This window comes from Aedes aegypti, chromosome 1 (assembly GCF_002204515.2).
Source record: "Aedes aegypti strain LVP_AGWG chromosome 1, AaegL5.0 Primary Assembly, whole genome shotgun sequence".
Lineage (NCBI taxonomy): Eukaryota > Metazoa > Arthropoda > Insecta > Diptera > Culicidae > Aedes > Aedes aegypti.
Window position 1 is genome coordinate 291,757,408 of NC_035107.1, and position 121,896 is coordinate 291,879,303.

The following is a 121,896-nucleotide window of genomic DNA, read 5'->3' on the forward strand; positions in this document are numbered from 1 at the left end:
ATACGCTTTTTATCATAGTTTAAAGGGTCTATAAACCCATGTAGCGATCTCATCAATCTACTTGTCTTGTATAGGGTCGATGTATATCTTAAAACAAATATTCTTATAAAAAACGAAAAGTCATACGAGCGACATTAGTTTTACATAATTTGAAAGGTTCTTATCTTGGTTTTGTGGAAAAATATGAAAACTACAAAAACTCAAATATTTGTATTTATTATCGCTTGTGCGACTTTAAGAACACATGAGCCTATAGTAGCACTATTTCTAATTTATTTACTTGTATATTTCACAGGCTTCCGAATTCTCACTCACTCTCACGATAATGGATTTATCCCTCATAGCAATTTTCAGCGATCAGCTGCCTTGCGATTTTATCCGTCCACAAAACAAAGCGAAAATAGATAATTTCACATTTCCGCAGCTGTAAGAAGTTTTTTTTCTCTTTCTCCGATCTATGGAGAATTTTTCCCGTATCCATCGCCACGAGCAGCAGTTGCTTTTATGCACCAAATTAACCATTCCTTTCGTCAAGTTGGTGTGGTAGCATGGTTAGCGTGCACGCATCGCGGTTGTTTTTAGCAATGTTCTAGGTTCGAATCCCGTCGCCGGCACTAGTTTTTGTTTATCCACATAGTGATAATTCTCGGGAGCAGTTGGTGAGCGAAAATATGATGGAGTGAAAAACAAATTATCCACAGAGTGGAGTGATTTTCGGTTATCCTCCATCGTTGTCATGTTTTTCATTTCGCAGTTGTCTTGAAGGAGCAAAATATGTAATTTTGACAAAAGTGTCATTGAGTCAATGCGATGCGAAACTATTTCGTTTACGAATCAGACCATTGCAAATTCACGATGTTTCTTGAATGTTTGAGTATTCATGAGCATGTATCGTGCTTCATAAGATGGTAGAGGCCTAATTTTCGAAGTGCAAACAACAGAAATCGTTGTAAAACTGATTCTGTACTATTTTCATGGGTTAATGAAAATTATGACCAATCTCTATGCTACAGTATTCTAAAATTGAGCGCACATAGGTTATGTAAAATGTTTTTTTTTTCATTGCAACTTTCTTCAGGGATCACACCAATTTTATCATTTCTGATAGAAAGTTGTCAGATTTGATTTTAGTTTTAAAATAATATAAAACAAAATAGGTCATGATTTCAATTCACACTTAGTTCATTCATTATACTCTTCAAATGCGGTTTTATGTGCTTTTTTTGGTCGTTCTTCCAAAACAAGATGTAAAAACTTTCAAAACAAGATGGAATACAAAAACAGATGTAAAAACAAGATGATGATGATGATGATGATGATGATGATGATGATGATGATGATGATGATGATGATGATGATGATGATGATGATGATGATGATGATGATGATGATGATGATGATGATGATGATGATGATGATTGATGATGATGATGATGATGATGATGATGATGATGATGATGATGATGATGATGATGATGATGATGATGATGATGATGATGATGATGATTGATGATGATGATGATGATGATGATGATGATGATGATGATGATGATGATGATGATGATGATGATGATGATGATGATGATGATGATGATGATGATGATGATGATGATGATGATGATGATGATGATGATGATGATGATGATGATGATGATGATGATGATGATGATGATGATGATGATGATGATGATGATGATGATGATGATGATGATGATGATGATGATGATGATGATGATGATGATGATGATGATGATGATGATGATGATGATGATGATGATGATGATGATGATGATGATGATGATGATGATTGATGATGATGATGATGATGATGATGATGATGATGATGATGATGATGATGATGATGATGATGATGATGATGATGATGATGATGATGATGATGATGATGATGATGATGATGATGATGATGATGATGATGATGATGATGATGATGATGATGATGATGATGATGATGATGATGATGATGATGATGATGATGATGATGATGATGATGATGATGATGATGATGATGATGATGATGATGATGATGATGATGATGATGATGATGATGATGATGATGATGATGATGATGATGATGATGATGATGATGATGATGATGATGATGATGATGATGATGATGATGATGATGATGATGATGATGATGATGATGATGATGATGATGATGATGATGATGATGATGATGATGATGATGATGATGATGATGATGATGATGATGATGATGATGATGATGATGATGATGATGATGATGATGATGATGATGATGATGATGATGATGATGATGATGATGATGATGATGATGATGATGATGATGATGATGATGATGATGATGATGATGATGATGATGATGATGATGATGATGATGATGATGATGATGATGATGATGATGATGATGATGATGATGATGATGATCGGCTGGTGGTCGAATCGGCCGAAAGTTGTGTGGCTCCAAATTTCGGATACTACACGAAGCTTTCAATATTCTGTATTACATTTTTCCCTTCTTTAACCAAGTTTGTCTTCATCAAGTGTTGTGTAGGGGGCAGAGCTACTTGGGCACTTCCATGATTCACTTTGGCATCGGGGGTTTTTCTCGACCGAATTGTCTGAAAGTTTGCAAAGAGTACGACATATATTGTGGCCGGACAAATATAAGCTCCTTAGCTTTCAAAAAATCCCACAGCCGTAGTGAATCAAAAGTGCCAAGTATAGGATCCGGCTCCCTACTTTTATCAAATTATTCTATCTAATAATCACTGAAAGCCTGTTTGTGAATATTTCCGTCATACATAAACCTACTTTCAATCAAAGTGTTTTTCGTGAAATGTGATGTGACAACAATTCTTGACAACCACTGCTGATACCTTAATAAAAACTTCACTTTTTTAATGTTTCTAAAATTGTTTTTCCAAGATTTTGTGTCAGTTTGGTTAGGTTAAAACATAAGGATGTACACACAATCTAAATTGCGTTTGACAAATTGTTGTCACTGTCACTGTCTGTAATTGTTGTTATGGCAGCGTCCATTACGTAACGCTAAAATTGAAAATTTTCGACCGCCTCTCCCCCCCCCCATCCATAACGCATATTGTATGAAAAATTTCAAATTTTTGTATGGGCCGTAACGCTTGAGCCTACTCCCCCCTCCCCCTAGAGTGTTACGTAATTTGTGGATGGCCGAACAGCCTCGCAAAATGTCGAATTCAAGGAAAAGAAATCAGTGTAACAATTTTAAGGATGCAGAAGAAATCATTAATTATATATGATATATTGTGCTTGAATCTGCTCATTTCAAATCACACATTATGCCAAACGAATGTATGCCAAACACGGAACAATCATTAAGACTTATTTTTGCCGAAAATTCACGCTTTCCAATGTCTAAAACATTCAATTAGAAATGTTACCTATTTGTTCAGTTATTGTCGGACACTATAATAATAACAGACTAACAAGAAATTATTGCCGTGTGTGAGTTAACTGTGAAAAAACGAGACAATGAGTCAAAAAGAACCAACTCATCCATGATATTTTGACTGCTGAGTTGCGTGATTAACAACTCACGCATAAAAACATCTCAAGCGTGAGTTATGAGAAATTGCGTTTTTCACAACACTGGTCATGAACAGGATCCAGCTTCCTTTATTTTTATTTTAAATATTGACTTATTTGATAAAAACCAAATAGCGATCGCAACTCAGCCTGCGAGTTGCGAACTTGTTTGCATATACCTATGTCTAAAAAATAGTACTCATTAGAGAGTTAAAACATTTAAAATTGTGCGTGCAAATAAATTGTAACATAACAAAATGAAATGTTAATATTTGCACGCCAAATTTTGTTATTCACCTATATACGTATATGATTCTGCTCTTATTCGATTGAGGGCGAAGTAGGCTGTCATTGAAATTTGTACGTTTCGTTGATGATTGTTGCTAATTCATCTCACCATTTCGAATCAAAGAAAATCAGTTGGTTTTGCACTAACACAGCTGAAAAAGTATCAGCATACGTTATGCATGTTAGCGCGTATAGTGATACTTTTTCAAGTCAATATAAACTATCAATTCTGAGTTTTATCACTTTGAAAAGCAATCTGAAAAGTCATCATTGTTGCCAAAACGAATGACGAAATCATTGCAACGTTTATTTAATCTGTTCATTGTATAACATTTTATTTTTAGTTCGCTCTACGCCATTTAGTGTGCAGCTGTTGCTTACTCTTGATTCGGATTGACATTGTTTTTAATCCATCTTCAAGAGAAATTTGTTTTGGTTGAAAAATTAAAATTTGTGGAATACGAAACGAATAATGGATCGGTAGGAAAACAAACTAAATAGTATTAAACTTTTTTGTCACAAACATTAATAAATGCATCATTACATTACAGATCATTTGGTAGTGAAGAGTTCCTTGAAGAAGAACGGCTAGAGGATGATCCCCTGGAAGGCACCTCTGAAAGAAAAAAAAAAGAAATCAACTATACACCTAAGCAATTATGCCTGATGTGAACCAAACCCTGAATGATTCAGTTGATTATGGTCAGAAGATCTTCGAGGGAGAAACAGCTTTGAATGATGCCAACAAGCCCTCGGATGCTGGAGCGACCGAGAACTATGTATTTTCCTTCAAAGGGACATTTTTCCGAAGCCAGCTTCGTCCCGGCCAAATGTCTTCTAGAGATATCTTCAGCGATTCCGTGGATGATGTATTGTAAGTTCGGTCAATCTATCTTTTATATCTATCAACTGCTCCACAAACGTCTCGCAAAATTGGAGAGATTTCATAATGATGTTTCCTGAGAAACTGCTTCATCAACCCAAAAACTACTTCGATCAGGATGAAAAACGGGCAATACGGAGGAAGAAATCATCCCAATAGAGCGTAGGTATCGTATTAAATTCGGATCGCAATGGATTCTTGCGGCATCCATAATCCAAACGGAATGAAATCCTGGATATTGTTGAACATGCGGATTTGTCATAGCAAATTTCCTGCAGCAATCGAAGAATTTCGTCCTATTGAAAGTTCCCTCTGTCCAGCAACTTTCAACAATGCCATTTAGCCCCAAAAAACAAAGAAAGGATACCCGAGGTTTTCTACAGAATTCTCCTCGGTAAATATTTTTCTGTCCAGCAACGCCGTATACTTTGTTTCGAAGCATTTCTCGATTGTCGAAAGCTACCTAGCCGAGGAACACAAGATTGTATAAATCCCACTGAACAGATTAAAATTCTTTCACAAAACGGATAATTTCATCATCCCAAATCTGGATTGCTCGACGCTCGATGGACTTCCATGAAAACTCTGCCTCACGAAGAATCATCCAGATTGATGATACGCTGATGGTTTGATGGCAGTTGCAGTTGGGCTACAGATTTAGTGCAACGAACGAAAGTTGACTGTAGGGCAAGTGTACCATTAGTGGTGCACCTAAGGGAAAACAGCTAAAACACGGTGTTAAGATCATGAAATATATGATTTTAACGTATCATTCGATAGATCTCAAATCCTTCTATCATTCAAATGTATAAAAATCACGATTCATTTGAAATTTCCCTGCAAAAAGCCTTGCACCAATAATAGGAACACTGTTCCTTTAGTGGAGGTATATTTTAAGGATGGTTCCTTTAGTGGCGCAAACCATTGATTTCTTATGGGACCCTCCACTATGGGTACTGATGCACCACTATAGGTGCAAAGGAGCAAAAAAATTAAGCAAAATAATTGTTTTAAATAGTTTTACGGTTAAATTTCATGAATATTATTCGATTACTTGTATCATTTTCGCATCGTACATAATACAAAAATATCACATAATCATTTATTAGCGCGAAACATGCCAAAACACACTACCTCCACTATTGGAGCTACCTCCACTAAGGGAGCGTTTGCCCTAGCTGTAAATAAAACCCTGTCGTAAAGAAACAGAAGTGCCTAGGGTAGAAGCACCGGTTTTGGCCGTACGCCAGTTGTAGCCATAGTGGATTATACGCCTTTTCACATAGGCAATTAGCATGAAACCTTTTGTGTTCAGTAGATCACATTCACATGATAGAGCTACATTCATTTACTCGACCGAATTAAGTAAAAAAATCATCCATTTTAATTTGGCCAAGAAATCATTGTGATTGGCTAATCTATAAACCGAAGGTAAATCTCTGGTCGAAGCTGGTGGTAGTATATTGACCAACAAGTTTTTCAAAGCGAAAAAAATGTTCCCAGCTTCGATATTTCACATGCAAAATATGGATTGAAAGCTTGCATTTGACATATTTGTAGTATGAATACGGCTTCCCATATAATTTTTATTGACATTCGCTCTTAGGCTGGCCAAAACCGGTGCTTTTACCTTACCAGGAGTAAGAAACATATACCTAAATTGTCATTACCGTAATCCGGGGTAACATTGATCAGCGGGGTAAAATTGATCGCAATGACCCTCTTCGTAAAAAGCTCGAATCACCATTTATTGATGAAATATTTTCAATGCATGAATGGTCATTCTCTTTCTTCTATTAATGAGCTAATAAACAATAATATTTTTGCGAAAATTAAGTTGTGTTCATGCGTAAATTTGTCAACTTTTGGAAACAATGATTTTTATGATTATACATAACACCATCAAACAATCATGTCTCACATGAGTTCTGATAACGATATGAGCAAAAGAAAAGCGGTTGCTACTAAAAATGACATCGCCGAAAACGATTCCGTTGTCAAAACTTTCATAAATATGTTCAAAATAGCATAATTCACAAATTACTATAAAGCGTGCAAAATTTCCTTAGGAAATTGCCTACCTTTAGGCGTATTCCACAATCCAAGGTGTTTTTAATTTTAAAATAACTCAAAAAGTAAATGACTTGTAAGAGTTTGGCCTTCATATTCGGCTTCAGGAACCATGATTTTAGTAAGTAATGATCTTTTCAATATTACCGAACGATGTTTTCATGGGTGATCAATGTTACCCCATATCAGCTAAATAAAAAAATCACTTAAAACATTTTATTGAACATGCTTCAAACTTTCAGAAAACAAAATACAGTACATAGACACGAGCAATTGGTGCCAGTACTTGTTTTAAAAATATAAAATTAACAACACATGCATTTTCAAATCAAATGTTTAAGAAACATTAAAAAAAAAATGATCAATGTAACCCCGGATTACGGTATTCAATTATGTGGATGAACATTGGACAAGAACGATGAATGGACAAATATGAAAGAGAGTCACCGAAAATATTAAGAAAGGGACGGACCCATTTATTGGACCCACGAGAGCGATCGCTTCCTGAAAGCATAAAGAAGAATTGACGTGGTCGGTCGAGTCTATGATTTTATAGTTCTACTCAGGTTAGATCGTGTGGACGAAAAGGTTTTATTTGTCATTTTTACCTCTTGCGGCATTGCTCATTGAAACAGTTTTCCAATCCATAACAAATGGTTATGGATCTGGGCTTTCCTTAGCATAATGGTGAAGTCCGTGGCTACAACCTGGGCATAGCGTATAATTGTGTCTGCCTCATGATATACGAATGCTAGAATGGCAACTTTGGCAAAGAAAGTTCTCAATGAATAACTGTTGAAATGCTTTTATAATAAGCAAGTTTTATTCCAGTTGAAACGTAATGCTCAGAAAACATTGTTTGGAAAATAATTATCACGGGTTGACAATAGAAGTAAACAGAAAAATAAATCACTATTTTTGAAAGTTCGTGGGTTCAATAGAAATTATTGCCCCCATGAAGATCAATGAAACTGGAATCAAGCGAAATCAACTTCAACGTAAGTATATAAAGCCACACTCAACGGAGTGCATTGTTTTTAGCGTGTAATCTAATTGCCTTATGAATTCAGTCAGAGTCATATCCAAAGCCATTATTTTAACACTGCGTCAAGCAAACGGCGGAGATGCTTCCGAGAAACCTTCACCCTGCTGATCCATTCTATAGGCACCATCGGTCTCAGCATTCTCGTTCGCTTGATCGAACAGTCGGCAGAGGACCACACGAAAGCAGATGAGCTCTCTCAGCAGCGCGCCGACTAAACTGCCGTGCAAAAGTTTCGGGTCACCCTAATTAAAACATACAAGTGTATTGTTCATATCTCTGAGATTACACGTCTAATTGAAACACTATATGGCTCATCCGAAAGGCAATTTTGTAAATCCTACTTCATAGGTGTTTGAAACAAACAAAAGTTCTTAATGCATCGTCAGCATGACATGAGCATTAGCATGAGCATAGTAGTTGCTACTCCGAGATTGACCGGAACAATCTACACGGTTAAAAATTTATATGCTAAATAGCGTAAAAGTCATACTAAAATCATATTTGGTCTATTCACTCCTGTCAATGAATTTTCATGAAATATGCCTCGCAAGTATAAACGACTTTTATAGCAGCGTATGCATATTTCGCTAATAATAGTCCAATGTATTATGAAAGTTAATTCTATAAATTGCTTAAAACTATTAATTATTTTAGTTTTCGTTAAAAAAATAAAAAAAAAACAATTATCGTTCATATTTAGAGAAAATTGTATTTAAAAAAAGGGGTAAGGGATGAGTTTTTCGCCAACTGCTTACTTTTGTCATTCATTTAGAACTGCAACGAAAATGTGCAGATAAACTGCGGATTGGATACCGGACGCTCTTCGCTTGATTGTCGCCATGAGTGCTACGCCGGGAATATTTCCCACAGTATCCTGACTCCCGGGTCCAAATTCGACATCGACGGGGTTCTTGTGTAATCCATTGGGTTCCAACATTCCGTTCCCTGCGAATCTATGGGCCAGCTTTGTTTTTGCAGCACGCAGAAATCAATATTCTTTTCATCCAACTTTTTTTTCCTTACAACGACGCTTGTCGTCTTGCACTGCGATGAATTCCCGGATCATATTCCTCCTCGTGTGGTTCACTGTAATAAATAAATAAATCGGTGATGTTATCGTTGATTTGGAACAAATTCCGGTCTACCTTTTACCGAAAAGCAGTATAGTATTACAAAATCGCCCGCCTCTTGCTGATCAGGTAGAAATCTAGCAAATTTCCTGCTGTCCTCGTCTGCTCCAAAGAAATTTCCTGAAACATATATAATATCATAGTTAATTGAGCTCAATACTATTTATTGTTTGAATTACCTCTTAACACAACTCCATCAGTACGGTATTTGGCTTCACTACAGATCAACAACTTTCAGCGAACGTGTCGTTGCTTGCTGCCTGGAAATTTCAATCAATTTCGACAAGTCCAAAGATTGGAAACCACAACACTTATGCACATGAGGAAATAAACACCTAATATTCATTTCAATGTATAACATATATTCATCTAGTGCATATTTGATAAGCATAGCAAATGATAAAAATGAAAAATGTCAATGAAATATTAAACATTAAGCTATTCAGTATTTTTGATTTTTACCGTGTAAGTTGCACAGAGTTTTAATGAAACGGCGCCGACTACGTTCTTACGGTCATCGGTGGAAGGGGAGACAACGGTTGTTACCAGAGACTGAGTATACCTCTGCATCTCCACAGTTGTCCTGGAAAGGATAATAGGTTAGTGGAATAAGGCAGAGATCTGGGCGTCACCAATGTTTGGTGATGCGATCCATGATAATATCACGCCTAACCGGATTCGCGATATAATTCTCTAATCGCATTGTACGCCGAACGAGTGTGCATCACTCGCCCACGCAAGACGACGCGATCAATAGATCAAACACTACTAATGATCCATGGCTCCTTTTCGCTCCTTTTTCACGATTTCAACCCTGTCACCTGTACTGGGGGTTTTCCTGTAAGGAATCTATAATCATCCAACGGTGGTAGAGTGTTGTGTTCTAAATGTTCAAGTTGAAATCGTCACATAAGTCATAGAAAATAGCGGCTCTTTAATCGTCATAAGTTTCACCCCATCCAATACCATGTGAGTTCATATCACCCAGTATTAAAACTGAAGATGATAGCATGGAGACTGCATTCCAAAGATGACGGCGGTTTATTGAAACTCTTGGAGGAATATGAACAGAAACTACGCAAAGATCTTTACCCTTTACGTTTATTTGGAAAACAACGATTTCTATGCCTAGATGAGTCGAGATTCTGTAGAATGAATGGCACTTTTTGATCCCTAAAAACACACCCCCGTAATTATCATCTCGATCCAGGCGAATAATGTTGAAATCGTAGAAGTTAACTCCATCTTCAGAAGAAAGCCATGTTTCACAAAGTGCAAATATATCACAATCGGAATTGTGAAGCAAAAACTGAAATGTGTCTAATTCCGGTTTAAGACTATGACAGTTCATGAGAGTTTATGAATCAGCCATCGAAAGATATGATCGAAACAAGGAGGGGCCATAAAATGATTAATTCCCTGAGATACTCTTCTATTGCGGGGAGAAAAAGGTCGAGTATGCCACTAAATGAGCCTAAAACTCCGAGAGCATCACATATGGGATCCACAAGAGCCGTTAAAGTTATCAGATAACCGTATGTTAGTTAAAATTATATTTTACAAAAGTTCTGAAATACTTGCGCATCAATAAGACCAAGTTAACGGTTTTTCAACAGTTGATAATTTTTGTATCGCATAAAATACAGCGTGACGAAGTAATGGCTACGCATTTCAGGGCATACTCGGATCATTTTAATCTAATCTAATCTAATCTAAGTGCTTGCACAGCCAATAATGAAAAGCATCCTGGAAACACCAGAATTTCTTCTAGTGTTTTCTTGTCAGCATTAATATTTGCAGCATATCGAAAATATGATACAAGTATTAAAATGGCCAGGCCCACTGTGCAGACTTGGGTTTGAAGATAATTGCGAAATTCACGGTGATCAAATTATCCACGAATGAATAACGTGATAGACGAAAATTTTTCAATTTAAGGAAAGAAGAAACGGGGACAACCGTACCAACCGTTTCATTCAGGGAGAGATAGATCAAATCGTTGGAAGTGGGGTTGCTAAGAAAGTTAATGCACACTCCATTGTTGAGATCGGTTTCCTGGGATGGGACAAAGATATTTCTTTCTTATGTCCTGGCATTATAGCCTCGGCTAAAGCGCCGTTACTCGCTCTCTGAAACGAAAAAACAAATTGTCCCTCTCCCATTATATAGAAATTTACTATAGTAAGCCAAGACCATCGATCATCAACTTAAAACCATTATCACTGGTCTTCTACTAAATTAAATGGAAATGGTAAATGGAAAGCTCTCACCGAACACTTTGAAGTGTCTGAACAGGAATTGAATGTCCGCTAGGGGTACACTGCCCATAAATGCATAACAGTCCCACGTGAGTTTTCGTCAAGTTTTAGTTAATTACGGGAAACGTCATTAAATTACATGCACTTTCATGTTATTATACGAAAATAATACGTTTGTTGTAGAAATGTTAAAAACAACATCGAACTTGGTCTGTCCCACGTTACTAATAAACGCATGTCAGTCTCGCGACTTGAGTGATAAGGAATTGAGACAAATTATGTTGATAAGGAAGTCAAGTAAGGGAAACATACTTATCCACAATTGTTGCCGTAGCCCAGAGGGTTCAGAAAAAATCTCCGACACACTTTGACGGAAGAACCGTTCGATTCAGCCAGATGAAATACAAAAGCTATTGGATGTTTTTGGATCGTCTTCCTCGTACTAGTAGCGATGCCATTTTTGAACATCCACTCGTTCCACGCTTTGGCGAATATAGTTTACTCACGTGAATCCTATGCCCAGAGCATCCTGTTAAGACGAATACGGTCTTCATTCGAGATTTTAAGCCAACAGTTCATTATACACCTACAATCGACAAGCTTTACTTGGTGCGTTAAACGGCGCTTCTTGGTGTTGTATTTATCTCGCTTTCAATTATTGTTTTGTTCTCTTGCGTTTTTTGGCGAATTCATCAACGGCCGTATAACTTCCGTCTAAGTCCATTTCATCAGTTCATCAGCTTACTCAATGCTACGTCTTCGGTGGAAACTGAAATCTGCCGGTTCCGCCAGCATTGCCGTCTCAGCCGTCCTGATCGTCGAAGCCAGCGAAGTTGCCTTCAGCGCCCGTGTCATTGTACAACGGGTCGCCATCGACAAAATTCCTGCACTGATCCTTGCAACTATCAGAAGTACCATAACTTTTCAAATAATCGAGGGCAGACAATTTCGCGACTTTCAATGCGAACACTAAACCACAGACAAACAGACGTCACACTCTCATCATTGTCCATCGACCACCTTTTTACCGGTCGATTCAAAAATATTGAAGGTGGCTAATCCGCCACCTGCAGCGCTTGCGTCGTTTTTTTTCGTGTTTGACGTTTACACACTACCGCAAACTGTTGGCCTGTCGGCCAAACACACTGATTTTACCATTGGGCGTATATGTCTTCGTGACTATGATTTTGATCGAGATTTGTTCTAAGTGTTACGTCTGTTTGTCTGTGACTAAACTTTCAAAACAACAATAACTCACATGTGAAGACCGATGCATCATAGTAAGCACTGATACTGTTATGCGTTTATTCTCGTACATTCAAGTGCCAATAAACGTATATCAGTCACGCGTATATTTTCCCATATATTAACGACATATTTGAGAAAATTAATAAACAAAATGCATGTAATACTGTAATCAATAGTTCATTGCAGCATTTGAGTGCAAATTTGGTTGCAAAAACATCGCATTTTCAATTTCATTTGAGTAAATAAAGCATAAAAGCGTTCACGACTTCTATCGCGATTTTCTTAGGTTCGCTATTTTGCTAGTGGGACTGGTATGCATTCATGGGCAGTACACTGCTCCATTCATCGAAACCTCAGTAGCTGTCCTACTGTTTTTTCTTGAAGTCACCAAGCTTGATACTTCCAACACACTGTTAACCCTTCAGCTTCAGTCTTGACTGTTGTACACATTTTTCATTCATTTTGAACACTATCCACATTTGATCACTTCAACTAAGTTGCTTTCATAAAACCTAATATGAAAATTGATCAGCCGAAACATCAAACTATAGTATTTACGCTAGTGAGAAAATCCGTGACAAGAAAAAAAATCGACTTGTCGCAAGCAGAGCTTACTACGATCTCAGGGCATACTCGGATCATTTTGATGAAAATTTTGACTTGACAGCAGCCTAGCTGCTTGTTGATATCCAGTTCGCACCCCCTAGATTATAACTAACTCAGGTCAATCGCAAAGCAGCAACCATAGATATGTGCAACCAGATTGAACTAAGTTGAGCACACAGATATTTAAGTTTCAAAAGTCCATTTTACGAAACGACAACACTGATGATATTGCTGTTACTTTCACACGTTACAACACCACCTACTGTCAAAATTTCATTCATAAAATGAGCGATCAGCTGTTCAAAAACGTCTCGTAAAATGGACTACAGTCATCTCTCCTTTACTCGATATTGAAGGGACCATCGAGTTAGGGAGTTATCGAGTTACAGAACACAAAAGCAGTGCAACTGCGTTTCAAGGGACCATCGAGTTAGCCTTGAAAACCAACTTTTACTATGGTTCTCTAACTCGATATCGAGATACGGAATATCGAGTAAGGGAGAGTTAACTGTATGTAGTGCAGACAGAAGAATATAGTAAGAGTAAATCAAATTCATCTACTGTTACAGCATCACGTTGATGATCCAAATATGTGCATGAAAATAAACTGAAATTTACAACATATTTTAGTTGTGCATAGCTGGAAGAGTTTCCTTGAGATCTATGTATTGGATCTACTTGGACATGGGTCGGTTCAATGGAACTTCTTACAAGTTTTGGTTGAACGAATTAAACTCCAGCACACTTTGAAGAACCTAGAACATATTATTTCACACCAAAATTTTCATAGATCATGTTATGATATAATGTCATGGAACTATTTTTGAACAAAAAGAAAAAGGGTTGGAGGTTTTGAACTCCATAACAATTTAAAGAACATTGATTAGGGGGAGATCCCCCTCTGCCGGACAGCACCCAATACCGGACAAAGTTGAAACATTGAGAAATCATGGTCCAATCAAGATGATGTATTAGTAGAAAAGAAAGCTATTATGTAGTCTAATGTTTGCGTAGAATAACACATCCTTGAAATATGCATCCCTTTTTAAAAAAAAGTAGAAAAGTTTGAAAATTTTTAAAAAATTGACGTATCTTCTTAATTTTGAGCCTATTTAGTAATTATTTTGTATATGAAAAAATACTTTGGATCGCGCAAGCATGATCGAACATACCCAAGTAACCAATAAGCAGTTAAAACAGCATTTTTCTAGCACTATATGCAATAGTGTGAATAGTGTGGTAGTGCCGTTGGGTAGTGGACGCTTGCTGTATGATGTACCAGTTTAATTAATATTATTTTGGTGTCATCCTTCAATTGCCCTTCAGGCAATGAGTTTTAAAAAGTGTATTACCACTGTGTTAACGGGTGAAGAAAAGTGAAGTGTCTCTGACCCGTCTAAATAGAAATATAGTGAAAGAAATATTTCTAGTTTGTGAAGCGCAACTTCGTCATTTGGTGCAATGGCTAATTTCTACCTCACACGTAGAAAGTGCGGCACCTTACTTGTATACGAGAACATCTCATCTTCCATATAGTGTTTTCACTTATAAGGGTAGTGAGCTTGACCTGAGTTATCTTCAATGTGCTAGTGTAACTCATTTATTTCGGGCTCTGTTATAGCCGTGTGTAAAAACTACAGCCCGATAGAGCAATATAGTTCTGTACGCAGCTGGCTGTGATGGGACAACTGAAGTACAAAACTATGCGCTCAACAATGTATCTCCTATTGACACTACCTACCTACAGGGTAGCGTGCATCGGTGGGGGTATATGGTATATCAATATAACCGTGCGAACGAAAATATTATTGATTGATTAGCCTGAAGGCTATTCTACTGGTCTTGCTCTTCTAGATATAGAAAAAGCATTCGACAGTGTTTGGCATGAAGGTTTGATTGTAAAATTAAAAAACTTTAATTTTCCAACATACATTGTTAGAATAATTCAAAGTTATCTGTCAAATCGTACACTTCAGGTTAATTATCAGAACTCCAGATCTGAAAGACTTCCTGTAAGAGCTGGTGTTCCACAAGGCAGCATTTTGGGACCAATATTATACAATATTTTCACATCTGACTTACCTGCGCTACCTCAGGGATGTCAAAAATCTTTGTTTGCGGATGACACAGGCCTCTCCGCCAAAGGACGAAGCCTGCGTGTCATCTGTAGTCGATTGCAAAAAAGTTTGGATATATTTTCTTCATACTTGCAAAAATGGAAGATTTCTCCTAATGCTTCCAAAACTCAACTAATAATATTCCCACATAAACCAAAAGCTCTTTATTTGAAACCTTCAAGTAGACATGTTGTCACGATGAGAGGGGTTCCAATAAATTGGTCAGATGAAGTTAAGTATCTAGGGCTCATACTAGATAAGAATTTAACTTTCAAAAATCACATTGAGGGCATTAAAGCCAAATGTAATAAATATGTAAAATGTCTCTATCCCCTTATTAATAGAAAATCAAAACTTTGTCTTAAGAACAAGCTGTTGATATTCAAACAAATTTTCAGGCCAGCCATGTTGTATGCTGTACCAATATGGACTAGCTGTTGTAATACCAGGAAGAAAGCTCTGCAGAGAATTCAAAATAAAATTTTGAAAATGATTCTGAGGCTTCCTCCCTGGTATAGTACCAATGAGTTACATAGAATATCCAATGTTGAAACATTGGAACAAATGTCAAATACAATCATTAATAATTTCAGGCAAAAATCGTTACAATCTTCTATTGCCACGATTAATGCGTTATATGTTTAGGTTAAGTTAGGTTAAGTATATTAAAAACGTTTTTTTTCTCTTATAAGCAGGTGAAATCAACTCACCTGTAAAAAAACTGAACTGCTACGGCAAATGAAATGTAATATGTTGTTAACAAAATGTTAATTAAATCTTAAATTTGTTTTACCAAATTAGGATGATAGTGTTGTCAAATAACACAGAACACCTAGATATAAGAAATGAATGTAATGTTTGGAATGATACTAATAAAGAAATTAAAAAAAAAAAAAAAAAAAATTGATTGATTAGCCTCTTTTTGAGAGTGGAAGAGTGGAATTATTATTATGATCACTTGTTTGAATGGGGTATCTTTCGGGTGCATGACATTATGTGCGTCGGTAAAATATCCCTGTATTACAAATTGTTCACTATTTGGTATTTCCACTAAAATAACATAAAGCTGTATATGTTCATGGGAAACGTATGACAGTAAATGTTCGTCGTTTGGTTGGAATACAGCGTTATGATTTATTGCATGTATTGCAAACTAAATTTTTCTCTACATGAGAGTATAAGAGTGCATTATAATTTTTGAGCTTCTTGTACTACGTGGGGTATTTAAAGGTGTATGGCAAAATGTGCGCCTTGACTTTATCCCTGTAGTGCAATTCGTTTATGATTTTGTATAGACTCTTTGCTATAGCTTTTGGCGTTCAATTTTTCGCCAACAGTTTGTTTGTTGGTTCAACAACAATTATAGTTAGACGATCAGAAGTAGGCAATTTTTTTTTCTGACTCTGGACGTTTGATTATTTTGACTTTGCGATTATATTATTTTTAGTATAATAGCTGAGCGTTTAGCTAAATCCTTTAGTAGTTCCGTGCAGCATTCAGTGAGTTCTTCTAAAGCATTTACTGGACGTGCTAAAGGAGAAATACTGCATGTTGGAAAAGAACTACAATGTGTGAAGCCTCTGGCCACGAATAGTGGTGATCTTAGTTTAGCCGCCAAAGGCAAAAATTATGCGAAAACCCAGAGAGATAAATACCGCAAAGCTGCTTTGACCGGAATAATCTCTCTTTGGGAAAACTAGCAGTTCAAGAACTTCATTGCGTTTGCAAATAAGGCTTAAAAGGCATATTTTATGAATGCGATGAAGGATGAACTGATGAAGGACTCAAACGCAATATCATATGGCACCTAATTCATTAATCTTATCATTCTTCGATTTTGAGCTCAGACTTGGAAAATCTGGTTTCATCTGGAAACCAGGAAAGCCAAGACTGGCTCAAATAAAGTTTGCTAATAATAAATGAAAAGGTGCCATTTGATTACAAATTCATTATTAAATTTATAATCTTCACCAGTGCAGTATTTGTCGCATTTCCCGGAATGCTGTTGAAGATTTAAATCAAAATGGTGTCTAATCGTATGGTTTCTCAGAATTCAGCTGTTTTGGAAAACTTCAGAAGGATTAAAAAGACACATAGACTGAAAAGGTAACCTCTGTTCTTTTTCAGTATTTGTGATTGTTATTCAATCTTCATTTAAGGACGAAACTTTTTGATAAACTACGGCTTTTCATATAGTTTCTTGTCGTGTTCTCTGAAATAATACATGTTCTCGTACTCTAAAGGGCAAAGCATCTTCTGCTGTGGTAAATCATGTAACGTCATCATAGAGTGTGTGAATTTGTTTAAAAATCATTTTCAGTATCCCTCCGGGGGTGCAGAAGTGAATTTTGATGCTCATCAATTCTTACAAGCATCCTTCCAGGGTGTTTGTATGAATCTTATCATCCCTTACAAGTTTCCTTTCCTTTCTCCTTGTTTTCCTAGTCCTTTTCCCATCGGGTAAGTGATGAATGGCTATGACGTGCGAGGCACAAATCTCCCATTTGTAGGGGAACGTGCCGCCTGAGCCCAAATTCTGATACCTGATACCTACAAGGCAAGTCATTAAATGCTTAGAAGACATATAGCTGCTGGTAGTGCAGCCCAAAAGCAGGGTTTGGCGAAATATCGGGCTGCTTCAATGTTAACCTTTCAGAAACGTATCATTTTACTGTCAAAATAAGCGTAACGCCTCGCTCAGTGAAGAGCAAAACAAAAACAAAAATGTTTTTTCTACCCTCTCACTCTTTCATACATCCGTAGCTGCTTTGCATACTTTTTTGCTTCCTTATTTATGATAGAGATTCAAACCCATAAACCCGATGGTTGGTCAGCTAGTAAACACGATGATGTTCTCCGCGCTCCAGGATGTGCCACAGTCAATTCGATGATAAGCACTGGTTTAATGCGCATTATAAGGTATGTTATAATAAGATTGCTGCGGCACTATCAAAAACCAGGTCGATCAGCTTCCACGCATGTAATAATGTTCAATACAAGCCAGTGATAGCAATTTTTTATACCGCTTCTCCAACAGAGGAAAAATTGATAAAGGCCGTCTCTCGAGATCATTGACTCAATTATGTTTCCTGGTTTTTATCAAGTGAATCATTGAGAACAAGGATAAAAAGGTAAACATTTTATCACATTCATGCTTCCAAAATTGGATGTTAGGGTTTTGGGTGAGAAAAAACGAGATAATTGTTTTTGTTTTTCTCGAGTTCTCATTGACGGTTTCTGATAATATTTTGTGTAAGTGCGAGTGAGAAATCTCTTTTACCTTCGTTTCTTCGAAATCCACAGAATCATTGTGTGAGGGAGGAGGAATATATTGTCAAATAAATAACACATCATCTGCACTCTTCTCCCTAAGCAGTCATGCGGTAACTTAACAGCATTTTGGTTGCTTCATTCCAAAAACAGACGTGCAGTTGAAATGCTCATTAACAGCAGAATGATTTTGAATAGCAGTTGTTCTGCGCATTCAAGGCAGCTAAGCAATGAACATGCTTCTATAGAACAATAAGCAGTTGCACTGCTGTAAACATTCCACAGTGCGACTTATTCAAATGCTTATTGGTTTCCTGGGTAATCCTAATTTGATAGTATGAATGTATTTTGTACCATAATTGAAGTAAATATGGACAAATTACAATTTTGGTTAAGCACCTCCTGTCCCTCAGTTTCGGACAGCTTGATTTGTTATATGATATCTTTGTAATTATTGCATCAGTGTCTCAAAATACTTTCATTTTTCATGGGTTCCGTCGACCATGGTATCAAACATGCAATAAAATTAAGAAGAATGAACATTCATAACAACATCGTAAAATGTGCTATTTTTCATCATATATGAAAGAGGTTTTTGATAGGCATCTTGCAAACTAAGAAAAACTCAAATTATTTTTGTAAATGTTGCAATTGCATTGAATTGGTAATTATAAACTATTTCTATAGTGTACACAATCAATGATGTTCAAATTTACAGAATTCGATGCATTTCCAGATCGTGTCCGGTATTGGGTGCCACCTTTCAAGATCGATCAATTTGGTACTAAAATACATCATCAAAACACAATGTCAAAATTCATATTTATATTTTCAAATTTATTTTTGTACACTATAAAAATGATAATGTCATAAATGGGTAACACGAGCCCATAAAATCAATATTTTTCGAATTATGAATTTAGTGGCTCAAGTGTCCGGTACTGGGGGATCTCCCCCTACTATTTATGCTAGTAAAATATTTCCGTGATTCAATGGATATCCTTGGACATTCGCTGATAGAAGAGAAGTTGTTATCCATTTCTGTTTATTTTCATCAGGGCATTGATACTCCAGAACATTTTCGATGCCCTAGAACATAAAAAAAACTTTTTTATCAATAATTTGCTTTTTCTATAACTAATATGAAAGAACCATCTGAACAGAACAGCTCCAATAAGTTCCCAAATTGTGTGTGGAAAAAAGTCGTTCTTAAAGTGGTAAACTTACATCGACCCAATGCTGAGTAAATCGATAATTTTTTAAATGTCGCAACAGAGTTTCAATTAGACGTGTAATTACAGAGACATGGGCAAACAAATTTTGTAAGTTTTTTGGGGTGATCCCAATCTTTTGTACGGGAATGTAAGCTGTAAAAACGATACTCTTTCACCATCTCAACATCCGATTCTATTTTCGGTCCTGAACTAGAAAACTCGATACAACGGACCGAAAAAAGAATCAGTGACAGGAAAACAAATGATCCAAGTCTCAGAAGGTCTGCGGGAGAGGAAGGTTAAACTCGCCACGATCCACAAAGGCGATGCGGCGACGGCAAAGGCGATCGTCTACTTTCAGGGTGCGGACGCAGCCATTCATACATGAATGTACATTCGAACCCAGGAAAGAGGTGCGGCTGCGACTTCGAGAATGTATCACCACACTGACTGTGGGTTGGGTATGGGTAGGATACCTGCGGTGGCCGTTACCTCGCACACCCTAAATTCCACGATGCGTGCGTGAGGCCAGCTCGAAGCAGGGCGAAGGTGGTTTATTTTCGTTTCTTGTTCTTGACGAGAACATTTCGAGAGGGTCAATTGCATTGCGAACGCGCGAGGGGTATGGGAAAGGAGGGTTTCTCGTTGCGATGGGAAACACTGCATGATGCAAATGCAGCAGCAATTAGTGGAAGAGGTGTGTGGCCAAGCAAGGGGGAAAGGTATGTTATTAGCTGGGTTTGGATGTATGCGAAGCGGGAACTGTGAAGACAAGGAAAGAGCAATCCAACAGGTGGGGAAGGAACCTGTGCGCAAAGTCAGTTAGTCGAAACCAGTCAGACAGTGTAGTTGAACACAGTGTGGTGACAATGGCCGAAGAACGAAGGGTCACATCCAAGTGGACAATTATAACAAACAATTGAGCCGAAAGCGGCGGAAAGCGTGGAAAATTCCCTTCGAAGGGAACAGTGAAACCGGTGGTGTGGAAATTCGTTCGATTGGGCCGAAGAATCGGTGGAAATTATCGATTTTCAAAATTTGTCATAGTCACAGTTAGAGAGAAGATTAACGCCATTTCACCCGTCGATTACCAACACAGGTTCAAAACCGGATTCGACGACTTGTTTGAGAGCAGTGTAGTGTAGTGTACGACGACAACGACGACAAGATTCGGATCGTGAGTCGCCTTAGCTCTAGCTGGTGCGATTAAGCCCAACTCTCTGCCACGTTCGGGTTCGGGTTGGCTTAAGCGCAGCGGTGTGATGGAATGAATGTGAAGTAGGGTGGTCCATGATGACCAAACAATCTTAAGTTACATCCCCTAAATTTGTTCATTTGAACCCCAGAAGCGTCTGTGAATCCATGAACTCTAAAAAGGGGTGCTAAACGAGCTTGAAGATTGTTTGGAGATAAATTACCAAATATATGGGAAAAACTGTTCCAACTACATTTTTGATCATAGGCCATAGGCGCTGTAAACGATAAAAATGGCTTGTTTAGAAGTTTACAAAACTTGCTTGGAAGTTTATAGGGATTTCTAGTTTCAACTAATATGGCACCTTTGAGAACTCTTCTGCTTCGACCAGGAGTTTAAACCGGAATTTCGTTTTAAGACTCCCTTCAAGAATTTATTTTACCTTCAATTCTTGTAAAATCCTCCGAGTTTTTTCTTCAAATATCTTTCCTGATTCCTCAAGATGTTCCTGAACAAATTGCTCTTGACAGTTCTATTGAAATTCATTAGCTTCTAGAAGTATCTTTCCGTTAAACCCTTTTCCTGATTTTTTTTTCTAGAAATTCTTGATGAATTGCATTTTAAGACTAATGAATTATTTTGATCAAAAGATACCTGTGAAAACTCCCTCAAGAACATTTTAATTTTTTTTTATGAATTCCACTTATCATCTTTTACACCAATATCAATTCTGTCTGATTATTCTGAGTAACTCCTCTTGAAAATGCAAAGATTATTGAAGGATTCTTACAGAAATTATTATTGGAACTTTTCAGGGATTCTGTTAGGAATTTTACTTGCAACATCTCCAAGCTTTATTATTGGCAGAGTTTTTCCGAGGAATTGCTGTAGGTCTCTTAGGGGCTTCTCAAAAAGTTCCTGTTTATAGAAATTTTCTGTTTATAGAAATTTCGGAAAATTTCAAGAACTTCTTTGGTAAAATGATCCAAGAAAGTAATCAAAAGAACCTCATTTGGCACAATATGATTTCATACACGATTTATATCTAATTCGTATTGTATTGACTTGTGCAGGAATTACTCCTGTGATTATCATAGGATAAATTGAAATGATTTTCTCAGAATTCCATCAAAAATTAAAACAGAAATTTTTCCAAAGTTGCATAAGGGTCCGTCCACAAATGACGTAGCATTTTTTCACTGATTTTTTACACCCCCCCTCCCCCCTCGTAGCATTTCGTCACAAATGTCGATACCCCCCTTAGAAAATACGTAGCATATCAAGCACAGCCCCCCCCCCCCCACCCTCCCTTAATTTTTTTAAATGTGTTTTCCTCAGTGATTGGGCTAAAACGAAACATTAAAATGCAGAAATTCAAATTTTGATATTAATTACTGACTGAAACGTCAGGATGATATACAGTTGCGCTCAAAAATCATTTGGAAACAGATTAAACTAACTTATTTCCTGTTTAAGTTACATAATTTTGGTTCGAAGTTTAAATTTCATTTGGTTAAATTTTGGTTAAGTTTGATTTGTAGTACTTTGATATTGATAAAACCGAATTGATAAATCTAACAGCAATAAGTAAGGTTTCAAAATATTTTAAAATATATTAAACAGAAATATTGTTATTAGAGGATTTTTTTTAATTTTTCGCGGTTGAGAAGCAGATTTCAGTGAATATGATCAACAAAATACCTTAATATGTAAGGGACCTCTGTAATAATTTGCTAAATTCAAATCCATTCAGCAAACTACATAGAGAAAAAAAAAATTTTTAATATTTGAAACTAACGATGTTTATACAATCATTTTTATTAGTATTTAAACTGAACTTCATCATCGTCACCTATACTGAAATATTCTCACACAAATTGAAGACAAACAAGTTCAAGTACCGTAAAACGGGGTAACATTGATAATGCGGGTAACTTTGATAGTGCGAGACCCACAACATACTAAACGAAATAATAAAGTTTCTGGTAATTAGTTAAGCAAAACGAATGCAAAAGTAAAGAGTATTAGTATGACACTTCATGTCAAAGTTATTTTCATTGGAGTCAAGTACATTTGATGATTTATATGGAAATATTAAAAATTTGTAAGATTTTAGCATTTTTGAAACGCTCACAAACAATCTGTTCTACGATCACTATTTGATGGAGTCATAATGAGTTCGTCACTTATTCTTGACAGCCTGGTTAGAGTAGAACATGGATTCGGTCTCAAATCTCTTAGCGAAAACCATTTTTAAAAACTGGGGCCATTTTTGTAATCTAAGTAAGAAATTCCCATATAGAGTTAAACGCCTAGAGGTATGCAACGCCCTATAAATGTTCCGTAATTCATTCAATTTTGTTCGATTTGTACTTCATTATCAAAATTACCCCAAAACAGAAAACCGACTTTCGATTATATGAAAAATTAGATATCCATTCAGAATAAATCTTTTGACAATCTGTCAACTGCAATCGATAGTTAGGATGCCAGTACTTGTTTTAAAAATATAAGTTATAATTCTTTGAAAAAATATGCATCAATATTCAAGTTTTCTTCGAAAAAACTATCAAAGTTACCCCGTTTTACGGTACGCCATCTTTATTGGGAGAATTTGTAAATAAATACTGGAATAAATTTGTAATGAACAACCTAAAAGGAACTAAAATGTACGAAAATACTGAAAATAATGGTAAAAAAGGATTCTGGTGGTCCTGGGAAGATAACCCAGATTATTATTATCCAGGCTGTTTCATCAAGATCATTGATATATCAAAACAAATTAATAAACTCATTACGCGTGGTAAAGATGGACAAATTATGGGTGAAATTATGAAAAAAATCCACGTGCTCGGCTGGGATTTGAACCCAGGACTTTTGTATGCTAGACGAGCGCTTTACCAACTAAGCTACCGAGCCACTTGGTGACCCAATAACTGAGTTGATTACAAGTTTAGAATTCAAATCCCTACAGACCACGCGGACCCCTTTCATAACCAATATCCATCCATCTCATGTTCCTACACACGCGGAGCGAGCGAGTGCGATTTATTTAGTGTTGAAACTGTTTGCCTATCGTACCTACATCGCTTCCATAACAACTGTATTGTGGAAGTGTAAAGATGTGGGAAATCCCAGCCGAGCACGTGGATTTTTTTCATAATTTCACCCATAATTTGTCCATCTTTACCACGCGTAATGAGTTAATTAATTTAATAACCATGCGGATTGGATTACCGAACAGCTCAATATAAGTGTCAGTTTATATTAGAGTGTACTGCCTCTCTGTAGTAGTCATGTCGTCACTTGAGTGAGAACGACACGTTGATAGCCTTCCCACATCTTTACTCTTCCACAATACAGTTGTTATGGAAGCGATGTAGGTACGATAGGCAAACAGTTTCAACACTAAATAAATCGCACTCGCTCGCTCCGCGTGTGTAGGAACAAGAGATGGATGGATATTGGTTATGAAAGGGGTCCGCGTGGTCTGTAGGGATTTGAATTCTAAACTTGTAACCAACTCAGTTATTGGGTCACCAAGTGGCTCGGTAGCTTAGTTGGTAAAGCGCTCGTCTAGCATACAAGAGTCCTGGGTTCAAATCCCAGCCGAGCACGTGGATTTTTTTCATAATTTCACCCATAATTTGTCCATCTTTACCATGCGTAATGAGTTAATTAATTTAATAACCATGCGGATTGGATTACCGAACAGCTCAATATTAGTGTCAGTTTATATCAAAACAAATTGTTGAGTTGACTGAGTGGAGATATCATGTAACACTTAAACATCTTTTTTTACTATAATAACCTTAATATTTACCTAAATGAGCATATTATATTCTTTTGAGGAAATAATGCTCTAACAAAAAATGTGTAATAAAGTATAACAGTTAATTAATGAAAAAACATTATTTTCCAAGTAAATGAACCGTTGATTTTTACTTAACTTATTAAACTTTTAATTTTTTAATTTATAAATCAAATAATTTGGACACAACTACGATATATAATTCACATAACTATTTAAAGCTTCATAATTTTATAATATTTTATAACACACTTAACACATTTGTCTTCTGAAAAGACTTTTTAAAAAACTAAGTCTAATTTAACAGGAGGATTCGGAATCACAAGTGCACTCTACAACGTACCGACACGAATTTTATAATATTCATGTTTTGAATGTTTGAAATTTTGACTTAAGTTAAAAAATTCAGACAATGAAGTTTGATAAAAAACTGTTTGTCAAATTTTTCTACTCTTTTTAACGAAATTATTCAAAATGCTACGTCATTTATGGACGACTCCTAAGGAATTGTTTCTGGACTTCATCTAATGCTATCTTTAGGTTTAACTATCATTTATCTATGGATACCTCTGAGAACACCAAAAGTTCATCAGCAGACTTTGAAGGAAATTATTATTACTATTATTTTGAATTGGGCTTGCCGTGCACTGAATAGTATTGGAACATCTAAACTAGACTTTTACACAAGGAATTAAACTACAAACATAAATTTATTATGCAGCCAAGTGAGAAGATGATAATGATGCAGCCAAATGAATAAGTTAGTAAAATTAATCAGGGTGTCTACTACCCGGAAAAATCTGGATAACCTGGAATTATCAGAGAATATTATTTAACCTGGAAAAAATCTGGAATTCTCTGGAAATTTTGGCTACAATCAGGGAGATTATTTTGAAGCAATCATACATGGTAAAAAATTTTCGGCTGCGCCGCAATCAAAACGCTGTTGAAACCTCTGAACGATTTTTATTAAATCATTATATGATACGTGTAGACAAGCAAGCAGAACTTAAGACTGCTAAGTTGGTAGAGGCAAGTACAGTTCCAGTTGTTACAGTTGTTCATGAACATATGAAACAACATTCCAATTTTTTTCAAATTTGTTTTCGCTTGTTCAAAAATAATAAACTTTTTCCCAACATTTTTCAAGAAGCCCTACAATAAATCCTACGCCGATTTTTTCGTTAATTCCAGACATTTTCAAACGAATTCTATTTCAAAATTCATCCACGATGACTATAATGAACTTCTCTTAAAATTCTTCAGGCATTGTTCGATAAAATCAATTATGAACTTTTCCATGAATTCCTCGATAAATTTGACCTGGAATTCTTCATTGAGTTCCTCCAGAACTCTAGCTCGACATTTCTCCAGAATATCTATAAAATAGTATTGCTGTTATATCAAACATTTTTCTAATAGTTTTTCAAATAAAATTTTGAAATCTTCATGGATTTTTCACAACCTCATTCAAGGTTTCACACCATTTAATAGTACAGCAAGTTATTGCTACTACAGTCGCCTCTCCACATCTCGATATCGAAGGGTCCATCGAGATAGGGAGAGATCGAGACATAGAACATAATTTTAGTGAATCCGTTGTTAGGAAAATAGGAATAATAATAAACAATCAGACGTCATTTCATGCTCCTCAAATTTGTTTAGTCATGAAAATCTGGTCTAGTATCCTTTGATAAAGTGATTATCGACATACGGAGAGAAAATCGAGAATGAAAAATCAACAAAACCACATCGAGATATGGAGATATCGAGATAAAGAAGATATCGAGATATGGAGAGAAAATTTATATGCAGAATGAAGGGACCGTAGACATAAGGAGAAATATCGAGATGTAGAACATCGAGATGAGGAGTGTCGACTGTACTACAGTTATTGCTCCGATCATTTATAGATAGTTAAGATTACATCAAGGAATTTCTTCAAAATGTCTTGTAGAACATTATTCAGGGACTGCAATTTTTTCAGTTATCTTAGCAATTTATCAAAAAAAATCTATAAAAAAATATATATAGAATTTTTTTCAGAGATCCTTTTTGCAATTCGTTAAGGCAAATGTTAATTCAGCGTTCATACCCTTGAAAATATCATGGCCAAACAGGCACCATCAGATGGCAATTATAACTAAAAATGCCACATTTGAGGAACAAAAAAAAACAATATGGAACAGTCGATGGGAACCGATATCTTTGGATGTTGACTCGCATGTTGCTCGCAAATGCGTGAAAATGGTCTTGGCGGTTACTATTTTCAATAAAATTGTGCTCCTTGTCTCACTGCAGAACAAACTTTTCAGTTTCTGCAACGAAAATTTTCTGGACGTTTGATGTCTTAGGGAAGAGACATTTCATTTGGATTTGGGGATCCTTATTTGATCCCCCATTCATAATTTTTATGCAGCTATTTGTAGAAGTCTATGCCAGTATATCTAGGACCATTGACGAGCTCGAGGCAAACACTCGTGTCGAAATCATCGCAAACCCTCCCGAAAAGCTTAGCTTAGCTTAGCTTAGACTGACTACACATATCAATGGTTGCTATTCCGTGATTGACCGGAGTCAGTGAAAATGCACAAAGAATCAACTAGAAGATCGGCTGGGATTGGCCATAATCTTCTTCAGTGTGCATAATTCAGTGCCTCAATTTATACATGGTCAATAACGGCGCCGGCCACGTCCTTGCAGTCAGGTGGGATTGGGGGAAGGAATGTTAGTGTGTAACCTTTGCTATTTGGAGACCGTGTTTGCCTCTGCATCTCCACAAAGGTTACTGGGAGGGATGTTTGTTAATGGGGAGGATCGTTGGGTCACAGGATTCACTTTGATAAGCGATTAGACCATGATAAATAATTATTGGTGAGATATAAACATGCTTATATGTAAATATTATTTTTTCATTTGATATGAACAATATCTATGTAGAGAAAAATTATGCCGACACTTGACGTGACGAACCTTTCAAAGTTTGTTGAATAAAGTGAACCTTTCGCAAGTCTACACTCGTAGTGTCGAACCATTCAAAGTTTTTTTAATTACAAAAATAAAGGTAAAAGGAAAATGGTGTTTTGAAAAAAAAAATTAGACATTAATAATTTATGAATCAGAGTTTATGTCGACACTCACAGTGACGAACCTTTCATAGTTTGTTGAAAAATCATATTTACGTGTCACCGTTGTAACGATTAAAGGTGCAGTCATACATATTTTATAGATTAGAAATAGTAGCATGAAACGAGCTCACCAATTGATCCGTCATCCTTGAGCAGCAACAATCCACTTTCAGCTTCACTCATTTGATCGGCTGTATAAAAGCACTCAGAGAAAATAGGCGCACGACCCGAGAGGGAAAACAACTGACGACTGCTCGGGCTTTCTTGCTGCACTGCCCAGGAGCAAGTGTCAACTTCGAAAGATCAAAAAGAACTAATCGAACGCGCCACTTTTTCATTTTACCCGACCGATCGCGCGACATGTTTGATCCTGCCCCCTTCGCCGGCTCCCGCAGAAGCAAGCGTCAAGGTCGAAGGATCAAACACAACTCACTCGTGTCGAAATCATCGCAAACCCTCCCGAAAAGCTCGAAAAAGTATTGAAAAATGCAGCAAAATAAGCTTATTTTGCTGTGGTTATTAAGAAAAGTCACTTGATCGATGTTGTTTTTTTTTGTGAAATAGTTCAAATAAATTGCAAAAGGTCAGATTAAATGAAAATATGTCATATATAGAAATTGATTGATATTTTACAAAGTTGTTAAATTTTCAAATACCTACATAAATGATGGCACACCCTGTAAAGTAAAATATTGATATGTGAAGGCAATACCAAGTAGACACTTAATGTTGACACATTTTATTTGAGCATTTGTTTCGTTTTTGTAAAAATCAAAATGTATTCAGAAATGATAACGTTTGCTCTGTACCACAAAGATTAAAGTATTACTTTGAATTACAAACATTTAAACACAATAAATTTGCCTTTTGACACACAATTTTCGCAAATTTGCGTAATTAATCAATTGGGCACTTGTTTTTGGTAGTAACTGAATATTTGATCGATGTTCACAATACAAACTTTAAGCTCGTTTAAAATTGACGGATTCTGCCTAAACTTTGACGGTAGCTTCTCGTGGTCTAAATGAATCAATTAGAGAGATTATTATAGTTTGATATTTTTCTTAAAAAAAAATGGGCCACCATAATGTTAAGTCAGCCAGGGTGGCAGTGAACAGCAATCCAGTCCAAGCAAGCAAGCAACAGGCGAGTGAATGAGTTTGGGTTCCACCGGTGGTCGGTCGGTGGTTGCTGCGACCGAGAGGAGTTCAAGTCCGAAACTCGTTTCAAACCCGACGACGAAGAGTTTAGTTTAGTTTGCGCGTTCGGCTACACCAGATGTAAGAAGTGTCGAGCTCCGTTCCGAGTAGGTATCAGAAGAGCCTGCACTGCGCCAGTCACTTTACTCCTGGGCGAGAGAGAGATTGAGTGTGCTTGTGTGTGCGGGAGGCGAGTGTTATGCTGCCATACGTGAAGAGAAAGAAGATAAAGCCCATAAGAAGAAATAAAAATAAAATTATACGGCGAGGGATCCGACTGCCGGTATGCTGATAGGAGTGGATCTACATCTGAATGGTGCCTGCTGACGGAAATCGGTGCGTATACGGTAACTCTACGGTTTCTTTTTCACCTCTCTTTTGGTGCTGTGTTTGGTGGTTGCTTCTGAGGCTAAGGCTGCTGCTGCTGCTGCTACCTTCCCAAGCCCAATCATCCAAAGAGCTAAAACGACGACGACAGTGAATAAATGACGACGACGGGTTGAACTGTGTGAGATGTGGTTTGGTATTACCTGTTAACTGCTGGCAAGTGACACGTTTAAGAAATTCTCCCTATTAGCTTATTAGATTTGAATATTCAAAATCTGGTTGGAAAATGGCCTCGATCCGGGGGGAAACTTGTGCAAAAAGGTGTCCCAGGCGGAAGTGAAGTGATTGTGAGTTGCGTATTGTTGCAAATCCTGCTGGTTCCTGAATTGATTTGTCATACGTGACACCCAGCCACCAACAGGAAGAGAAAGTTGGCCTCTCGTCTCTGCAGTGATTCAATGGCGCGGAATGCCAATAAGAATCCCCCGAGAGCAATTCAAAAGTTAAAAGTGCCAAAATCGTGCATCGTGTGAATCATACCGAGGAAACTCCGAAATGCAAAAGTGATCGGAAACTGCAAAACGCAATGAAGACGAAGAAGAAATCAATCGAAAAATTATCGCGTCGAAGAGATATTAAATAGGCCAGTGACTTTGCTTAAGCACACCAATGTTGCGTTAAAGCACACGTACGCTACGCGTCGTCACATCGATACCAGTTTTGAAAGGAATGTTTCATGCTTACGCGCGGAGAGGGAAAAAAGGTAGGTTTAAGTATTCATGTGTGTTCAAGCAGTTGTGAGCCCGCGGAGGAGCAGCCACAAGAGCCACTAGCGAGTGTGGAATAATCATATTCGGCGTCGTCGTTGTGTATATCTTAAGATGGGCAGCGATGCCAGATCATACGGAATGGGGGACCTTTTACGGACCTGCAGATTTCGTAGATAGCATCTACGGAAATCAATTTTTCTCTAAGGAAATGGACAGAATTTGATTTTGTACATACTTTTTATGCAGTTGCATACATATCTTTGTTTATTTTTTGAGATTTACACTGCCCAAAGTAGTAATGGCACTTAAGTTCATCTTGCGAGCAGCTTGATTGGTACTAAAGAGCTAAAATATCTCATATTAACCGTAGAATATCCCTTTAAGCCCAAAAATGCGAATAATTGGACTAATGGTTACTTGGGTGTTCCAATACAATAAGTTGAGGGCTTGACTTAGGATGTCGCAATAGAGATGTGAAGTTCTGGGAAATAGTTTTGAGATCCAGTAAAGTTGAAGATTTTGACAGAAAACTGCGTAAAAGAGAAAAAAGCTGACAGTTTGTTGAAAATTCAATTGGTTTCGAATGGTACACGAATGGTGTTTAAAACAAATCTTAGAATCCTGTAAGAAAGCTATCGATATCAAAGAAATGCTGCAGCTTTCGAATGAGTGTAGAATCTCATTTTTTCAGTGAGTATGCTGAATGTTGTTAGTCTTAGTTAGTTGTTAAAGTCTTGTTAAAGACTTGCTGAGTGTTGCTAGAACGGCCTATTCACTTGAATAAAGTCTTAGATTTTCTGTTCCTCACTTGTATTCTGACAGGCATCCTAAAAAAAATCTCTGATTCCAAATTCAATTGATTTAATTAAATACATCAAATCGATTTTGTAGTTCTGGTATTCAAAAAAATATAACTAACAATAACATAACAAAAACTACTTCTTAATCCTAGAGTCGGTAGTTTCATAGTTTCATAGTTCATCGAAAAGCGTATTCGACTTTCCCGATTTTGATCTATTTTTTCTTGAATTCCTACAACTATAGGAAAGAAGAACAAATCATTCAGGAGACCTGAAGAAATACAATTCTGATAATAGCATAGAACTTGGTCTTACAGAGCAAAATGTTCACAAAACCACATTTTGATGGTACAAACTTTCTCAAGAAAAATTTTAGCAGACATCTATCGTTTCGTGGATAAATAATTTATTTTGTTATGTTGTTGCTTATGATTTATTACACGCAATCGAATCGAATCGAAAAAAAAAATCTATGAAATCAGCTAAAATTTACGCCAAAGACTCCAAAACTGCCAGTCAAGATACGATTGTGTATTTGAAAATCCAAAAACTTTTTCAAAATGTGCACAGGTCTAGTGAAGGCATCGAAAAACAAAAATTGAGGATTAAATGAGCAGGGTAAGCGTTTAGAAAATAATTCTTAGACACGGGACAAAATTCTGTGTTACCGAATAATTCCAGCGTTTTCTTGAATAATACTTCTACAGTTTCATCAAAAAAATTTTTTTTAAATCACAAAATAGATATCGGCTATAATCACTCTAAAAAGTTCTGCATGTATTTTTCCAATGGAAATCCAAAAGTTATGCAAAATTTCAATAGGATATGCTATACATATTTTTCTAAAGATTCCTCTAGATTTCTCGAAGGATTTTCTCCTGGGAATTCTCGAGGAATTGCATCAAGAAATCATCCTGAGTTTTTTTTTTGGGGATTTCTCTATGAATTATTCCAAAGGATTCAACCAGACCTGTTTCAGAAATACCTATGGGAATAAGATTACAAAACGATTTATCTATAGGCATATTCAACATGGCTGGTAGTGACCAACATTTTTGGTAATTTGGTGATGCGGTGTCGCGATGTATTTTAAAATGATAGGTTTTTATGGGAAATGGGCGCTGTAGTCTCTTTTTTCGCAATTGGATGATTAAAAAGGTATATGATTTACACTCCTTAGACATAAACAACAAGACAGTATTTTTTTCTTCTCATAGTGTTAACTTCGTTATAAAAAAAAACAGTTAGGTTAGCAATATAAATGGCAAAATAAGCTCTCAGCTGATATCTGTGGAATGCTAATAAGAGTGTTAAACTGAGAATCATTACGTGAATGTGTTGATCGTACGTACGTTTATTAATGTATCGGTATCGTACGCTTCTTGTGTGATACTCGATTAAAACGTGGGACATAATGACGAAATTAAGCTAAGGCTAAGAAGAATTTAATGTAGTTTTTATTGAATTGTCGACGAAAAGTTGGGAAGATAATGAGTTCAAAGCTGAGCTTGATTGGATACTCGTGGTTGCTATTCCAGTGTCGTCCGATCAGCTGCCCTTACACAAGGAACCAATCAGATGGCTGCTTGAGACTAGCGGACAACGATAGCGCCTGCCACGGTAGGTTGCAGACTAATGAAAGGAAGGTGGAGTAATTGATGTTGTATTTGAATCTGGCCCACAGTAGAACGGATATACCTCTGCATCTACGCCAATTCATGCGCAAAGGTATAGGGACAATGTTATTTTATGGCCGAGAGGCTTGCTGTTGGGTTACCAGACTGCCTATGTATCAGGCGAATGGAAAGACGTGCTATAGATGGAAGAATGGTAGCGCAGGGAAAAGGTTTGGTTCTAGCAAATGCTATGAACTGTGATATATTATGCGTTGCAAGAAAAATTTTGATTCCTGGAAAATCGAACGACTTCGAATGGCAAATTTTCTAGGCTTCTAATCAAAGTCACCACTGTGCGTCGTTAGGTGCGATAGCTTGTTTGGAATGATTTTACGTCTCCCATTTTGCTCAATATCACTGATGCTTCAAATATCTTCTTATTTGATTCATAGTTATTTTGCTACAAAACGTATTATTCTGGCTGAAAATAATTACAAACTTCATGTCGGTCCAACTACAGCGTCCCGATGAACAATACGCTTCCCATAGGTACTAGAAAACTAGCTGCGAAAGCTGGCAATTGGGCACGGTTGTATAACTGCTATTATAGATCTCTGCCTATAGCAATACAATGCCTTCAGATTTAAATTGTGAACTACCGTCGTGCGGGGTGACATTGGTCCATAAGGGTGACTTTGGGCCAAGATTTTTACAGCAAACTAAAGCCAGAATAATGAAAACAATGTGGCAAGCTTCAAGAATACGTTATAAATAGCCATTTGATGGTCATGGATTAGTTTTTTGCCTCCCGTGCTAGTCAAGAGATGCATCGAAAAGGGCGGTCAAAGTCACCCCCTAGGACCAATGTCACCCCGCACGGCGGTACCGTTGTTTTTGAAAGAAAGGAAGCTTTTAATGTTGTGTTCAAAGTAATAACTCGAAATCCCATAAATTACTAGTCTCCATGTACCGTCTCCGATCCTTTTTCACGGAACCATTCTGGTTCCCATCTGAATAGGATTGGAAAACTTTTCTCCAAAAACATGACCAATCTTAGAGGGGTCCGTAGCCGTGAGGTTACGCATTTCGCTTCATAAGCGGAAGGTCATGGATTCGATTCCCAGCTCCTCCACAAAAAAAAACCCCGTCCAGCCACCAGAAGACGTCGCACGGAGGGCCGTGCTTTGGGGAGCACATTCATCCTCCGTCAGTATCAGATGGTGACTGAGACAAACTGACCCTCTTCGAAGGCGGCTAGCCTCAAACGACTCAGGAACACGGCAAAATAAACCACCGCAAGAGCAAATGGACTATGGATTATATGGAAATTGATTGGACCAACAGCAGAGCACTCTCCTACCTGCTCAGTGTGAGAGTAAAAGAGTAGAAGAGAGTGATGTAAATATAAAAAGTTAAAAATAGAATCTGTATCGATAAAGAAGAACTATGATTCCGGCACAGTGGCGGCCATGAGCACAGAGTGCCTTTCAAATAAACATAAGGAATAAAATGACCAATCTTAGGCGTGACATGAAGATGTGTAGTGAAGGGATGACGATGTTTTAATGAATCAGAATTCAACGCACACTGTGTGACTTTTGTTCTGTGCAGAGATAGCTCGTTGCGCGTTATTTCCGCGAGCCTATTCAAATTTTTAAATTTCCCCGCAATATTAAGAGTGGAAGATAGAAGCAAGTGAAAGTTACTACTACAAACTACGAGGAAAGGGACGGGCCTGGAATTGAACCCATGACCTGAAGACCACCAACCCCGCTTCAGATTCCTTACATTTGCAATTCTTGGCAGCTCTTGATTGTGGTTACAAAAAAGATCTATTTTTGGCAACAGATTTTTACGATACAAATTTGTATTCTAATGTCAATATCATCATATTTAATACTACCTTTCTTTGATCAGAAGCTCAGTTTTAGGCCGATCGTATCCCGGAGACCTTTATTTGTCTCTATGCTTTCGAATCTTTGATATTGTAAGCTTCCCATTATTTCTACATTCTTCGCACTGAATGACCAGCCCACTTAAGTCTGGCGGTGTTTAAGACAATTATTAGAAACCACTGCTTTACATATTTGATACAGTTTGTCTGCATAACACACAAGCACTTAGATTGAAAAGCTATTGATTCTTATGCTACGATTTCAACTGTGGATTTCGGTATGTAATCGGCAATCTGGGCAATACAACTTCCAGAAAGGGCATCAGAAGATTCTAGTACAGGTATGTTCCGTTTTTATCACGTTCCGATTTTGTCACGCTCCGATTTTGTCACGTTCCGATTTCGTCAACAAATTATTCCGTTTTTATCAACACACAAAAAATGATTTTTTAAAATTTTCAAAATGTTTCGAATTAAAACTAAATACTTATTTTGAAGTTATTGAAATGCATTTAAATAAACTCAGAGTTGAATTTACGACATTTTGTTAATATTGATATATGGTAGGTGTCAAGTCATATACGATTCAATAAGGGTTGACTCCTTCTTATGCAACTATTCAATTGGAATTTTAAACTTAGCATGGTCTGTTGGACAAGATTGGCCCATCCTTCAACAATCGAGAGCTAATCTGGCCACGTCCTAGCAACAACTGGAATTTGTGATTAGTTGAACACTTACTTGAGAGAGTTGCAGAGTCCTCTCCTTTTTTTATACAACATGGAATTAAAGAATTTTCTATGTAAATTTGACAGACATATATTAACCCCCTCCCCCTATGGTATGATTTTTTGTATGAAAATAAAAAAAAATGTATGGCACTCAACATATCTCAAACCACCCTGCCTCCACCCATAACCGCTTACATGATTTACAGTAGCCTCTTCACATCTCGATATCGAAGGGACCCGAGATAGGGAGATAGGGAGAGATGGAGACATAGAACATTAATTTATTGAACGCTAGATTGAAAATCACTCCGTTACTAGGAAAATAATAAACAAACAACCTTCATCTCGAGCTGACACGAGATTCGCGAAGACGGTCTTCTTTTTCTGTGATTGCTAAGTTTTTTCTTATTCCACTTTGTATGCCAACCATGCACAAACCGTTCAAACTCTCACATGAACCTCTCAGCAAAAAATGATTACGTTTGCATCACATCAAATCATAAATTTCATGCCAGCAAACGTAGGAGACATTAGAAATAACTAATCTTGTGTTAGATTTATCAGCAACTTTGGAAAAGACTGCTCTATCGACTGAGGTGTTTAATAGAAGTTTATTGTGAATACAATACTTTTCACTTTTGCAGCCATTAAAACGGCTGGATGCATTTGACGTTTCGTGACAACTGAATCTGGGATGCATATGACATTGATATTTTTCCTCTTCGCGAGTCTCTGTCAGATCTCGAGTACCGTTTTGACTTATATTCCGAACACTTATGGCCAGCAGTGACTTCAAATGCATCTGGCAGGCATAAATTAACTGATATTTGTAAAAGTTTTAATTTCTTCGGAAAGCCTAACTGTTAGCTGTGTAGTGTGCTGATAAAAATGTTTATTTGAACTTGTTTAGTATTGTTTTAAAGTAATAGTATGGAACAACATTTTGATTCAAATGCCGAACACTGCGTTCATTCTGTCTCATATTCCGAACACCTTGATTCAAATTCCGAACAGCACGAATAAAGCGTATTCAAATGAATAATTTCGCAAATAAATGTATTCAAGCTAGTTTTACTGGTCTTGAACTTAAGAATCATCAATACTCCCGAGGTATAAAATACATTTAAAGACGATAAAACTGAATTGCAATCGACTGCCATTTCCTGGTTATTTGATGACATATTTCAGCGAAACATTTCAACCGAATCGCCATACAAAAACGGAGTGTTCGGAATATGAGTCTGTTCGGAATTTGAGACAAAACGGTATCCAAATTGTTCTGAATCGCTTAAATTTGGTCTAGTAACCTTTGATAATATTCATATTGACATATGAAGGGGAATTGGGAACATAAAATCATCAGGAACACATCGAGATATGAAGATATCGAGATAAGGAGGGTATCGAGATATGGAGAGAGATCGTATGCAGAATAAAGGGACCGAAGCAATCATCGACATAGGGAGTGATATCGAGATGCAGAACATCTAGATGTGGAGAGTCAACTGTATGTTCAGTTCTTTTTGATAAGGGATGCACTTGGGGATGAACTCAAGAATGTTTGGGCAACGGCAAGAGACATTATCGAATTTATTGTATTTTTGATAAGACTGTCGGCCTTGTCATATTTTGGATATTATCTTCTATGTCTCAAACTCGATAGCCTCGCACAAATTATAAAAACAGTAATTGCTTAGATCCTGTTCCAAGGGGTAAGGGAAGAGGTCCAGCACAACTAAGTAATCTGTAGAAGATTTTGTTGCCATCCCAAATTAGCTGGAATCTTGATCTTTGAGCAGACATGAACCCCTTCCCCACATGAAGACTAAAAGGTTAATTAGGAGTCTTATACCAACAGCCATACGCTTATTCAAAAAACTTTACAAAAGAGTTTTTTACCAAAAAGTTCTTATTTGGTGATGCTTGTTCTAGAGTTTGTACACTTTTGTGTTTTTGATAAACTATATAAATAAAAATTGAATTGTGTTTGTACGTCACGAAATGCCTTAAGAACGGCCTGATAGACTTACATGATTAATTCACTGTTACATTGGTCAAGTGTTCTAACGTGTTTGAATAAAGGAAACGATTTGGAAAATTATCTTGAATAACTGGATAAACACCTGGAAACTAATCTGTCGTTTTGTATGGAAGATTGCATGCCATTTTCAGCAGCCTACTTGATGGCGAAACAAAGCTTATTTTTACTCAACTAAAAGTAGATCTTAAGGTTAGTTTATTGCCAGTCTATTTGTAATCTAACATAAAGCTAAAAAGCGAAGTTGGTAGTAATAACTTTAGAAGAAAAATCACCACAATTATTTTATTGGTCAATTTGGCAATTCAAAGCGCAGGAACACGTAAGTATTCATTTCAATTTGCAATATTTTCGCAACATAATTTCACATTTAATCATCAATCAGATGTAGTCAAAAATGCAAAAAAAAGTACCTTGGCTAAAAAGCTCTCAGTTGATAACTGCGGAAGTGTTTATAAGAACACTAAGCTGAGAAGAAAACTCTTTCTCAATTGAGATGTAATGCCAAAATGTAATGCAATGTGATGAAGAAGAAGAAGAAGAAGAAGCAGAAGGATGAGGATGAACAGTAGAAAAAAAAAGTTGTTTCTTGTTTAATATTTCTTTAAAAAACACATTGATCAGCTTGCCCCACTTTCTTGTAGTTCTTTTTACAAACATGGCGTACCTTGTGATGCAAAGGACATTTATGTGATTATCGTTTTAATATTCTATATTACATTCATTGAAATTATTACCAAGAAAAATAAAACTATTAATGATTTATTACAAAATCATATTGATCGATAGGGGTCTGCAATCAACTTTCATTACGAACATATAAGAATGAACAATCTAAATGCTCTTCACAGCTCCTAAACATCAATACTGTGCATTTATATGATGGAAATGTGTATTATCCTGACAAACCTGCAATTTTCATTTCATATTTGTAAAATATTTTGTCAAAGAAAACTATTCCGTTTTTGTCACGGTTCCGTTTTTGTCAACTGAAAATCGCCGATCGTGTTGATAAAAACGGAACATACCTGTACTATGAATTCATCTGATGTGCGGATCTCGAACAGCAGGTTGACTGAGAGTCTATGGTAGGATACGAACACTTATAAATGTAATCCCAACAATATGAGTTTGAAGCCATAGAACCATAGATTTTGAACATTGAATGATCATTGGTAACAGGTTTCCATTAGGGCTATGGTTAAGGGGTAGAAGCAAGGGGGTGTGAGTGACAAAAACCTTGTTTTGAGAAAATCGACTTTGAAGTTTTTTAAACATTTTTTATTATACAATTTGTGCTGCCATACAAAACAATCCAATCTTCTAGGAATTATGTTATTTTTTATGTTGAATGAAAAATCATTCAGGTTGCTTGGAAATAGTAGATTTTCTCAGTATACTTAACTCAAAACCAATCAAAATGTCACTTACACCCCTTTGCGTTTGGGCCCCTTATTAATGCACCCCAAAAAATATGGCTATCAATCGGCTGGAACTTATTTTTGGTATATAAGAGATACCACAAGTTCTCTAAAATGTCATGGTAGACCATAAACACTTGAAATTCATCAAGCAGGCTGACCCTGGAATCATTCTGGAAAAAGTTCCCCCATAGAACCATCACAAGATCATAATGTTAAAGTGTGTGCAAAAAAAATGGCCCACTGCACGTGTACTGACGAAAAGTATTATCTGGTAATTTGAGGGGAAAAGTGTTGAGATCTGGTGAAGATTAATATGTTGACAGGAAACTGGGTAATCGAACAAAAACAAAGAGTATTGTTAAGACTTTCACTGGTTTTAAAAAGTGGCCAGAGTTTAAGAAAAGCAGAAAATTTTAAACACAACCTGAAGATTTTGGAATAAAGGCTAAACATCTGGTTGAAGCAAATCTTAGATATATGGAATGAAGATAAGGATTTTAAAAAACATGCTGCACTTTCCGAATGAATTCTGGATATCTTTTTCCAGCAAATATGTTGAATATTGACATTAATTCTCTAATACGGGACAACACTCTATAATCAAGAATTTCAGTAGATCATTAGAATAGTACTTCCTCAGATTCCTCTGATAGTTGTTTCTAGAATTGTAAGATAATAGGAAACAAAGTTCTAAAAAATATAATATGATGTCCTCCAGAATTGTTTCTAAAGATTTCCCCTGTTTCTCTAAGAACTGCTTCTGAAGTAAAATCAGCGAGATATTAAGCCTAAGAATTTGTTACAGAAATGTCTGTAAATAATATATCTGTCATAAAGAGCTTCTAAATTTCTTACTAGAACTCGGCAAAAAACATGTACAAATTTGAATTTATTTATTATCATTTATTGATCTAGTTTGTTTTACAATTGTTACAAATATTATTCTTTAACTTTCAACTTTTCATATTTAGATCCTATTCTATTGAGAATTCCTAAAGATACTTCTCTGGTAATTTCTCCAAAAAAATTTATGGAAATTCCCCAGATTTTTGTAGGTTCTGCAGCCATGCGATTAGCGACGTCATTGCTAGGCTTGTTTTTGCTCCACACCGCTCATTCGATTCTAGATCAAATTCTGAGTGTCCTACCAAAATTTGAACTCATTTGGATGAAAACTGAGACTGCACAAGTCCTTTGATGTTTATATGTGAATTACTATGGGAAAAGCAAGCAGTTCATTCAATCGGTCATAGTTTTTGCCCATTTGCTCTTGGGGATTAGAACTACATTGATACTGTGAGATACATTCATCAGCTACAACTTTGCTGAAGACCGTTTTCAAATCGGACGCCTCAGTAATTAGTTATTGATTTATATCCAGTCCCAAATTCTTCAGCAGTGCTCATTAAACTTCAGAACAGGCAACATTGCTGCACATGGCGCGAAAGATAGCACGCACAAATCATGGCTACTATGTTTTACTGCATATATCCAGTGATGCCCGCAGAACAGCCCAATAATTATAGCCAAAGTTTTACAACTCATTCAAAAATCAATAACTAGTTACTGGGGCGTTCGATTTAAATACGGTCTTCGGCAAAGTTGTAGCTGACTATTGTATCTCAAAGTATCAACGTAGTTCTAATCCCCAAGAGCACATACACTCTTAAAAATAATGAAAAGTACTGTGGACGTAATTCTGGTTATGACTGAAAGACACATGATGTAAGTGATGGAACGACACAAAAATGTGTCTTTGAAGATGTATTGATCAAAAAATGTAATTTTACATGTTAAAGGACACGAAAACGATGGAACTGTGACCAATATTTCCAGAATTAGACACTAACGTATTTTAAATTCGACACTAATTTACGTCATTCGGCTCGCTTCTTTTATGTGCATCCTAAAAGACGTAAATCACATGATTTTTTCGTAGTGTGTAGGCAAACACTATGACCGATTGAATGAACTGCTTGCTTTTCCCATATTAATTCACATATAAACTTCAAAGGGCTTGTGCAGTCTCAGTTTTCATCCAAATGAGTTCAAATTTTGGGAGGACACTCAGAATTTGATCTAGAATCGAATGAGCGGTGTGGAGCAAAAACGATTTTTTGAACTACTCTACTAGTCATAGAGTAAGGTGGGGCAAAAGTTCGACCTTAGTGGTATAATCGAAATTTCCAAAAATACAATAGCAGTTGAAAAGCAATAAATACCACACAATGAACCTTCAACATATTGGCTTTAATTTTGCTCAACAAACTTTTGTCAAAATAGTTACCCATTTTTAGTTATAACAGTTTTAAAATTGCTTGTCTTAAACGAACAAAGTTCGAATCTAATGTGGAGCAAAAGTTCGCTGACTTGAACACAAAATAGTGATACTTTTACGATAGGCATACTTTATACTAGCCATAAGTTTATGTTTAAAGAAAAATACACACTAAATTTTCATCAAAAATTGCCCAAAACAGAGTTAATTGTAATACAGTGAAACCTCCATGAGTCGATATTGAAGGGACCATCGATTCATGGAAATATCGAGGCAATTCTTTGGAAAGCTGCTTCTAGGGACCATCATAGTAACCATGAAATTTTGTTTTTAGTATGGTTCCATGAGTCGATATCGAGTCATGGAACATCGACTCATGGAGGTATCACTGTATACCCAAAATTCGAAATTTTGGTGACTTTTTTCGCACGATCAGGCAAATTTCGCTAAATTTAAAGATAATATTTTGATAATTTGATAATTTTTCATGAGTTTATATATGGGTCGAACTTTTCCCCCTCTGATTCAAACTTTTGCCACTATGGGCCAACATTTTTTTCCAAGCATTTATGCAAAAACTGATACACGTCAAAGCATCCTTATAATAGGCATAGAAACGCCCTTACAAAAAAAAAAAATCGTGAAAGATTGTATCTTTATCTGGTTCCATGCAATGAAAGTTCGACCAAAAATTGCAATTTTCACGTCAAAAAACAACAAATACCCATAACTTTTCCAAATCTCAATCAAATTTTATGATATTTGGAGTGAAAGTCTCTTATTTGAATAGCATTCGAACCACCACGACATTTTCAAGTTTGGTTTCAAAATGAGCTAGAAATCTTAAAAAGAAACTCTTGCCCCACTTTACTCTATTGTGCTACAAAGAACGAGCTCGATTCCCGCCCCAGTCGAAGGTAACTATTTGTCAGACGAAAATGTCTTCACTGGTCAGCTGATTGTTCCGTGAGTCCCGTTGTTGCCTTTGGCTGAAGACGATGAGAATTGATTTACTTTTTTTTAAATTCCCTATCCACAGATTTAAAAAAATATGGATAACAATTGTTACGTTAAACAAACGATACATATTCATGTAAAAATACTTAATTTCTTGGATAAATTCATAAAATTGTTTCAGAAAATGAACATGAAAATGTACGATATTGATGCACTCCGGGAAATCAATTTAGTTCAAATATCTTGATTTGCAGCTTTTCATCATTTTTGGAAAACTTACTTCGTAGTGATTGCACAGACCTAAGGAACATTGTCCATCTTGTTCTAATGGCCAGTATTAACCAATGGTAAATCGAAATAGTCGTTCTTGAATTCTTCAATAATTCCTTCACAAATTCTTATATGAACATCCTTGAAGAAATTCCTTTGTGGGAGAAATTTTAGCAGGAGCATTTTTCTGAATCCTTTTTTACGTATTCTTCTCGCAATGTTTTTACAGATTCATCAGAAACACACCAGGTATTCCCCCTAAATAAAACCATGGTACTTTTCTTTGATTTTCTTCTTAAACAAAAATCCTTCGGTATTCTCCCAGGAAATCTAACAGGAATCTTCGAGGAATTCTCGGAGATTATTTTTAGAGCAATTTCTACAGCCTTCCAAAGTTTTTCCAGATGTGTTTTCATGAATTCAACAAGGGATACCTCCTGGACTTTCTACGAATTATATCAGGGATTCCTTCAAAAATTCCTTTACAGGTTCCTACTGTTATGCCCTACGGTACAATTCCAGGAATCTCTCCCACTAAAGTTGTTCTTCATGATTTCCGGAAATTATTTTATTAGTTCTTACAGGACTCGTACGCTTTCGTCAGGGATTTTTACAATAATTCCTTTAAAAGCAGATGTTTTGTCAAAAAATCTTCCAAGAATTTTGCCTTGAACTGTTTTAAGAAATCCTGAAACGATCATCCACAAATTAGTCCAATCAGATAAATGAAAACCGAATTTCGGGCAAAAGCACCGGCCAGCCTAAGATAAAAAAAATGTTCAAAAATAATATGGAAAGCCCTATTGATACTACAAAAATGCCAAACGTAAGCTTTCAATCCATATTATGTATGGAAAATAAACTGAGCTGAAATTTTTTTTTTCGCGTTGAAAATCTCGTTGGTCAGTATAGGCCACCTGAACCAGTTTCAGCCAGAGGTACCCTGGATAGATGAATGGGAGTTGAAATTATAAGGAAAATTAATTACTTTTCTTATGTTTTGAATCAATTCGGACAAGTGAATGAATGTAGATCATGTAAATGCACAGAAAAAAATCCGTTCTCGTATCCATGAACAGCAGACGTGAACTCGTCAACAAGCAAAAATACAACGTGAACTAGATCATGTATCTATGAACGCGTTGCCTAGTTCCGAGAACGTTCACGGTGTATTTTTGACAGTTCACGTTTTCCAGAACGCTTTTTTAACGTGTGTGATCTAGCGTTTGCCTGTTTTTGAATTGATGTTCCGAAAATCAATGTTTGCATTCCGATTAATCGATTTTTTGAATCAATGTTTGGAGCACTTAAAATCGGGTGAATCGATTCTTTTCATTCGACTTTTTGATTCGATTCATTTTGTTGAAATCATTAAATATTTCTTAATAAATTTGTGGAAAAGAAATCATATTTTGAACTAGCCTTGAAGTAGTAACGGAAACGGCGTATAATCTATGTACTATGGCTATGATAGGCGTATGACCGAATCCGGTGCTTCTACCCTAGTACTATACCATTCAATTCCACTAAGTTTGTATCGAAGATTTATTGTTAGTTCAATTAGTTTTACCATGTCAGTAAAACCTACGGTGACAATGCTCTGAATATCTGGCATCGCTTTCAAGGGGCCAACCATTGAACCCATCTTAAACCAACACCAGCAAAGATGATGGCTGGTCTGTCTCCGAGATGTTTTTTCCGCGTCTTTCTCACTCGGTTGTACGACGCTGTGGCGATCAGTTGCTTGCTACCAGAGTTGGGAGCCCGTCAAAGATCCATGACCTTTAAGAAGTGGTGTAGCTAACACATCTCGAGCGCATCCACTGATGCGACAAGGTCATTGATTTAATCGTCTCACACACCGTTATCACCGAGCGTGAAAAGCCTCATCCTCATTTTCACGGCCAGAGCACCTCTGCTCGAGGAGTCGTGTTCAACCTTCGCAACCGTTACTACAACTATTCATAAATGCGGTACCGTGGTTTCGGGTGAAATTGATGACTTTTGTCAAATAAATGAAAATATAATTTAGTGCTATATCATTTGATTCCACTAGAGTTTGTATCCTTTGACAGATACGCGTATTTAGATCTCAACTGTAAGGTCGCCTCTAGTGTCGTGTATTCCATGAACGTATGAACCTATAATAGCTAACACATACTACCCTCCAACTCCACAAATTACATTGATATTTCTACTCTTTCTGTACGAAATGAACTGGTATTGATCAACTTCACCCTATTTCACGGTAAACGCGATAGGAACAAAAAAACCTGAGGGGTGCTCGCTGGAGTCACTGACACTTGTCGCTTGTTTGGTGCTCAGTTCCCACAAGCCCGACCAAAGCAAGGCAGGGCAACAGCCCAGAGCGTAAGTAAGCAAACAAACAAATTATCATGGGAACCAGAAAGTTTGTACCCCGCGCGAATAGTAACAATAATAATCCGTACAAGTCGATGCTTCTCCCGAACGGTCTACGATACACGGTTATGCAATGTGTATGTGTGCGCCTTATTTTTATTTTATTTTTCGAGAAATCCGCGCTTAGGGCACGTATCTGGGTTGCACGTCAAATTGGGCCCTGCCAGTGCATTCGGGGAACTGTTTGTTGACGATTTGCAGCAGACGTGACATAAGGGGTTTTTGGACAAAGGATACCGATAAATGTCGTACACAGCTTTTTACGGATTTATTGGATAACTTTTCTTTTTTAAAAAGACCATTTACACCGTCTTCAGCCAAAGGCTGCACGGACTGAACAATCACTAACATTAGGCAACGGGCAACACGGTTTCTCTAATGGATCCAATTTTTTTGTTTCGTAAATTTTGAATTGGAATGCTCATATTTTGAACGGTAAAGTTGACGAGCTATTTAATTTTCTAACAGCTAATAACATACATATAACAGTTATAACTCAAATGTATTTGAAACATGGAACAAACTCAAAAGAGATCCATTTGTTTTTTGTACGCGTCGTACCTTTGTGCTGTGCATACACGAATTCTCTCTGCTCTTGGAAGTTTTTTAAAAACTACCTAAAGCAATAAAACAGTTCTTTTCAGTACTTTTTTTTTCTATTGATCCCTTTACGATTTTTTTTCTATTGGACCCGTTGGCGAAAGCTAACGGTGGTAATCCGTTTTGGACACCGTCTTGGGAAAAAACCTCTGGTAGAAACTACAAACAAAAGGAAGGGTGAATTTCTGAATTCACAACTTCCTTCCAAAAAAGTGGGATTTAAAACTGTCACTAAACGTGGCAAGAATGGAATAAAGGACGTTTCTCCGGAATGTGGACTTTCTTCCAAGGGTGAAATGGATAATGTTAGTAATTGCATCGAAATAAGCAATCATTTCGATGCTCTAGACAAATTTTCCGAACACCAAATCGAAGCTGTCTCTAGCCCAGGCTCTTTGATTCAATTGAAGAAGCAAAGAGTGCCACCTATCGTGGTCAGTTGTTCCGAATTTGGGGGATTTAGGCAGGAGATATTGAACTTTATTAGGGGAATCAAGGTTTCCTCCCAAATCGTAAAGAAATAAGACTGTGGCGTTTTGCAAGAAACTCTTGAAGTGACTGTAAGTCACCTGAAGAGATCAAAAATGGAATCCTATATCCACGGGCGGCCAATCAAGCTCAAGCTGGAGAGATCAAAAATGGAATTAATGATTTACTTGGATTTTCCCCAGTCCAAGTAATCATTATGAAAAAGAGAACCCAATCTGGCATTGTTCGGAAAGGGCTTTTTCAAGAATATTATTTAGTTCACATGTTAACATTTCCAGAAACCTGGAGGAGGAAATTTCCAGAACCCCACTCAGTGCCGTCGGTGCCAAAAGTGGGGTCATGGAACAAAAAATTTGCTGCATGGATGCTAAATGCATGATTTGCGGAGGTTCTTCTCACGCCAAGGACGTCTGTCCAGTGAGGGAAGATACCGATAAATTCATATGCGCCGATTGCGGGGGCAATCATGAGTCAAATTTTTGGGCTTGCCCTTCGCGTAGGCTAGTCGTCAAGGCCCGTGCCAGGCAGATCAACAGTAATATCCGTTACGATAACGGTCGTTTCCGGAATTTGCCTTGTATAGTATCGAACAATGCTCATTTTTCAGTTAACGATCGCTTGATCAAGAATCATACCCATCAAGAAGATTATAATCACGCTCATTCACAAACTAATTTTAATCCGTCGGGTAGTGGTTCGAATATTTTAATTTCGAATGTATCTACCCAAGCAAAATCTTTTGCCGATATCGTAGCATGTAATTTGAATTTCTCCCCTTTTCATACTACGAGTTCTCGTCCTAATTGTTTCAAATCAAATGGAAAAAAACCCTGCAGCCACAGAAAACTTCTTCTCCGCCTATTCGTCTAACGGAAAATCATCAGGTAATGTATCCATTTCAAGTGATATGTCTTCCTCTGATTTTATTTTTCTAACTGAACAATTGCATCTAATGATTGGTGCAATATTCAAAGCCACCACTATGACCGAAGCAGTCCAAGTCGGTGTAAAATTTACTAATCAAATTGGTATTGAATTACGTTTTTCTAATGGATCCAATAAATAATAATTTAAATATTTTAAATTGGAATGCTCGTTCTTTGAATGGTAAAGAGGACGAGTTGTTCAATTTTCTCACAGCTAATAACGTGCATATTAGGGTGCCAATGAAAATCGATTTTTCGAATTTCAAAAAAAGGTAGTGCTCAAAAGTTTTGTCTTCTCGAAAAAAGTCCCCATGCAAAATTTGAGCTCAATCGGACTTCATTAAGTGGACCCCCAAAGCGGTCAAAGTTTGGCTTTTTTGACCCATGAAAATTCTCCAAAGGGGGGGGGGGGGGGGGGGTACATGAAATTTCCGAAATCGAATTTTTTTTTTTGATGCCAGATGTCTTAGAAATGCATGAAACGTCGAGATCTGGCGTTATCTGAAAAAATTTTTTTTTGAAAAAATCGACCTTTTGGGACTTTTTTGAGTTGGGGGAGTGAATTGAATTTGAAATGAACGATTTGAATTCAATTGCTGAGAAATTCAAGGCAATAGTATTGAAACATATCATTGTTGGCCACTGAAAGCATATTATATGTGATATTTCATTAGGGTGGTTCATTTACTTTCCATTAGGGTGGTCCTTTTTGTAAAAAAATAAAATAAAATAAAAAATATAATTTTAATTGAATATTGAAGACAATAGTATTGAAACATTTCTCACATTATCGTAAGCCATTTTCTACATTTAACATGTGGTGTTTTATTAGGGTGGTTCACTTATTTTCCATTATGGTGGGCCTTTCTGTCGAAAAATCATAATTTGAATGGGATATTAAAAACGATAGTATTTTATCACCTCTTTCATCATCGTAGGGCATTTTCTTCATTAGATTCGTGATATTTTATTAGGGTGGCTCACTTATTTTCCATTGATGTTTGCCGAAAATTAAAAAAAAATCAAGAAATTTTGAATTTGATCCTTTTTTTTAGCACAATAGTATTTTAACTCCTCTTTTATAATCGTAGGCCATTGTCTTCATTTTTATTTAGAGAGGCTTTAAATTCCTCTGAATTCATGCGCCTCTAGTTCCATTTGATATGCGACATCATCGTAGGACACTGTTAACATATTTCATTAGGAAGTTTCTCTCATTTTCCATTAGGGTGCATCATTTTTCGTATAGTTTGAAATGATGATTTCTCGCAAAAGTCTCGTCCACTTTCCTTAATTATGGTGTCATTGTAAAAATTTCAACCTCAATATCTACAGACCGAAAGATTATGGTGTGGACTACTACATAATATTTGTGTAATGTTCGACGAAAAATGTAAAGGTAACTTAGTTAACAACAAAAGAGTTTTCTAGAAAGCCTCTCATTGTTAGAAAGGTCCTTTTGAAAAGTTTTGCGTGATTTTCATTCGGAATGCAACATTTCACTAAGCTGAACCAGTTCGGAGTCCTCGTCTCATACACAATCCACTTGCTACATCGTGATTTCAGATGCACTCATCTCAGAGATCAAGCATTGAGCTTCAGTGACCTTTCCAATTCTGTTTTGCAAATTCGAAGAAAATTCCAGAGAAAATTCTGAAGGAAATTCTAGAGGAAATACCGAAGGAAATTCCAAAGAAAATTCCAACGGAAATTCCAGAGGGAATTACGAAGGAAATTCCAGTGGAAATTCTGAAGGAAATTCCAGTGGAAATTCCGAAAGAAATTCCAGAGAAACTTTCGAAGTAAATTCCAGACGAAATTTCTCAGGAAATTGCAGAGGAAATTTCACAGGAAATTCTAGAGGAAATTCCAGAGGAAATTCTGAAGGAAATTCTAGAAAAAATTCTGAAGGAAATTCCAGAGAAAATTCGGAAGGAAATTCCAGAGAAAATCCCGAAAGAAATTCCAGAGGAAATTCCAAAGGAAATTCCAGAGATAATTTCGAAGAAAATTTTAGGGGAAATACGGAAGGAAATTCCGAAGGAAATTCCAGAGGATATTCCGAAGGAAATTCCAGAGGAAATTCCGAAGGAAATTCCAGAGGATATTCCGAAGGAAATACCAGAGAAAATTCCGAAGGAAATTCCAGAGAAAATTCCGAAGGAAGTATCGAAGGAAATTCCAGAGGAAACGAAAATTATAGAGGAACTTCCGATGAAAATTCCAAAGGAAACGCCGAAGACAATTCCGTAGAAAACTGCAATGATAAATTATAATAGAAACTCTGCAAAAAATTCCGAAGGAAATTCCATATGAAATTAAGAAGGAAATTCAATAGGGAACTCAGACGGAAATTCCATATGAAATTCCGAATTTAATCCTAAGGGAAATTCCAAAGGGAGCTGCAAAATAAATTCCATAGAAAATTCAAAAGGAAATCCCATTAAAATAAATCTGAATGGATTTTTAAAGGATATTCCGAAGCAAATTCCAAAAAATACTCGGACGAAAATTGTGCAGAAAATTCCAAATGAAATTCCGAAGCCAGCTCTAAAAGAAATTGCAATCGAAACTCCATAGGAAATTTCAAAGGAACTTCCGAAGCGAATTTCAAAGAAAATTCCGAAGGCAATTCCAGAAGAAATTCCAAAGAAAATTCCAAAGGAAACGCCGAAGAAAATTTTGAAGAAGTGAAGAAGGAAATTCCGAAAGTAATTCCAAAGAAATCCAAAATAACTTCCTAAAGCAACTTACTAAAAGAAATTCCAAAGGAAATTCTGAAGTAAATGAGATATAAAGTTCCGAAGAATACGAAGGAATTTTAAATGATACTCCTAAGAAAATTCCGAAAAACAATTTCAAGGAAATTCCAGAGTAAATTCCGAGAAAATTCAACGGAAATTCCAATGAAAATTACGTAGAACAGCCCAAAGGAAAATTCCGTAAAAAATTCCAATCAAAACTTCTAAATAAAATTCCGAATTCCAAAGGCTATTCCTGAAGAAATTCCGAGGAAACTCTATAACAAATTTGGAAGTAAACTTCAAACGAAATTCCGAAAGAAATTTCAAAGAGAATTTTGAAGGAAGTAATAAAGACATTCCAAAGGAAATTCTGAAGAAAATTTGATTTGATTTGATTTGAGCCTCAGAGAAAACTGCAAAGGAATTTTAAAGGATACTCCTAAGGAAATATTCAAGCATATTCATAAGGGAATTTCTAAGGAAATTCCAAAGAAAATTCCAAAGCAAATCCCGAAGCAAATTCCAATGAAAAATAAAGTCAAAAGGAAATTTCGTAGAAAATTTCTAAGGAATTTTCTATGGAATATCCAAAGCAAATTTGTAAGGAAATTCTCAAGAAAATTCTGTAGAAATTCCAAAGAAAATTGTAAAGTAAATTTCTAAGAATATTCCGAATTAAATTTCAAAGGTCCAAAAGAAATCCCTAATGAAATATGTTAACAGTGTCCTACGATGATGTCGCATATCAAATGGAACTAGAGGTGCATGAATTCAGAGAAATTTAAAGCCTCTCTAAACAAAAATGAAGACAATGGCCTACGATTATAAAAGAGGTGTTAAAATTTCTTGATTTTTTTTTAATTTTCGGCAAACACCAATGGAAAATAAGTGAGCCACCCTAATAAAATATCACGAATCTAATGAAGGAAATGCCCTACGATGATGAAAGAGGTGATAAAATACTATTGTTTTTAATATCCCACTCAAATTATGATTTTTTGACAGAAAGGCCCACCCTAATGGAAAATAAGTGAACCACCCTAATAAAACACCATGGCTTACGAAAATGTGAGAGATGTTCCAATACTATTGTCTTCAATATTCAATTAAAATTATATTTTTTATTTTTTTTATTTTTTTTTTTACAAAAAGGACCACCCTAATGGAAATTAAATGAACCACCCTAATGAAATATCACATATAATATGCTTTCAGTGGCCAACAATGATATGTTTCAATACTATTGCCTTGAATTTCTCAGCAATTGAATTCAAATCGTTCATTTCAAATTCAATTCACTCCCCAACTCAAAAATTTACTAAGTCCCAAAAGGTCGATTTTTTCAAAAAAAAAATTTTTCAGATAACACCAGATCTCGACGTTTCATGCATTTCTAAGACATCTGGCATCAAAAAAAAAATTCGATTTCGGAAATTTCATGTGGGGGGGAAACGTCGAGATCTGGTGTTATCTGAAAAATTTTTTGGAGAATTTTCATGGGTCAAAAAAGCCAAACTTTGACCGCTTTGGGGGTCCACTTAATGAAGTCCGATTGAGCTCAAATTTTGCATGGGGACTTTTTTCGAGGAGACAAAACTTTTGAGCACTACCTTTTTTTGAAATTCGATGACAAAATTTTTCCCATACATTCCATTGGCACCCTAGTGCATATAGCAGTTGTTACTGGAACGTATTTGAAACCTGGATCTAAACTCAAAAGAGATCCTAACTTTTTTGTTTATCGTAATGATCGACTTGATGGGGCATGTGGAGGAGTTGCAATCATCATTGATAGGAGTATAAAACATCAACTGTTTTCGTCATTTGAAACTAAAGTTTTTTTGCCTATTTACCTTTTCAATGCTCTAGACATTAAGTTAATTTGCTCCAAACTTGCGAAAATTGACTCGCAATAAGTCATTTTTTTTTGTCATTGGTGACTTTAATGCCAAACATCGGTCATCGAAAAACTCTCAAAGTAATTCCAACGGCAGAATTTTATTTGATGAGTGCTCTTCAGGATATTTCTCAATTCAATACCCTGATAGCCCTACATGTTTTTCCTCTTCCAGAAATCCATCTACGATTTATTTGGGCTTAACCGACTCCAGTCATCTTTGTAGCCAATTAGTTACTCAAGCTGATTTTGATTCTGATCGTGTCCCTGTTACATTTCAAATATGCCATGAAGCGATTCAGAATCCTATGAGGTCCAAATTCATTTTTTTTTTCGATATTGATAATGCTCTCGAAACTTAAACCAATTTCATTGCTCACGCAAGATACATTGCAATACCAAAATGTGACGTAAAATTCGAATCCGTGATTGTAGACGAAGATCTTAAACTCTTGATTCTTCTTCAAAACGTGAAAAGAATGCAATTTCAAGGAACTCACGATCTTGCTATGAAAATGATATGGCAGGATCTGCAGAAAGAAATTAAAAAAAAAAACGATTTTCCTAATTAGGAAACAAAAAATTTCTCAATTGGACCCTGACTCTAAGCTCTTTTGGAAATTATCTAAAAATTTTAAAAATCTTAGAAGCCAATTCCGGCATTGAAAGAGGAAAACCAAATTATTACTAACTGATAGCGAAAAAGCTCAAAAACATGCTATGTAGCGCGCACAATGTTAATTTGGGACTCCAATAGTCCAACATTCTCAATCAAGAGAACGTATTCGAAAATTTCTGGGAGACTGATTTGGAGGAAGTGAGAACTATTGTTAAAAAATTGAAAAATATTAAAGCTCCTGGCGATGATGGAGTTTTCTACATCCACATCAAGAAACTTCTAGAGAGTGGCAGTGCTGTAAACATTCGACACTTTTTGCGACGTTCGTTTCGTTGCCGTGGTCAGCAGTCACAGCACGAGCTTTAGAATGAACGTCGGCAAACACAAAAAAAGTGTCAATTGAATGTCGTCTGACACAATGACATTTGCATAAATCATTAGTTTTGCATTGAATTCAGACATCGGATCATAAACAACATGAATAGTTTGATCTTGCTTGTCATGTCGAATGTGACACACATACAGTAAAAGCAGAACAGAAACAAACAAAACCATAACGTTTCCTAGCGAAGCTATCGTGGTTAGTGGCATTCAATTGACATTTTTCTTTTCGACATTCGTTTGATCGCTCGTGTTGAGAATGTTTAGAGGAAGCACTGCAGAATATCAGCGAAAACGTGTCGACTACAGTTATTGCTTACAACACTGAGAGAGTGGCTTATCTCTTTTAGCTGTGAATCATTTTGCAATAGCCAATTCATAAATTATTTAAAGAGACAATGAGCAAACAAGCTCAGACTCAGAGAACGCAAATGAAACATATCCGCAATGAACGTAAAGCAAGCCTGCCAGACAAACATAATTAGTATAAAACGAGCTCACCAATTAAGTCCGGTGCCTATTGCTATCGACGTCAACCGATTTAATTACTGTTTCACGCAGTTCAATTAATGGTAATGAAATATAACGTCAATACTGATGCTGAACAGAAAGGAGATCCATTTTTTCAGATATGTGGAAACGTAGCTCTTAGCTAAACTATCTTTTTGCCTTCTGAATATACTAAAAAGAAGTATATCTGCTTCGAACTGATTGCTGAAATAGACTCGCAATAGGTCTAATTTTTTTTGTTATTGGTGACTTTAATGTCAAACATCGTTCGTGTAACAATTCCCATGGCAATGTTAAAGGTAGGATTCTATATGATGAATGCTTTTAAGAATGTATCTCAATTCAATACCGTGATAGTCCTGCTTGTTTTTCCCCTTCTAAGAACCCTTCAAATTTCTTATGCAACAATTTTCAATTCTATTAGTTCCACCATCCACATTTAAAACATATATCGATAAAATCTTGACGTCAACAAATTGATAATGCAATCGAAATTTTAACAAACGGAATTGTTGAAGTTAGGGGAATTGCAATACCAAAATATGATATAAAATTCGAATCCGTGGTTATACACGACGATCTAAAACTCTTGATCCATCTTAGAAACGTGAGGAGATGGGGCCTTCTTTAGCCTAGAGGTTAGAGTCCACGGCTACAAGGCAAGGCCTTGCTGGAGGTGTCTGGGTTCGATTCCCGGTCGGTCCAGGATCTTTCCGTAATGGAAGTTTCCTTGATTTCTCTGGGCATAGAGTATCATCGTAGCTGCCACACGATATACGAATGCGAAAATGGCAACTTTGGCAAAGGAAGCGCTCAGTTAAAAACTGTGGAAGTGCTCATTGAACGCTAAGCTGAGAAGCAGGCTTTGTCTTAGTGAAGACGTTAATACCAAGAAGAAGAAGAAGAAACGTGAGGAGAAGGGAAATTCAGCGTGGTGCAGCAGACTATGAAAACTACATGGTAGGATCTCCGAAAAGAAATTAAACAACATTTTTCTAAATAAGGAAGCAAACAAATTTGAAAATTCAATTTCTCTCCAGCTCTAAGCTCTTTTTTTTTTCTTTGCTGTCTTTAGAGCTCGGACCTAGTTGATCCATCTCGCTCAGGCTCTAAGCTCTTCTGGAAATTATCTAAAAAAATTAAAGCTTCAAATGCTAATTCCGGCATTTAAGAGGAAAACAAATAACTATTATAACAAAAGTTCAAAAACTTACTATGCAGTTGCTTTTCTCCATCATGTAACTTTTTGAAAAAGTTGTTTTGAACATTATGACAGTTACGGTACAGAATCAAATATTCCTTAGTTTCTATATGCATTTCCGTAAAACATCTTCGAATTCATTTATAGCCATGAAATGTCCTTGCAATTTCAATTAAAAAAAAGCCTTGAACAGTCTTCTAAACGTTCATAGAGCGATCTCACCTCGAGCTCGACAGAATGCAACCTGAAGAAAAACCCACGCCTACTCCTCGCTCTTGCAATTGCAATTGCTCCGAGATCAAAATCGCGGTCAAAAAATGTGCCATTTATTGCCACTTCAATTAAATTATCAACGATAAATACGCTAATTTGGCCTACGTCACACAGACACACAGACCGGGGGCTTGCAAACGCGCGTTACGTTCGCGTTCGCCACATAAAATCCCATAAACAAAATTGAATAAGCGAAAAACGGCCAGCTGTCTGCTGGTCTGCAAGCTCGGCTCGGCAGATTTTCTGCAGTCAGTGGAGCGGCGAGTTTCGGTCGTTGTTTTCCTTCTTGCTTTGTTATTGTTGCTGATGCAGTGGAATGTTATCTCCCGAATATGTACACAGATATTGGTCATCGCACCAGCACGCTATGGGCCAGATATCAAAATTTTGGGACGAAATTCAAGGTATTTCCATAATCAACAAAAATCAGCCTTAAAGTTATAACTTACTCAAATAGACAAAGAAAAATCATGTTACCAATAAGGCTATCCATGAGGACTTTTCGTGATAGGACTGACAGCTAAAAGTGTGAATGCAACCGAAATAAAAGAGTAAACAAATCATGCGAGTGTTATCGGAGCTTAACATTTTCCTTTGTAATAAGCCATTTTACGAGACGTTCGAATGACGTTTTCTGGCGGGCCGCTCATTGTTGTTGTTCAAAAAACTAGCATGATATCTGAATGGCGCTGGTCACATTTTTGTTGCCGATGACTTCCCCGTCTCTTTCAGCGCATGTTTCTACCCGGTTTATATGTATTACAGGTAACGTAGATGAAAAATATCTTCCCTGCCTACTGATTTAATTTTTTCATGCGAACATTAAAAACTTTGTTGCATTGCCACCAGCGCCATTATTGAATATGCTCCTTTCAAATGTAGCGCTAGAAGAAACGTAAATAAATCGGCCCGCCAGAAACTTTCAAAGCTGGTAAACAAACGGAAACCATATGATTCGAAACGTCTCATAAAATGGCTTATCGAAAAGTCACTCCGATCGCGAAACGTCAAAAGCATATGGTAAACAAAAAAACCAGCTGATCGCTGCTGTCTCATGGATTGCCTTATGCGAAAGGTTGATGAAATTATAATTTTACGAAAAAAAATGTGAACAGGATTTTTTTTAGGCAGTTCGTGCTCGTGGCCACTACTGTGCCGGACTCAGTTGATCTGTAGCTTCTTTATCGATACAGATCTATTTTCAACTTATCTATATTTACATCTAGTTTCACTCTCTCCTACTCTTTTTACTCTCACACCGAGCAGGTAGGAGAGAGCTCTGCTATTAGTGAGACTAGCTGCCTGCGAAGAGGGTCAGTTTGTCTCAGTCACCATTTGATACTGACGGAGGACGGATGTGCTCCCCAAAGCACGATCCTCCGTGAGGCGTCTTCTGGTGGCTGGACGGGTTTTTTGTGGAGGGGCTGGGATTCGAACCCATGACCTTCCGCTTATGAAAAGAAAGCGTAACCTCAAGGCTACAGACCCCCCATGTGATCAGGATTTCAAGTTTTGATTGTTTGACGATCGTTTTTTAGAAGTGGTCATCAATATTTCACAGTATTTTGTCCACAGCAAATTGCGGCTTCGAACAAAATATTTTTATTTATTTTTATTTAGAGGTTTATCTTTAAACAAAAATGGAAGTGTAGGATTTCTTTCAAAACCGAATAAATCTGGAGAAATTTGTTTCTGAAATAACCGGTAATGGGATTTCTGGGGGAATGTGGGAGGATATATATCTAGAGAAGCTTTAAAAGCACTTCTAGGGAAATACCTCGGGCAGTTTCCGCTATAATCTCCGAAAGAATTGCGGTTGGATTCTTTTGCAAAGTTCGTCGAAGATTTCTTGGAGAGTTTCTTGAAGGGTTTTTTGGGAAAATTATTGGAATTATTATGGAAAGGTTCTCGGTAGAAATCCCTGGGAGAATCGCAAAAATAATCCGTAGTAAACATAATCAAGGATGTTCTGAACGAATTACTGGAGAAATCTGGAAATCTCCAATACCTAAACTGACCATGTTTGCATGGTCGATGTAACCACCAGCACGAACAGCATTCTTGCATTTGGTAACAACTTTGGTAACATAATATGTGCATTTGATAAAGCAATGGGTTGAAAAGTCGACTTAGGTAGATTTTTTTTATTCATTTGTGTTTTCTAATTTAAAAACGCATTCATCAATTTTCACACCACCAATTTGTTTTATGAACGATTGCATGCATGATTTGATATTAAAATATGGTAACTACCATAGCAACCTGGTTTATACACACCAAAAAATAAATTAACATCGGCCGACGTAACTTTCGGTTAAGCATCGAGAATCGGATGTTAACAAATTTTATCACATCCATTTTACAACAGTATTCCGCTCAAAACGTAATCGAATTTGATCGATGAGAACCGCTTTCGAGTAGCAACACATAACTTGTGCCTAATTGACCTCACTTTCTTCAGTGTGGCCGAGAGGTTTCGGATGCGTCTCTCACTCGCTGGACCAAGGTTCAATTATCGGTTAAACTTGCGTAGTTTTTTTTATAACCGATGACTGTTTCTATCGGTAGCTAGTCTCCGATTTCAGCATTTGCTTGCTGGTTTGCTGGCTGGTTCCATATGCTTAAAGATGTAATTGTACATCAAATTTAGGATGGAACTGATATGCAGCTAAAACTATGTGATTTAACAATTTATTGTTTGCTATGTACGCTCAACTATCCAAACAAACGCTAGACAAGACGCATGTTTAAAATTGAAATATTTTCGAAAAAAAAAATGTTTTTGCTTGTCCGAACACATATTCAAAAAAAACTACAATTTGATCATGTGTGGACTATGCAAACATGAGCAGTAGAGAATCACTTTAGAAATTCATGTGAAATTTCCGGAAGAACTGGAACTGTCAAAATAACTGCTACAAAATGCCTTTCTACTAAATAAATGCCTTTCAGAAATTAAAGCCATTTTCTATATAATTAAAAACATATGAACATTAGTGTGGGACAATGGAATTCAGATTCTCGATCCAGTCCACTTTTTTCACTGCATTTATGTCCCATAAAAATAGTTATTCAAGTTATTCAATGAAAACCTACCAAGCATTAACACACAACCTGTAGCAGAATAAACTCACTCTGATCAGCGTGGAGAGATGACTGAGAAGTATCGGACGCGACTCTCACTCGCTAGATCAAGGTTCGAATCCCGGCCAAACTTTTACATCTTTTATGTTCACTTGGTTCTACCGATTGCTAGACCCCGATTTTCAGCATTCGACGACTGTTTTTATACGTCTTAAAGATGTAATTGAACACTATATTTGCGACGGGACTAGCTAAAATTACGTGATATTACAAAATACTTATATATTTTGCTGTGCACTTTTTACCGTTTTTGGAACCTCAAACAGATTATTGATTTATCGATCGTTTGAACATGAAACCATGTTGATTGGGAGAGATATATTGTGCACATGTCAGAATAAGTTTACCGAAAGGTTAGAAATTCACCGCAATGCAACTGTTCCCCGATATTTTCCAATGTTTTGTGTGCAATCTTTCTTGTATACGGGAAATACAAATGAATCCTTCCAACAAGTCGGAAATTAGGCAGTAAGCAGAGACGTATTTAAAGTTTCGGCTAAAGAACTTGCGCATTTTTTAAGAAGATCCGATGGGAACAAATCTGGACCGTATCCTTTCGAAGACTTCAGTTTGTCCCAAGCGCTGGAAGTAACTGATACAGGAAGACTCGGATTCGACCGCTGTGGTACATTGCGGGTAGTTATACTGATGTCATGAGCTGTGAGATTTTTATCGGTAAATACACCGCTGACTTCTGCAGTTTCTGTTGCTGAGTTCGCTTCCAAGTCAACTCCGTTTGTCATTGAAGACAGTGGACCTGTTTGGTTTCGTTTCGTTGGTGGCCGACATGACGCCAAACGCTTGGGGTCAGACTTGAGACGATCTTGAATCTGCACTAGATGCGCACGGTAAATACGGTCGTTGAGATAGGTATACAGTGCATTAGATTCGGCATAAGCCGCTCTGGTGGTGTCGGTGCGGTGCTTGCTGTGCTTTCTAAGTGATTCTCTTTTAGATGCTTCAGGTCTGAACGAAACCCAGCGGGTTTCACTGATCCACGAAGTGCTTTCAGTGGCACAAACTGATCAATAGTATAGAGAAGAATACTAGTCAATGTTGAAGCTGTTTCATTAGCATCATCTTCTTTGAGAATCTGAGTCTAATCTACATTTCTGAGAAAGACAGATTCTGCAGAAATCGACCTTAGAAAAATCGTAGAAAACATTTGATGTACTATCAACGTAGTCAAGCTGAGCCGCTCTTCCCATGGTAATATGAAGTGGAGGGTAATGCCAACAGTTTTTTACTAAAGGCGAAGGCGCCCGCATGAAAGAGCAATCCAGACTCAAGTCCTTACTAGCAAAACACAGATCAAGTTATCGATTCGAGAAAATACAGCCAGTGATGCGAATGTTTTCGACATTTTGATAGTAGATCAGGACGTTTGATAAGGCTTCCGAATTGCTAAGATTTTCTGGTGAGTTTGAGACTGCGTAGAGTAACCAGAAGCGATAAAAGTACAGATAGCTGATTCTGTTCGAGGTGATGTTCGTCGGCGTGGTTGATGATGCATGAGGTTGGAAGCGGTAGAATTTACTGGAAACTTATTTGATTGACGGTGTGCGTACTTGCCTGCAAAGTGCGTCCGGAAGACCCCACCTCCTTACTCGTACATAGTACAGGGATGGCTGCAGGTCGCTGGCAGGAATGGCTCGACTGTGACGAGGAAATTGGAACCTTTCTTAGAACTAGCGGGCGTGTATCCCAGTGTAAAAAGTTGAGAGTTGTGATGCGATTCATGATAGCTACGAGCAGGAGCGATATGAGTGCGGATAGTGTTCTTCTGAGAGAGAGGAGAAAACTGACTTAGATTGCGGACTCCCAAAAGTCTAGGAAACCTGTCACCAACTGTCACTGGGAAACCAACACATTTGAAGGGCAGAACGTGAAAAAGCGTCAAAACGTAATTAAAATTACTAGATGTTTTTTGATGATTTCACATTTTAAAAAGTAGAATATCTAATTATAGTTGTGTGTTGGCGAACTGGCGAATTTTTTGTGTTCATATCCTTTCTCATAGTGAACAACATGAAGTAAATATGATTTTAACCAAAATAAGTTCATCTGAGCGTTGTGCACTACCCAAGAATTGAAAAAAAGAATTCAAAGAAGGCTAGAAAACATGCCAGCTGTCAGTGAGCTTTCTCCTCTCTCTCAAGTGTTCTTATGTTGCTGGTACCTGCCTGATAGCAAAGTTGACATGCAATATTTAATAGAAATAGGGTAGGTGTACCAGTTATGGCCATAGTGGTTCCCTATTTCGCCATGCGTGATAATTTGAATGTCTCAACATTTTTAAAAGTGTTTTGTGTTTTAGCAGTAAAATTAACGATATATCTTGATGTTAATACATTCAAAAAGATTAAAAATGTGGAAGTTATCCGAATTTCGCATATGGCCAAATAGGGAACAACTATGTCCATAACTGGTACACTTTCCCTATATAATTTCTCGTAGTTTTTATTTGTAGGATACATAACCAAAATAACAACCATTCGGAAAACGCAAAAGTCATGACAAATATTTGCTCTTAGCTGATCAGTTGTAGGTACACGAACCTAACTAGGGTAAATGATGGCTTCGGCACCCTGAGACTACGGAACAAGAGTTACCTTCAATGTACTCAATATATTCCTTGAACTATAATCTTCCATGTAAACCTCATCTTTCACAAAAATATTATATAACACGGGTTTTATCATTGAATGAAATAAATGCTGACGAAATTATCGTCATTTGTGAGCTGCCGAATAAAACAACACAAGCTCAAGAAAAACTCACCACTTTGAAATGTCCAATTCTCCACTCCAATATCATTTTGTCACAAAAGCTACGCACCGATCACTCATGCACTATTAAACTTTTGATTCGTCTATAGAGCACTCGAAAATACTGAATTTTTATGCTTCAAATCACAAATTAAAATTAATGCACTTTACTTTCCTCGGCAATCACTTTTTATTACGGGAATAGGTTTCCAGAAAACCATATTCAATTACGGTGTATTTTTTATTCACAATTTAAATTCATTGAAAAAATCGAACACAACTAATTAATTCATTGGAATTTAGCAACAAAACATGCATTGGTAATAATTGAGCCTTCCAATACTTTTCTCATCTGAAGATTGTAGCGCATAAACTACAATATACTGAGAAACGTATAAAATATACGTCATTCAATAGGTTAACTATTTTGGCAACACTCCTGTTGTTCTACAGGCAATCAGAGGATGATGTTTTTGTGTCAAGTCATAAGTGCATTGATTTGCAAAGGGCCTATTCTGATTTTCTCATACACTGAAAATAATATGACGTAAAAAAAATGTAAAAATAGCCTGTAGAATTTTCAATTTTGCGTTACCTTTTAGCGATTTTTTGCGCATAGACACTAGGGTGCGGCTTATTTTTCAAAAGTTCTCAAACCGAAAATTCGTGTGCTCTTATGAATTCAAATCATATTAGAAGAGAAACCTCAAAGTTTGAGCCAAAAATATTAAGATTGAGGGGTGGCGCAAACGTCTTGAAGGTGAATTTTCAATTTATAAAAATGGCCTTCAGTTAAGTCACCATAACTTCGGTTATTTATTACTAATTCTAGAAGTTTGAGCATCATTATTTTCAAAATTAAATTTATGAAAACTTTGTAGAACATCAAATTTGTCTTAAATCGAAACAATTTTTGTTAACAGTAGTTTTCTCGAAATGTTTCTTCATTTTACTAAAAATATCATCTTTGTTTAACATAACTTCATAAATACACATTCGATTCCAAATATTTTTACATGTTTTTAAAGCAAAAAATAATTGTTTCCATACCGTTCATGCTACACATTTTTCTAAAAAAATGATTTTGGCTCAGTTTTGTAACAAAAACTACCCAAAAACAATCTCTTTGGATTATATAAGTTTTCTCGCCATAAATTACATTTTTCCCATAAAACTTGTGTTTATGAAGCATTTTGTTTTAATTACGAGTTAAATAGTGCATATATTTTTTAACATGAGCGAACATATTATTGTTTCGAAATTATTTAAAAATTGTTGAAAAGTACTTTTCAAAGGTTTAACAAATGAGTAAAACCAGTTTTAACTTTAAACATATTGTTTAACTGACAAAAAAAAATACGTTAAAAATCATGGTTTTGTGCAGTTTTTGTTGAATAACTTAGTCAAAACATATTTTTTAATGAAATGAAGCGTATGAAAAGTTCGAGAACAATTAAGTAAGCCTCTAAACCATGCAAAAAAATTTGGAATCGGTTGACTATTCATGAAATTATGGTCAAACATAGATATTTTTTTTAGTAAAATGAGGAGTAAACTACTTTTTATTGAAACTAGTTTTGATTTTACACAAATTTGATATTCTACAAAGTATTCATAAATTTAATTATTAAGTTTATTTTGTTTTACGGCTATAGCGGTCATGCGACTCAAAGCTAAAGGGAGTCTATAGAAGCAAATGATGGAAACGAATAGGTGCATAGGCGTCGCAAGGGAGCGACAAGATTGAAATTTTTTTAATTAGGTGGTGAAAATTAAGCAAGCCATTTTAAAGTCAGTAAGCATCGATCTAATTATTAAGATAATGGTGGTGAAAGTGTCAAAATTGTTTAGAAATTACCGAAGTTATGGTGACTTCACTGAAGGCCATTTTTTATAACTTGAAAATTTACCTTCAAGATACTTGCGCCCCCTCTAAATCTTAATATTTTTGGCTCAAACTTTGAGGTTTCTTTTTTAACATGATTTGAATTCATTTGAGTACAAGAATTTTTGGTTTTGAGAGCTTTTGAAAAATAAACAGTAGTGTGAGTAGCGAATAGGAGCATGCATGTAACCCATTCAAACGCAACTCTGAAATTCAAGTAATCCGATAATCGTGTTCCGTGCATTTTTCTTGCAGAGCACAATATTAACCATGACGTCACGCTGCAACTTCTATGTTGGATTCGCACTTGCTGCTAGTTTATAACCATAACATGGCAATTTTTACAGCCGAAATGCTGCCATAGTGAGATTGAAGACAAAAAATATCCGATGAAATAAATGAAAACAAAATTAGGCAGCGTTCATTTATGACATAACGTTAAAATGTACAATTTTCGACCATTCTCCCCTCCGTAACGGTCTTCGCATGAAAAAAATAAATTTTGTGTTTGAGCCGCAACGTTTGAGCCTACTCCCCCTCCCCCTAGAGCGTTACCTAATTTGTGGACGGTGCCTTAGCCTGCATAAATTTAGTGGCGTTGTGTATTCAATTTGACTCTCTGCTATTTTATTTATAACTGCAATTCTGTTGTCAGTGAAGTCTGTATTTTTCTGCATTGGCCCTTTCAACAAGTCGACCATAATGAGTGACGTTTAATTTCAGGATTTGTCAACAAATACGAAAAGTTACCAATACATAAACTAGTTTTTGCGCAGTTTTGGATTGCCGAAGTGAACATTTTTATTGCCGACAATAGTAATTGCATTGCCGATAAAAAAAACAAGTGCCTCGTGACTTTGGTAAGGAAAAATAGAAGATTAAGAGAATAAAATAGTGTTTTGTGTATAATAATTAATAAATGAAGAGTGCTCAAGTGTAGTTCAGATGTCTCCTGCTAATTGTTGTGCTCTATTGTTGCGTAAAATTGCCCTCTTAAAAGTTCAGCTGCTTAGGCTGCCGACAATACGTAAGTTCCCCTATTTGAAATTTCAAACAATTACTATTTTAAATTTGAAAGAACAGCCGATGTTTGCGTTAGGGCTTACTGTTAGGTGGATTAGCTAATCAGAGCAGTCGGCATACACTCCCGTGCATAAGTTTGGGTTCACCCCCTTAAAAACATACAAAAGTGTTCAGTCCATATCTCTGGGATTACACATCCAATGGAAACTCTCTAAGCCGCTTTTGAAAGGCAAAGAGTTATTCTTACTTCGTATGTATTTTTCCAAAAACATTTTTTGAGTTTTGTAAACTTAATTTTTACTTAAAATTGCGACATTTTTAAAAAAATATTCAAATTTTTCAAAAAAAAAAACAGCTAATTTCCTCAGCATTGGATCGACCAAAATGTTGAAACAAGGTGGCATATGAATCGAAATCTTATATTCTTTGAAGGGCGCTCACGATTTTTTTCCGGAAAAATCTGAAAACTAATGCAAAAGTTTGGGTTCACCTGAACTTACTTAAAACACGAAAAATCTGTGAAATCTCAAACCAATCATGTACCTACGCGCCATTATTTGCGTTTGAAAAAGCTATGAATTATTAAAATCGGTTGAAAAATGACATAGATATTGACAAAAATAATTTGCTTGCGGCTCAGGTGAACCCAAACTTTTGCACGATTTGCATCATACTGAGGGGTGAACCCAAACTTTTCCACGATGACTTGAATGACTGTTTTATTGATTTTTAATAGTTTTTAGATTTTTCCGCAAAAATTTCGTGAACGCCCTTCAAAGAATATAAGATTAGATTAGAGTTTCAATTGGACGTGTAATCCTAGAGATATGGACTGAACACTTTTGTTTATTTTTCGGGGGGTGAACCCAAACTTATGCACGGGAGTGTATATCACGCCATATGTGAATTGTAGAGTCATCAATTTTATGTAATAAATAAGAACAGCTCACGCGGTTCAGACCTCGTTCATCGTTCAGTGTGCAGTTTGTTTTTTTTAGGAACCCCCGACTAGATAACTCGTTGAGTTTGAGAGAAGAGATCATCTTCAATGTAGGGACGTTCGGATATTGCGAAGTATCGATATTTGATTCGATACGATTATCGAATCGAAGTATCGATACCACCGATATATTGAATCAAAATATCGATATGTCGCAATATTATTTGATATTTTTGAAGGCCGCACAATTCTTGTATCGCTTAGTTACCTGATGTTAATTATCCAAAGATTCGCAAACAATTGTTTAAACCTTCAATATTATCGGAATTTTGATCGATATGGACATGATTATCTTTTTTTTATAATACCGTTTTGATTCATTTTACGAACACTTAAGGTCTCAGTGAAGTAAAACTCATCAAAAAGCATGTAAAATAAATCATTCTGTATGATTCATCCGCGTTATCAAACATTCAAAACATTTAACTGTCGAATGGTGGGTAAAGATTTTGATTCCGCTACATGAATAATTTTAAATAAATAGAAATATGTGGACTTTTCATGATTCTTATTCAGGACGCATCCTTACTTTTGCCTCATATCCCGGATACTTTGATTCTAATTCCGTAAAGCTCATGAAAATCATAACTAGCAAAGTCAAATCATCAATCGAAATCGTCAAACCACTAAAAAGACGTCTAAGGCAGTTGGACTTTATAAATTTGCATAAATATCTATGAATAATGCTTATTAAAACGAGTCTCGAAAGTGACAACTTTTAAGTGACAAAAATTGAAACATTTCGTTTGAAATATTTTCTATACAAAGTAGAGTGTCCGGAATAAGGAGCTGTCCGTAATATGAATCAAAAAGGTACATCATATAACAATTGGTATGTGAACTGCTTTCAAATATTGAAAAATCAATTGTTTCACGAGTAAACCCTACAATTGTTATCCGAATATTGGTTTACGATATATCGGAGGGAAAATGGTATCGATATATTGAATAGGATATATCGATACCAAAATATCGAATATCGAAAGCAAAATATCGATATTCCTATATATCGGAAATATCGGAACGTCTCTACTTCAATGAAGATATTCACATAGTTGTGAAGAATAATCAAATCTATCAGATAACTCAAAGAAAATTTATAAAAAAAATGAACTTTTGTAGCGGAACTTTGATGTCTGGCCCACAGTGCAGCCACAGTTCGGTATGTACACAGTCTTAACATCTGCTCACACGCCGAACTGACCGGGCGGAGCCGCATGTAGAGTAGTAGCGCTCACACGCGCCCGCGGTGCGCAATTAGGTGATTATTTTTGGAATAAAAACCACGCGGCCACGAGGATGCTGCGCTGCGCTTTGCTCGATCACACGGCGGTCCGCGAAATTCACACTGACTGGGCGGTGGGTAAATACTCACGGATGACGCGTGAATTTTACAGTTTTTTTTTTTGTTCGATTGGTGGTTGTGATTATGGGGTCGTCGCAACTGCATCAATCATTGTCGCTTTTGCAGCCTAATAGCCTAAGACCGCAGGCCCTGTGCAGCAGTAGTTCCAAAGCAATTAATCGGATTATCTCACTAATAGTTTGACGAACGGATCGAAGTGGTGCACATTCCGACAGCGAGGCATGAGGGGGCTCAGATAGCCATAAGGGTGAACACGCAAGCTATTCAGCAAAACTAAGCGGAGGGTCATGGGTTCGATTCCCAACGCTGGAGGATATTTTCGTGAAGAAAATTTTCTCGACTTCCCAGCACATAAAGTATCTTCGTACCTGCCACACGATATATACATTAGAGTGGTTCAAAAAATCGTTTTTGCTCCACACCGCTCATTCGATTCTAGATCAAATTCTGAGTATCCTCCCAAAATTTGAGCTTATTTGGATGAAAACTGAAACTGCACAAGCCCTTTAAAGTTTGTATGGGAATTACTATGAGAAAAGCAACCAATTCATTCAATTGGTCATAGTGTTTGCCCATGTGCTCTTGGGGATTAGAGCTACGTTGATACTGTGAGATACATTCATCAGCTACAACTTTGCCGAAGATCGTTTTCAAATCGGACGCCTCAGTAATTAGTTATTGATTTATATTCAATCACAAATTCTTCAGCAGTGCTCATTTAACTTCTGGACAGGCAACATTGCAACACCTGGCGCGAAAGATAGCACGCACAAATCATGGCTACTATGTTTTACTGCATATATCCAGTGATGCCTGCAGAACAGCCCAATAATTATAGCCAAAGTTTTACAACTCATTCTAAAATCAATAACAAATTACTGGGGCGTCCGATTTGACAACGGTCTTCGGCAAAGTTGTAGCTGATTATTGTATCTCACAGTATCAACATAGTTCTAATCCCCAAGAGCACATGGGCAAACACTATGACCGATTGAATGAATTGGTTGCTTTTCTCATAGTAATTCCCATACAAACTTTAAAGGGCTTGTGCAGTCTCAGTTTTCATCCAAATGAGCTCAAATTTTGGGAGGACACTCAGAATTTGATCTAGAATCGAATGAGCGGTGTGGAGCAAAAACGATTTTTTGAACCACTCTAATATACATGCAATAATAATCAATCGGCAAAGATAGCTCTCAGTTAATAACTGTGGGAAGTGCTTATAAGAACACTAAGCTGAGAAGCAGGCTCTGTCCCAGTTGGAACGTGACGCCAAAACGAAGAAGAAGTATGAGGGGGTAGACCACCAGCGGCGACGTAACATTTTGCAGCAGCAGCAGCGCTGAAAAGTAGGGTCTGACGCCGCGGCGCTGGGGTTGCCAATTTGGGGGAAATTAAATCGAGGCAACCGGTCGATGAGATGCCGCGGCATGTGGAGCCTCTTTCATTTTCCTAGGTATGGGCTGTACCATTGATGAAATGATTTTTTTTCTACGAATCAATCGGACGTTGATTGGCTGGCTTCAAGAGGGCTGCCCGGAATTATTGGATGGTGTTGCCTTTTACGAGGGGTAATTTGCTGGCGAGGTGTGGTGCCTTTCGCATGGAAACCGTCGGGTCCTTGTACCGACAGAATGTTCAATGAGGTGCATGACACTCAATAACAGTGTCATTGCAGTTTGCGACAGATTCATTAGCAAGTGATTGATTGATTCGGAAACAGCGAAACTCATAATTTTCATGATTGCACAACATAACTTCATGAACTAGTTTATAGAACTTGATGGAGTTCTCGCTGAAATCGATCATTCTTGAAGTCTGGTTGCAGAATCGTTGCACGTTAACCACTTCGGTAATGTTGATCCATCCATGTTGCCCATCAATATACAATGGAATACTACGGTATTCCTTCTTGCTCTCTTCCGATAGAAATTTAGTCAGGAACTACTCTAGGTACACACTTTACTCTTGCTTCAGATTTATTACCAAGATTGACACCGTGAAGCTTTCCTACTCTAGAAGAGTTGAAGCCATTATGAATTTTCTACAAGGAATTGAAAAAAAAAACTCTCCGTTCTCCGATGAAATCTCTAGGAATTTCTGAAAAAAAAAATCACCATGACAATTAGTGGATAAATCGCTGAAGCAAATTTGTAAAAACATGTACTTTCTGCAGATCTGATAGTATGATACAAGCACCGGTTAGCGCCATAGTAGAGCCATAGTGGATATATACCGTTTTACACAGAAAATTAGCCTGAAACATGTCGTGTTTGTTAGAACACATCCACATGAGATAGTGACATTCATTTATGTGTTTGAAATGACCCAAAGAATAAATACACCTAATTTAGCCAGGGTCTTCCCTATTTGGCCTCTCTTATGAGAAATCAATATGATTGGCCAATTTAAAAACTAATTTATAAATTCCTATAGGAATGTAGCTGAAACTGGTTCTGGTAGCCTATAGTAGCCAACGCGATTTTCAATGTAAAATTAAGGGTTTTCCTCAGTTCCGATATTTTTTCAACATAATATAGATTGGAAGCTTCCGTTTAGCGTATTTGCAGTACATGCAAAGCTTATATTTCCTTTTAGACTGGCCAAAAACGGTGCCTTTATTTTATTCCTCAAAATAGTCATGAAAAAACTTTGCTGGAGACCCTATAGAGATCTATATAAGATGAAGAAAAGAATTAGAAGAAATAATTTTGGAAAATTTACTGGTGAAATTTTTGGAGCAGTTACTCGAGAAACACCTGCAGGAATCTGCATTACTGAAACAATGCTTTGAACACATTGAAGGAAGTTCTGGACTAATAACTGGAAGAATCACTCGAAAAATTACCTGGAGGAAAATCTTGAAGTAATTTCAGGATAAATTTTTAGATAAACACTCTTAAAAGTAATGGAATTTACTGTGAATGTAATTCTTAGTATGACTGAATGACAGTTCAGTTGAACAGAACGTATAATTGAAGTACCGTAAAAGGGGGTAACTTTGATAGAGAGGGATCCACAACATACTAAATGAAATAACATAATTTCTAAAAATCAGTTGAACAGAACGAATGCTAAAGTAAACAGTATGACACTTCACGTAATTTTGAAATGCCTCGAACATGGTATTACCAGATCTGATTTTTGTGCATCCCTCAGGGCCCAACGGAAACCAGAAAAGGAAGACATTAGAGATGTGTTGAGTAAACTTGATCTTGTGTACATGAAGTTTATGTACGATTTTTTGAAACAAGCTAACATTGTTTAATTCCCCCGTCTTGCCGATCCACTTGTCTACTCTGTGCCCTTTCGAAATTCGTTTTTTTTTGTATCGTTACAGATAGTCATTGTCTAATCATCGTTTGATCAGCAGCAAAGCAAACACGTCAACTGAAGGTTGCTGAATATTAACGAAATGATCCCATTATCCTCTCCCTTCCTTGAAAATTATTGTTACCCCTAACCTCGACCAAACCGCGAGTTTTACGGTTCCCCAAAGCTAACATAGAAAATTAAGAAATCATTATGATTTTGTAAATCATTCAAAAGATCTCAGCTCTGTAATGCCTAGTAAATAAATGATTAAGAAAAAAAAAAAAAACAAACCAGCCAATCAAGTAACCAGAAGCACATTCTTCTGCGGTGCGTAGACTAGAAGTTCAAATTTTAACTGAATCCTGATGGTTTGACGTTGAAATTAACGTAGGTGCACGGTATTTTTGGGATAGTTATTCGATATTTTTTATGGAATCTCCAGATATACTCCTTAAATAATGATATTGCTTAAAGATAAAAATCATTTTTGTGATTTCTGGTGCAGCTATGCTATCTTTCTTGCGGAAATTAAATAAATTGTGATAAAAGAGTAACTGAAGTGAACGCCGATTCCAGGAATACACACAGTTATTCTCAGAGATTTTTTGAGTAGCTCTCTCATTGGTTTCTAAAAAATATCTTTTCAGACTTCTACCAAAAAATGTTATTGGTTATGTATTTATTCCCAGTAACCATTAATTTTACCAGAAACGTCTGCAGAAGTTTCAGTATTTTTTTATAATTCCCCTTTCTCAAAACTCGAAGGTTTGCTCCATAGATACTAATAGGAGATCTTTCAAGGGTTCTTTCTGAAATTTCTAGGGTATTTCCTTAAGATTTGTGCAAGAGATTTCTTCAGAAAATTAACAGAATTTTTTAAGTGCATTCTTTTTGTATAGCGATTCCTTTAATGAATCTCTTAGATGGTCTTCAATACATTTATCCAGTAATTTATCCTGAGATATCTTCAATAGCTTAGTTCGAAAATTTTCGCTATATCCTATCTGTAATTCTCTATAAAACTCATTCAGTGATTTCTCTCGAATACCCTTCCATAATAACTGCAGCAATTTTATCAGGGAATCCTCCAAGAGTGTCTCAAAAGAATCTACCAGGAACTTTACTAGAGATCCTATCAGGAGTTGCACCAGGTGTGTCTTCTAAAGTTCTCATAGATTTTTTCCAGAATCTTTCCAACATTCCATTGGGGAATATTCCAAGTGAACATAAAAAAAGCTGCAAGATGTTTCCATGCAATCTTCCTTGCATTCCTCTAGAAGTTTTCTCCGCAGATTGTACAAGGAACGCCTCGGACACACAAATACTTCTTAAACCTTTCCCAGGGATTTTCAATCAAGTGCTTCAGAATCTGCCTCAATTATTCCTCGGGAAATTCTCCTGAGTTGCTTCCAGAAATTCTACCATCGTTTCTTTTAGTGTTCACGGATTCCTCCTGAAGAACTTCCAGACATTTTCCTTCATTATTCATCCAAGGGGTCTCCAAGATTTTTCAAAGATTATATAAAGTTTTCTTTATAGGCTCGCAAATTATTCCAGTAATTCCCATCAGACAACACCCTATAGATGTTTCTTCAGAGTTCTGTCATGAACATTCCCTATAATTTAGTTAGTCCTTCAGAAATTCCAGGAAGGCTTAAAAAAAAATTGTCAGGCGTTTCTAGCATTTTTTAGGAAATCCTACGTGAATAGGTACTAGGCGGTTTCCATTTTGATTCTTCAAAGACATTTTTTTTCTAAAAAGATTACTGAAAACGTATCCCAGGTATCCTTCCTAGAAACGCTTCAAAAAATCTATTAGCGCTTCTTCCGGGAAATTGCATATTGATTATTCCATTATCTTTTTCGGTAATTTCATCAATGAATTCCTCCAGAAATACTATAACGGATAATTCAGGGAATCCGAAAATTTCTCCAACGGGGTTCTCTATCGGAGAATCTCACATGCATTCCTTAAAAAGTTTTTTCTTTAGATAGGTATTTCAAGAAAATCCTTCAGGATTTGCACAATATTTTGTTGAACTGTTACTCTAAGATTTTATATGTTTCTAAAAGTACTTCCATCGATTCTTTTGGCTTTTTTAGAATTCTTCTAGAAGCACTTCTAGGGAAAAATCAAGATTTGTTCAATAACATTCGTCCACGAATTCTCCAAGGCATGTACTATGAACTATATGAGGATTCTTAAACATTTAACTACTTCCACCTCACAATGCTACAGCAATTTTTCTACAGTCATTGTTCATGTAGTTACCATAAAACGGGGGTACTTTGCTAGTTTTTCGGATGAAAATCTGAATTAAAAAGATTTTGATTATGAGTGCTTCGTGAAGCCAATGCAAGACAGTTCGGTTTTGCGTCGTCGGATAGATTTTGCTCACGGTTTCGCGCGTGTTTTCGTCGCCGGAGATTTTTTGACGGTTTATTTTCGGGACGCCAGTGCTGTCAGTGTCAGTTTTGTGTTCAATCGAGGATGGATTACCAACTGGTGAGTTCGTTTCATGCTTGTGATAACACATTTTTTCTTGAAAGCGTAACTTTTAAGTAATATTAAAAAAAAATCGTATGGTTCGTCACCATAAGTGTCGGCATTATGCTTTTTTCTTATACAATTTCAATATACATATATTTTTCTCTTTTTGACATTATTGAAAATTATATTTTGAATTTTTCGACATTGACATTCGACATGTTGACGTATTTTTTGAAACTTCTACCATATCGAGACAAAATGTACAGTAATACTCATATGTAATTTTCAAACAAACTATGTATAGTTCGTCACTACAAGTGTCGGCATTATTCCTGTTTCATATAATTTAAAATATATACATGTAATTTTCAGTTTTCGTCATTAATAAAAACATCTTTTGAATTGTTCGACATTATAGATGTTGACGTATTTTTTTAAGCTTCTACCAAAAACTTCTTGAGACAAAAATACAAAACTAGCTTTAAATATAAGTTGTATATTTCCCCCCTTGTCCATGGATCGCATCATCGACCAGAGGTGACTCCCAGATCTTTTCCTCCCTCACTAATAAACACCCTTCCCGTGGTGATTGTGGAGATGCAGAGGTATTATCGGTCTCTAGAAACAACAATCAATACACCCTAACAATCCTTCCCCATCCCAACTGACTGTAAGGACTTGGCCGGCGCCAATCAATAATATTAGATCTGCTAAAATTGCACTTCGAGAGTAAGCGGAAATTCCCATCCCTTATTCATTTGGATCGTAGTGCAATTCTTACCAGTTCCGATCAATCACGGAGTAGCAACCATTGACATGTACAGTCAGTCTATGCTATGCTATGCTATGCTATGAAAATCTGAATTAAAACAAGTACTGATATCTCAGCTATTGATAGCAGTTGAATGGTTGCATAACGATTAATTTTGAATAGTTCGATAATTTTCCATATAATTGAAAAATCAATTTTCGGTTTTGGGGTCTCTTTAATAATGGATATGTTAACAAATGAAAATCGAGAACCAAACAACTGTTTGGTAGCATTGCAGCTAAAACTTGATTGGAGAATATTAATAAAGAAAGTGGAATAGATTTTGTTCATGAAATAGCATAATTTATGGAAAATTTCACTAACAAAAGTGTTTTGAGATCAAATATTCTTTACAAACACCAATAAATCTGTAAGAATTGATAAAAATTGACATTTCTGGAAAGACACCTAAACATTTTTCGGCATTGAATTCAGCATTAATAAAACGTTTTTGGAATAAATATCGAACAAAATCAAATGAACAAACATACCGAACGAAAACAGCACAGAAATATCTAGTTAACCTGCAACGCAGATACAAAGAATGCTATCTGTGAGCCTTATCTATATAAATAAAAATGGAATAGTGTTTGTATGTCACTAAATGGCTTACGAACGGGTCAACGGATTTGAATGATTCTTTCTCAGTTTTGTTCGTCAAGGGTTCCGACGTGTTTGTTTAAAAATTCCAGGATATTCACCGGGAAAGTTGAAATAACGAGCGTGAACGAAACTGTCATTTTGTATGGGACGTTGAATAGCGTTCGCCGGGACCACTAGTTTGATATAAAATAGCGCCTAGACTTAAGTCCAACTTGAACCACGGCTTCTTCGATACCTGCAGGTGAATAGAATGCAACCCCCCTATCCTAATGCATTTTGACGAGCAATTGAAAAAAAAATCATTGGAGGCTATTTGTCGATCATAAATAACGCCTTGCATAGCAGTCACCTTAGCAAGCGAGTCCGCTTTCTCATTACCCGGAATCGAGCAATGCGAAAGGAACCCAAACCAAGGTGATAGTATATGATTCATTCTATAGAGCATTCAAAGTAGATCGTATTTCAACGAGGATTTTTTTATTAATACGACGTTTAAAAATTAAGAAGAGTTGTGTTTGATCCTTCGACCTTGACGCTTGCTCCTGCGGGGGCCGGCGATGAGGACAGGATCAAACATGTCCCGCGTCGGTCGAGTGAAAGTAAAAAAGTGGCGTGATCGCTTAGTTGTGTTTGATCCTTCGACCTTGATGCTTGCTCCTGCGGGGGCCGGCGATGAGGACAGGATCAAACATGTCGCGCATCGGTCGAGTGAAAGTGAAAAAGTGGTGTGATCGCTTAGTTGTGTTTGATCCTTCGACCTTGACGCTTGCTCCTGCGGGGGCCGGCGATGAGGGCAGGATCAAACATGTCGCGCGTCGGTCGAGTAAAGTGAAAAAGTGCCGCGTTCGATAAGTTCTTTTTGATCTTTCGACGTTGACGCTTGCTCCTTGGCAGTGCGTCAAGAAAGCCCGAGCAGTCGTCAGTTGTTTTCCCTCTCGGGTCGCGCGCCTATTTTCTCTGTGTGTTTTTATATAGCCGAGCAAACGAGTGAAGCTGAAAGTGGATTGTTGCTGCTCAAGGATGACGGATCAATTGGTGAGCTCGTTTCATGCTACTATATCTAATCTATAAAATATGTATGATTGCACCTTTAATAATTTTTCAACAAACTATGAAATGTTCGTCACTGTGAGTGTCGACATAAACTCTGATTCATAAATTATTTACGTCATTTTTTTTACTCAAAACTCCTTTTTCCTTTTACTTTTATTTTTGTAATTAAAAAAAAACTTTGAATGGTTCGACACTACGAGTGTAGACTTGCGAAAGGTTCACTTTATTCAACAAACTTTGATAAGTTCGTCACCTCAAGTGTCGGCATAATTTTTCTCTACATAGATATTGTTCACACCAAATAGAAAATTTTATATTTACATATAAGCATATTTATAGCTCACAAATAATTATTTATCATGGTCTAATCGCTTATCAAAGTGAATCCTGTGACCCAACGATCCTCCCCATTAACAAACATCCCTCCCAGTAACCTTTGTGGAGATGCAGAGGCAAACACGGTCTCCAAATAGCAAAGGTTACACACTAACATTCCTTCCCCCAATCCCACCTGACTGCAAGGACGTGGCCGGCGCCGTTATTGACCATGTATAAATAGAGGCACTGAATTATGCACACTGAAGAAGATTTTGGCCAATCCCAGCCGATCTTCTAGTTGATTCTTTGTGCATTTTCACTGACCTCGGTCAATCACGGAATAGCAACCATTGATATGTGTAGTCAGTCTAAGCTAAGCTAAGCTAAGCTAAGCTAAGCTAAGCTAAGCTAAGCTAATACGACGTTTAAAAATTAAGAAATAATGAAAAACTTGAAATATAGATCAATTTTTGTACCTCCCAAAGCGCAAAAAAGCTCAAATTTTCAGGCAACATAGAACAATACTAGATGAAATGGATGTCAAAATGCCAGAGAAGTATATTTTGGTGTTTTTTTTTAATTATTTTTCAATTATTATATTACTCCAATACAGTTTAATTTCCATGAGTCGATTTGAAGGGACGATCATGGAACAAAAACTGTTTCAATAAGCCATCGTAGTAGCCATGAAATTCAGTTTCAGAGCAGTTCCTTGAGTATATCGAGTAATGTAAATTAAAACTGGGTACATGTATGTTATTCTTCACTAATTCAAATGATACAGTATGCCATGAAAAATTTAATCATGTTGTCATCATGGCTCAAGGTGAGTAATTTATTTTGTAAATGTGTTACTTTTAATACAGAAAATCAAATTATAAAGTATATTCCTGTCGATATCTCTAAATACTAAAATCTCAGAGCGCACGATCTCTTGTCACGAGCTTGAAGATTTGTTTTCAAGTGGGAAGAGCGTTGATCCTTGGATGTTTTGAAACAGAGATTCCTTCGACTTTGAGAACTGTTAGGTTGTTCAAGATTTAAATTCCGGTGATTTGCTTACATGGAAAGCTTCCAAAAACTATAACAGACGGATTCCGGATGAAATCCAAAGCCAGCTTGTACAGTCGGCAGGTATAATCATTTCATGGCATAATAAAATATATTGTTTTTCCGCTAATTCTAAATAACACTTAAATATTTGCCATGAAAATATTATTCGCGTAATGAAAAAAACGAATAAAAATGAAAAAAATCTCAAAAACTCCAAAATATACCTCTTTGAACTCGTTTCTTCTAAATTGTGCTTGCGATTTTTTGCGCTTTTGGAGATAGTAAGGTTCAAAAATTGCTCTATTTTACAATTTTTTTTTATTATTTCTCAATTTTCATGCGTCGTATTACCAAATTTTTTCCATCAGAGTTAGCGATTGTTATATTTTTACCAGCAAAAATATTATATGACAGTCTTATTTTGCCAATAACTCGAAAACAGTAGGGTGTGGAATTTTGACGGTCTTCGAAAGAGTTGTTTATGATATCTAAACGAACAACATTGCCGAACATGCCAAGTCTCCAGAATGTCACAGTAAAAAGTTTGATTGTGGTGCCACCTATGCGGACGATTTACGAACTATCGGTTCATGTCAGTATAAGGTCCACGTTGTTACAAAAAAACTTTGCCGAAGACACCAAATGCCGGAAATGCTTCGTAATTCATTTTGTCCCGTCAGATTGCATCCCTGGCCCATAGTGCAATGTCATAAATCTTGTTTGAGGATTTTGTTTGATTATCTTTTCAAAATTTTCAATTACCAATGGGTTCAACACTTCACAGCTGTTTAGTTTTGATTCTGTGTTCTGTTTCACAATGTTCCTTTACCCTCTACTTTGATCCATGAGCAGATTGACGTTTGAACCATTTTCAATTTGTACGATTAGCGGGGGTCAAATTAAAAAGTGTTCAAATTAAGGTCCAAGTAAATTTGGGACCAATGTCAAAACTGAAAAAGCAGTTTTCTCGAAAATAATCGACAAATCCGAAAAAGTATAACACACAGCTATTTTATTTTCGAAATAAACAGCAAAAAGTTCTTACATTATTCGATTTGTCGATTATATTTGAGAAAACTGCTTTTTCAGTTTCTACACTCGCTCCAATTTTACTTGGGCCTCAAAAGTGGTCAAACCAACGGAGGTACCCGGTACCCAAAAAAACCTGTCAGGAACTGCGCACTTACGTTCATATGTGCTTCTATTACTATCCTCCTGATATATTCATAGGAACCTCTTAAATAATTCTTTCCTTCCATACAGGAGTACGTGGATTATTCTTAGGAAAAACTTCAACAGGAATATCCATCTGTCTGAATTGAGAGCTTTACTTTATGATACTTTCTATTACAGAAATATGTTGGAAAGCTGTCCGAAAAGACTTTTTTTCGTTGGTTTGGCAATAGATAACGTGTACCTAATTCGAAATTTTCACCATGCATATAACTCGATTACTTTTTCAAATTGACGTGAGTGACTTTCATACGGTTTTAAGAAAATTAATTAAGAAGAATCACAAAAAAAACTAAAACTGTTTTAAAATGAATCCCCTTTTTAATATTTTTTTTAACGTGTACATCGCTTAAGTTTTGCATGCAATCAGCTCGCGTTAAAACTCAAGGTAGTTCCTATCATTTCCCACAAAAATTGTATGACAAAATGATAAGCCGTTTCAATCAGTTACTTACGACGTTTTTGTACCAGTGTAAAATCGACTCAAGTAGAGTTTTGTTTTGATTGGTGGTTAAGTCACTTTGTCTCCCATACAACGGAGCGGCGAAAGTAGCGGTTAGGTTTCAAAAGTGGAGAATCTTACTTTCGTCGTTTTGTAAATTCAGAAATTAATCGTTCTAGAAGTGAAAAATTGAGTTGGTTTAGAGCGGAACATGTAGAATTTCGTCTGCAAAACACGTAGGATTGATAAAGTAAGTTTGTTGACTTTTCTGAGTCTGTTTGAATAAGTCTTCGAGTTAAATATTATATGAAAGGGGGAGATTTGCCATAAGGATGTTTCGCATAATTTCATACATGGAAGTTTGACATAACGAGTATTATTTGTCTGGGCTTCTTGTTCTTCCATAAAACTGCTCTACGCTAAATGACCATTTTGCGAAAAGTCAAAAAAGTGTGCAATGGGCCAAAGTAAAAAAACATCGTAGCAAAAGTTCAATAAATCTGAAAACAATCAACAAGTATCCAATTCTGAGATTAGTATTAACCCCGCTTTCAATAATTCAACTGCACATAAAAGCCGCAACAGATAATCTCCTCAAACGATTTTTCTAACGGCTGTAATCAACCAGTTTATTGGGAGTAAATAAAACCACTATCTACAGTGCCTGCCGGTTTGAAGCGCTTCATAGAAATTCAGATTCAGTCGGCATTTATCGCATCTGCCACGTAATAAGTGGCAGCAAAACACAGGCACCTCCTCAAATCTCCGAGTTAATTGGCTCCCATTTGGGAGCCTAATGTTTATTTAAAACAACAGATTAGAGAAATGTTTCTGAACTAACGGTCCCACGCCCGCACATTTCGTAAAGCAGGCTAGCTCAGCTGTGCCATTTTCGACCGCGAAAATAAAATTCAGCTTGCTTTTTGCAGCTTAATTGCAGCCCAGTTCGAAATGGCAAACGTTCGGATCGCTGCGCGGGATCACACACATGAATGATTTACGATGGGGAGAAATTTATGCTAACGCTTCCTTTGCGCACTATTTGCGCTGTCACTCGAAACGCACAGTGACCGAACTCCATATGAATGTTGGTCTACACTATAAATTTCATTGAAATAGTAAAAAAATCCTAATTCATTGACTAAACATGGCTTTTGAAGGGAGCTTGATGGAAACTGAAACAGAAGTAGCCATAAACACTAATTATAAGCCCCAAATCAGCATCATAGATGCTTACAGGCATTATAAAAGCACTATATTAGCTCTATATTCGCATAAAGCATGTTTGAATGCTATCCAGTGCTTTGAAATTCAATCGAACTGAAGCTTTGGGGAATTATAATTCAATCATTCGCAAATTGCATTAATTTATACATACTTTCGATCAGCTTTGTGCCACAGTGCAGCGTGAGCTGGTTGTCTACTATGGGATAGTAGAAAAGGCCACGTACGTAAAGAAAAAAAACGGTTTTTGCGCAATCATAAATCTTTTAATTGGCATTCCAAGAGCATTAGGTCCACGAGTCAGACTGACTGGCTGGCTTGGAACCAAGAGCATAAAAGACCAGTCAGACCAGATCCAGTCTCACCCAGATTGAAGGCGAACCCACCACCGATAGATATGTTTGTTCTAAAGTGCGGTAACGTAGTTATGCGTTGCAGTTGTGGCGCAGAAAAAAATGAAACGTAGACTTTCATGGACAATCGAGATTGAACTCCGGGGAGGTACAACGGGTTTAAGGCGACGCACCAGTAAACAAACGCTCAACGCCATACCAAAACATTCTATGCTGCTGACTCTCCCCCTTTTTTGCGTTCAGTATGCCTACCGTACTGGGCCGAATATTAAGACCAAGCTTGAATGGTTGTCCTACTTTACTTTTCTTCGAATGTCGCTTTCCGGAATGTCAGTTCCCCAAATGCCATTTCCCAGAATATGTCATTTTCCCGAATAGCTCATTTCCCAGAAAAGTTATTGAAAATTATAATTGTCATAGCTTCATACGCTTCTATGTGCTTATAATATTCACGCTTCTTCTAGTTTACCATTCTATCACTGACCTTATCACTGAAGACTATTCTTGCTTATTTTTAAACTGCTTAATTTTTCGGGGAAATGGATCATTCTGAGAACATGAATTCGGGGAAAAGAAGCATTTGAGGAACTGGCGTTCGAGAAAATTAAATTCGGGATAGCAACTCTCAGAAATACAAAAATAATAACATTAAGAAGGTCTACTGTTTAATGACCATCAATCAATCAAGAACTTAATCTTGAATGCTTTGAACTAATGTCTTTACACAAAAATTTAAGTACTCAAATACTTATTCATGAAATGATTTTCAAATTGACATAATACTCGGAAAGTATTGCTCAGAAACAAAATCCTAGCTTCCGAAAGAGCGAACCTTCCGGAATTCTCACCACAAACGGTACACTCCCATTTGCTTTTATTCGAAACCGACAGTGCCTTCCACCACCCACATCAATTGGTGTGGTCGCTTACTCAAATTGGCGGATACCAAGAGGGGACAGACGAAAGAATTCCGGCTATTTCTCTATACATGTCCCATCAAAGCCTAGCCGCTCGCTAGAGTCAAAGTTTGTCGTTCGAATGTGAATAATGTGACATGCAGAAAGAGAAAGAGAAGGGGTATGTACTGCAGGAAATTATTAATAACGGCTGTCCATAACGTTTTCAACTTTCGATTTTCAATCCATGGGTTTAAAAAACTCGCGGTGAAATAACGCCGAAATTTGAGAAGCATAATTTCGATTCGATTTCGATTCGATTTCGATTCGATTTCGATTCGATTTCGATTCGATTTCGATTCGATTTCGATTCGATTTCGATTCGATTTCGATTCGATTTCGATTCGATTTCGATTCGATTCGATTTCGATTCGATTTCGATTCGATTTCGATTCGATTTCGATTCGATTTCGATTCGATTTCGATTCGATTTCGATTCGATTTCGATTCGATTTCGATTCGATTTCGATTCGATTTCGATTCGATTTCGATTCGATTTCGATTCGATTTCGATTCGATTTCGATTCGATTTCGATTCGATTTCGATTCGATTTCGATTCGATTTCGATTCGATTTCGATTCGATTTCGATTCGATTTCGATTCGATTTCGATTCGATTTCGATTCGATTTCGATTCGATTTCGATTCGATTTCGATTCGATTTCGATTCGATTTCGATTCGATTTCGATTCGATTCGATTCGATTTCGATTCGATTTCGATTCGATTTCGATTCGATTTCGATTCGATTTCGATTCGATTTCGATTCGATTTCGATTCGATTTCGATTCGATTTCGATTCGATTTCGATTCGATTTCGATTCGATTTCGATTCGATTTCGATTCGATTTCGATTCGATTTCGATTCGATTTCGATTCGATTTCGATTCGATTTCGATTCGATTTCGATTCGATTTCGATTCGATTTCGATTCGATTTCGATTCGATTTCGATTCGATTTCGATTCGATTTCGATTCGATTTCGATTCGATTTCGATTCGATTTCGATTCGATTTCGATTCGATTTCGATTCGATTTCGATTCGATTTCGATTCGATTTCGATTCGATTTCGATTCGATTTCGATTCGATTTCGATTCGATTTCGATTCGATTTCGATTCGATTTCGATTCGATTTCGATTCGATTTCGATTCGATTTCGATTCGATTTCGATTCGATTTCGATTCGATTTCGATTCGATTTCGATTCGATTTCGATTCGATTTCGATTCGATTTCGATTCGATTTCGATTCGATTTCGATTCGATTTCGATTCGATTTCGATTCGATTTCGATTCGATTTCGATTCGATTTCGATTCGATTTCGATTCGATTTCGATTCGATTTCGATTCGATTTCGATTCGATTTCGATTCGATTTCGATTCGATTCGATTCGATTCGATTTCGATTCGATTTCGATTCGATTTCGATTCGATTTCGATTCGATTTCGATTCGATTTCGATTCGATTTCGATTCGATTTCGATTCGATTTCGATTCGATTTCGATTCGATTTCGATTCGATTTCGATTCGATTTCGATTCGATTTCGATTCGATTTCGATTCGATTTCGATTCGATTTCGATTCGATTTCGATTCGATTTCGATTCGATTTCGATTCGATTTCGATTCGATTTCGATTCGATTTCGATTCGATTTCGATTCGATTTCGATTCGATTTCGATTCGATTTCGATTCGATTTCGATTCGATTTCGATTCGATTTCGATTCGATTTCGATTCGATTTCGATTCGATTTCGATTCGATTTCGATTCGATTTATGTTTCGATGTTATGTAACGCGGAGGAGGACAATAACGCTGCGTTATATTAGATGGAAAACAAGACAAGGATAAAGCTCAAAGTGTGTCAACTAATTGATAAATGTGTAATTCAATTCCCAACAACAATAGTCATAAGACACAAGATTATAAAAATCTTAATTTATGCTCGTTCACAGATAAACATAGCTTCACTGACTGACGTGACGCAACCAGCAGAGAATGAAACCAAAAGTATCGTTATGATGCGAACAATTTAAATAAAATCACTATCCACGCCACACGAATGGCTGCAAGCAAATTGAGTTAAAACACCACGAATGCCAGCCCAAACAAGCCATAAACTCAATTAATGGGAAAAACACATGCTCTCCCAACGCTCCGACATCTGGGTTCTGGTAGGAGGGGGTGGTGGTCTGAGCAGAAAAGGCATTGTGCACTCGTTTTGGTGTTTAGGTCACTTGACCTGGCTCACAATGCGATGCGGACCTACATTCTCTCTCTTGCGTTCTCGTCTGCCCTCCTCCTCTTCCGGTTCTCATTATTATTATTTATGCTGGCTGCTGCAGCTGGGCTTGGGCTGGGAATATGAAACTGGTGAATTAAGAAGTGAGGGCGGGAGTGATCTTTCGAATAGCGAGCGCTCTCCCTCTCACTCTAGGTATGTATTGTGATCGTGTATTCAATGAGATGGTGCGCTGAATGCGAACATGTGACAATTGCTAGGTGAGGTCAGAGGGAAGTAATCGGTTTTGACGTGGGAATACATAGTTGATTGTTTTTCATTAGAGTTAAGAAGTTTTGCCATGCAAAAGCTGGAAAAGCTTCTCCCAGAAGCTGAAAAAGCTTCTCCCAGAAGCTGGAAAAGTTTCTCCCAAAAGCTGGAAAACCATTTCCCAGATGCTGGAAAAGCTCCTCTTTAAGTAGCTGAAAAAGCTTATCCCTGAAGCTGGAAACGTTTCTCCCGAGAAGCTGGAAAAGCTTCTCCCGAGAAGCTGGAAAAGCTTCTTATCAGAAGCTGGAAAAGCTTCTCCCGAGAAACTGGAAAAGCTTCTCCCGAGAAGCTAGAAAAGCTTCTCTCGAGAAGCTAGAAAAGCTTCTCTCGAGAAGCTAGAAAAGCTTCTCCCGAGAAGCTAGAAAGAAGCTTCTCTCAGAAGCTGTAAAAGCTTCTCTCAGAAGCTGGAAAAGCTTCTCTCAGAAGCTGGAAAAGCTTCCCCCAGAAGCTGGAAAAGCTTCCCCCAGAAACTGGAAAAGCTTCCCCCAGAAACTGGAAAAGCTGAAAAAGCTGAAAAATATTCTCTGAAAAGCTCGAAAAGCTTCACTCTGAAGCTGGAAACGCTTCTCTCAGAAGCTGGAAGAGCTTCTCTCAGAAGCTGGAAAAGCTTCACTCAGAAGCAGGAAAAGCTTCTCTCAGAAGCTGGAAAAGCTTCTCTCAAAAGCTGGAAAAGCTTATCTCAGAAGCTGAGAAAGTTTCTCTCAGAAGCTGTAAAAGCTTCTCTCCGAAGCTGGAAAAGCTTCTCTCAGAAGCTGGGAAAGCTCCTCTTAGAAGGTGGAAAAGCTTCCCCCAGAAGCTGGAAAAGCTTCCCCCAGAAGCTGGAAAAGCTTCCCCCAGAAACTGGAAAAGCTGAAAAATATTCTCTGAAAAGCTCGAAAAGCTTCACTCTGAAGCTGGAAACGCTTCTCTCAGAAGCTGGAAGAGCTTCTCTCAGAAGCTGGAAAAGCTTCACTCAGAAGCAGGAAAAGCTTCTCTCAGAAGCTGGAAAAGCTTCTCTCAGAAGCTGGAAAAGCTTATCTCAGAAGCTGAGAAAGTTTCTCTCAGAAGCTGTAAAAGCTTCTCTCAGAAGCTGGAAAAGCTTCTCTCAGAAGCTGGAAACGCTTCTCTCAGAAGCTGGGAAAGCTCCTCTTAGAAGGTGGAAAAGCTTCCCCCAGAAGCTGGAAAAGCTTCCCCCAGAAACTGGAAAAGCTGAAAAAGCTGAAAAAGATTCTCTGAAAAGCTCGAAAAGCTTCACTCTGAAGCTGGAAACGCTTCTTTCAGAAGCTGGAAGAGCTTCTCTCAGAAGCAGAAAAAGCTTCACTCAGAAGCTGGAAAAGCTTCTCTCAGAAGCTGGAAAAGCTTCTCTCCAGAAGCTGGAAAATCTTCTCTCCAGAAGCTGGAAAAACTTTTCTCCAGAAGCTGGAAAAGCTTCTCTCCAGAAGCTGGAAAGCTTCTCTCCAGAAGCTGGAAAGCTTCTCTCCAGAAGCTGGAAAGCTTCTCTCCAGAAGCTGGAAAGCTTCTCTCCAGAAGCTGGAAAGCTTCTCTCCAGAAGCTGGAAAGCTTCTCTCCAGAAGCTGGAAAGCTTCTCTCCAGAAGCTGGAAAGCTTCTCTCCAGAAGCTGGAAAGCTTCTCTCCAGAAGCTGGAAAGCTTCTCTCCAGAAGCTGGAAAGCTTCTCTCCAGAAGCTGGAAAGCTTCTCTCCAGAAGCTGGAAAAGCTTCTCTCCAGAAGCTGGAAAGCTTCTCTCCAGAAGCTGGAAAGCTTCTCTCCAGAAGCTGGAAAGCTTCTCTCCAGAAGCTGGAAAGCTTCTCTCCAGAAGCTGGAAAGCTTCTCTCCAGAAGCTGGAAAGCTTCTCTCCAGAAGCTGGAAAGCTTCTCTCCAGAAGCTGGAAAGCTTCTCTCCAGAAGCTGGAAAGCTTCTCTCCAGAAGCTGAAAAGCTTCACCCAGAAGCTTTCTCTTGGCAGCTGGGAAAGCTTCTCTCAGAAGATGGGATTTCTCAGAAGTTGGAAAAGCTTTTCTCAGAAACTGTAAATGCTTCTACCTTGAAGCTGGAAGAGTTTCTCCAAATAATCATTAAAAGCTCCCAAAATCTGCAAAAGTTTCTCCAAAAAGCTGCAAAAGCTTCTTCCTAGAAGCTGGAAAAGCTTCTTTCGAAAAGCTAGAAAAGCTGCTTCCGAGAAGCTGGAAAAGCTTCTCACGAGAAGCTGGAAAAGTTTCTCACGAGAAGCTAGAAAAGCTTCTCACGAGAAGCTGGAAAACCTTCTCACGAGAAGCTGGAAAAGCTTCTCACGAGAAGCTGGAAAAGCTTCTCACGAGAAGCTGGAAAAGCTTCTCACGAGAAGCTGGAAAAGTTTCTCACGAGAAGCTAGAAAAGCTCATAACGAGAAGCTGGAAAAACATCTAACGAGAAACTGGAAAAGTTTCTCACAAGAAGCTGGAAAGGCTCATCACGAGAAGCTGGAAAAGCTTCTCATCAGAAGCTGGAAAAGCTTCTCACGAGAAGCTGGAAAAGCTTCTAACGAGAAGCTGTGAAAGCTTATCACGAGAAGCTGGAAAAGCTTCTAATCCAGCTTCTGATGAAAAGCTTCTCATCAGAAGCTGGAAAAGCTTCTCATCAGAAGCTGGAAAAGCTTCTCATCAGAAGCTGGAAAAGCTTCTCACGAGAAGCTAGAAAAGCTCATAACATGAAGCTGAAAAGCTTCTCACGATAAGCTGGAAAAACATCTAACGAGAAGCTGGAAAAGTTTCTCACTAGAAGCTGGAAAAGCTTATCACGAGAAGCTGGAAAAGCTTCTCATCAGAAGCTGGAAAAGCTTCTCACGAGAAGCTGGAAAAGCATATCTCAAGAAGCTGGAAAAGCTGCTCTCAGAAGCTGAAAATGTTTGTCACGAGAAGCTGGAAAAACTTCTCCTAAAAACTGGAAAAGTTTTTCCCAGGAAGTGAAAAAGCTTCTCTTATAAGCTGGAAAATCTCTCCCAGAAGCTGGAAAAGCTTCTCCCGAGAAGCTGGAAAAACTTCTCCCGATAAGCTGGAAAGCTTCTCCCGAGAAGCTGGAAAGCTTCTCCCGAGAAGCTGGAAAGCTTCTCCCGAGAAGCTGGAAAGCTTCCCCCGAGAAGCTGGAAAGCTTCTCCCGAGAAGCTGGAAAGCTTCTCCCGAGAAGCTGGAAAGCTTCTCCCGAGAAGCTGGAAAGCTTCTCCCGAGAAGCTGGAAAGCTTCTCCCGAGAAGCTGGAAAGCTTCTCCCGAGAAGCTGGAAAGCTTCTCCCGAGAAGCTGGAAAGCTTCTCCCGAGAAGCTGGAAAGCTTCTCCCGAGAAGCTGGAAAGCTTCTCCCTAAAAGCTGGAAAAGCTTCTCCCGAGAAGCTAGAAAGAAGCTTCTCTCAGAAGCTGTAAAAGCTTCCCCCAGAAGCTGGAAAAGCTTCCCCCAGAAACTGGAAAAGCTTCCCCCAGAAACTGGAAAAGCTGAAAAAGCTGAAAAATATTCTCTGAAAAGCTCGAAAAGCTTCAACCTGAAGCTGGAAACGCTTCTCTCAGAAGCTGGAAGAGTTTCTCTCAGAAGCTGGAAAAGCTTCACTCAGAAGCAGGAAAAGCTTCTCTCAGAAGCTGGAAAAGCTTCTCTCAGAAGCTGGAAAAGCTTATCTCAGAAGCTGAGAAAGTTTCTCTCAGAAGCTGTAAAAGCTTTTCTCAGAAGCTGGAAAAGCTTCTCTCAGAAGCTGGAAAGCTTCTCTAAAAAGCTGGGAAAGCTCCTCTTAGAAGGTGGAAAAGCTTCCCCCAGAAGCTGGAAAAGCTTCCCCCAGAAACTGGAAAAGCTGAAAAAGCTGAAAAAGATTCTCTGAAAAGCTCGAAAAGCTTCACTCTGAAGCTGGAAACGCTTCTTTCAGAAGCTGGAAGAGCTTCTCTCAGAAGCAGAAAAAGCTTCACTCAGAAGCTGGAAAAGCTTCTCTCAGAAGCTGGAAAAGCTTCTCTCAGAAGCTGGAAAAGCTTCTCTCCAGAAGCTGGAAAATCTTCTCTCCAGAAGCTGGAAAAACTTTTCTCCAGTAGCTGGAAAAGCTTCTCTCCAGAAGCTGGAAAGCTTCTCTCCAGAAGCTGAAAAGCTTCACCCAAAAGCTTTCTCTCGGCAGCTGGGAAAGCTTCTCTCAGAAGATGGGATTTCTCAGAAGTTGGAAAAGCTTTTCTCAGAAACTGTAAATGCTTCTACCTTGAAGCTGGAAGAGTTTCTCCAAATAATCATTAAAAGCTCCCAAAATCTGCAAAAGTTTCTCCAAAAAGCTGCAAAAGCTTCTTCCTAGAAGCTGGAAAAGCTTCTTTCGAAAAGCTAGAAAAGCTGCTTCCGAGAAGCTGGAAAAGCTTCTCACGAGAAGCTGGAAAAGTTTCTCACGAGAAGCTAGAAAAGCTCATAACGAGAAGCTGAAAAGCTTCTCACGAGAAGGTGGAAAAACATCTAACGAGAAGCTGGAAAAGTTTCTCACGAGAAGCTGGAAAAGCTTCTCACGAGAAGCTGGAAAAGCTTCTCACGAGAAGCTGGAAAAGCTTCTCACGAGAAGCTGGAAAAGCTTCTCACGAGAAGCTGGAAAAGTTTCTCACGAGAAGCTAGAAAAGCTCATAACGAGAAGCTGGAAAAACATCTAACGAGAAACTGGAAAAGTTTCTCACAAGAAGCTGGAAAGGCTCATCACGAGAAGCTGGAAAAGTTTCTCATCAGAAGCTGGAAAAGCTTCTCACGAGAAGCTGGAAAAGCTTCTAACGAGAAGCTGTGAAAGCTTATCACGAGAAGCTGGAAAAGCTTCTCATCAGAAGCTGGAAAAGCTTCTCATCAGAAGCTGGAAAAGCTTCTCACGAGAAGCTAGAAAAGCTCATAACATGAAGCTGAAAAGCTTCTCACGATAAGCTGGAAAAACATCTAACGAGAAGCTGGAAAAGTTTCTCACTAGAAGCTGGAAAAGCTTATCACGAGAAGCTGGAAAAGCTTCTCATCAGAAGCTGGAAAAGCTTCTCACGAGAAGCTGGAAAAGCATATCTCAAGAAGCTGGAAAAGCTGCTCTCAGATGCTGAAAATGTTTGTCACGAGAAGCTGGAAAAACTTCTCCTAAAAACTGGAAAAGTTTTTCCCAGGAAGTGCTGGAAGGCTTCTCCCGAGAAGCTGGAAAGCTTCTCCCGAGAAGCTGGAAAGCTTCTCCCGAGAAGCTGGAAAGCTTCTCCCGAGAAGCTGGAAAGCTTCTCCCGAGAAGCTGGAAAGCTTCTCCCGAGAAGCTGGAAAGCTTCTCCCGAGAAGCTGGAAAGCTTCTCCCGAGAAGCTGGAAAGCTTCTCCCGAGAAGCTGGAAAGCTTCTCCCGAGAAGCTGGAAAGCTTCTCCCGAGAAGCTGGAAAGCTTCTCCCGAGAAGCTGGAAAGCTTCTCCCGAGAAGCTGGAAAGCTTCTCCCGAGAAGCTGGAAAGCTTCTCCCGAGAAGCTGGAAAGCTTCTCCCGAGAAGCTGGAATGCTTCTCCCTAAAAGCTGGAAAAGCTTCTCCCGAGAAGCTGGAAAAGCTTCTCCCGAGAAGCTGGAAAAGCTTCTCCCGAGAAGCTGGAAAAGCTTCTCCCGAGAAGCTGGAAAAGCTTCTCCCGAGAAGCTGGAAAAGCTTCTCTCAGAAGCTGGAAAAGCTTCTCTCCAGAAGCTGGAAAATCTTCTCTCCAGAAGCTGGAAAAACTTTTCTCCAGAAGCTGGAAAAGCTTCTCCTGTGAAGCTGGAAAGCTTCTTCCGAGAAGCTGGAATAGCTTCTTCCGAGAAGCTGGAATAGCTTCTTCCGAGAAGCTGGAAAAGCTTCTTCCGAGAAGCTGGAAAAGCTTCTCCCGAGAAGCTGGAATAACTTCTCCCGAGAAGCTGGAAAAGCTTCTCCCGAGAAGCTGGAAAAGCTTATCCCAAAATCCTGTTCTGCAGGATTCCTTCCAGATTTCTTCCATGTTCTGAAAAGGATTCATTCCAGAATCCTGCGAAGGATTCCTTCCAGAATACTGAGAAGGGTTCCTTCCCAATTCCAGCTTCTGGGAGAAGCTTTTCTAGCTTTTGGGAGAAGCTTTAACAGCTTCTAGAAGAAGCTTTCCAGCTTCTAGAAGAAGCTTTCCAGCTTCTGGAACAAGCTTTTCCACTTACTGGGAAAAACTTTTCCAGTTTTTAGGAGAAGTTTTTCCAGCTTCTGGGAGCAGCTTTTCCAGCTTCTCGGGAGAAGCTATTGCAGCTTCTTGGGAGAAGGAAGGAATCCTATCCAGGATTCTACAAGGAAACATGTCCAGAATTCTACAAGGAGTCTTGTCTAGGATTCTGTAAGGAATTTTGTCCAGGATTCTGGAAAAAATCATTCACAGGATTCTGAAAGGAGTTCTTCACAAGATTCTGAAAGGAATCCTTCACAGGTTTCCGAAAGGAATGCTTGACAGGATTCTGAAGGAATCCTTCCCAGGACTCTGAAAGGAGTCCTTCTAAGGATTCTGGAAGGAATCCCTGCCATGAATGTGGAAGGAATCCTTCAAATGAATCTGGAAGGAATCCTTCCCAGAAATCTGGAAGGAATTCTCTCCAGGATTCTGAAAAAAATCCTTCACAAGACTCTGGAAGAAATTCTTATCAGGACTCTGGGAGAAATCCTTGCAAGGGTTCTGGAAGGAATCCTTGTGAGGACTCTGGAAGGAATACTTTCCAGGATTCATGAAGGAATCCTTCCTAGGATTCTGGAAGGAATCCTCCCCAGAATTCTGGTAGGAATCCATCTCAGGATTCTGGAAGGAATCCTTCCCAGGATTCTGAATTAAATTCTTCACAGGATGCTGAAAGGAATCCTTCACAGGATTCTGAAACGAATCCTTTACAGAATCCTCTTCAGGAATTTGAAAGAAGTCCTTCCCAGGACTCTGGAAGAAATCCTTCCAAGGATTCTGGAAGGAATCCTACCGAGGACTCTGAAAGTAATCCTTGCCAGAATTCTTGAAAGAATTCCTCTAATGAATCAGGAAGGAATCCTTCAAATGATTCTGGAAGGAATCCTTCTTAGAAATCTGTAAGATATCCTCTCCAGGATTCTGAAAGAAATCTTTCCCAGGATTCTGAAAGGATTTTTTCCATGATTCTGAAAGGAATTCTTCTTAGACCACTGGTTCGAAAAGGAAACTATAGCAAGAAACCACAACCTCGATTCGCAAGCGTAGTCCTACGTCAAGCACTCCCTCCAACATGAAACATGTAATTTTTCGAATTCCTCTCCGCACCCCGCTTCGCTAGGCGGCAGGCAGCAGGGTAGACTGGCGCGACAATTTCGAAACCAGCATAGGAAAATGCATCGCACGTTCCCAGTTTATGCCATGCACGCAGTCAGTCAGTGTCGATGTTGTGTCGTTCGTTGGGTTTACTTTTATGTTCGCCGAGAGGGAGAGCCATCCGGTTGCGCGAGCAGAAAAGCACCATATTTTTGGGAGAGTTTCCTCCGCTACTAGTCGGTGGGTTGTGTTTGGTCGTAGAGCATCCGAATCCATTCAGATCGCAATCACCGTCACCAGGAATCGGACGGAACGGAATTTTTGTGTACAAACGGGGTGCGCGCGGAGTTTTTTTTTTCTTATGATCTTGAAGGAAGAGAGAAGGTGTGAGCTTATTATTTTGACGAAGCCAAGGAAAAACATTCGCATTTGATGGAGTTGGTATTTTGTGCTAGGTCTGCTGGTTGGAAATGCTTGAAGTTGAAGGGTTTTGTGTGTCAGAGGAGTATGAAAAAATGCGCAAATTATTAGCTATAGTAGTGGCTAGTTGCTTGGAGTCTTGGCCATTCCTTCACTTCATCCAGTCCCTGATTTGTGCTAGTAGCAGAATATCGATTTATGCTCGGTTCGGGAAAATTTCCTGCGAGAAGGTATACGAAGGCAAGGCAAGCAGCTGGGCAGTCGAAAGTGATGCTATGCGTAGTAGTGCTGCTTGCTCTTTAGAGGGCTGCTCCGCGTAGTAGTGCTTACTTTGGTGGATTCTAGAGTAAGGAGATTATTTTCCTTTTTTTTCGGTCGCGAAATGCCAAGGAAAATTGGACGTTTGGTGAAAAGTTCAGCACAAGTGGACGATGGATACATGATTTGCGGGTTCAGAAGAGGAATACTACTGGTGCCGACTGCGAATTGGGTCATGGAACGGGCGTTGACTTGCAATTTGCACATTAATATTTTAAAGTCTTCGATTGCGCCTAAACGGCGATTATGAGAGAACAAGTGTGTAGATGTTTGAAGAAAATTTGAATCGCTGTCCAAGACTTGCATGTGTCCACCGTTTCGCAGTAATATATCGGCTCGAAAATTCACGTCAAGAGTGTTGTGCCGCCCGTTTCATTTGCATTCCAGTGCTCTGACGCAAGTATTTTTTTCAGGAAAGGATGCGATGGAATTTCAATTAGACATTTTCGTGCACCGTCGTCAATTGGAATCGCTTCGTTTTAGCATAGTACAGTTTAGATATTAGTGTAGAAAAATCGTTTCGTAAAAAGTGTCGTAAACGCAAAAGCCACACAATGTTTAGCTGTCTTTGGCAATTGTGGGATTGGTAAGCCGCCTCGAACAGTAGCGCATTCGAATGAATACCGAAGACATGTCTTGTGTGTTGAATACTAATTGGTTGACTTTCTCGTTTGGTATTTTCTTTGCAGGATCGATCCACCCACGTTCACTACCATGGAGAGCAAAAAGCTGCAACAGCTCCAGCAGGCAAACTCACACCTTGCACCGATTCCACAAACGAAACCTCCCACGTTTCAACAACAGAACAACGAATATCGACCTACCAGGTCACCAGTATTCCAAAATCATCCGCAGTATCAGAGCTTTGCATCGAACTTTGCTCAGATCAACTATCCACACCAAATACGACCCCAGCAACAACACCAACAACAACAGCAGCAGCAACAGAAACAGCAACTTCAACAGCAGCAGCAACAACACCTCAGCGCACACAGCAGTCCCAAATCGAACAGTAACAGTCTCTACCTGAGCGAATACTCCAGCTCCAGTCATGCCGGGCAACAGCAGCACCATCACACGATCGGAAGTCATTACCATTTCGATCAAATCTATCAAACGAGTTCCCCTTCGAGTGGCAGTGGCGAACGGGAACGTCTCTACCAAACGGCCCCAAGGTCAACGCAGCACAATCACGCGACGAACCAGCAGCAACCACTCACCAAGCTCGAACTGCAGTTCCAGCAACTGCAGCGTGAGAAAATACAAGCGCAAATCAAAACCGCAACGGAAGCGCTTGCCCATCAACAGCAAACCTTCGCCCTGCGTCAACAGCTGAACCCCCCGGTCCCCAACTACCACCTCAAGCAGAATCTCCTCCAGAATCTCTCCCAGCAACATCAACAGCAGATCCAACAGCAGCAGCAACATCAACAGAACCGCAATGCCCCACCCTCCAGTCTGAACCTGACGAGTCACTTTCAACCGGCCCAAGGTCCGATGAAGCTCGCCAACCCAAACATCCACGACTACGGCGCAACTGCCGCCACAAACCAACACGCCATGAACGAAGCTTTCTACCAGTCCTCTCAGCAAAAGCACATGCACCCCAAAACCCCCAACAACCTTCAATCGCCGGCACCGAACCAGATCATCATCCAGCAGAACATCCCCGGCCAGGTGGTGAACCAAGCTTGCCAGACGCAAATCAGCGGCATGAAACCCCAATCGCAGACCCAGAAATCCCCCAACTCGGATTCTCTATCATCGCCCTCGCATGATGGTCTAGAACGGCGGAAAAGCGGACCCGTGCACACCTTGAAATCCCCGGTCACCAAGCGACCTCCCAACGCCCCAGTCAGCATGTCCGGCTGGCTGTTCAAACAGGGCTCCGACGGCCTCAAAGTCTGGCGAAGGCGTTGGTTTGTCCTGGCTGAATACGTTCTGTACTACTACAAAAGCCAGGAAGAGGAGAAACTCCTAGGGACCGTACTACTGCCATCCTACAAAATATCAGCGTGCTTCCCGGAGGACAAGGTGTACCGCAAGTTCGCCTTCAAGTGCGAACACACAAACATGCGCACGTTCGTGTTTGCCGCCGAAACGGCCGAATCGATGACCTCCTGGGTCCGGATGCTAACCCTGGCCACCATGATGCTAGGCAGCAGCGAGTCGGAAACTAGTCCTCCATCGAACAACGCTCGCAGTGGAGATAACAGCGACTCCGGAATCCAAACCTACCAATCGCAGATCTGCAAAACGGGTATCATCCAGGCTCCGGTGACTCCAGTCTCCGACAACGGCGGGGGCTCTCAGCCACTCTACGCCAACGCACCACCCAAACCCAGGCGAGCCACCGACGGCGGCTATTCCTCCCCTAGTCCCGAACATCTACCCGATCGCTACGATCACGACCCCCAACAGCTACGACCGAACGACCCGATCTACGGAGTCAAGACTCCGGACGCGATGAACAATCCCAACCTCGTACAATCACAATCACCTCTCATCAAGCGAGGCTTCAACGATCAGTTAGCGTACGACCCGAATGCGTATCCCTCCCCGAGCGCACAATCAAGCCATAACTACAACGATGCGCTCTACGGCAACGCAAAGCGCATCGAACGAGACCTGTACATCCAGAAGCTGATCCAACAGCAACAGCAGCAGCAACAACAGCTGCAGCAACTTCAACAGCAACAGCAGCACAAGCAGCAACAGCTGCAAGCACTCCAGCAAACTCCACAACAACAGCAGCGAGCATTCACCAATCCCTTCATGTACCCGAATGCAACGACGGATCGACGGACGCCGGACACCTATGGGCCACCGCGAGCCGCCCTCGAGAAACACATGTCTGACTACGAGGACATCTATAACCTGACGATGCTGTCAAAGTCGTTGCCACCGAACATGGGCGACGAGGCAGCGGCGGCGGCGGTCGCTTCCGGCGCTTACCGGCGACCCATGAGCCCGCTGCGGTACGAACAGCAGAACAGTCAGAACCCGGCGATGCCCCAGCGGTACACGCCGAACTATCTGGAGGTAAGTGGTGAAAGGTGGGATTCAGGGAGGGTCGCAGTGCATGGTTTGAACGCAGATATTCGTTTTACTAACTAGGGAAGTCATGTGCTAACTACGAATCGGTTTCATAAGACCTGACAAACGTCTCCTAGAGAGGATTCCATGATTCTAAAAAGCAAACTTCCCAGAGTTCTAAAGAGAATCCCTCACAAGCTTCAAGAGAATTCGTCCCAGGTTTCTGCTATTTAGAAACCACTGCTACCAGTATTGCAAATAGAATCTCTCCCAAAATATTCTCTAATGAACCTGGAGGAAATCTCTTTCAGGTTACAGTAAAATATTCCTCATAAGATTATGAAAAGAACCCCTTCAGAGCCTAGGATTCATAAGGAAATCCCATAGATTTGGGGATCCTTCTCAGCATTTTTGGGAGAATCCCTTTCATGCTTCTGTATCGAAGATCTTCCCCAGGATTCCAGAGAAAATCCTTCCAAGTTCAATGGAAAAAAATCCTTCCCAAGACGTTGGAGAAAGTTTCTTTGGAGTTTGGAGTTCCTTGGTTTCTAGAAAAAAAAATTCTGAATACTTTGGAGATAACCATTTCTACGATTCTGGAGAATATCTTGAAATAATCCTTTCAATGCTTCTAAAAAGAAAGCTTCAAGGAATCGGGAGAGAATGCCTTCAGGCTTGTTGATATAATCCATTCCAGTATAGTGGAAACAATCCATTCCAAAGTTAAAAGGAGGAGCCTTTCCAAAAACCTGGAGTATTTTGGGGAGAATTATTTCCTGGATTGTAAAGAAAATTCCAGTCAGGATTATGAAGAATATTACTTCCGGGATTCTTGAAAGCATCTTTTCCATACTTCACGGGAGCATTATTCTCGTGATTCTAGAAAGCATCCTTTCCAGGACTCTGGAGATCCTTTCCAAGTCAATTGGACCTTAGACTGGACCGATAAAAACACATAGAGAAAGGTGGGGCAAAAGTTCGACCTTAGTGGTATAATCAAAGTTTTCAGGAAAACAATAGCAGTTGAAACAAAACAAATATTGCTGTGTGCGTTTGAAATGCAAATATCAAATGCGGTAAGATTTTCAACAAGGAAGGCGAAGTCAAATTTTGATTTTCTTTGCTAGGTTGGCGGTGATATGCATCATGGTTGCTAAGTATCCTTTGGTTACTTTGTGTTACCGCATTTGAAGCTCAGTTAAACTGGATTTGCACGTCAAACGCAAACAGCAATACCATACAGTGAACCTTCAACATATTGGCTATAATTTTGCTGAACAAACTTGTGTCAAAATAATTACCCATTTTTTAGTTATAATAGTTTTAAAAATGATTGTTTTAAATGAACTTTTGCCCCACCGGTGAGGTAAGAGTTCGAATCTAGAGTGGGGCAAAAGTTCGCTGGCTAAAACACAAAATATCGATCCTTTTATGGCAGGCATACTTTACACCAGCCGTAAACTTAAATTTGCCGAAAAATACACACTAAATTTTCATCAAAAAATTGCCCAAAACAGGGTTAATTGTAATATACTCAAAAATAGCAGATTTTAGCAAAACTAAGCGTAAATGAAAAAAAATGATGATTATTTTCGCACGATCAGACAAATTAAGCTAAATTCGAAGATAATATGTAGATTTTAAGCAATTTGCAAATTTTTTCGTGAGTTTAGACATGGGTCGAACTTTTGCCCCGCTGATTCGAACTTTTGCCCCACTATGGGACAAAAATTGTTTCCAAGCATTTATGCAAAATCTAATATATCCTAATAAGGATGCTTTATGATAGGCTTAGAAACGCCCTTACATAAAATATTGAAAAAGATTTTATCTTCAATTGGTTCCATGCAACGAAAGTTTGATTACAATATTCACGTCGAAAAACAACAAATAGCCATAACTTTTCCAAATCTCAATCGATTTTTATGATATTTGGAGTGAAAGTCTCTTACTTGAATAGCATTCGAACCACCACGACATTAAAAAGTTTTGTTATGAATTGAGCTAGAAATCTTAAAAAGAAACTCTTACGCCACTCGAACTTTTGCCCCATTTTACTCTATCGTTGGTACCGTAAAATGGGGTGAAGTTGATCACTTTCGAGCGATTCTGTTCTGTAACTCCTAGTAGAATGCATGTATTATTATCCAAATATTTTTAAAACATGTACTGGTTGGATATCTATCAAATTATACAAATGAAATTTCGACGAAATGTTCACTTAATAATAAAATTATTTATTTTAAATCAAATAGTGAAGTTTTTGATTCCGGGGTGAAGTTGATCAAGTATTGCGATAAGTTTCCTAAAATAAAGAGATATGCTATTCACTAAATTTGGGGTCACTGAATCTGGATCAATCCACAAAAAGCTTACAACTTAATGATATATCGGTCAAATTTTAATTTGAATGTTGGAAATTACAGAACACACCACATTAAACGCCTAAAGGTATGCAATTTTCTTTGAAATTAGCAATTCGCGTACAAAAAAGTACATTTTTTACTCAGAAAATGATTGTTTATCCACAATGCAAATTCAAAACTGGATTTACTGAATATATCTGCAATGTAAAAAACAGTTTATTTAAATGTAGTATTTATATAGCCTTGTCAATAGTCGATTGTTTGGAGAAGAACCCTTCAACAGTTCATCAAAAATTCCATAAAAAATCTGTTTTCCCATGGTATAATTATCTTGAATGTCAAACCGAACTTAGGAACATCAAGGACAGCCATCAGGTAATGCGATGTCACAAAAATTGTGCTAATTGAAACCGAATCATAGATCTCTTGACAGTTTATACATGTGGGTACGTGAATGATCAACTTCTCCCCACTGATCAACTACACCCCGAATTACGGTAGTTCCTTGTTGATGATAGATTGGCTTTTCAGTCTTGACACTGAAGAACTGAGACAGAACTCGAATTTTACAGAGCACAAGTCTTGAGAACCAAACAGTGCTCCACGTTGAAAATTTATCCCATTGGTCACCACCAGCAAGCAAGCAATTTGATCGATTTTCAACGCGAACGGTTGTCACATTGTCCAGACATGTGCACTTGAAAATTCAAAGTTTGGCTTCGTTTTATAATCACTTCAAAATGAAACATTTCACGATTTGGACGGAAAAAGCATAAAAAACGTTAAATTTAAGTGATTTACACATTTTTTACAATAATTTTGTTATTTGAAGTCCTAGAACTTTGGTGTCTTCGACAACTTTTCGTATTTATACACGTTCTAAAACTTTGCCGAAGACGCTAAAAAAAAAGTTTGTATCAAAGCGCCATCTATGCGGCGAAATTTCCAACTAACTTTTATCATCAAATTGAAGAACAAACAAATCCAAGATAAGTCTCCTTTGACACCAACTCGAAAAAATACACTCCTAAGGGGCTGTCCATTTTTTACGTAAGACATTTTTCGGCGTTTTTCAACCCCCCCTCCCCCCATGGTAAGATTTTTTGTATGAAAATTAAAAATAAATTGTATGACGCGTAAGAAATCTAAGACCCCCCCTCCCCCCATAAACCCTTATGTAATTAATGGACCGCCCCTAAAGCGCTAGAGGTTTTGTCTGGCTTAATTCTGCTCCTGGCCCAGTGTGCAGTGTGGTTCGGTAGAACCTGTAACTGTCTGGAGGATCGATTTTTCCCGCACAACCGCAGCCAGTTTTGGAAGCTTTTTCGTTGTTCATCTCCGTTGTTTGCCATTTGCTCCGCGGTTGCAGAGTATTCATCTCGCTAACGACGCCAGATTCCCGTTGTGTGCTTGTGTAGAAGTTGCCACTTATCCAGGCGATTCATTGGTATGTGACGGACCTCAGGCTACGGGATGAGGTTCATCGGCTGCCCAACCAGGAAATGTTCTGGGGTAGGCGCTTCACACCTGTCAGGATTGGTAGAAAATAGACATAGCGGCCGCAAGTTGAGACACGCTTCAACCTGCGCCAGGATTGTTGAGAGTCAAACGTTGCAGCTTCGTTGCCCAAGACTGCCACTAGGTGCTTTTTGGCGCTATCGACCGTCGTCTCCCAGATGCCACCACGGTGCGGTGCTAAAGGCGGGTTGAACACTCACTTAATGCCCAAGTTGGTGAAAAACCGATCGGTAGCTTCGTTGTGGGTCTCTCGCGCAGTTTGGATTTCGTTCAGTCCGACTGGGTTCCCACGAAGTTTGTTTTTCAAACCGACCAAATTTCGTTCGGATGGGACCTTTGTGAAATGAATCGCTTCAATGCAAAATAAACATGTTGGTCGAGAGGTCACTTGCGACCTCCAAGTGCTGTGTCGCCGTCTTTCCCTTTATTCGCACGCACCGAGTACATCCTTGGACTGTTGAGCGAACCGCCGCCTGAAGGCCGATCACCCAGTATTGTTGATTGACTGTAGCTGTGAGTGGGGTGAGACCAGCATGAAGATTTCGCAACAACAACTCGGTTACTTCATGGTTCCCCGGAAGTATGATCGGATGTTTTAAGTCATATGAGTAGGATGTATCGTCTTCCCACTCGCATTGTTCATTGAATGTCCAGGAAAGGGGTTTGGCTGACAATTCCTTACTCTTCTGCAACAGATCCGGTTCCTGCTTATTATAGCATATTGTGCAGCCCTAGCTAGCTGCGCCTTTGCATTGTAGATTTCATTCGGCGAAAGTCCTGATTCGAGGTTCGCGTCCTCTACCTTGAGTGCCATCAAGAATCGATTCATGTACGCATGTGTACGCATGATCAGTATGTAGTTCGATCTTTGTTCCAACAGGCCCATCTCGATGTTGTAGTTGGTATGGATCACCACTGCTGCGGTGTGCAGAACCTTCACTCGACGCGGCTCCAATACCTCCTCATCCTCGGTTTCTTCAACAGGTATTTGCTTCTAGTGTTCAACTTCCGTTTTCAGTTCGTCTGGCCCATGCGACCACAGCGGGTGTGTCACAAGTGCGCTAGGTGCGAGATCTCGTGAGGCACAGTCTTCAAGATTGTCTTCACTTCGCACATGATTCCAGCGGTCACGGGGTAGCACTTTGCAATATTCCAGACGTACGGTTGGCCACATACGACTTCCATTTGCGAGGATGGGCGGACAACCATTGGAGTACCATTTGCTATCTGTGTACGCCCAAGGTTCCACCTCCAAGTGGCTGAGTTCTTGCTTGATTGATTCCATCAGCGTCGATAACAGAGCTGCTGCGTTGAGCTCCAACCTTGGCAATGACACCTGCTTCATCGGAACTACCCTGGTTTTGGCGACCAGGAGATTGACGATGATGTCACCAGCTTCGTTTCTTCTTTTGGCATACACTTCTGCAGCGTACGCCATCTGCACGTGTATCTTATGCAGCTCGATTTTCCCATTGTAGTTCGGTGCAAATCGAGGGATGCGTATACGGTCCGCCGGGTGTACCATAACTTGGCGGTACATCTTCTCCACGTCTGCCAAGAAAGACACCTGGGTACGGAAACGCAGAAACACCTTGAAAAGATTCTGGTTGACGTTGGGTCCTGCCAGGAGTCTGTCGTTGAGCGACACGCCCGTAGACGACACACACGATGCGTCGAAGACAACCCGCAGTTTAGTCGTCGTACTTTCTGCCTTGACGATCACATGATGTGGATGCGACACTTGCTAGTCTCTACTTCCATCTCATATGGCGGCTCCATGCGCCGCAGTGCCAAATATTTGCAGAGAAACTCCAAGTACAACGCATGGAATTCCTCATCTTGCCGGAAACGCCTTTCCATCGATCGCAATCGTTTAATGGCTGAAGTAAGTGATTCACCCAACACCGGCTTTGAATCGACGAATGGGAGTCGCGCGATAAAGCGCCTATTTCCATCGCAGGTGAGACTGGACTTGAAGAGGGTGGCTGCTTGTTCAGAAGGAGCAAGCTGGCTTTGCTTCGGAATCTCCTCCTGCTCCCAAAGCTACCGCAAGGGGCGATTGATACTCAGTATGAGATTGATGATCGAGACGTTGGTTTGCATACTCGAGGAGTAGATGGCTTCATTCCCTGACAAAATCTACTCGAAAACCGTGTTCTGTGCCACAGGAACACTTCCGTTGTCCTTCATTTGCCCTGGCTTGAGGAGAGCAAGAAAGACGTCAGATCCCAATACTACATCTATCGGATCCGGCTGGTGAAAAATGTAGCCACTTATCGCAACACACACTCGTCGGTGTACCGGTTCTCAATCACCAGCTTCACAAGGCCACGGGTTGTTCCGGCTGCTTGCTGACCCAAAGCGGAAACTATCACCTTTCCGTTGCAACGAGGCACGCTGAGCTTTTTCACACAAGCTTCCCAGATCAATGATGCTTCGGCGCCCGAGTCGATGAGAGCGCGAACTTGCAGAAGACCGCCCTGTACACGGATGACAGCAGTAGGTAGCATGACCGACTTCTTGACTGCTTCTACTTTCGTCTTCTTCGTGAAGGCTGTGCAAGTTTGAAGTTTCTAGTGCATCACAGAGGTTGTCCAGGAACTTGATGAAATCGTCGAAGGAGGGATATTATTCTTCGATAATCCGCTGCGCCCATAGTGATCGGCTTTCCTTGTCCAGCTTTTCCAGTAGGAGCCCCGTGTGTTATATTCCTCCACGAGCGCATTCAAATGCTGCCTCCTCCTGACTTTCGAGTTTCTCCAGCTTTTCCAAGCTCGTCCTCTCCGATCAGCCACCTGTCCAGCCTTGACCGTATCTTGGCCTCCAACTCTTAGGCACCTCGTCCAAGCCTCCTCCCGTTCAGACTCCACCTCCCTTCCAGGCTCTATCCCCTCAACGAGATTCTGCATCATCGCCTAGGTGCTTCCTCGTAATCCCTCATTGAAGCCGCTTCAGCGTCCTCCAAGCGTTCCTGGACCCATAACCTGAAACTACAAAACACAACAAGGCTTCTGCTTCACAACCGCAGGCTACTAACTGATATTGCTACCACGTCAGTACCTCTCTTTTATTCCATGTTTGGGTACCAACACATTTTTACTTCGCTGTAGGACGCTTTCTGCTCAGCAAGTTTCGCGGCTGCTGTCAGCTCCCCGACCATTTTCACAATTTGCGCGTTCCGAACTTTCACTAGTTTTTCCATCACGATTTACGGAATCCGACGACTAAGGACCAATTGATATCAATACTGGATACTGTAAAGAATCCATTTCATAATTATTGAGAGAATTCCTTCCAGGACTCCGAAGAGAATCCTGTCCAAAATTTAAAGAGAATCCTGTCCAAAATTCTGAAAACTATCTTATCCAGTATTCATGATAGAATCCTGTCCAAGATTCTGGAAAGAATCATTCCGAGAATTCAGGAATGAACTCTCACCAGGATTCTGGAATGAATACTGTCCCAAGATTCTGACGGAAAACCGGCCCGGAATTCTGAAGATATTTCTTTCACAGATTCTGGTAGGAATCCTGTCCCGGTTCCTGGGGAATATCCCTTCAAGATTCTGGAGAACTCCCAGAGAATTCCTACAGACTTCCAAAGAGAATCTCTTCAAGCATCTGGAAAAAAAATCTGGAAGTAACCTTTTCACGGATTCTGGAGATAATCCTGTCCAAGATTCTGGAGAGAACTCTTCCCAACATTCTGAAAACAATTTTATCCAGGATTCTGGATATTCAGAAATAAATTCTAATCAAGCATTGGGAAAGAGTTCTTCCCCAAGGTTCTGAAGGGAATCCCTCCCGAAATTCTGAAGAGAATTCTATCAGAGATTCTGAAGGGAATCCTGCCTAGGTTTTTTTTTTCGAAAATATCGCTCCAGGATTAGGAAGACTTCTGAAGAGAATCTCTCAAGCTTCTGAAGAGAATCTCTCCAGGACTCTGGAAAGAAGCTCTCCCTGGATTTGGACAGAATCCTACCATGATTCTGTATATAATCTTTTCCAGGAATCTAGGTAAATCTCCTTCCAGGAATCTGAACAAAATCCTTTCCAGGATTCTTCAATGAGACTGGAGTAAGTTGTCACGTGATTCAGGAGATAATCGTTCCAAGATTTTGGTAAGGTTCCAAGATGGAGAGTAAGGGGGACGGACCTGATGTAGTGGTTAAAACACACGCCTCTCACGCCGAGGACCTGGGATCGAATCCCATCCCCGAGATAGTCACTGACAAAAAAGTTGTAGTGACGAAGTAAAGCCGTTGTTCCCGAGATGAACTAGCCTAGGGCTAAAAATCTCGTTAATAAAGATAAAAATAAAAAAAAATGGAGAGTTTTTTTCAGGGTTCTGAAGGAAATTCTTCCATGATTCTGAAGCGAATCCCTCCCAGACCACTAGAAAGAATCCCTACAGAATTCCTAAAATAATCCCTCCTGGATTCTGGAGACACTCCTTTCAGGAATTTAGAGTGAATTCCTCCGGGATTCTGCGATAGTCTTTCAACACAGACAAACAGACGTAACACTCGAATTATTTTCATCGTCCAGCAGAATAGCGTCCAATTTTATTATTTGGTAGTTGGCTGACGAGCCACTCGTGGCGCTCGTATCGCTTTTGTTCGAATTTGACGTTTGCGCACTACCGCCACCTAGTTCCTGGTTGGCCAAACACATCGTATTTAGCATTGGGCGTTTATGTTCGCGAGACTATGTTTTAAATTAATAATTGTACTAGCTGTTACGTCTGTTTGTCTGTGCTTTCATGGTACAAGAAAAATGTTTTCAGGATTCGAAGAAAAATGTTTTTTGATTCTAGAGAGAAGCTCTCCTCAATTGAAAAAAAAATGAAGCTTGTTCCTCCTGGACTTTGGAGAAGTTTTCCAAGACCAAGTCACTAAAAATTAGAAACTTTGCAAAACATTCTAAGGAATGTCGTAGAAATACGAATATATGTGAATGCCCTCTAATATCCAAAGGCCAAGAATACAAATAAACCATAATCTCCCATCTTTCTTGCTTTTGACTGTCTACTAACATACTTCACTTGTCACTAAAATGAGCATTTCATTCATTCATCTTCTTCTTCTTGGCATTACGTCCTCACTGGGACAGAGCCTGCTTCTCAGCTTAGTGTTCAATGAACACTTCCACTGATATTAACTAAGAACTTTCTTTGCCAAAGTTACCATTTGCACATTCGTATATCATGTGACAGGTACGATGATACCCTATGCCCAGGGAAGTCAAGGAAATTTCCATCACGAAAAGATCCTGGACCGACCGGGAATCGAACCCAGACACCTTCAGCATGGCTTTGCTTTGTAGCCGCGGACTCTAACCACTTGGCTAAGTAAGGCCATTCATTCATTCATATCGAGCATGTAACTCAGGTACAACTAACTTATTTCCTCTTGTTCACGAACTTACAACATCCATTCAAAATGTCATCTTTACAACTAGTCTTTGCTGAACATTACGTTTATCGAGGCCATGTAACAATGCTTAGTTGACCCAGTGAAATATGTTTTAAGGATTTTACGCTACTGAATCACATTCAACCAACCTCAAGATGCATTGCGATCCGAACTCTTTCATGTACCGTAACTGACACACGCTGTAACTAACCCCTGCTCGTTCACTAACCGTCGTTCAACGTTTACTCACCGCATAGAACTCACCCGCACAGCAACAGCACGTACAAATGCGAGCCCGTCCGGTGCAGTCGACCATTCCGCGTCCGCACTCGGCCGACTTCCTGGACTACGAAGCCCGCAATCCGATCAAGGCCAAGCAGAAGGACGAACCGACCCGGGCGCCCCGTCCCAAGTCCAGCCTGGACATCAACCGTACTCCGGACAACTACTACTACTCCGAGGCAAGCTACGCGGAGAAGATGCGCATGCAGAGCGCGTCCTACCTGCAGAGGGCCAACCTTGGCGCAATGGCTGGGAAGATGCGAGGCGATGAACCGCAGGGTATTGAAGGTTTGCCGGTTCGGAAACTTCGATGAACTAATCTTTCGTCTGTTCTACAGGAGTCATGAATTCCAGCACTGTGCCACGGGACGGATACTACGGCAGTCGGATGGATTACGGGGACGAGTTGCAGCATGGTTCGGCCAGCGTCCCTCGAACTCAGCGGATCACCATGAACAATCTCAAGAAGTACCCCTCTCAGCAGGAACAGTTTCTACGGTCGGCCAGCGCGCGTTTACCACGAAAAGAGGAAGATCCCTCTGCTCGCGACGGTGAGCGCAAGCGGGAAGAGTCGATGAAACGGTTGCTGGAGTGGAAGCAACGGATGCTTCAATCGCCACTGACTCGTAAGATTTCACAGCAACAGCAACAACAGCACCAGCTGGCCCTCGGATCTCCGGGTTCTACCGGAGAAGGAAACCCGTTCCTAGCGAAGTCACCGGGACAGATAGCAATGGAAGCGGAAATGTACCTGGAACAGGAGAAGCTCCTTCAACAACAGCATATGCAGCAACAGCAACAACAGCAACAGCTTCAACAGCGGAGGGATAGCAAAACCAACCTCGAGTACAACAGCTATTCATCCGACGATGAAGGTAAGTCAGCCAGCTTTCTTTTCCTATCTGTTGTAGACCATTTCTATCCTAGTCGCGCCGTTAGATTCGTATCATTAACCCAATTTTAGTCGATCCTATCCTTCCAGTGTACATTCGTACTAATCCCAATAACCTCTTGAAATTCGCAGCGTCGAAGACTACGCTGTGAGTTCACCTGAAGCGCTACTGAACGAAATCTTCGCTCGCATTTTGGAAACATTTCTTCTTTCTCTATGAGTAACATATACTGCTTGAAGTGGCAGCTTTCCTATTTTTCTGTAGCTAATATTCTACATGACAAATTCTGGATTTGCTTTGAAAAGCTGGTTGTTCGTCCTACTGTTATTGTTGTTTTCTTGTGTTGTTCTTCTTTGATCGTATTCTTGTTGTGAATTTTTAGTAAACCCTATCTGTCTTGTTCCCTGAATCCGATGGACTGGCGAATGGATTAACATTAGAGTAAACGACCTTCCTGCCGGGTAGACAGAATCATATCCAAGCACTGCTGGCACGGACCAAACACGACACTACAGCTCCAAAAAGCAAATCCTGAATCCCGAACCTAATCGAGACGTACACGAGCTACTTTACATACAAAAAAAAAAAATCAAAATTCTACTCACATTCGGCTGATTTTTTTTATTCTACGTAGATCTGAATTTTACTGGTTGGGGGTTCTCACACACACACTATTCGTATTCTGTGTCTATCCAAATCAAAAACCTGCTGTTGCCAAAATAACGTTTAGAACAACCACAAACCGTATGTAGATGCCAACTGTTTCTTCCAGCCAACCAATTCACCAAAACCACGCACCAACCCAATATCTTATGCTCTGTATTATCTGTATTATATTACCAACCCCTAGATGGAACAGAAATTACGCCGGCAGGAAGGTCAACCCCCAATGTTTCCGCTTCCGCGAGTGCAGAGCTTGACAATAGCGAAACTGTACCCGCTGCTGAGGCATCCGCTCTAGAACCTAAAGAACAATCCCAACCACAGTTGGACCATTTTGACTCCAGTGACACGGTTGACAATTCTGCTCTAGACCCAGACTCGAACATTTATGAAAACAACTCCATTGCGGGTTCTGCCGCTCGTAAGCCCATGACCAAACTTTTGTCCAGTAGTAGCAGTTTCAAGGAAAAGCTACTTCCGCTGGAACCCGACTCTAAATATGTCCCTGTCTATGACCACAACGCAATACTCAAATCTCCAGTGAAGCAACCGACCAACGTAACTGACGACAATTCCACGGTAGACAACACAAGCCACACCAAACCGGACGAAGAGAACGATGAGAAATCCTTCGAATACACCGACGAAGATCTGGACGAAGCTTTACTGGCAGACAACAACGAACCAATCGACAACAGTGGCGATTTGGACGATCCGTGCAACGAGAGTCAGTCTTTCTATATGCCGATGACTCCAAAGAAACCGGTTTTGAACACCTCGGAATCCTCCGACCTTAAACTCACGGCAATGGACATCCTAAACTCGATTCAGAAGGGTTCGGTAGACGTGCAGGACGAGAACACCTACATCGAAATGACCAATGGTCAAAGCGGAAAATGCGTGTTCGGAGATGACCTTCGATCGACCTATGAAATGATCATGGTTCAAAACAGTCCTCCAAAGGCCGATCAGGAACCGCTCTACATGGAACTGTCCCAGCTGAGCAGCAACAGCTTGGAGAAGAAAGAGAAGCCCGAACTGCCCAGTAGTAATCGCAAGCCGGCTTGCGAGAGCAATACGAGTACACTGAAGAAGAAGCAGTCCGACCGAAATACCTTGAGCAAGAAGCATAGTAAACGGAACGACCTTCCGGATATTCTCAAGTCCAACAACAGCTATCTCAAAGACGACGATAGCTCGGACGCAGATGATGAATCCGCTAAGGACCTGAACAACTCCAACATCAAAGCCGCTCGGTCGCGATTCAGCTTATCGGATACCTTCCGACCGGCTTCGTACTATCTAGGAGCAAGCACTAGCACTCCTCTAGGCGACTGCATCGACAGTTCTGATAGCGAGATCGTATCACCTCCTCCGATCCCAACTACAGCTCTCCCGCTGGACGAACACAACAGCGACGAAATATTCCTATCGGAGAATTTCGACACCGTCAAACGACGAGACAAGGTTGGTGGTTCGAAGTCAAACTCCCGTTGCTCCCTCCTCAACACCTCGGATCATCGTCAATCTAGCCAAACCAACCTATCCGGATCGATCGACGGCAAGTCGCAAACTGGGAAGACCACCCACTACGATTCCAACAGATCCAGCCTACAGAGTAACCTCTATCTGGGATCTTGCTACAATGTGGACGGCAGGTATGATAACGGATCGAATACATCGTCCGATTACGACCTGTACAAACGGCTTCGGACGGAGATTCCCGGAGATGACGTCAGCCGTCGAACGTCCACTTCCCTGTCCGAAACGGAGTCCATTGAACTGCGGCGGAGCAGTTCCAAGATGGACATCCACACCCGTAATAAACGACGACCGATTTCCGAGGACTCGTTGAACGAGATCCAGGCGTTGGGGACTTTCACTCTCGAAGAGTCCGTTTCAAACGCGAGCTTCGACCAGTATCTTGGCAATTTAGAAAACGTGTACGTGAACTCAGAAAAGACCAGCACCAGCCGAATGAGCTGGATCAACGACAGTTTGACGAATTTGCCCACGATGGAGGGGTTCAAGAATGGCCACGACAACAACATTTACTACGAGAACGTGGAAATACAGCCACCTCGGCCTAAGTCCAATACGAAAAACCGCACGGACGATGAAGTGAAGGCGTTCTACGATTCCTTGGAGGATGTGGCCTCACACGAGAAACTAACCCTATCGCCGCTGAAGGAGAAGAACCTGTCGATTCACGACGCACGCTGCGAATCGGAGGACTTGATGGCTGCCGGACGGAGCAATTTGAACATCGAGATAGTGGACTCGGTGACCATGTCCTCCATGGATCTTGATCAGCGAAGTTCGTGTACGGTGTTCGACATGACGCAGACCACCACACCGGTGCACAGCCGGGGGAACAGTAATCTGTCGGATTCGGCACCGTACTACTACTCGGATCTTCAGAGCCGAGATTCGTCAATGACGGATATTAGCAAACTGTCGGATTTGGGGAGGATCAAGTTTCCGCTGAAGTTGAACAATCAACGGGATGTGGGCGTGAAGAAGGCAGGAATATCGCACATCCACAATCCGATAAGTCACGTCAAGGCGGCTAACATTCTGACGGCGGCGGAGAAGGATCATGAGATAGATCAGCGAAATATTTACGAGTCGGATCGTATGATAGACAAGAACGTGAATAAGATGTTGGAGGTTTCGCTGTCGTCTAACAGCAAGAATTATTACAGCAACAAGATGATGAACAGTAAGCCTAGTCAGCTGGAGGAGCCACGCATCAGCGGCGAAGTCAGCTCATCTACGTCAATTTTAGCGTCTATATTGAAATCTAGCAATAGTGCGAGTAGCAATCAGGTGTTGGCTGCGTTGAGTAATCAGCATCCAGCATCTAAGAGTAGTTTGAACATTGCCACTGACACTTCGGCCAGTGGAGATCACCTTTGGGAAGAAGATAGTTTGTGGAGAGACAATCTGCGTAGAGCGTCACATATGCACGCAAAGTCCATGGAAAGCCTGGATCATTTGGCGGCTGGATCGTCGATGCAGTCCAAGTTATCTACGCTGAATAGGAAGCACTTGCAACGGCAAGCAGGGAAGGCCATAACGCGGGACGTGACCTATGTAAACGACGAACTGCTGACCAAGACTCAGCTATTGAAGAAACAGCACAAGTCGCAAGGTTCTAGCGATGACAATGACGTTTACGTGCAGTTGGCGAACAATACGAACAACATGACTGACTCGGCATCTTCCGATACGCATTCCGATGTGTACGAAGTGCTTCGAGACGAGACAAAGTACGACATTGATAGGGAAAACATTCGACAGTGGGATCTGATGTCCAGTGGACTGGTCAACAGTACGAACAAGAGCTTTGAGACTGAAACAAGGGACCTCTACCGAAGTCAGTCGAACATGGAAAAGACGAACAGTAGGGAAGGGACGTTGAGGAAGAAGCGAAGTTCTCTGGGTATGGACGGATCGTTTCAGTCGGCCAAGGGTACAGTCGCTAGCACATCTAAAGCAAGCTCGCTAGTGGGTCCCTCTGGTAGTAGCATTGAGACTGCCAGTTCCACAACCGTCGATAGCAATGAATATACGCCAAGTCCCGGGTCCAGCCATGTCTTTCCAACGTCGTCGGATGCACATGTTCACAAAAAGCACAGTAACACAACACACTAACGAACAATCAAATAACGGAACGGAAAGCACAGTTTGTTAAGCGATAGATTTCTAGGAAGTATTACTCTTAAGCATTCCATTAATTCGGTAAGGTCAAACGTATGTATTTATCATTTCTCTTTGTACATTAATATATAAAGCAAGGCCAAATCTACACACTCAAGCAATTGCGATTGAAAGCGAATATGATAAAGGACTTTTAGCATAAAGTGATATGTTATTTGACTTAAGTTGAAATGATTTCATATACACACAATGGAAGATATGTAAATATACATTTTGACATACAACAGATATGGAATACCGTGTTACTCTTCTCAATTCAGACGATTCACTAAACTCAAGCATTCGACGACAAACCCCGCGTGTTTAAACGAGAGACTTTTCTTAATACTTTCAGCTTCCATTTCAGTTCGCAACGTCAAAAACATTCCCAAGGTGCCACTGACGGTCAAACCGGACCCCTCGGACTACCGATTGAACCCGCAGTTCCAGGGATTCTACGAACCACCCCAAACCGAGTACTACTACCAGGAGCAGGACAGCTACATCCGACCGGACATCAGCTTCGAATCCACCCATGATCTGTACACTCAAGCTCAGCTACAGCGAGCCCAGGAGATCAACCTTCAGCAGCACTACCAACTCCAGGACATCGACCGAAGTCTTGCTGCGCTCAGTAATCAGCAATCTCCCGAGGAGAAATGGCCGTCGACCGCCAGCAAGCCGATGTTCGCCTCCCGAGAACAGCTGACTCCCAGTCATGACAAATCCGAACTAAGAGTAAGTTATCTACCCGCGGGACTTCCTTTCCCCCTCTACCATTTACATCACAATACAAATCCGATCTCCACGCTGATGATCGCCAACACTGAATGACCCGTGTTTTTCACAGACCTTGGAAATGTCGGCCGGGGACTTACTGAACCGCACTCACGAAGAACTAGTCTTGCTGTTGATACAGTTGCGACGGCAAAACAGCAATACGGCACGCTCAATCGAGCAGTGTTGCACAAACATTCACGACATTCAGGTTACCGAGAACTTTTCGCTTACTAGATTTTTTTGCGTTACTGTGCAAAGGCTTACACGGTGTTGGGGCGGGACTCTAACCTCGTAGCTGGGAAGGTCCGTTTTGGGGACTAGTCAAAATTCTACTAACCGCTATTCGCAGTGCCAACGATACAAACGCTCAGGGTGTACAAACCGGAATTCTGGTTGAGGGTCTAACACTGATTTCCTTTCGCAAACTCGCTCTTCTTTTGGCAATCGAGACTACTCACAACATTCAGAAGTGACACATGTTTTGCGTTCCATCTCCCATGTCCGAGACTTGGTAGATTTACCGTTTTCCCGCCGTTTTCAGAATTCGATACGTACGTCTGATGGGCCAACGCGGGCCGAGAACCTGGCCCGGCTGGAGTCACTGAAAAAGCAGTTGGCCGAACTTGAGAAACAGTACGAAAAGGAGAAACCCCTGATCAACCTGGTGGACAACATGGTCAAACTGGGAACGCTGTACCGCGGAGCGCCCGGACAGAAGAAGACGCTAGGCTCCGAGTCGGCTACGCTCGATCGGTTGGAGTTCAACCAGCGAATTCAGGAGCGGCGCTTGCTCCAGGAGGAACAACGCCAGTGGGATCGGTTGAGCCCGAACCACTCGGAGCTGCAGGTTGGTTTTGGGCGGTAATGTGTTCAAATGACTTTATCCTGTATCATTATTTTCATTCCGCAGTCGAAGGTTCAACAGCTGTACCACATAGACCAACTGCTTCAGGAAGAGTCCGGTACTCTACAGAGCCTGCAACGCGATAAGGAAGATCTTGAACGGGCACTGGGCGGACTGAAAGCCAAGATCATGAAGGCCGATACTCCACCTATGGCAATTGAAGCCGCTCGGCAGCAGCAACACACACTAGAACGGGAGTTGTCTCGAGTACATCTCCTGTTAGCAGAGAATTCGAAGGTTTGTTCTACTTTCAACCCCAGTGTATCTTCATTTTTGATTTTATAATCTTTTTTTAGAAACTCGAGAAAACCGTCGCAGACAACGCTCGTTTGGAACAGGAGCTGTTGGTTCTGAGGCAGAAGTTGCAGGCTTCGCGTGACACCCAAGCATCAATGACGCCCGGCCAAGATGGACAGTACGTGGGAACGGCCAGTGCCGTGCTGGAGTCGGAACTGCGAAGAGTTCAGCTACTGGTCGGCGATATGCAACGACAGCGGCAGGAGCTCAGTCAAGCTGTGCGGCAACTCACAGACAACTCGGACACCCTGTACAAACAGATCAACAAGAACGGCGAGAATCGATCACACATCAAAAAACGATCGCACAGTACGTCATGGGTGGAGACCGATCTGGACTCCTTGACTAGCAAAGACCAAGGTCGAAGTGAAAGCAATTCCTCGCTGAACTTGTTGGATAGATCGTCGTCTTCGATGATCGGTAGAATCGAACATGATCGATCGGAAGGTTTCGAATCGTGCAGCATAGACAGCGATGACTTACTGGAAGACTCCAGTGGAAATCCATTCGTTTATCATGATAAGCAGGAAATCAAAACTGTACGGATAGTAAAACGGGAGTCCGAACGACGTAATCGCGATCGAGAGAAGGATCGAAGCAACACATCGACGCACAGCCTCGATCAAGTCCTGGAAGAGGAAGCGCAGATCTTCGAAGACTACACAAACTACCATCGGTCGAAATCGTTGCCTCGGGGATACGAGACCCATGAAGCGTTCGTACAAAACCAGGACATTCAAACGTACGCAAACAACCTGAAGGACTACTACAGCATGACGGCCAACGGCAACAATAGCTACCCAGTTTCAATGATCGACCGCAAAGCGGATCTGTATTCGGGTTGCGATCGGCAGCAAGCCAAATCCTCGGCGAGTAAACAGCCAAACTTTTCATTGGTGAACCCAGAACTCCCAGGTCTACGCACCAAGACGGAATCCATTCAAAGCCTAACCATTTCCGAGCAAAGCCCAGTGTTCCAGAGTGAAGCTGCCAAGCAGATCATCCACGAAATGGTCGGCAATGGACCGGAGCAGCAGGGAACTGCCAATGGGAGCAATGGGCACAGCATGTCCACCGCCGAACGGCAAAAGCAAAAGGCCGAACACATGGCGCAGCAGAACAAACATCGCCGTTCGGTGCCGAAGGAGAAACGACGACATCACACGGCGCCACATCACGTCACGGCCAAGCAGCTGGAACTGCTGCAGAGCGAGAACGATATGAACAAGAATGTAAGTATGATGGGGAAGGGCGAAGGAGAATTTTCTTGTTACCATGAATTGGATATTGAAAAGTTTTTTAAAGGTGTGTTGACGATGTAAGATATGCCTTAAAGGCATATCTGAATGTCTATCGTTTTCAACGAGATGGCCAATGTTCTTTCTATTGTTTCTAACGTTACCGGCAATGAACACGATTTGTTCGAAATTGGCCATTGAGCTCATAACTTGAAAATTAGGTTCTGATGCTTTGCCAGGAAAATACGAATCTGCAATATCGTTAACCCTAGCAAGATGAAAAGCCGATCTAGGGTTTAATTCAGTGCATGATATGGCGACCGTGACAAAAGCTATAAAACTCAGTATTACGGGTAACTTCGCTTATTTTGGCTTCCAACTATTCAATATCTATAATTTCCCTATTTCGAAAATCTAAAATCTTAAAAATAGCAGTAAACTGTTTTTTGAACTTGACCAATTCGACGCACTTCGACTCATATTTTATTATTCGATATTTGACTCACTTTCAACTCGAGCTTAACCCATTTGAAGGTTACTCTCAAAAAACTCACAGCTCGTTTTCAACATATTCTCGACTTGCTCTCTAAATTCTTTATCATTCCGAAATCAATTTTTCGACCCTTTTTCAATCGCCCCGACTTTTTCTTAATTTCCTCCTAACTGATGGACTAGGAATCTATCATTTAATAGATACATTCTCGAATATATTCAGATGCCTTATCTATTTACTTTCATTTTATTCTCGAGTCACACACAACTCACTCTGGATTTCCGCATGTTTTTTCGATTCACTTCTAAATCACTCTTAACCTTTTAAATGTATTTGAAAAATATTGCCTATGCTATCCTATGATATATTGGCCAAAAATAATCTCAAAGCAATAGGAATTAAACCAATTCACTGCCAATTCATCCTTAAACTTGTCAACAGTTGATCACTGACAAATTCCTCTCAATTAACTGTGAATTGAATTTCGATTCATTTTTATTCACTCACAACAACCTTTTTTCTAACTAAATAATTACTCTGAAATAATTATTTTTGATTGACGTTCAAATCTCTCGCAATTTCTTTCATACTGACTCACAACTAGTTTTCCAGTAACTCTTGAATCACATTCGTCTCAATGTAGATCCTTTCTCGATACATTCTTGCTTCGCTCGCCTAGTTACTTTCGAAGTGCTCATCATCCTCAAATCTCTTCATAATTTATCTCCATTTACTCCTCGTTCCATTTCTAATTCGACTAATTCTTGACATATTTTCGAATCACTCTCTAATCACTTTCGACTGATTCGTAATGAGCTCTTAAATAAATGAAAGCTAGAGTCACTTTCGGAAATACCTCAACTTACTACTTGTTCATACACACGTGATTTTCTTGCGACTTTTAAGAATTAACTCACTCTCTCGCGGCAATTAGCATCCACTTTTGCGCCAATCATCATCCATTTTTCTTAAACATACGATCAGTGATTGAAAGTGGCGAACATGTCCGTTGAACTGGAGCAAAAAACTTGCGTCTATCGTGCTCGTGAGTAAAGTGATTCGTGAACGTATTCAGAGCTTTTCAGAGCCAATGACGCTTAAAAACACCTTTTTCCACTCCAAGATTTCCGGGTTTTTAATTATATATTCGATGACTGCTTTGCGAAGCCTCAAGCAGTCCAATTCATTTTCGCGCGCTCGGAGTGTTTTTCGGTGGTTTCGTTCGTTTGCCCAGTGCTTTGCGAAGCCTCAAGCAGTCCGATTCATTTTCGCGCGCTCGGAGTTTTTTTTTCAGTTAGCACTTCATTCGCGCGCCATCGGAGTTATTTTATATTCCTGCTTATACGTGTTGACGCTGCGATTGTAACTGTGCAGTCGAGGATAGATTACCAATTGGTGAGCTCGTTTTATGATTGTAATAACACATTTGTATCATAACAAGTATTTTTTTATGAACTTGTTGAACAAACTATGAATAGTTCGTCACTTTAAGTGTTGACATAAGCGCTTATTCATGTTTTATAAAATTTCAAGATTCAAACCTTTGAATAGTTCGATGTTTAAGATGTCGACACATTGATTGATAACTTTTTAAACAGAGGTTACATGAATCGCATCACTTACCAAGGTGAATCCTGATCATGTAGCTTTGAAGCCCTCTTACTAACAAAACTCCTTCCCGTGGCAATCATGAAGATGCAGAGGTATACTCGATCTTCAGTAACAACGGATGTCACACTAAAATTCCTTCCCTTCCCCGATGACCGTAAGGATTCGATTACTCACGAGTAAATGTTCGTGAACTTTTTGCTATTTCTTTTGATATGTTCTCCCGAGCAGGCGGGAGCGAACTTACTAACGCCAAGCCTGTTCGCGAGTCTGTCATGTTTGGTTCAGCGTTGGTTTACACTCGTGAGGTGATTCGTGATGCGAACATTTCAACCAATGCTCACGATTCATTCTCAACTGAATGTTCAACGTCTTCACTCTTCGATTCACTCTGTACATCTTCGTTTGTTTCTATTCAACCCGGAGGAATTCTCGAAGTACCTGATAGCGGAACTAGCGGAAAAAATCATAACAGAAACTTCCAGAAAAAATAAAGAGAATCTAACGAAGACTTCCTAGAAGAACTTAAGGAAAAACTTCTAGAAAAACAACCAGCAGAAGTCTCAAAGGAACTTCCAAACGAACTTCTATAGGAAGTTCTGGAGGACGTTTAAGAGCATCTTGCGAAAGAAATTATAAACGAAATTACAAAAAAAAAACCAAGAGGAACTTCCGGAGGAACTTTCAGAAAAAACTCTTGAGAAACTTTCGGAAGAAGTTTTATAGGAATTTCCAAAAACAAATTCTGGATAAATTCTACAGCAATTTCCAAAAGAACTCTCTAGATGAAATCCTTGGGGAACTTTCGGAGAAATCCGAGGAACATTCAGAAAAAATCCTGGAGGAGCTTCCGAATTAATTCGTTGCAGAAATCAGAGGAATTTACGAATGAGCTTCTACAAGAGCTTGTGGATGTATTCTTAGAGGAACTTCCATAGAAACTCCTAGAGAAACTTCCGGAGGAATTCCTAGCGGAGCTTCCAGAAAAAATCCTAAAGGAACTTCCGGAGGAACTTTGAAAGGAACGTCCGGGAGAAATCCTTGAGAAACCTTCGGAAGAACTCCTACAGGAATCAGATGAACTTCCTAAGAAACTTCTACAAGAACTTTTGGAGGTTTTCCTAGAGAAACTTCTACAGGAAACTTTCGGAGGAATTCCTAGAGGAATTTCCGGAAGATTCCGGGGGATGTTTCGAGGTAATTTTACAGCAACTTTCAGAAGAATTCTCTAGATCAAATCCAAAGAGAACTTTAGGAATAACTCATAGGAACTTACAGAGATACTCCAAGTGATACTTCCGGAAGAAATCAGAGGAACTTGCGAAAGAAGCTTCAGAGAAACTTCTGTAGGAGCTCATAGAAAAATTCCTAGAGGAATTTTTCGCCACAGGAACGTCCAGATGAACTCCAGAAGAAGTCTTCTGGAGTAAATCCTACAAGAACTGCCGAAGGAGCTCCTACAAGAACTTCCAAAGGAACTCCCGAAGTAGCTGCTAGCGGAGCTCCCGGAAAAAATTCTAAAGGAACTTCCAGAATCTAACGAACACCTCCTAGGAGAACTTCAGGAAAAAAAAACTAGAAGAACTCCTAAAGGAACTTCTATAGGAAATTCTGGAGGACATTTAAGAGGATCTTGTGGAAGAAATTTCAAACGAAATTACAAAAAAAATCCTAGAGGAACTTTCAGAAAAAAAAACTCTTGAGAAACGGAAGAACTTTCAGAGGAATTTCCAAAAACAAATTCTGGATAAATTCTACAGCAACTTCCAAAAGAACTCTCTAGATGAAATCCTAGGGGAACTTCCGGAAGATCGCCTAGAGGATTTTCCGGAGAAATCCGAGGAACATTAAGAGCTTCCTGGAGGAGCTTCCGAAATAATTCGTTGCAGAAATCAGAGGAATTTACGAATAAACTTCCACAAGAGCTTCTGGATGTATTTTTAAAGGAACTTCCACAAGAACTCCTAGAGAAACTTCAGGATGAACTCCTAGCGGAGATTCCGGAAAAAATCCTAGGAGAATTTCCGGAGGAGCTTTGAAGGAACTTCCAGGAGAAATCCTTGAGAAACCTTCGGAAGAACTTCTACAGGAATCAGAGGAATTTCCTAAGAAACTTCTACAAGAACTCCTAGAGGTATTCCTAGTGGAATTTCCATATGAACTCCTAGGGTAAATTCCGGATGAACTCCTAGAGGAGCTTCCGGAGGAATTCCTAGAGGAATTTCCGAAAGATTCCGGGGGAAGTTTCGGGCAACTTCCAGAAGAATTCTTTATATAAAATCCAAGGAGAACTTTAAGAAGAACTCAGAGGAACTTACAGAGATACTCCAAGTTATACTTCTGGAAGAAATCAGAAGAAACTTCGGAAGAACATTCAGATAAACTTCTGTAGGAGCTCATAGGGAGATTCCTAGAGGAATTTTCGCCACAGGAACATCCAGAGGAACTCCAGAAGAACTCATACAGGAAAGACCGAACGAGCCCTACATGAGCTTCCAGAGAAACTCCTACAAAAACTTCCGAAGAAACTCCTGCGGGAACTTCCGAAGTACCTGCTAGCGGAACTACCGGAAAAAATCCTAGACCTCCTAGAAGCACTTCAGGAAAAACTTCTAGAAGAACATTCAGAAGAACTCCTAAAGGAACTTCCAAAGGAACTTCTATAGGAAATTCTATAGGAAGTTCTGGAGGACGTTTAAGAGGATCTTGCGAAAGAAATTCTAAACGAAATTACAAAAAAAAAAACAAGAGGAACTTCCGGAGGAACTTTCAGAAAAAAAAACTCTTGAGAAACTTTCCGAAGAAGTTTTATAGGAATTTCCAAAAACAAATTATGGATAAATTCTACAGCAATTTCCCAAAGAACTCTCTAGATGAAATCCTAGGGGAACTTCCGAAGAAATCCGAGGAACATTCAGAAGAAATTCCTGGAGGAGCTTCCGAAATAATTCGTTGACCAAATCAGAGGAATTTACGAATGAAGAACGAAGAACATCTGGGGGTATTCTGGAGGAACTTTCATATGAACTCCTAGGAAAACTTCCGGATGAACTCCTAGAGGAGCTTCCGGAGGAATTCCTATAGGAATTCGGGGAAGATTCAGGGGGAAGCTTCGGGGTAATTTTACAGCAACTTCCAGAAGAATTCTCTACAGTAAATCCAAGGAGAACTTTGGGAAGCACTCAGAGGAACTTCCAGAGATACTCCAAGTGATACTTCCGGAAGAAATTCGAAGAACCTTCGGAAGAACTCATAGCTCATAGAAAAATTACTAGAGGAAGTTTCGTCACAGGAACGTCCAGAGGAACTCCAGAAGAACTCGGACAGGAAAGACCGAGCGAACGGTACAGGAGCTTCCGGAGAAACTCCTACAAGAACTTCCGAAGGAACTCCTGCAGGAACTTCTGAAGTACCTGCTAACGAAACATCCAGAAAAAAATAAAAGAATCTTACGAAGACCTCCTATAATAACTCCAGAAAAAAACTCCTAGAAGAACTCCTATAGGAACTTCTGGAGGAACTTTCAGGGAAAATTCTTGAGAAACTTTCGGAAGAACATTTAGAGGAATTTCCGAGAAAATCGAGATAAAGTCTACAGCAACTTCCAAAAGAACTCTCTAGATGGAATCCTAGAGGAACTTTCGGAGAAATCAGAGGAGCTTTGTGAAGAACTTCTACGGGAACCTTTTGAGGAGCTCCTAGAAAAACTTCTAGAGAAAATTTCGAATGAATTGCTACAAAAATGTTCAGAGAAAATCCTACAATAGATTCCGAGTAACTACTACTGAATGTTTATGAGAAACTTCTGCAGGAACATTCGAAAGAACTCCTACAAGAACCTCCGGATAAACTCTTACAGGAACTTCTGAAGGAACTCCTACGGGAACTTTCGGGGAACTCCTACAGGAACTCTAACAGGAATTACCAGAGGATCTCCTAGAGAAACTTCCGGGAAAAATCCCAGAGAAATTTCAGGAAAAAATTCCTTCTAGAGGGACTCCAGGAAAAACTCCTAGAATAAATTCTAGAGAAACTTCCAGATGAACTTCTAAGGGAACTTTAGAGGATCTTCGGAAAGAAATTCTAAAGCTACTTACGGAACACCCCCAAAAGGAACTTCCACAAGAACTACTAATGCAACGCTCCAGTGAAACACTTTTCTATAAAAAAAAGGCAATTATAATGCGCCACCATCATAGACGTCGCCGGGGATGAATGAGAGAAATGTCACTGAAAATGACGACCAAAATTATTTGTTTGAATTCATAATTATTTGACCATTGAACTATTTTTCATTGGCATAATAATTTAGACAATTTAATCTTGTGATACGCGTGATTTCACAACAATGTAACAAATCCGTATATATATGAGCCAATAGATTCGCCTGCTCATTAGGCACAATTTGAACAGTAATCAGCAGGAACTCTTCCCTAGTCCATAAGAAACTTATTAAGTTCTACGCGTTCACGAGCTTCTCAAATCTAAATGTATCCTTATATTCCAAACTCTTTAAAAATTGAAGCTTATTGGCCATTGCGATAATTATCTGCCGATTATTTCCTCTGATCTTCATCACAGTAAGTAGTCTACCCAGGCTTGATAGAAACTCCTCTGCGATGCAAAAATGAGGCGATTTTGACGTTTTTCTGAGGAGCAAAAAATTAACTCAAAATTTTTAACACAGATCCTCAAGCAATTCGAGTGAGAGTGCAAAAAAAAAATGCGAGAATTTTTTTGGTACTCTCTCTCTCTCTCTCTTGTTGCTATGCTCACTTTTACTCACGCTTTAAAAGAACTTTTCAGTGTCCCGCCCGACCAAGACAGGCCTCGGGGAGTTGTGATGGCTCTCTTCTTTGATGGAATTTTACTCTGTTGTGTTTTGTGCTGCATCTTCCTCGCTCATTTTTTGCTGTTTCTCTGCTTTGCATTTTTCGCTCCATCGCGCAGAGGCAAAGGCAGCACGCTGCTCTACAGTATGTCACCAAACTCTGATGATCATAAAGCCTGAGTTTGACTCCTTAGTATTTTTTAGGCTTCCAAATTTTTCTTGGAGTTCTAGGACAGTCATTGGTAGCTAATCTACCTTAGTTCGATGGAGTGCTCCTCGACAATGTGAGTTCTTTATACTTACTAGCTAGCTAGCTTCAACCACATAAGAGAAATCGCTTATTATGCTATAAGATTTAAAAATGTTAATAAATTATGTCTTTGGAAATATCTTCCAGAATATTCTATAGGTATTTCTCAATCATTTTGCCCGATGTTTACTGCACTAGTTTAAGTTTTTCGTTTCGAAAAATGTGTAGAAATCCAGTTTCTAATTCCCATCATGCAGAACATCAACTGGCGGGCCCGAGATGACGTAGACCTGGAAGTGACCATTAGGCCCCGCTCGAACGCCCCGGATGTCGTCCGCTCAGCAATTGGACCCCGCGAGAAGATCTCCGAGCACACGATCGACAAACTCCTAGCAGCACCCAGTAAAATCCTCATTCCAGAACGGTACGTCCCCGAGCAGGCGCCGGAATTGTCCCCGGAGGAGAAACGCCGCCGCCAGGAGAAGGTCGAAGCCATCAAGAAGATGCTCTCGGAAACGCCGATCGCCGGGAATGTAAGTCCCATTGATATTCCCGGGTTAAGTTGATTGATTTCAAACGCTTTGGATCTCTTTGTAGGACACGTCCCCGAATCAGCCCGCCAATGCGGAGAAGCGACAACGGGAGCACCTGCTACAGCTGAATCAGATTCTGGCCCAGCAGGTCATGCAGATGAGCAAAATTGTGGCAGGTAGGTCCAGGTTCCCTCCGTGCATCCCGTCTGAGCCGTTCTGTGTGGTATCGCTTTGATCGAGTTTGATCGTTCTCATTCAAAACCAGTTCGGTTTGCACTTGTTTCATTTGATTTCGATGATTTCAGTTTATGTTCTATATTTATGATTTTCTTTTTTTTATTTTCTGTATCATTTTTCTCATTCATTAGGTAACCCGTATCATGCCACTAATACACAAAAGTAGTGCTCTTATTAGTGCCACCGGATGCACCGTTGTTTCATTTCGGTTATCTTATTATTTATTGAATGTGTTTTTATACGAGCAGCTTCTAGTATGCGATTTCGATTTCGTTTTTTATTGTTTGGAATGCCACGAAGTGTGTTGAATTTGTGTTACTTGTTGAACTACTACTACTATTGCCATCTAAATGTGTATCACTCATACCTATCAAACGAATCGAATGTTTCCCAACAACGCTTGCCCATTCAACAACTACTACTACAACATCAACTACAAAAAAAACATCTATACAACCGCCTCAACAACGATTCAGACGACCTTCCCGAGGAACAGAACACAGGTTTGTATTGCGAATATCAAGAATGAACTCTTCATAATATCTTCAACGATTGAGGGTGGTACTGCGAGACGGCCGTCCAAGATTCAAAGAAACGTCTCTTGGACGGTCCCACACATACACCAATATCGACCGAAACACTCCCAGAAAATCCGATCATCCATCCGTATGATTTCCGTTTCCTTGAGATACGTTATGATTTGCATGATGTTGATCATATTCTCCTCGAAGCTACTTTCAGTTTTGAATTTTGAGCTTTGCTTTTGAGTCGTTTTCGCAAATCGATCCGCTAACATATATTTTCTTCCAACCCACGCGCCGAATCGTTACACACACAGAGAACTCCATGGCAGTGCTGCCATCCAGCATCTGCAAGCTGAAGAAGGCACGTGGCGGCGGTTTGCTTCGCACCAACAGTAACGGAAGTGGTCGCAAGGGCGGCGAAGATGACGAGGATGAACACTATCGCAGCGAGATGGAGGATTCGGACAATACGGAATCGCCTCCGGAACCGCTGCCGTTGTACCAACAGCGGGAAAACTATTTCACTTAAGCAAAAGCAGCAAGCAAGACAAACACAACTGAGGATTTCAACGCTAAAATTGCTTCCAGATGTACAAGTTGTCACCAAAACTAATTAGAAAAGCGAGAGATATATTATCGTTGTTAAAGTAATATTTGCTAGAGAGAGAGAGATATGTTCGATACAAAACCAAAAACGTGGCACGAATAGTGGATCAATTGCATTGATTTATCCGTCCATCATCGGTTGGAAACACTGCTTTCAGACAGAAGGAATACACAAATACTCGGCTTCTTGGCACGAATCGGAAATACCATACCAAAAAAATCACTCACACAAACACATACTCACGCATATCAGTCGAAACCAAGAGAACAAAACAGGAAATAGAAACCGTATTTAGTTGCATGGCAATAGAATTGACCATTTGATAAGACCACAAGAGCTAATTTACTACCGAACGATAGCGATTTTAATTTAGAGAGACAAGTTTAGCCTTCAACGGAAGACCGAAAGCACGTTTAACAATAACGTTGATCAATCAACCTACTTAAGGAGAAGATGCATTGCAGTGACGAGCAAACAAATTCAATAATGAAGCGTCAATTACGGTACTTACGGTAGGACAGCTGGACACTGCTAGGAGAGAACGAATAATAGACGGAGCATAGACTCATACGAGCAAACATACAGAGACAGAGAAATGTTTTAATGGAACTACGTACGTACTATAAATATAGCTACAATTTGAACATCGCATGTTACTTGGTTAGGCTATCTATCGAAGCAGAGAAATGGCGAATAATTCAAAACCTTATGATATACACGAAAACATACACATACACGCATACCTACACACTATGAATAGCCAATCATTAGGAGTATTGGAAGTTTATTACCCCGCATTGCTGCGTGGCGTTCGGTGAGGATCGTATTGGCGATTCCAGGTTTAACCGTGTTCGGTACTGGCCGGACCAGAAGGTTCAAACTACTCATCTATTCTCCAATTTTAGTAATTTTCGATCGAATCCTAAGCAAATTGTTAATTAGTGTACTACTGATTTTTTGCAACGCTGGTTACTTACTTGATACTTGATGGGCAACAATTCCTTGCTGTTGCGTTGAATCAACGCCGAATGAAGAAGCCTTCTCCATTGGACCCGGTCATGTGCCAATCGCGTCCAGTCGTCTTGAACTCACCTCGCTTCAAGCCGTCTATTGTTACGAAGGATGTTGAAATCTCATCCGCAATCCGTATACTTGATTTCGATTCTTCCAACATTGCACGAATCAGTCTAATCAGCTTCGCCGGAAAACCATGTTCCATCGTTATTTCCCACAACTCGTTTCTTTTCACTGAATCGTACGTCGCCTTGAAATCCAATAAATAGATGATGAGTCTGCAAGTTGTACTCCCGGAATTTATCGAGGATCTATCGCAGGGTAAACATTTGATTTGACGTCGATCGGTCCTCATGAAAACCAGCTTGATATTCGCCGACGAAGAGTTCTTTTTTAAAAGGGAGGGCACATGAAACCATACATGTAGCTATCAGACAGTTCTTCTTCCTCTCATATCCCTAGTAGTACATGGTGAATTACTACACGCAGTTACTCACTACCGTGCTTGAGGACTCCGGCCGGGAGTTGTTGTTCTTCTTCGAATCCTTAATCGCCTTCCTAACCTCATCTAGTGATGAAGGCTTCACAGCTTGACCATCGTTGTCGATGTTTATTCTGTTCTCCGCTGCTCTTTCGTTTCCACCATTCAGTAGCGTTTTAAAAGTTCTCCTCCTGGCAGCCAACAACGTTTTATCTGTCAGTATATTACGGCACGGCTTTCTCCGCTCGCCATTGTCAGTTTCATAGAATCGCCGCATATCGTTCTGTTCCATACAGTTTTGTGCCACGGCTATCACGTTTTCATCATACGCTTTTTTCTTCCTGCGATCTTCATCCACTTCAGGGGCGTCTTCGAGCAGTACCTATCACTTCTCGCACTGTTTCACTCACCGCTTCATGGATTGAACCCCATAGATTGTTGAGGTTTTCGCTCACATTGATCTCACTTATCCGCTCGTGTCTGCTGGAAAGGGATCGCTGTGGT

General features: G+C 39.3%; 1 protein-coding gene and 1 long non-coding RNA gene across 20 annotated transcripts; one reads left to right on the forward strand and one right to left on the reverse strand.

The window, feature by feature from the left end:
• Positions 1–8,542: 8,542 nt before the first annotated feature.
• LOC110674688 lies at positions 8,543–9,336 on the reverse strand. Its single transcript, XR_002499099.1, has 3 exons — positions 9,163–9,336; positions 8,999–9,103; positions 8,543–8,939 (listed from the first exon to the last, which is right to left on the reverse strand). It is a non-coding gene; the product is annotated as an uncharacterized LOC110674688 (long non-coding RNA).
• An 11,194-nt stretch (positions 9,337–20,530) lies between these two features.
• Positions 20,531–120,608, forward strand: LOC5577636 (putative mediator of RNA polymerase II transcription subunit 26). Of its 19 annotated transcripts, none has more exons than XM_021838178.1 (13): positions 89,108–89,224; positions 90,412–92,764; positions 102,313–102,616; positions 102,676–103,212; positions 107,951–108,333; positions 108,446–108,583; positions 108,917–109,222; positions 109,286–109,516; positions 109,576–110,808; positions 118,254–118,529; positions 118,594–118,705; positions 119,243–119,269; positions 119,605–120,608. In XM_021838178.1, the coding sequence occupies exons 1-13, from the start codon at positions 89,142–89,144 to the stop codon at positions 119,817–119,819; spliced, it is 6,198 nt and encodes a 2,065-aa protein (XP_021693870.1). In that variant the 5' UTR covers positions 89,108–89,141; the 3' UTR covers positions 119,820–120,608. The 19 variants fall into 19 exon arrangements, with proteins under 19 accessions (XP_021693864.1, XP_021693865.1, XP_021693860.1 ...); XM_021838179.1 differs by having other exon boundaries at positions 107,963–108,333; XM_021838180.1 differs by lacking the exon at positions 119,243–119,269 and having other exon boundaries at positions 89,109–89,224.
• Positions 120,609–121,896: the final 1,288 nt, after the last annotated feature.

Excerpts from the sequence above, each read along its gene's own strand:
- LOC5577636 (XM_021838162.1), top strand. The coding sequence starts at position 89,142 with ATGTTCGCCGAGAGGGAGAGCCATCCGGTTGCGCGAGCAGAAAAGCAC. Across the intron at positions 92,765-102,312 it reads ACACGCCGAACTATCTGGAG|AACTCACCCGCACAGCAACA; the intron begins GTAAGTGGTGAA and ends CTCACCGCATAG. Across the intron at positions 102,617-102,675 it reads GCGAGGCGATGAACCGCAGG|GAGTCATGAATTCCAGCACT; the intron begins GTATTGAAGGTT and ends TCTGTTCTACAG.